This window comes from Bubalus kerabau, chromosome 15 (assembly GCF_029407905.1).
Source record: "Bubalus kerabau isolate K-KA32 ecotype Philippines breed swamp buffalo chromosome 15, PCC_UOA_SB_1v2, whole genome shotgun sequence".
NCBI lineage: Eukaryota > Metazoa > Chordata > Mammalia > Artiodactyla > Bovidae > Bubalus > Bubalus kerabau.
In genome coordinates, this window is record NC_073638.1 from 48,472,946 (window position 1) to 48,616,676 (window position 143,731).

Genomic DNA, 143,731 nt, shown 5'->3' on the forward strand with positions numbered 1-143,731 from the left:
AAATTAATATAATATTCTAGATTAAATATTTAAAAATAATTAATTTAAAGCAAATGAATTAGGGAAATCAACTCTGAAAACAGAAAAGGATAGGGGAAGTCTTTAAGTACATGCTAATTTCTGTCAGTCAAAACAGCAAAATTGTAGCCCTGACAGTTTGACTCCTTTACAAGAAAATATAGGAATAGACTATTCTATTATTTAGTAAATTCTGTGAGTTTTCCATAATACAAAAATCCTGAAGAGACATGTCCAAAGTTTCCCAGAAGTCCTTTCACTCACATATGCCTGACCTCTGATATTAGGGGTGTGAATTAGGATGTTTAAAAGAGTACAAATATAAAGCAATGATAAAGCTAATGGAGATTTCAATTTAATCCATTGAAACACAAAACCTAAAGGTCCAACCAAATGTAGCTTTTTGTTTTTAACATTTAAAACATTTGAAAGATTTCTTTTCCCGGAAGTCAACATGTGGAAATTTTTTTCTAAGTATAGACCAATAGTTAGAGCCTCTTTGTTTGAGGGTTGCAGAAAAGAGTGTATATAAATTGAAAATGTTTAAATTCTATAATTTTTACCCCTATAATCTTTTGTGGGCATATAATTGTGCCCTAACTTCCAGAAAGCTAGGCAAGAGCCAAGACTTTTCCACATGTCTGAAAATATCAGAATGAATTTGTTCACAAGTACTTGAATGGGAATGGGCCGGGTTAAAGGGGTGAGGAATCTTCATTTACCTAGCAGTGATGGGAAAAATACTTTGGAGGATGGAGTAAAGAAAGCTGGACATTTATGAATTTCTTTGTGACAACTAGAAATGCAGAAGTCCTTTCCTTCTAGTTCACCTAAAAATATATTAGTTGGAGTTACAGAGACATAGAGCTGAAAGAATGAGAGATTTTTTTGAACACGTTTTGCCAGTGATGGCAAAGGTGAGAGAAAGGTGACTCTAGACATCAAGTTGTCTGAATCAGGAGAAGGTTCTAAGGAGAGAGATCATGGAAAGTAAATATATATGCTCTTATCCTTACTGAAAGGAAGTAGAAATTGAGGAAGAAGGGAAGATGCTGAAAGTACAGATGGTAGAAAGTAGGGGAACCTCAGGGAACTCTGAAGTTCTGCTGAGCTCAGAAATGCTTGCTGATTTTGCTTTTTTCATTGAATCTTCTAGTAGTAAGAAATAGACCTCTATACCTCAGAACTTTTTTCTTGCCTAAGAAGGTAAGAGGATTTATTATATGGGTGGGAGGAGGGGCAAAGAGAGAAGAAATATTTGAAAAGCTGTAGATAATGAAGAATAAATTTTAGAGAAAGAAGGTATAAATAAAGTATATAGAGAAAACAAAATTATGGATGAATAAAATAGAAGTAATTCTTATGAACACAGTATTCTTAGAGGCTTAGAGAGAGAAAACAAATAATCCGATTCAAGCTGTAATGTCTTTCCACAATTTTATCCCTCCTTTTAAATCATGGAGAAGCCTCTCTGTTCTTTCAGACACTTTCCCAGGTCAGTCCATGAAGAAACAAGTTATATGCCTCTACTAGTCTTTGAACACATTACCTCTCTCAGGGTTATTGAAACCTTGGGGTTATGATTGATTTTTCACTTATTTGTATTTCTTACTACATGGAGAGGTCTCTATGTTTTCACATATGGATTAATGGAGTAAGTATTTCACAGGACCTCTCGATCCATACTTATTCTATTTTTCTATCATTATTTAATTGGCCATAAATTAAATTAAGAAAAAATTGAATGAGTAGATAAGCAAATGAATATTTGTTTTCATACCAGAACGATTTAATCCCAAACAAGCAAACAAAAGAGATGCACATTTAGAACAGGGGCAGAGGTTGTATCCAGGCTGTACTTGGAATTCTTTTGCATATTCTGAAGGCACAGGAGATGATCCATCCACATAGTCTTAAGTCGAATCATAGTGGACAAATCCTTTCCATTTTCTGGAGCCCAGATTCTTCATTTGTGTAATAAGAAAATTGAGGAGGTGGTTTCCAAGAGGCTACCTCGTTGTGATTCTAAAATCTCTACAAGCAAACTTGCTAAGGAAGATGACTTTAATAGCAATTTGTATTGCTGGAATGACTGAGATCTAGAGATGCCCAGAAAGAGGGCTGATGGTCTAAAGTCAGTGCCAGGAAGACCAAGGAGAGGTATGACTATCATCATTCAAGCCTCACCCTGTGGAACCACAACTTCTCATGAGCCAATCTGCTCACAGAAGCAGGGAGGGCAGGAGGCAGGGCTGGGCATAAAAGGAAGAGCTGGGCCAGCTGCTGCTTACACTTGCTTTTGACACAACCGTGTTCACTAGCAACTACACAAACAGACACCATGCTGACTGCTGAGGAGAAGGCTGCCGTCACCGCCTTCTGGGGCAGGGTGCATGTGGATGAAATTAGTGGTGAGGTCCTGGGCAGGTAGGTATCCCACTGACAAGGCAGGTTTAAGGAGAGTGAAATGCACCTGGGCGTGTGAGGACAGAGCCCTCCCTGAGATTCTGAGAGCTGCTGACTTCCTCTGACCTTGTGCTGTTTTCTCCCCCTAGGCTGCTGGTTGTCTACCCCTGGACTCAGAGGTTCTTTGAGTCCTTTGGGGACTTGTCCACTGCTGATGCTATTATGAACAACGCTAAGGTGAAGGCCCATGGCAAGAAGGTGCTGGATTCCTTTAGTAATGGCATGAAGCATCTCGACGACCTCAAGGGCACCTTTGCTGCACTGAGTGAGCTGCACTGTGATAAGCTGCACGTGGATCCTGAGAACTTCAATGTGAGTTTGTGCAATGCTCAGTGTTCTCCTTCTTCTTTTTATGATCAAGCTCATGTTATGGGGAGAAAGCTGAATGGCAGGACATAGTTTAGAATGGAGAAGAGGTATTCTGGTTAGAGTGCTAAGGACTCCTCAGAACCGTTTAGACTCTTTTAAACTCTTTGCTCACAACCAGCATTTCCTCTGACTCATTCTTGTTCTCTGTTGTCTGCAATGTCCTCTTTTTAATTATACTTTATTTTGAGGGTTTAATTTGAAAAAAATATTTATTTTATCAACTTTAAAAATTGTATCTAATATTTTCCCCTTATCTGTTTCTTTCAAGGAATAAAATGTTCTATTGCTTTTTGAAATGATTCAAAATAATAAAAATGATAACAAGTTCTGGATTAAGTTAGAAAGAGAGAAACATTTCTAAATATATATTCAGGAAGATATAGGTAGATTCACATCAATAGTAACAACTTCACTTCAGTCATCTTTGTGCTTATATCCTACGGCCACAGCTTGGTATGAGACTGAAATACCCTGAATCTAACCTTGGACTTTGCTCATAGCTCAGTTGGTAAAGAGTCTGCCTGCAATGCAAGAGATCCCAGTTCTATTCTTGGGTCGGGAAGGACATCTGGAGAAGGGATAGGCACCCACTCCAGTATTATTAGGTTTCCCCTGTGGCTCAGCTGGTAAAGAATCTGCCTGCAATGTGGGAGACCTGGGTTCTATCCCTGGGTTGGGAAGATCCCCTGGAGAAGGGAAAGACTACCCACTCCAGTATTCTGGCCTGGAGAAATCCATGGACTGTATAGTCCATGGGGTTGCAAAGAATCAGACACGACTGAGAGACTCTCACTTCACTCACCTGCACTAACCCTGCCCTTGCTTAATGTCTTTTCCACACAGCTCCTGGGCAACGTGCTAGTGGTTGTGCTGGCTCACCATTTTGGCAAGGAATTCACCCCGGGTCTGCAGGCTACTTTTCAGAAGGTGGTGACTGGTGTGGCCAATGCCCTGGCCCACAGATATCATTAAGCTCCCTTTCCTGCTTTCCAGGAAAGGTTTTTTCATCCTCAGAGCCCAAAAATTGAATATGGAAAAATTATGAAGTGTTTTGAGCATCTGGCCTCTGCCTAATAAAGACATTTGTTTTCATTGCACTGGTGTATGTAAATTATTTCACTGTCTCTTACTCAGATGGGCACATGGGAGGGCAAAACACTGAAGACATAAAGAAATGAAGGGCTAGTCAAGGCACTGAGAAAATATATCAGTATCTTGGACCCCATGACAGCAGTGGTTGTAAATAGCTGATGTTATGGAAAACAGGCTCTGCGCCTTAGCCTTACTCTCCCTTAAAGAATACAAGTTGCAGCTTGATTTTGGAGTTAGATCATTGCTAAGTTTTATTTAAATAAATTATGTTATTTAGCCTTTCTTGTAAATGTCTTCTCTCTCTTTTAATTATCCAGAACATCACTTAGATTCATTAAGTTCTTCTGCCTAATGACACCACTGTTTTAAGATTTTCTTTATGCATTTTACTGTCCCCATTGCTCTTTCTCCCCTGACCTCTTTTTATCCTAGTTTTCTCTACCATCTTAAAAGAACTACAAGAAGGACAGAACCTTCTGTGCTGGATTCTGAAAATGACATATGAATTATGAGTAATCCTTGTTCCTTCTTGCATCCTAATTCTGAATCTCAGTTCAGTTCACTTCAGTCTCTCAGTTGTATACCATTCTTTGCAATCCCATGGACTGCAGCATACCAGACTTCCCTGTCCATCACCAACTCCTGGAGTTGCTTAAGTTCATGTCCATCGAGTTGGTGATACCATTCAACCATTTCATCCTCTGTCGTCCCCTTCTTCTGCCTTCAATCTTTCCCAGCATCAGGGTCTTTTCCCTGAGTCGGTTCTTCACATCAAATGGTCAAAGTATTGAAGTTTCAGCTGCAGCATCGGTCCTTCCAATAAATATTCAGGACTGAAACTTCAGGTTTGACTGGTTTGATATCCTTGCACCCCAAGGAACTCTCAAGAGTCTTCTCCAACATCACAGTTCAATGCCATCAATTCTTTGGTAGTCAGCTTTCTTTATGATCCAACTCTCACATCCATACATGGCTACTGGAAAAACCATAGCTTTGACTAGATGGAACTTTGTTGGCCAAGCAATGTCTCTGCTTTTTAATATGCTGTCTAGGTTTGTTATAGCTTTTCTTCCAAGGAGCAAGCGTCTTTTAATTTCATGGCTGCAGTCACTATGTGCAGTGACTTTGGAGCCCAGGAAAATAAAGTTTGTCACTATTTCCATTGCTTCCCCATCTCTTTGCAATCAAATGATGGGATTGGATGCCATAGTCTTCGTTTTTTGACTGTTGAGTTTTAAGACAGCTTTTCAATTCTCTTCTTTCACTTTCATGAAGAGGCTGTTTAGTTCCTCTTTGGTTTTTGCCATAAGGGAGGTGTCATCTGCATATATGAAGTTATTGATATTTCTCCTGGCAACCTTGATTCCAGCTTGTGCTTCATCCAGCCCTGCATTTCTCATGATGTACTTTGCATAGAAGTTAAATAATTGAGGTGACAATACACAGCTTTGACCTATTCCTTTACCAGTTCTGAATCTAGTTGGGGAGCTGCTGAAAGTAACACATCTAACAAGTGACTGTAAATGAATGTATTCAAGGTTTTTATGAGATCAGATGATGAAGCCCTTGGTATGAAATGGGTGGTAAAGATAAGTAGTATAGACAATTGTCCAAAAGACAAGAAGACAAAAGTCAGAAAAGCAAAGGAGGATAGCATAGGCCAAATCACTGATGAATAATGTGTTTGTGTATTCTGAGAATTTCAGGTAAACAGGAAAGACGAAGCAAAACTGCCTGGGATAGAATAGAATAGATAATATATTTTGGTGTACACTGTGGATGCATTCTTAAAGTTAAAAATTCGCCAACAAGAACATACCATCTAGACATTACTCACAAGATATTTGCACTGCTAATCGACAAGTAAAGTAAGGTGGTTTAACAGTTTAGATATCATTTTGAATCAGAGAGCCAGGACTGAAAAAAAAAAAAAAATTACTACTGTGACCTTGTGAAAAATCAGCTACCCTTGTTAAATTGGTATATAATGTCATCTTTAAACGTTGCAGGGAAATGAAAAAAAAAAGCCTCAACACAACTCCTACTTTGACTTTTAACAAAAGTTAATGTCTGGTGAGAATTCACAAAGAGTAAGTTGACTCATTTAACATCTCTTCCTAAATGCAAGAGATCTCAGGCTGAAATGGCAATATTGAAGAGTAGGGAATTTTGGAGCCTTCTTTTTAATGGATCTTGACAACAAAGCAACCATGCTAGCTGCATCCATGTTTAAAAGAAAGTTGAATTGGTATGTACGTCTGGAATCAACAAGTTAAATAAAAGTCTCTCATTTTTAAGTCAAAGGCTTTAGGGGGTCAAATCAGAGATGAAATTGTACTCTTCATGTAGTGTGTGGACTTCTCATTGCAGTGTCTTGTCTTGGTGAGCACACACTCTTGGGTGCACAGGCTTCAGCAGTAACAGTGTGTGGGCTTCAGTAGTCTGGTGCAGGCTCAGTAGCCACGGAGCTCAGGTTTAGTTGCTTTGCAGCATGTGGAATATTCCCAGACCAGGAATTAAAGCATGTCCCTTCCTTTGGCAGACAAATTGTTATCTACTGTACACCAGGCAAGTCCTAGGTCTCACGTTTTTAAGATTCCACATAGTGTACATCCTGTTTGCAGGGTTCTGTGGTTATGGACTGAGATATGAGGATGAAAGAGGGGGGCATGAAACAGGAAAAGGGAAACCTTGTTCACCATTGTAGGGCACTACCAACATCTGCTGACAAAGGGCCCGTGACATGCTGGGCAGATCTGACTGGGGATGACACCAGGCAACGCTCGATTTAAGGAACCATCTCAGGCCCATCTTGGCGCTACTGCTCTCAGGGGAAAATGTCTTACCTTCTAGGCCTCTGATCAGTACCCAAGAAGTGCTGTCACTCTCCCTGTCACTTTGGCTAAAAGTTGAATGTGTGAACATGCTCCAGAGATATTTTCTGAGTTTCCTACCTACCCATCTACCATCTTCATTTTATTTTATTTATTTAATTTTGGCTGCCCTAGTCCTTCATTGATGCATGTAGGCTTTCTCTAGTAGTGGCAAGGAAGGGCTACTTACCAGTCATGGTGCTTAGGCTTCTTACTGTGATTTCTCTTGCTGTGGACCATGGACTCTAGTGTACATAGACTTCAGCAGCTGTGGTGCTTAGGCTCAGCAGTTGTGGCCCATGGGCTTAATTGCTCAGTGGCATGGAATCTTTCTGGACTTATCAGGGATTAAACCTGTATCCCCTACATTGGCAGGTGCTTTTTTAACCACAGGACCACCAGGGAAGTACCACTATCCTCATTTAAAAGCAAGAATTCTGAATCAGTTAGAGTGATGAACAAAGGAATTGACGAGACTCAACATAAAGACTCTTCTTGTCTGGCTTTTACATCTTTCCACACAGATACTCACATTCAGAAATTAGCATGTACAAGAGCATGTGCATGCATGCACACTCATACACACACCCACAGCTCACAAATTCCACATCCTGTTAGAAAATCCACTTGGTGTTAAACATTTATTTACTGGTTGACCCCTTGCTACCACCTCCCTGGTGTAAGGCAATGTAATCTCCACCTGCATGCTTACTGCAGACTCCTAACTGATCTTTCTACCACTGCTCCTGACAGTGTCTTCCCAATATGGCAGTCAAAGCACACTGGTAGAAATGCAAATTGTGTATGGTAATCTCTTTGTCCAAAGTTCTCTGGTATTTTCCTGTATCACTCATAATAAAGCCAAATTTCATAGAATAACACTTGCTAATATTTATATTGGCACCTACAGACTTCCTCTGTGGCTCAGTGGTAAAGGATGCACATGCAATGTGGAAGTTACCGGAGACTCAGGATTGATCCCTGGGTCGGGAAGATCCCCTGGAGGAAGGCATGGTGACTCATTCCAGTATTCTTGCCTGGAAAACCCTATGGACAGAGGATCCTGGCAGGCTACAGTCCATATGGTCATAGAGTAGGATGAGACTGAAGTGACTTGGCATGCATGCAAGCTTGTTGGCACCTATAAATTTAAAAGGGCTTCTCTGATGGCACTGGTGGTAAAGAACACACCTGCCAATGCAGGAGACATAGGTTTGGTCCCTGGGTTGGGAAGATCCCCTGGAGGAAGGCATGGCTACCTAGTCCAGTATTCTTATCTGGAGAATCTCATGGACAGAGGAGCTGGTGGCTACAGTCCAGGTTGCAAAGAGTCAGACATGACTGAAGCATCTTAGCATGCATGAACACATACATAAACACCCCCCACTACATGCATACAAAAACATCAGTAGAGTAATGCCAAAAGAGGTAATGCCAATCAACGCTACTTAAGTTCAGTTGTCACTCAGTCATGTCCGACTCTTTGCGACCCCATGAATTGCAGCACACCAGGCCTCCCTGTCCATCACCAACTCTTGGAGTTCACTCAAACTCATGTCCATCGAGTCAGTGATGCCATCCAGCCTCATCCTCCCTCTGTCGTCCCCTTCTCCTCCTGCCCCCAATCCCTCCCAGCATCAGGGTCTTTTCCAATGAGCCAACTCTTCACAAGTGGTGGCCAAAATACTGGAGTTTCAGCTTTAGCATCAGTCCTTCCAATGAACACCTAGAAGTGATCTCCTTTAGGATGCACTGGTTGGACTTCCTTGCAGTCCAAGGGACTCTCAAGAGTCTTCTCCAACACCACAGTTCAAAAGCTTCAATTCTTCGGTGCTCAGCTGTCTTCACAGTCCAACTCTCACATCCATACATGACCACTGGAAAAACCATAGCCTTGACAAGATAGACCTTTATTGGCAAAGTAGTCTCTGCTTTATAATATGCTGTCTAGGTTGGTCATAACTTTCCTTCCAAGGAGTAAGCTCAATGCTATTTAGACCTCAGCAAACAGGGCCTTGATGAAATTAGTTAGTTTCAGAATGTAGCCCATTTGCTTGTAGGTTTAGGTTGACTCTTGAAGACTTATTTTGGCCAAAATAAAAGGCACACAAGCCTAAAAATAGAAATCAATATAATTATTTATTAATTTACATTGGGATTTATAACTTGAATTTTCATGTCTTTGTGAGTAATACATGCTTTCCTTATATCAATCAAGTAAAAGTAGAGGAAGCAAACTTACAGGGCAGGTAGCTGGATTCAGTCATGCCAAGAAAGCATCTTAACAGTAAGTTCAGACATGGCTTATTCATCTTCTTCATGTGAAAGATAGATATGGCCTGAACATAAATATTATGTGAGGTTCAACGTCTCTAGATTCCTAGTCAACAGAGCAACCTTCTTTTTCCTAAACTTCCCCTTGTTGTTCAATTCTCTAATGATTAACACACTTTTTACACTTTGGAACATTCCAAAGATTATAGTTAAGAGTTTCTGGCCTGGGAAGCATTCTTTTTCTTTCAGGTGATTTTGTGTCTGTTTTTTTTTTTTTTTTTTTTGTATTTAAATTAGATTTCATAAATTTTTAAACTAAGTTTATTTTTAATTGCAATTAAAATTAGAGTGAAATTTGTTCCTCTGGCTTTCAAGGTCTTGGATGTTATCTAGCCACTGTAGCCTTCATATTTTGACAGTATTCACATATTTATAAACATACACACACACACATATATTTTACACAGCACATATTGACAAGGCATGTTTGAACAGTTAACCATGCAAGACCCCAAGCACAAACCCATAAGCTCTTTCACTTATCTACTTGCATGGAGACTAAGGACAGAGTCTTTGAAAGCAGTAGGAGAAGCACCCTAGCTTTCATTGTCTTTAGCTAGTCCTCTCCTTTGCCACAGCTCTGTGTCCTCCTGAACCCTTATCTAGGTTCACACTTCCTGATCCACTGAGCTATCTCCAGTCCAAGTACGCGGAAGAAGAAAACTACTGGAATGGTCTACCTCTGTTAATTAAAAACACACCAAAATAAAATAAATGCCCCACCCCCTTATGAGCCCCAGAAAGCATGTGAACACTTGGAAGAAATAGGAGATGGAGGAGAAGAATAAGACAGAAGAGAACAAGAAGGAGAAGGGGAGGGTTAGGAGGAGGAAAAAGAAGAAGGAGAAGAATAAAGGAAAGGGAAAGAAAAAAAAAAAACCTAAATGAAACAGGTACAGGAAATAATTGGTGGCACTGAGGCCTGAATGGGCTAGAGGAGAAAGCAGGGCTACAGTAGCTTGTTGGTCTAGGAAACTAAGAAACTTGCCTTTCCCTCAGAGATACCTCAGACTCAGTAAGATAGGGTCTGTGAAAATTTGGTTTCAGAAAGAGTCTTTCTGGGGCTAGAATTAGCAAAGTTTGAAAGGGGGTTGGGCCTTCCCCTGGGGTGCTAGTGGTAAAGAATCCTCCTGCCAATGCAGGAGACTTAAGAGGTATAGGTTTGATCCCTGGGTCAGAAGATCCCCTGGAGGAGGGCATGGCACTCACTCCAGTATTCTTGCTTGGAGAATCCCATGGACAGAGGAGCCTGGCAGGCTACAGTCCATAGGGTCCCACAGAGCTAGACATGACTAAAGTGGCATAGCATGGCACGGCATGGAAAGGGGCTTGGGAGAGGAGCAATTGCTAACCGCCCTCACTAGACCATATAATACAAAGGATCTTCGTTTCTCATAATTTCTCATAGTAGATGATCTTATTAATGGGTAAGATCTAAATATAAGCATCACTGCTTCCATTTAAGCCCTGCTTAGTTACTAAACTTCAAATCTATCCTGTTTCAGATATGTGTAGATTTTTTTTCAAGTGCCAAGCTATGTCTTAGTTCATAGACTACATTAAGTAATAGTATTTAAACTGGACATAAAACCCCTGGAATTTCTCAAAAATTTGATTATAAAAATAAATGAAAGCAACAGGCTTCCCTCATAGCTCAGTTGGTAAAGACTGCCTGCAGTGCAGGAGACCTGGGTTTAATCCCTGGGTTGGGAAGATTCCCTGGAGAAGGGAAAGGCTACCCACTGCAGTATTCTGGCCTGGAGAAATCCATGGATGCAGAGTCCATGGGGATGCAAAGAGTCGGGCACAACTGAGAGACTTTCACTTTCTTTTACTTTTGCCTAAGGTAAAAAAAAAAAAAAAAAAAAAAAAAAATCAATGAAGCCAAGAAAGTAAAGTTATAAAATGGGAAAATGAAAAATTTATGACTTTTCTAAGGTGCCACATTCCAGCTTTAACCTTCAAAGTTCATTATGAAGACAAATGTGCAATGACTGGCTGGTTTTGATTTTCCATTCCCTCTTCCTAGTAAAGATTCCTCTTGCTTAATTAACATTCTCAGGCTATGCCTAAGTCACAGTGGTCCCAGAGCTCCTTCAAACCAACAATGTCTATACTCTCAGCCAACGAAATAAAGAAATCCCTCTAGGAATGGACCCAGCTTGGGTTCAGAGTCACCTTCAATCTTTGTGAGAGCTGATGCAGAGGCCCTGTGTTTACAAAGCAGGATTGTTGCCCGGCTAGTAGTTGTGCCTGTTCTCTAGTTCATTGGAATTATTAATATAGCAAAAGATATTCATTGGCTTCCTGCCTGGCAGCCATTACAATTTCAGCTACTAGTGTACCCAGGGGCTTCTTCCCTGGTAGCTCAAACAGTAAAGAATCCACCTATAATGCAGGAGACCTGGGTTCAGTCCCTGGTTTGGGGAGATCCACTGGAGAAGGAAATGGCAATTCACACCAGTATTCTTGCCTGGAGAATCCCCATGGACAGAGGACCCTGGCAGGCTGCAGTCCATGGGATTGCAAACAGTCGAACAGGACTGAGAGATTAAGCACAGTGGTGTCCAGTTTTTCTAGGCTAATGTAACACTTAATAGGAATTTTAATCTTATCTATTTCTATGATTAAAAAGATAAATTCAGATTATAATGAAAGCAGACTAAATTATAGCCTCTCTAATCAAAAATACTTAGCAGCCTTTTTTATATCTTCAGTGGTTTATAAACTCTGTTCATAATTTTCTAATTTTAAAATTGAAAATAAAAAACCATATTTGTGATGAAGGGTAACTTCGGAAGTACTTTTTTTCTCAGCCAATAGTATGAAAAAATGTAGTGGAATCAAAGATCTGTTTTTATCTCTTAACAATTTATAATTTATATAATTCTCCATGTTAATAGCACCTAAGGATAATACATTATTTGACTTAAAGGAATAGTATCTATGTCATATTTAGCTAGCAAGTTTTAATAAAATATTTTACTTTTCCTTGCTAAAAGAGGCATCTTATATTTCATAGAATCCTGGAGAGTTTACCAAAGTACAAATGCTACAAAATACAAAAGAGGAAAGAACAATCTTTGTCAAATTTAAATTTTGTTTTTAAAGTTTAAAGGTATTATTTAAATACCCTTAGATATAATATTTTTATTTTATCAATTTTAACTTATAGGCAGTTCAGTTCAGTTCAGTAGCTCAGTCATGTCTGACTTTTTGCAATCCCATAACCACAGCACACCAGGCCTCCCTGTCCATAACCAACTTCCAGAGTCCACCCAAACCCATGTCCATTGTGTCTGTGATGCCATCCAACCATCTCTTCCTCTGTCTTGTCCTTCTTCTCCTGCTCTCAATCTTTCCCAGCATGAGGGTCTTTTCAAATGAGTCAGCTCTTCGCATCAGGTGGCCAAAGTATTGGAGTTTCAGCTTTAACATCAGTTCCTCCAATGAACACCCAGGACTGATCTCCTTTGGGATGGACTGGTTGGATCTCCTTGCGGTCCATGGGACTCTCAAGAGTCTTCTCCAACACCACAGTTCAAAAACATCAATTCTTTGGTGCTCAGCTTTCTTTATAGTCCAACTCTCCTATCCATACATGACTACTGGAGAAACCATAGCCTTGACTAGATAGATCTTTTTTGGCAAAATAATGTCTCTGCTTTTGAATATGCTATCTAGGTTGGTCATAACTTTCCTTCCAAGGAGCAAGCGTCTTTTAATTTCATGGCTGCAATCACATCTGCAGTGGTTTTGGAGCCCAGAAAAATAAAGTCAGCCACTGTTTCCACTGTTTCCCCATCTATTTGCCATGAAGTGATGGGACTGGATGCCATGATCTTAGTTTTCTGAATGTTGAGCTTTAAACCAACTTTTTAACTCTCCTCTTTCAGTTTCATCAAGAGGCTCCTTAATTCTTCTTCACTTTCTGCCATAAGAGTGGTGTCATCTGCATATCTGAGGTTATTGATATTTGTTTTAAAAAGTCCTTTTCATTTAAATACCTTTAGATATAATATTTTTATTTTATTAATTTTAACTTATAGGCAATAAATGGATAATCTTAGTTTTTTCTGACCATTTAATCTTTCTGATGTATCATGGATAATCATATCACTTATCTCTCTAAACTTTGGGTTTTTCATCTGGGAAAAAGAGACAATAATCATGATATTTCATAGGTGACATAAGTAAGATATTTCAAAATGGGCAACTAAGATAATAGCTTGAATCAGCAAGCACCTAACTAAAAATGAAACTCTATTCAGGTTATGTGACTTCAGAATCAGAATTCATAAGCCTCTACCAAGCTATAGACATGCTGCCTTTCAAACCCTATAACATTTCTCTAAGCCTGTTCCACAACCTTTAGTAATAAGAAAGCAAGAGATGGATCAGATCCCTGGAAGCAAGCCAGTTCTGTTCCCAAAGGCAGTTTCCAGAGAAGGATACAGAGCCCTGAAGTAGGTATGAGGGAGAAGGAGAGGGACCAGCCTCACATCCTGAATTTAAGAGAAGATAGTGTCCACACTCTGGAAAGAGAATGGGATGTACTCAAACTATCTGCTTCAGGTGGGGTTTCTTTCCCCAACTCTTGGTCTTATAGAATCTGATTCTTATTCTCTGGGCTTTGACAATGTCTGATCCTCATATCCAAGGTCTAAGGAAAGAGTCACTGTCCTCATACTGTGGATCTATAGAAGTTTGCCTTGGAATCCTAGAGCCCTAAGTCTACTAATTAATATATCAAATGTAATTCAAAAGGATACATGCACCGCTATGTTTGAAGTAGCATTATTTACAATAATAGACAAGTAAGCAATCTAAATGTCTATCAAGAGATGAATGGAAAAGAAGATGTGTGTGTTTGTGTGTGTGTGTGTGTGTGTATAATTGTTGTTCTTTACTTACTAAGTTGTGTCTGATTCTTTAGCAACCCTATGGACTATAGCCCGCCAGACTCTCCTGTCCTTGGGATTCCCCAGGCAAGCATGGGTTGTCATTTCCTTCTCCAGGAGCTCTTCCTGACCGAGGGATGAAACTTACATCTCCTGCACTGGTAGGTGGATTCTTTATTACTGAGCTACCAGGAAAGCCCCCCCCGCCCCAAAAGAAGAAACAAATGGCCTTATATACAAAAGAGTAATAGACTTGCAGACAATAACCTTATGGTTAACAAAGGAGAAAGGTGAGCAAGGGATAAATTAGAAGCTTGGGATTAACATAAACATACTACTATATATTAAATAGATGAACTTACTGAATAACATAGGGAACTATAAGCAATATTTTGTAATAGACTACAAGGGAAAATAATCTAAAAAAAAAAAATATATATATATATAAACATTAAGTCCCCTCTGTATGAACGAGTTCAATTTTGAGGGTCCAATCCTAGGTCCAGCAGAGTTAGCCTACGTACTGAACTAACAAGGCTTTCCTGGTGGCTCAAGCTGTAAAGAATCCACATACAATCCAGGAGATGCAGGAGATATGGGTTCAGTCTCTGGGTTAGAAAGATCCCACTCCAGTATTCTTGCCTGGAGAAGTCATGGACAGAGGAACCTAGGAGGTTACAGTCCATAGGGTTGCAAGGAGTTGGGCATGACTGAGCATGCACTCAGTCAACAGACATAATCAGTTAATATAAGCAGACATATAGTACAGTATGTAATGTGTTTACAATACTTTTTACACAAATAACATAAAAAGCGAATACAAAATATAAAGAAAGCATTTTTGATCTTAAAGTATACTATCTTGAAAACTACCGTAGTACAGCACAGCAGCTGGCATACAGGGCTGGCATCGAGTGAGCAGGCAAGAAGAGGTACTGCCTGGAGGAGGGAGAAGAGGTGGGAGATGGTAGGGCTGGAGGATCATCAGCAATAGGAGATGGAGAGCAAGCCACGATTTCACTCACACCTGAAGTTGATGGAACACATGGCCACGTCTTTGAAAGTGTGCAACTTGAAGGTTCATATATAGGGGCTTTCTGTGTAACTGAATCACTTTGCGAAACACCTGAAACTAGCATAACATTGCAAACCAAATATAGAAAAAAAAATACTCTTATTCACACAAGGGCTATTCTTCACAATGTAGACAGACATTTCTTGTCCTTTCATTGGTCTTCTATTTCAGTAATAAAATATCTGCTCTCTTGACCTAGAATTGTGTCATCCTAGGTTTGAGCTATTTCAAATCCTAAAAGATGATGTTGCAACAGTGCTGTACTCAATATGCCAGGAAATGTGGAAAACTCAGCAGTGGCCACAGGACTGGAAAAGGTCAGTTTTCCTTCCAATCCCAAAGAAAGGTAATGCCAAAGAATGTTCAAACTACCGCTCAGTTACACTCTCTCATATGTTAGCAAACCAAAATTCTCCAAGCCAGGCTTCAACAGTGCATGAACTGTGAGCTTCCAGATATTTAAGTTGGATTTAGAAAAGGCAGAGGAACCAGAGATTAAATTGCCAATATCCTCTGGATCATTGAAAAAGCAAGAAAGTTCCAGAAGAGCAGCTATTTTGCTTTATTGACTACACCAAAGCCTTCAACTGTGTGGGTCACAACAAACTGTGGAATATTATTCAAGAGATGGGAATAAAAGGCCACCTGACCTGCCTCCTGAGAAATCTGTATGCAGGTCAAGAAGCAACAGTTAGAACTGGACATGGAACAGCTGACTGGTTCCAAATCAGGAAAGGAGTACATCAAGGCTGTATACTCTCCCTGCTTATTTAACTTATGCAGAGTACATCATGTGAACTGCCAGGCTGGATGAAGCACAAGCTAGAATCAAGGCTGCTGGAAGAAATATCAATAATCTCAGATATGAAGATGACACCACCCTTATGACAGAGAGCAAAGAAGAACTAAAGAGCCTCTTGCTGAAAGTGAAAGAGGAGAGTGAAAAAGTTGGCTTAAAACTCAATATTCAGAAAACTAAGATCATGGCATCTGGTCCCATCATTTCATGGCAAATAGATGGGAAAAAAAATGGAAACAGTGTGAGACTTTGTTTTGTTGGGCTCCAAAATCACTGCCAATGGTGACAGCAGCCATGAAATTAAAAGACCCTTGCTCCTTGGAAGAAAAGCTATGACGAACCTAGACAGCATGTTAAAAAGTAGAGACATTACTTTACTAACAAGGATCCATCTAGTCAAAGCTATGGTTTTTGTAGTAGTCATGTATGGATGTGAGAGTTGGACTATAAAAAAAGCTGAGTATTAAGAATTGATGCTTTGAACTGTGGTGTTGGAGAAGACTCTTGAAAGTCCCTTGGGCTGCAAGGAGATCCAACCGGTCAATCATAAAGAAAATCAGTCCTGAATATTCATTGAAAGGACTGATGCTGAAGCTTAAACTCCAATACTTCGATCGCTTGATGCAAAGAGTCAACTCGTTGGAAAAGACCCTGATGCTGGGAAAGATTGAAGGCAGGAGGAGAAGGGGACAACAGAGGATGAGATGGTTGGATGGCATCACTGATAGGATGGACATGAGTTTGAGTATGCTCCAGGAGTTGGTGATGATCAAGGAAGCCTGGCATCCTGCAGTCCATGGGGTTGCAAAGAGTAGGACATGCCTGAGCAACTTAAGTAACTGAGGTTAGGTAGTCTATCCTAGGGTGTCTTTTTAATTTTTCTTAAGGGAGGGAGAACTTTAGAAATGCTTGTAAAGGTCACAGCCCAAGAAAACTGATCCACTAAAGGCTGATTTTTAATTACACAGTTATGGGCTGCTTCTCCCCCACAACCCATTCCTTACCATCATATCAACAGGACTCCAGTAAAATAACAGTGGGTTGCAGATGAAAATGTTGTAAGGTACAGACTCTATTTGATGATGATGATAAGTTCTTAGGGAAGGCTACAGACAACAGGGACATCAAAATGCAAAACAAAACAAAGACACTAGAGAAATTTGAAGTCTCCATTACTGATGGCTTCAAAAAACATCGAACATACTCCAACATCTAGCCTCTCATATCAATTCATTTATTTCTCATGGTGATCACAAGTCCTAGTATTAAATAATTTCAGATTTCTTAGCTGCCTCACTGGTGTCAATAAGAAGAGAAAATCAAGAAGAAAACTCAGGGCAATATCTCCAGAGTGGACAATTTCTCTTGTTGTCACAGAGCAATGAACAGAGTTCCCTGGAAGCACAGGATGTAAGCTTATTCTGCCTGTTCTCTCTATGAAATAACCTTTGGATATTTTAATTTGGGATTGAGCTCTTAGTTCTATTGTAGATTTCTTGCATTTCAATTCAGCTTCCTGAAGTAACCATAAATGTGTGTGTGTGTTTTTTTTTTTCTCCCTTGGAAAACTAAAATCCAGAGCTTGTCTATAATTCACTCCTCAAGAGAGCTAGAACTGATTTGAGTTTCTTGTCTACGATTGTATTTTTTATCTTGAGCATGTTTTTTTCTTTGTCACCATCTCACCATCTTTAACCAATACTAAAATGGTTTGAATAGAACTCCTTCCTTGTCTGGTGCTTAGCTACACACCATGAGTCATTCTGGGAGAAGGAGAATGGGAGAGATGGATGCCATCGTGGAGGATGACATGGGAAGAGCTGAGAGCGAAAATGGGGAGTGAGTGGAAAATAGTGTTGCGGATGCAGGAGGACATAACAAAGGAAGGGTGTCTCAGGAACCAACACGTTATCATACACTCAATATACATCTTCCTTGCTGACCATCAGCTGTTCTTATTCCATGCCTGAGGGACACAGCCTAACCTTGGCCAGTGACTGAAAGGACAAGCAGGAGCAAGGGGGCAGAAGTTCAGCAGTAAAGAATAAAGGCCACAGCATCCAGCAGCAGCACAGACTTGCTTTTGATGCTTCTGTGATCACCTGTAAGCTCCATGACTTGACATCATGGTGCATTTTACTGTGGAGGAGAAGGCTGCTATCACTGGCCTGTGGGGCAAATGGAATGTGGAAGAGGCTGGAGGCGAGGCTCTGGGCATGTAGAAAGTGGGCTTCATGGGGAAGGATGGTGAATATGAGCCTGGCAAATTTTGAAAAAATTTTCAAGTCACTGATTTTCCATCTGCTATCTCCATCTCATAGGCTACTGGTCTTCTACCCCTGGACCCAGAAATTCTTTGACAGCTTTGGCAACCTGTCCTCTGCCTCTGCCATAATAGGAAACCCCAAGGTCAAGGCCCACGGCAAGAAGGTGCTGACCTCCTTCGGAGAAGCTATGAAGAACTTGGACAACCTCAAAGGTGCCTTTGCTAAGCTGAGTGAGTTACACTGTGACAAGTTGCACGTGGATCCTGAGAACTTCAGGGTGAGTTCAGGAAGTGTTCGTGCATTCCCTGTGGCTTTTTACTTTGCAGTAATAATGGAAGTTGAGTGTTTGATTGGAAAGACTAGCAAAGATCTCAGAAATCATAGATCAAACTAGGTGTTAGGAGGGCAGACTTCCAGCGGGCATACTGAGCCCACCTTGATTCAGGACTAGTGACATAAAGAGCTATGAGCAGCCTTACTGAGCATGCATGCTAAGTCGCTTCAGGTGTCAGATTCTTTGTGACCCCATGGCTGTAACCCACCAGGCTCCTCTATCCGTGGGATTCTCCAGGCAAGAATACAGAAATGTGCTGCCATTTCTTTTTCTAGGGGGTCTTCCCGACCCAGGGATCAAATCTGTATCCCTTACATCTGCACTGGCAGGCAGGTTCTTTACCATTAGTCTCACAGTGAACAGCCTGAAGTTTGCTTAAAAATTTTCAGAAACTTCTGTCAGAACTGGATGTATTTACCCCCCAGAAAATATCAAAGAGTAGCATATTTGTTCAAGGAGAAATAAAATCTGACTTTTGATAGATGAAGTCCAATCTCAAGGAAGGAGAAATATCTTATGTGATTCCTGATGACTGAAGTTAGGAAAATATTTGGGAGAATAATTTTTAGACCGTTCATCCCAAAGAAAAATAGATCAATTCTCTATTAAATTACCCATCAGTATTGTGACTAAGTGGAGGCATATTGCTGCATTGGTTGGAGGCTTTACTAAACTCATTCTAGGAACCCATGAAATCCTTTGAATATAAAAATTAGAAGGAGGGAGAGAGGCAAATAAAAATAGTGAAATAGGAGCAAGGGAAGGGCTGTAGGTAGAAAAATGTTGAATGGAGGGCTCATAGAATTTAAATTAAATTGAAGGACAGGCTTTTTGAGTTTATTGTACAGGTACAACCCATGGAGCAGTTGAAGATGTGGACTTGGGAGTGAGTGTAGGTACTAAGCCATTATTTTCCACAACTCTTTTAGGAAACTTCTACTTGGCATACTTAATTGTCATTCTGTCTCTCACCCAATAGCTCCTGGGCAATGTGATTGTAATTGTTCTGGCTACTCACTCTGGCAGAGAATTCACCCCTGACATGCAGGCTGCCTGGCAGAAGCTGGTGCTGCTTCTGGTGTTGCCACTGCTCTGGCCCACAAATACCGCTCAATCCTCTTTTCAATTCACCATTTTGTGTCCCCAGTGCCTTTCTTCTGCCCTTGGGGCTGGGGTTTGACCTTGAGAGCCCAGCTTCTGTTTAATAAAGTACATTCTATTCAGGGATCAAAAATTAACATTGTATCTTCTTTATCATTTCATCTTGTGCTAAAGGAGAAATGGTTCATTAGCTGAAGGATGGGGAGAGACATAGGAAGAAGTAACAGTCCCTTGAGAAGCATTGGGAAACTCATCAGTGGAAGACAGACATTCTGGTAGGATTTAGGGTTATTGGGAGAAAGTTAAGATGGAGAAAGAAGTTTTCTGTGGTTGGAAATGTTTATCTTAGTGGTTGCGGACTGACTGCCGAAGGGCAGTGTGGCAAAAACTTACTATAGCAGAAACGCAGATGTAGTAGGTGGTGTCTGAGAGAAAACAAGATAGATTTATAGTACATTGCAGAGAGTTTGCGGAAAAAAATAAAAGCTTTGTAGGGATTCATCATCTAGACTTGGGTTACTTTTTCAGTTTGCTCTAATGTACATTTTGAGACAACTAAGTTATCATATATCCTATGAGACTGAATTGGAGATAATAAGATCAGTTGAAGGGTGGCTGAGAATTTTCAAAAAATCTCCACGAACTAACAATAGCTTACCCTTTTCTGAAGGATTCCACTGTCTCCTTACAAAGCCAAGGTTAAGACACTTAAAATCATTCTATATCATATTCTGATTGAATGCAATGTGTACTAAAGTAAAATTAGAGCTAAGGTAGTGCATGAATTCGGACAAACAGGAGGATGACCAAAACTTCATGTAGGAGATAAGATAATAACTAAGTCTCATAGTTCAAAATTAGCCAGCCAGAGCTTGGCAATGTGCATGAAAATGGCTCTCTGGAAGTGGAAGAGAAAGTAAGACATAGGTAGAGGATTAGGAAAGACTAGATAATATAAGGTTTTGAAGATAAAAATATGTTATTACCTTGATAGTAGTAAGAGTAAGCAATAAATATTCTTAGAACTTTAAATGACTCAAGGAGTAGGATTTGGAGGGGCAAATAATCTGCTTAATTCACACAAAATGAATTGAAAATTGCAGACTAGACATGGATGCTAATTGAGGAGAACAGATATAATGGACTCAATCCAAGAAGAGCAGTGTGTTTATTTGTGTCTGACTTTTTGTGACTGTTTGGACTATAGCCTACCAGGCTCTTCTATCCATGGGATTTTCCTGGCAAGAATGCTGGAGCTTGTTGCCATTTCGTCTCCAGGAGATCTTCCTGATCCATTGATGGAACTTGCATCTCCTGCTTGGCAGGTAGATTCTTTACCGCCGACCTCCGGGGAAGCCCTGAAAGATCAAGGAGGTCTGCAAAAAGTGAAGGATGAAGAAGGGGAGAGTGAATAGGACGTATTTTCTGATTGACTGGGGTGGATGAGAAGGAAGGGGGTGGCAGCAGTTGAGAAAGCACAGCCTGACTCGAACAAGAAGAGACCTGCAATGACCTGGGGATGCCATATAAGAGAAGCATTAACTGAATTATTCTTGAGAATGTCACTGCCAGATTGCTTAGGGAATCATGAGCTCCAGGCTTTGAGTCAAACTGTCCTCTTGAGGACTGGCAAATTTAACTCTATGAGGCATTCATTTCATTATTTCCATACATTAACTACAGTCAGTTCAGTTCAGTTCAGTGTCTCAGTTGTGTCTACCTCTTTGCGACCCCATGGACCACAGCATGCCAGGACTCCCTGTTCATTACCAACTCCTGGAGTTTACTCAAACTCATGTGCATTGAGTCGGTGATGCCATCTGACCATCTCATCCTCTGTGGTCCCCTTCTCCTCCTGCCTTCAATCTTTCCCGGCATCCGGGGCTTTTCAAATGAGTCAATATGTCCTGTGAATTACTTTCGAATTTGGCCCTTTGTCTTCACAATGCGGCTAAAAGATCAGTGATTACATTTTTGCAGACTGTCAACACACTGGTCTGTCTGTGCTCCCTTACCTATTTATTTATTTGATGCATTGGATCTTAGTAATGGTTGGGAGATGTTTGTTGCGTCATTTGATCTCAGTAGTTACATCTCTGGGTGGGATCCTTGTTGCCCAACTAGAGATTAAATCCATGTTCCCTGCATTGTAAGGAGAATTTCTATCCACAGGACCACTAAGAAAGTCCCCCATTGCCTCTTAATATGCCCCTAAATAGAGTAAAGAAAGGCTCTCTGTGGCATGAAACCTTCTCATCCAGTCAGTCGATGAATGAGATCAAAGTACTTTTTAAAATCAGCAATCTCTTTTTCATCCTTCTTGCCTCTCAACTATTATTCTTACTCTGAATATCACTTTCACTTTTCACTTTCATGCATTGGAGAAGGAAATGGCAACCCACTCCAGTGTTTTTGCCTGGAGAATCCCAGGGATGGGGGAGCCTGGTGGGCTGCCATCTCTGGGGTTGCACAGAGTTAGACACAACTGATGCAACTTAGCAACAGCAGCAGCAGCAGCAGCTCATTATGTCCAGATATTAATTTCCTTCATGACAAATGATAATAGCTGAAAGTATTTGTTGATGGGGTTACTTATTCATTTTCTCTATCTTCTACCCCAAAATTAGATTCTTTGTCTATCTTAAATCTCCAGTACATACAACAATTATAACACAAAGTCATGCAACAAATAGTTATTGAATGTACATTTAAGGATCCATGGGAATGAAAGTTTGAAAAAACGTTATAATTTTATTTAATGTAAGAAGCATAATGTTTGATCAGCTGTCCCGAGATGGAATGTGTTCCTCAGAGCACAGTCAAGGACACTTGCCTGGCCTTTCCCCTGTGTTGTCATTTGTACTAATGGGGAGCCAGCTCTAAGACCTTAGAACCTGCTGCTTTGGTTTGAATTTGAGCATCCTGCTAGCTCTGCAATTTGAGATGCATCACTTAATACCTTCAGCTCTCATTCACCGATCATGTTTATCTAAGTTTATTTTTTAGAGAATTAAATACATTAATATATCTCACATCTTTAGTTCACTAATTGGAACATAAGCTCTCTTTATCTCTTTCTCTAAAAATAATTGACTGCATCTATAACTTCTATCTTTTAGCAGTAGTATTTATGTTATCTATAAGCTCTATCTATCTACATTATATGTGCATATGTATTCATAAATATATGCAATCTTTTGTCTCCAATAAGAATGCTTTTTTAAAAAATTTAGCTATAAGGATAGTTATCATTATTGAAACTGAGCTTCAATGGAAACTGAAGCTATATGATATTTGATATCATATATCAAATGATAATTTCAAAAATTATCATTATTGAAATTGAGCTTCAGTGGAAATAAAAGATCATTTTGTGAGGAAATGGAAAATTCAAAGCCTGAAATTGAGAAATCAGCAAGACAGGTTTAGAGGAAAGAGAAGTGATGAGTCCAAAAACAGAGAGATGGTAAGGAAACAAGGATAGCTGTGGGAGGTGAAACATTTGGCAGTATTGAGGTTGAAAGGAAAGAAACTCCGGAAGACTGAACTAAGAAAAAGAGGTAATGCAATAGGGACTAAAGACTGCTTTCAGAATGCCAAAGAGGTTTGTTTGGACTTTGTTTCCTTTTAGAAGAAACCTATATAGGGATGAGGAAAGTGTATACTGGAAAGTATACTTGTATGAAAGGAACTGTGCCTTTGTTATTTTTCACTTTTCCTCTCCTGGAGGCAGAAAAAAACATTGCCAAGGAGAAATGTCTATGCAGCATATGCTGGTTCTGTATAAGGAAAGAACTTAGAGTTCACAAATATATTGCTAAGGCTATTTATACATTAGGGCTTCCCTGGTAGCTCAGATGGTAAAAAATCTGCCCTCAATGTGGGAGACCTGGGTTCCATCCCTGGTTTGGGAAGGTCCCCTGAAGGACGGCCTGGCAACCCACTTCAGTATTCTTCCCTGGAGAATCCCCATGGAGGGAGGAGCCTGGCAGACTGCAGTCTATGCGATCAGACATGACTGACTAAGCATACAGCACATTCATACATTGGCTGGGCATTTGTACAGAATTGTTTCTAGACAGGTCATTTCAAGTTTGCATCCTATAAATTCAGAAGTAGGATGAAGTGTCTCTGAAGGAGGAAAACAGCTGGAACACGTGGGCTGGAGTGAATACAATAATAAAGCTATGAGTGTTTATTTTTATGCCCGCAAAATATGAAGTTGCTGGTGCTAAGAATATAGGAGGGAAATCATGGTCAAGTCCTAGTCTAGCAAGGGGAACAAACTAGCTGTGTTTAGAGACAAGGCAAGGCCCCAGGCTTTGCGGGAAGTTGATATCACTCAGTTCAAAATGGGAGCAGAGAGGCCAGCCCAGAACTCTCTGCTCACTGTGCACATCTGTTATCTCTCTCCACCTCCACAGCTCCTGGAAATTGTGCTAGTGATTGTCTGGCAAACCATTTTGATACAGAATTTCCCCCTCAGTTTAGGCTGCCCTGAAGACGACGGTGACTGGACTGGTGAACACCCTGGCCCACAAGTATCACTGAGGGTTCTGCCCAGTAATAGAGCATCACCAAGGAAAAGTTTTATTGTTCTAATAATAATAATAGCAACAATAACAAGAGTAGCAGTAGCAGTAATGCTCTGCTAAGAGTTCTTCTTTGAGTAATTGTCCTCAGGAATGCTTTTCTCATGTGCTTTATGTGGAAACATTAGAAATTCTATGTTGAACTGTATTTGGGGGGGGGGGGTCACCATTCAGTTTTTGCATGAAGTAGAAATTTCTGCAGGAAAATTAAAAACAGAGCACCGAAGGGATGTGGTTGGGACATACACTTGGGAGAAATATATACCCGTGAGTTTTTCCAGTTAAAGATACAGGAGCATTCAGGTGGGAGGGGAAGGGTATCAGGGGACAAGAGCTCCTCAGGACCACACAATTAAGTGGGTCTGAAAAAAGACCTCACTGAAGGCAAAGGTTCTGAGGTAGAGTACCTAAGTGGAGATTCTTTACAGGAAAATTAGCCCAGGTCTGAAGATGGCAATGTCCAGGCAAGTATGTCATTCCATTCTAAGAACATATTTTCTAAAAGCAGCTGGCTTGTCCCAGCCCTTGTGAAGACAGACTCGGGATGGGAGAGGTTGGAGGTCAGAGCAGTGGATCCTCTTTTCAAAGTCAACTCCAAAGAACTGCCCACGGGCTTTACTAAAGAACTGTCTAGTTAAAGTGAAGAGAGCTGCCTGAGAAGGTTAATTTTTTTTTTCAGGACTTTTTTTTTCTTTTAAATATTTATTTGTATTTATTTATTTGGTTTTGCCACGTCTTAGCTGTGGCAGGCAGGATCTTCAATCTTTGCACCATGCAGGATCTTTAAATGTGGTATGTGGGATCTAGTTCCCTGACCAGGGTTGGAACCTGGGGCCCTGCCTTGGTTTTTCAGAATCATAGCCACCAGACCACCAGGGAGGGAATGTTAAATTGATTGTTGCCATGAGGAGACCTAAGTGAGCAGGCTGGCTACAGCATTTCAAGAAGGAGAGACCATTGTAAACTGCTCAGAGAGAGGGACTGTCTAAAAAGTGAGAGAGAAAATCAGGAGTTACAGGTAACTTCCAGAATCATTGCCTGTTTTGCTGAAAGGATGGCAGCTATTCCCCAACATTCAGAGCTACAGAAGCCCCTGAGTCTGGGGTCTTGCAGGGGCACATACTCTGCTGAAGATGGGCATCAGGGCTAGAGATAGAAAGTACCCAGAGCCACCCCTGCAGGCCAGACCCCAGCTGAGTGTGAGTGAGGTTCCTGGCTGTGGTCATAGTTTCCGCTTTTTTGTTTTATTTCTCTGACTTATTTTCTTGAAGCAAATTCTTTTGAGATTAATCCAAATTAATCTCTGTACCAAAGTGCTCACATAAAACAGTGCTCACAGATTATCCACTCTGTGATGGTAAACAAGCTTCCAGAAACAGAAATTTTTAATCACATTTTACATTTAAGTCTTTTCAAGGCTGAATCCATAAAAGTGTCTCACTATATCAAATAGATAGAAAGGATTTATTTTCTAATAGTAGAAATTTTGCTATTAATATAGTACATTGGGTTGAACTCTAAATTTTAGAGTCCCTCTGTAAATACATATGAAAATTATTTTCTTATTATATGTACATATACTTGTAAGAGTGATCTCAGGGAGAAACAAACCAGCTTTCTGGAGGTCACAATGTGGGAAAAACAAATTGTGAAATAAAATGAATCATTCCCTCTTCCACTAGAAATGTGCCTTTGCCAGTCTTATAAATGCTTATTTGGATGCATGAGAACAAAGTACCTTAGATCACAGTGGCAGTGGTGTGTGGAGTACTGTCATTGACGATTGCCGCTGACTGATTAGATATGAAGAAAAGTCACACTCGGCCAGGAATGTGGACCCAGCACATGAGACAACTCAGTTCATCCAGAGCCATTGCCAAGAGGAATTCTTATACTCTCTTTATTAAACATAGAAGCACCTATTCCTTAGCATTCAATAGTGTATTCTCTGATATGAATGCACAGATACATGTCCTGACTGGAGACAGTTTCCATATAACCAGAGTAAAAAAAATTATTAAGACAAGTACACATATTATTGATAGAACTCAGTAACAAAGGGCTGATGTTCAATTCTCTAAATTACTGAGTTCTTACCTATCTTGTTTCTAAATTGATGCTGGATTGGGATCTTTTTTACTTGTTTACAAAAACTATAAAAGTATGAGCCCCATATAAGCTTTAGAAGCATTGGTAACCCAAGAAGAGCTGTGGCTTCTTCTATTAATATACACTGGCTGAACACAGAACAGCGTCTTGTAAACCCCTGACACAATGCTTAACAGAGTTCTAAATGTTGCTCTTCCTAACTCTAGCTATGCTTCATGGTCAGCCTACTGGTCACTTCAGGAAGGCTGGTGGGGACCTTGAGATATGAATTGCACAGTAGAGGGTAGGGGGGACAACAGCAGAGTATCCCTGATAGAGCCAGAAACACTATCAGGGACACAAATGTCCATCTTGCTGACCCACCCTTGCCCAAGTCCCACCCCTGGTGGTGGCCAACTACCTTTGACAAATAGTCTCCTTTTATTGGGGGAAGGAAGGGCCTTGGGACAGGAGATGAGGAATAAAAGGCCACACAGTAAAGAGGCAGCACAGACTTGCTTCTGGCCCATTAGGATCACCAGTAAGCTCCCAGACACCATGGTGCATTTTACTACCGAGGAGAAGGCTGCTGTTGCTAGTCTGTGGGCCAAAGTGAATGTGGAGGTGGTTGGCGGTGAGAGCCTGGCAAGGTAAGCACTGGACACAGGTAGGACAGGGTGTAGAAAGGCTGAAAGTGTTCCATAAAAGAGGGACTGCTTAGGTTTCTTACATACTCTGACTTCTCATCTGTTCTGAGGCTCTGATCATCCCATAGGCTCCTGATCATCTACCCGTGGACCCAGAGGTTCTTTGACAGTTTTGGAAACTTCTACTCTGAGTCTGCAATAATGGGCAACCCCAAGGTCAAGGCCCACGGCAGGAAGGTGCTGAACTCCTTTGGAAATGCCATTAAGCTCATGGATGACCTCAAGGGCATCTTTGCAGATCTAAGTGAGCTGCACTGTGACAAGTTGCACGTGGATCCCGAGAATTTCAGGGTGAGTTCTGGGCATGCCTGTGCTTTGTTCTTTCATCCAGGTTTCTGTGCTGTGGTTATAATGAGAACACTGACTTAAGTCTTATGCTGTAGAGGTATTTTTTGGAGGTAATATTTCAGAGAAAGGCTTGATCTTGATAGGTTGTTCTAGAGGCCAAAGGTAAGACCAAGTAATTACTCTATGACTAGTGGAGGTCACTGATCATCTGATAATTCTGAAAAAATAAAAAATGTTGTGAAGAACACTAACCAAACTTGAGCTATGTGCTTTGGCTTGGAGAATACAAACTAAGCCATGCAGAAGAATATCTTGTCTTTGATAAATGAAATTTTCTATGAAATTGATGAATATATTTCTTTATGATTTTTGAGTTTTGAATGAGGACTAAACAGGGCAAAATAAGGGCAACTTTTCACCATTTGTGCCTCCTCCTCTCATCTCTAGCAATGATGAAATGTTTTTGTATACAAGGTGCTGGATTCTTTGTCAAATGGATGTCCAAACAATCTGAATGTATGTAATATCTGAAGAAACAATATACATATCTAGTCCCCTTTCAGCACTATAATTTTACTTTTAAAATAAAGGAGAGAAGCAATCAATAGCAATGCTCTGAGGTTAGAAATTGACAGAGAAAATGGGAGAAGGATTTAACACAGTGGGAATTCAGACTGGGAGTCACTGAAGCCAATGTCAGGTATATAATGATACACTTTTTTGTGGGAGCATGGCCATAAAAGCTGCTCAACCTCTTATGAAGAAGGAAACAGATGTTGTACCTATTTGCTGGAAGGGCCGCCTGAGACCTTCTATTGATTATGTACTGTCTTCTTTTTATTCCCAGCTCCTAGGAAACATGATATTGATTGTCTTGGCAACACACTTCAGCAAGCAATTTACCCCGCAGATGCAGGCTGCCTGGCAGAAGCTGACAAATGCTGTGGCTAATGCTCTGGCCCACAGGTACCACTAGTTGCCTGGCCAACCATGTTGGTGCCTGTCTGAGGGCCCAGTCTCCCTTCAGTTCCTGTCTTGAAGACAGAGGGAGAGAGCTCTGACTCCAGACATAACTCCATATAATTCAAATGAAATAAGAGTCATGGTCTATATTGAGTGTCCTTGTATTTTTTCTTTGTTTTTATCTTTTATAAGTTGATTCAGCAAAAAAAATAAAGCATTCCTATTGGAACTGGTAATATTGGAGATTGAGAGTTTGGAGAGGTTATAGAAGGAACCCTAATAAAATTCTGAAAGAGTGACTTCAGTGGGTAGTTAATCTTAGGAGGGGAATGTAAACTCCTGAGATGGACAAAGTCTTTAGAAAAAGGAAACAAATGGAGTTACTCTAGAGCGATACAAAATGATTGTTAATAGTGAGTTGTTAGGACACAAAGTAGGGAAACTTTATGGTCTGTTATTTGTATAAATGCAGGATAGAACTCTTTTTTGTCTACCTTAATTTAATATAGAAGTCATTTATTTTATAGTTGTAAGTGCAGTGAAGATGATAATTTTTAGGCACCCAGTCAAGGACTGTGCTTTCAGTTGTTTCCTTGCATCTTCAATGGTACTAATGTATATGACTTGGGAGCTCTGTGGCCTGGAACACATTACTAATTCTATTAAACCTTTGCTAGAGATAAAGGCCATTTATTAGGAAAAAATGATAAATTCACAATTCATCCTGTCAGGTCTAATGGACAGAAGATAAATTGGCCTTTTATAAGCAGTGTGGTAGTATAAAATTAGAAAATTTGCTTGAGAGACCAGAAAAATCAGGAAATAAAGCTATTGTTTCATGCAAAAAGAACCAGTGAAGTTTCTTGAACAGGAGAGTGACATATTGAATAGGATATTATAGGGAAATTGATCCATGTGTGTGTATAGACCTGGCAAGGCAGAATCTACCCTGAATCTGGGCTTAGGAATTGGCTATTATTATAATAAAGCTATAGATAAAGGACTCAACTTGACAGAAGCAAGAGAAATAAGACTAAAAAATCAAATATTGGACCATTGGTGCAATGATGCCTGAAGACTTGAAACACAGTGAAATGAGAGTGGAATAGTCATGGATGACAGCCATGTTCCCTATCTGGTGAATGAGCAAAGGAAATTTCTTGACAGAAGAAGGAAAAAAACCTAGACGTCTCCTGCTTGGAGCTGGTAATGGGCATAGCCACCCTTGTAAAAATCTTTTCAAATTTCTGTACTCAAGCCACTGGCATAAAGTGAAAAGCCAAAGCCTTGGAATTAACAGACAAGGTCAAAGTATTGCTCCATTGCCTTGAAACATTTAGTGAATATTTTTTTAGAATCAATTTCCTTGTTTGTGAAGTGGGATAATTATCTCTATCTCTGCCTCACAAATGATCCCTACCACCCTCACTTCTGAAGTTCCAAGGAGATGTTTGTAAAGTGTGTTGTCTGTCATTTTGCCAAGGTAGTGGTAGTGGTTTATCTGATGTTCTATGATCTAGTTTTCTATGCCCTGTTTCATTGTAGATTCTTGACTTGATTCCATTGTTTCTGAGCTTCATATCTAGCTATCTAACTGCTTAATATCCCATGTTGGATTGCTCAAAGGTGACTCAAATACAGTATGTCCAAAACTGAACTCCTGATCATTTCCTAATTTATTTCTGCTAACTGAGCCTTCTTTTTGTGTTCCCCATCTTAATGACTATGACATCATCAACTGCTGAAGTCTGAAAATAGAGATGGTGTTTCTTCTGTTGGAGTTCTCCAAGCAGGAATACTGGAATGAGTTGCCATTCTCTTCTCCAGATCTTCCTGGCCCAGGGATCGAACCTCTGTCTCTTATATTGTAAGAAGATTCTTTTGTATCTGAGCCACCAGGGAAGCCCCATAACACCTTAATGATTATGACATCATCAGTTGCTCCAGATTGGAAACAGAGATGACAATTATATTTTCCTTCCTACTACAGTATCATTCTATATGTCTCTCATTTATTCTATTCCTATATTCATTTATACACTGAAGGCACAATAATTTTTGAAAAATACAAATCAATCATGTCACTTGAATGTCACATTCCTTGAATTTCTCAATAGTTCTACTTGACTTTCAGGTTAAAGGAAAAAAAATCTGTAACATAGTGTAAAGATCATTCATAGCATCTTCCTATCACAAAACATTTCCCTGTCATCTGAATCACAGTCATACTGTATATCTTTCTATATATAAATAACATAATTTGAATTATTGTCCCTGGTAATTTTTAAACAGCATTATGTTATATAATGAATCTGTATTACAGCATGTGATGCAGATTCTTTTCATTGCTGTAAATATTTCATCATTTCACTGTACCATAATTTAGGAACATTAAAATTGCTACTGAATTGAGATTCTGATGCATATTGATGCTATAAGCATTCCTCTGCATATCTTGCATTCCTCTACATATCTTTGGATGCACACAAACATGCTTTTCAATTGCCAGGTCATAGGTGTTGCACATCCTCTGCTTCCGTAAGTGAAAGCGAAAGTGACTCAGTCGTGTCCGACTCTTTGCGACTCCATGAACTACACAGTCCATGGAATTCCCCAGGCCAGAATACTGGGTAGCCTTTCCCTTCTTCAGGGGATCTTACCAACCCAGGGATTGAACCCAGGTCTCCCACATTGTAGGCAGATTCTTTACCAGTTGAGCCTACATGGAAGCCCAAGAATACTGGAGTGGGTAGCCTATCCCTTCTCCAGAGGGTCTTCCTGACCCAGGAATTGAACTGGGGTCTCCTGCACCGCAGGCGGATTCTTTACCAGCTGAGCTAACAGGGAAGCCCCTCCACTTCAGTAGACACCAACAAATATTTTCAAACATGATTATACTGTTTTACATTATTAGCAAAGTATGAACATTTTTCTTTATATACAGCCTTGCAAAATGTTGGAATTGTCAACCTCTCGTCTTCTGTATATCTTTTCCCTTTTCCTTCCCTTTTGTTACATTATTTTCCCTTCTCCTAGGCCCTTCTTCCATCCATCCTTCCTCCCTTCCTCCCTTTCTTCTTCTTTTCTTCCTTTCTTCCTTCTTTACAGGTATGCTGGTAGGTGAATATTTGTATATCATTGTAGTATTATTTTGAATTGAGAAGAATGAAATTTGACTTGAATCTTCATTCCTGGGTCCATTTTCACTTTTCTCCTGAGGATGCAGATGTGCAGTTTTCTGTACTTGGTGTTTTCCCAGAAATCCTGTCAGACTTTATCAAGCTGAATAAGATGAATCTTGTTTGCAAGTCCTCTGCATTTTCTCTACAATCATATCATAAATATCAGATATTTTTCTTTATTTCTCATTAAATTGTTTCCATTATCATCCATGTTCCATAAACCTAGTTCAGTAGCTGCTAGAAAGACAATATTTATGATTTTTCATTAACTTGATAGAGATTTAGTTCAACTAAGGGATGGGTGAAAATCGAATTTTGTGGCCCAAAGTATTTATACAAGGAGAAAGAAAGAAAGTTAAATCTATGACAAAATATTTATCCATTTCAACCTCTTACAAATATTTCCAGAAACAAAGTGAAGCTCCATACAAAGTCAACTTGATAAAATATTTCCTTTCTCGGTCTTAGTTTTCTTACTTATTAATTCAACTTTTTAAATTCATAGATAAACTGTACTTCATAGGCTTAAACTGTAAGATACATTACACAAGATCAGACTAAAATATTTAAGCATAAATGAGACTGGGAATATATTTGTAGAGGCAATGGATGGATGAAGGAAATGAAGCTAAGAGATATGAAGAGGGAGAGTAGAGTTTCTGAGTCTAGACACACTGGATCAGCCAATCACAGATGAAGGGCACTGAGGAAAAGGAGTGCATCTTACATTCCCCCAAACCAATGAACTTGTGTTATGCCCTGGGCTAGTCTACTCTCAGAGCAGAGAGGGCAGGGGGCTGGGTGGGGCTCACAAGCAAGACCAGGGCCCTTGCTGCTTACACTTGCTTCTGACACAACTCGCAACTGCACAAACACACATCATGGTGCATCTGACTCTTGAGGGGAAGGCTACTTGTCACTGCCCTGCAGAGCAAGATGAGGGTGGCTGAAGTTGGTGTTGAAAACCTAGGCAGGCAGGTATTCAACTTACAAGGCAGGCTGAAGGAGAATGAATGTCAGCTGGGTGTGTGGGGACAGAGCCATTGCCTGAGATTCTGGCAGGCACTGACTCCCTCCTTCCTTATGCTGTTTTCACTGTCTAGGCTGCTGGTTGTCTACCCCTGGACTCAGAGGTTCTTTGAGTCCTTTGGAAACTTGCCTTCTGCTGATGCTATTATGGGCAACGCTAAGGTGAAGGCTCATGACAAGAAGGTGCTAGACTCCTTTGCTGAAGGCCTGAAGCATGTCGACCACCTGAAGGGTATCTTTCCTTTGCTGAGTGAGTTGCACTATAAGAATCTGCATGTCAGTCCTGAGAACATCAGTTTGTCTACAGGACGCTTAATATTCTCTTTTTTTTTTTTTTTTTTTTGTGGTTAAGTTCCTATCATGGGGAGAGAGTTAAGCAGCAGGATACAGTTCAGAATGGAAAAGAGGTATTCTGGTTACATCACTATGGATTCCTCAGGACCATTTAGTTTCCTTTACTTTCTTTGTTCCCAGCCATCATTTTCTCTTACCCAATCTTGTTTTTTTCTGTTTGTTATTTACAGTATCTTCTTTTTATTCAAACATTTTGAGTATTTAAAAACATTTTTATATTTTAAGTCACTTAAAATTTTATCTCATTCTTTCCCCTTACCTCTTCCTTTCAAAGCAAGGAAGACAAAATAATGCATTGCTTCTAGAAATGGTTCAAAAGAACCAAAAATGATAACAGGCTATGGACTAAGGTAGAAAGGCAGAAACATTTCTAAGAACAAGTTCAGGCTGATATGGGTGGGTTCATATCAGTAGTAACATCTACACTTCAGCCATCTTTTTACTTATATTCTAGGGGCACAGCTTGGGATGAGACTGAAATACTCTTTAGTCCAAATTGGGTGCCTCTGCTAACCATATCCTTGTTTTTTTTATCCCTTCCACACAGCTCCTTGGAAAAATACTGGTAATTACACTGGCTCAAAACTTTGGCAAGGAATTCACCCCGGAGTTCCTGGCTGCCATTCAGAAGGTGGTGGCTGGTGTGCCTAATGCCCTCACCTACAAATACCATTGGGATCCTGGCCATTTCTTTAAAAAAAGAGAAAATTTATTTTTAATTGATTGATGATTGGTTTACAATACTGGTTTCATCACTATCATACATTAACAGGAATTAATCATAGGTGTACATATGTCCCCTCCCATTTGAATCTCCCTCCCATCTCCCACCGATTCACACTCCTCTAGGTTATTACAGAGCCCTATTTGAATTCCTTGAGTGGATGAACATTGTGATAGCTTACAGTGAACAGTGTCAGATTTGTGGCCTCCAGAGGAGACGATTTCGATCTGGGGCCAGAGAAGAGGCTTGATCACTCAGAGCTTTTGCATGGCAGAAGTTTTATTACAGTGAAAAAGGGACAGAGAAAGCTTCTGAGATAGACATCAGAAGAGGAACTGGAGAGTGCCCTACTTGCTAGTCTTATCAAGACCTTATATACTTTTTCCTTTGGTTACTAACAATAGAAAGGTCTTATTGAACCCTCTCTCACAACATACATTTTAAGAGAACAGGATTAGTCAGAAGAATCTTAAGAAGGAGAACCAGGTCCTCAAGTAAGATGCATTGTTGTTATATAATCATTAGTACACAGTTAAGGAAAAACATACCTTTGAGCACGATGAATTGTTTTGTTGTTTAATCATTGAAGTGAAGTGAGGTCGCTCAGTCATGTCCGACTCTTTGCGACCCCATGGACTGTAGCTTACAAGGCTCCTCTGTCCATGGAATTTTCCAGGCAAGAGTACTGGAGTAGGTTGCCATTTCCTTCTCCAGGGGATCTTCCCCACCCGGGGATCTAACCTGGGTCTCCCACTTTGCAGGCAGACGCTTTACCATCTGAGCTACCAGGGAAGCCATGGTAGAAGGTCAGCCTTATTCCTTGGACTGAATTTTTCAGCAATTAGATTATATTTTGAGCCAAACAGAAAAGGAATTTCTTAACACTTTGATGAGGTAAAAATAAGGATTGACATGTTTATGAACAGCATTACTATGGCAAGACAGCATAGATAACCCTGTACTGGTCTGCAGGTCCTGAACACTGCACTGTCTGGTTCCCAAATTCCATCTGTAAAAAAGCAGCTTCACTCATTTCTCCAAGCAAATCTTAGGAGCAAACGAGTCCACGTAAGGCTTTTGTCTCTGGTGTAACTAAAGTGGAGGAAAATGGACTATTGAAAGGGATCATCTACTTTTTCAGACAAGACAAATGATGGGAGGTAGGAAAGCTTTATGTTTTAAAACGACTTGAGTCTTGTGGGTTTCTGTTGGCCTCTCATGCTCTTCCAATTTGGAGAGTAAGATCTAATCACTCAAGTTACATAAGAGTTTTGGTAAAGATCAATCAGTCTTTCTCTAAGAGACTTGGCCACTGATACTACATCCACTGCAAAGGAGAATACCTAAACCATGAATGTATCCTGCCCTGGCACCATCATTAAGAATAGGCTTGGAAACAGGACTTGATGCCACTTCCTTCTTTGTCCTTCATCTAGTAAATAGGCCTCTTTGTGTCTGTGTTAGTCACTCAGTCAGTGTCCCATTCTTGGCAACCCCATGGAGTCCCTCTGGTTTCTTCGTCCATGGGATTCTCCAGGCAAGAATACTGGAGTGGGTTGCTATTCCCTCCTCCGGGGGATCTTCCCAACTCAGGCATTGAAGCCAGGTTTCCTGCATTGCTGATAGATTCTTTACTGTCTGAGCCAGCAAGGAAGCCCTTTACCTTTACTTTAACCACCTAGGTTATGCATGGGTTTAAAGAGCTCTGGGCTTAAAGAAAGTTAGTCTTAAAGATTGTTGTCACAGCTCAGAGTTTAAGAAAAAATGTCTTATGTGACTAAGACAAAGCAATGTAGAACAAAACATTTGTCCTTTTCTCCTCCTTGAGAGCTCCAGACCCCTTGAGCACCCTGGATTCCTTATCAGTCTATCTAAGAACTGACTCTCCAATTGGACGACTTGATTTCCCTAGATTCTTCTATTTTTTACAGTTTAATTTTTTAAGTCATTTTTCAGTTGTGATATTGCTTCTGTTGTTTTTTATGTTCCTGTTTTCAGGCCACAAGGCATGTCAGATCTTAGTCCCCTGAACAGAAATAGAACCCTCACCCCCTGCATTACACTAAGCCTTAAACACTAGACTGAGAGGAAGGTCCCAGTATTTCCCCAGATTTTATCTTCTGAACTTTGGGAAATAAAATCCACCCTCAATGGTATGGCTTCTGCCTAATAAAGAAATTTCAGCTCAATTTCCTGATTCAGTTTACTCATTTTTCCCCCCTCTAAGGATATGGGAAAGTCCCTAAGGGTCTATTGATAGGGAGGCTTTGTGTCTAATATGAGAGAACAAGGGGAATGAGAAAAGGAAGGTACCTCACATAGTCAATAATGGATGAAGCTTCTGCCTCAAAGCACAAGAACTATTAAGAAGGTTTAAAATATACACAGGATACTGGCATTGCAGGGAATCATGGAAAACTTCAAACCTAGACAGAAACTTCAGGCTAATTCTGATCCATATCCACTAATTACTCAAGAAATAGTGTGCTCAGAGACATAATGATTGCTCAAGAAACCATTATTAACGTTTCCCTTTTTCATACTTCCCTTGCCAGCACATTGTAGCAACGATGCTACATTAAATCAGATATTCCCAATCTAATGCATAATCTCCCTCTCCCACTTGCCCCAAATAGCCTCCAAAATTAACCCCAACCTCCCATTTCAGGTAAAGCTCAGTGCTCGCATAACACTTGCTTGAATCTTTTGACCCTGGCATCAGTGAAATTTCCAGTATTGCCTAAGGAAATTCTTCCAAACCCTCCCACTCCAAACTTTGCACATTTCTTCCTGTCTAGCATACTTACCCTGTGTGCTATATAAGGGTTTCTGCCTTTTATACTATCCTACATGATTATCATGTCTTATACAGCAAATCCACCATAGACAGTAAGTGTACGTTTATTAAATGAAATAATCAATGAATGAACAATTATTTCTTGTGTCAAAACTCCTGGGAGTAGAGGACAATCTTAAAAATAGGCTATTGTACAGTGTTTCTTTGGTTTAGTGCTACAATATACAATGAGGAAGCACACAGGAAAGTAAATCACTGATTAGATATTTGCTTTCTGATTATAGGTAGTACAATATCTTTAGAAAATTTTTAACTTTTTATTTTATGCTGGCTGCTGCTGCTGCTAAGTCGCTTCAGTCGTGTCCGACTCTGTGCAACCCCATAGATGGCAGCCCACCAGGCTCCCCTTTCCCTGGGATTCTCCAGGCAAGAACACTGGAGTGGGTTGCCATTTCCTTCTCCAATTCATGAAAGTGAAAAGTGAAAGTCAAGTCTCTCAGTCATGTCCGACTCTTAGCCACCCCATGGACTGCAGCCTACCAGACTCCTCAATCCATGAGATTTTCCAGGCAAGAGTACTGGAGTGGGGTACCATTGCCTTCTCCATTCCAATTAAAACTGTTGTGATAGTTTCAAGTGCACAGCAAAGTGACTAAACCATTTATATACATGTTTCCATTCTCCCCCAAACTCCCTCCCATCCAAGCTGGCACATATCATTGATCGACTTCCCTGTGCTATACAGTAAGACCTTGTTAGTTATCCATTTTAAAGATAGCAGTGTGTATATGTCCATCCCAAACTCCCTAACTATCCCTTGTGAAATTAATTTTGTCATATGTAAAGTTGGAAGGACTTCTAGAACCTTCTAACTTGCATAAACTGAAGTGAAGTTGCTCAGTCGTGTCCAACTTTTTGCGACCCCATGGACGGAGTAGCCTGCACCAGGCTACTCCATCCGTGGGATTTTTCAGGCAAGAATACTGGAGTGGGTTGCCATTTGCATGCATTTCTTTAAATCTATATCATGCTCCTGTTGATTAAATTTAGGTTTGACTACCTGAAACAGAACAAGTTGCTTCCCAGGTTATAGACAATGCATTACAGTTCACTTTTTCACAACTATATTTTGAATTATCTGAAGGCAGATGAGCTTTTAAATATTTATTTTTTTCTCATGTCATTATACATAACAGGCACTGAGAATCCTTTACACCCCAACACTATGTTTAAAAATCACAGGGTCACATCACAGAATCAGAAACATTTCAGGAAATTTTTGGGAAGTTTCCTTTCACATTCTTGAGTACAGAAACGTCATCATAAAATTAGACATTAGGAGACAAAGAGATTTTCAAAAGGTTTGAAAGAGCGTAAGGGGAGACTGTGAGTTTCACAATCTCAAATGAGAAAACAAAGTACACTTCTTCCTTCTAAATGTTCATAAAAGTTTTAAAAATATCTGAAGAACTTACTGTATTCTCTTTTGTTCATTCACCTTTGGAACTGCCAATCAGTCTAGGCAAGAAGTTGGGATTGAAAATCCCAATACTGGAGAATTCAAGAGAACATCACTGGGGTGGGACTTGGATGAAGTTCAAACAGTTGCTGTATTGCTGGTGTGGTGTCTGCACGTTGGGAGTGGGGAAGTCAAGGGATGGAAAGAGACTTGGCAGCTTGTTATATGTTTTCATTCCTTATTAAACTGGAGCTTCTGTAAAAGTCTAAGAGTAAAATTAATTCCTTAATATTTGATTTTGTTTGATAATTTACCCAATTGTTACTTCTAGTTCCTCCCTATCATGCTGCTTTCTAGATCATGTTCAGTATGTGTTAATGCAGATGGAGTATGTGTGGAAGAAAGAAAGATGGAAAGAGACCAGAGGCAAGGAGAGAAGAACAGAGGCAGAGAGGGAGACACAGAGAGTCAGAGACAGAGAAAGGGAGGAAAGAAGAGGAGAGGGGAGAAAGGAGAGGAGAGAGAGAGAGAAGTAAGTAATGTTGTGCATTGATTTCCATAATCATTTTAAAATCAGCCAGTTGAATGTCATGGGAATTTAGGATGCTATTCTAGATTTTCTATCTCTTAAGCCTCAGAGAAGTGCCCTGAAAGTTGGCTTTGAGAATTAATGCCTTATGTATTTGTCAAGGGTGACCAGTCTGAAGCCACAGTTCTGCCTTTCCAGACATACAGCTTCAAATTTTACTTGAGAAAGACTGCCCCTTTGTTCTTGAGAAATCAAGACCATAGCCCACTTTTGAGGTAAATAAAAGCTAATTCTGAATGAATTAAAATCTGAGCCCAGTGGGGGAAATATTAATATGGAATTGATAAACAGACACTAACTGGTCTGTAATAATTAGGATATATTTTTTCAAAATTATGGCTATGTTGATTTTACTGTTTTTAGAAAGAAATTTGACCATTTTAAACATGAATTAGACTATAACATTCCTAAACTATTCTGTTTATGACATCTGTTTCTATGAGTTCTGCTCTTCATGAAGCATTTACTTATTTTGTTGTTGTTTTATTTTATTTTAGTTTATTTTTGAAACAGTGCTAAAACTGAGGTAACTAAGATATTGTACATCTGGGGAAGAAGAGTAAATAAAAACTGCTTTATCTTGTAATAAATGCAAATGGAAAATAACCAAAGAAAATAGCTATTTTACCCAGAAAAATATAGATTAGATTGCTGAAATATTCTACTTGGATAATTAAAAATTGAACAGCAGAGCATGTACAAAAGAATTCTAGCTGAATGAAATTTTTGAACCAAATGATGAAACCACACATCTCTGAATGAAATGTCCTGATTCTCCTGAAGAAAGTCAATATTCATCCTCTTAATTATACTCAGAATAGGCCAGGCCTGGTATAGAACATTAGGAATTAGGTCACCTTGCCAGACTGCAATAAAGGAAAAGAAAAAAAAAAGTCTATCTCTCTCTCTGCGGACTTGTGTGAGTTTGTGCATGTGCGTGTATGCTCAACAGGGCTTTAATCAAAGTAGAGCAGACATGCGGTGGATCCCTTCACAGAGTCCAAGAAAGCTCACGATGGTGAAGATGGTAGTGGGCCTAAGAAGCATTCCAGAACTTTTTAGTGGCGACCTGGATTTGCACTTTAGGGTCTGAACATAACCCCATTTATACAACTATTCACTCTTCCTTATTTTTGCCTGAACTTTTGATGTTTGATAACAACTTTCAGACTTGTTCCTGCAGAGTTAGAAGGAAAAACCCATTTCACTCTTTAATCATACCAAGTAGCAAGCGTGAAAGAGAGCAACAACTCTTGCTCTGAGACTTGCATGATGGTGGCTGCAGCAGTAATCAGTACAAAAGAGGGACTCATAGACCATTCATGGCGAAGGAAGATATAAAAAAGAAGACCCAGTAGAAGAATTTGTATATATATGTATACACACACACACACATATGTATACTGGAATATTACATATGACTCAGGTATAAAAAAGAATGAAATTTTGCCAGTTGCAACAACTTGGATGAACCTGAAGGATATTATGCTTGGTGAAATGTCACACAGAGAAAGACAAAATCTTGTATGTTGCAACTTTTACGTGGAACACAAAAAGCACAATAAACAAATTTATATAACAAAGCAGAAACAAACTCACAGGTATAGAGAACAAACTAGTATTTACCCATGGGGAGAGGGGAAGGTCAGGATAGGGGTAGGGGATTCAGAAATACAAACTATTGTGTATTAAGTAGATTAGCAACAAGGATATATTGTACAGAACAGAAAACATAGTCAATAATTTATTGCAACTTTAAATGGTGCATAGTCCTTAAAAACACTGAATCACTATGCTGTGCACCTGAAACTAATATAATATTCTAGATTAAATATTTAAAAATAATTAATTTAAAGCAAATGAATTAGGGAAATCATCTCTGAAAGCAGAAAAGGATAGGGGAAGTCTTTAAGTACATGCAAATTTCTGTCAGTCAAGACAGCAAAATTGTAGCCCTGACAATTTGACTCCTTTACAAGAAAATATAGGAATAGACTATACTATTATTTAGTAAATTCTGTGAGTTTTCCATAACACAAACATCCTGAAGAGGCATGTCCAAAGTTTCCCAGAAGAAGTCCTTTCACTCACATATGCCTGACCTCTGATATCAGGGGTGTGAATTAGGGTGTTTAAAAGAGTACAAATATAAAACAATGACAAAGCTAATGGAGATTTCAATTTAATCCATTGAAACGCAAAACCTAAAGGTCCAACCAAAAGTAGCTTTTTGTTTTTAACATTTAAAACATTTGAAAGATTTCTTTTCCCAGAAGTCAACATATGGAAATTTTTTTCTAAGTATAGACCAATAGTTAGAGCCTCTTTGTTTGAGGGTTGCAGAAAAGAGTGTATATAAATTGAAAATGTTTAAATTCTATATTTTTTACCCCTATAATCTTTTGTGGGCATATAATTGTGCCCTAACTTCCAGAAAGCTAGGCAAGAGCCAAGACTTTTCTACATGTCTGAAAATATCAGAATGAATTTGTTCACAAGTACTTGAATGGGAATGGGCCACGTCAAAGGGGTGAGGAATCTTCATTTACCTAGCAATGATGGAAAAAAAAATATTTTGGAGGATGGAGTAACGAAAGCTGGACATTTATGAATTTCTTTGTAACAACTAGAAATGCAGAAGTCCTTTCCTTCTAGTTCACCTAAAAATATATTAGTTGGAGTTACAGAGACATAGAGCTGAAAGAATGAGAGATTTTTTTGAACATGTTTTGCCAGTGATGGCAAAGGTGAGAGAGAGGTGATTCTAGACATCAAGTTGTCTGAATCAGGAGAAGGTTCTAAAGAGAGAGATCATGGAAAGTAAATATATATGCTCTTATCCTTACTGAAAGGAAGTAGAAATTGAAGAAGAAGGGAAGATGCAGAAAGTACAGATGGTAGAAAGTAGGGGAACCTCAGGGAACTCTGAAGTTCTGCTGAGCTCAGAAATGTTTGCTGATTTTGCTTTTTTCATTGAATCTTCTAGTAGTAAGAAACAGACCTCTATACCTCAGAAGTTTTTTTCTTGCCTAAGAAGGTAAGAGGATTTATTATATGGGTGGGAAGAGGGGCAAAGAGAGAAAAAATATTTGAAAAGCTGTAGATAATGAAGAATAAATTTTAGAGAAAGAAGGTATAAATAAAGTATATAGAGAAAACAGAATTATGGATGAATAAAATAGAAGTAATTCTTATGAACACAGTATTCTTAAAGGCTTAGAGAAAGAAAACAAATAATCCGATTCAAGCTGGAGTGTCTTTCCACAATTTTATCCCTCCTTTTAAATCATGGAGAAGCCTCTCTGTTCTTCCAGACACTTTCCCAGGTCAGTCCATGAAGAAACAAGTTATATGCCTCTACTAGTCTTTGAACACATTACCTCTCTCAGGGTTATTGAAACCTTGGGGTTATGATTGATTTTTCACTTATTTGTATTTCTTACTACATGGAGAGGTCTCTATGTTTTCACATATGGATTAATGGAGTAAGTATTTCACAGGACCTCTCGATCCATACTTATTCTATTTTTCTATCATTATTTAATTGGCCATAAATTAAATTAAGAAAAAATTAAATGAGTAGATAAGCAAATGAATATTTGTTTTCATACCAGAACGATTTAATCCCAAACAAGCAAACAAAAGAGATGCGCATTTAGAACAGGGGCAGAGGTTGTATCCAGGCTGTACTTGTAATTCTTTTGCATATTCTGAAGGCACAGGAGATGATCCATCCACATAGTCGTAAGTCGAATCATAGTGGACAATTCCTTTCCATTTTCTGGAGCCCGGATTCTTCATTTGTGTAATAAGAAAATTGAGGAGGTGGTTTCCAAGAGGTTACCTCATTGTGATTCTAAAATCTCTACAAGCAAACTTGCTAAGGAAGATGACTTTAATAGCAATTTGTATTGCTGGAATGACTGAGATCTAGAGATGCCCAGAAAGAGGGCTGATGGTCTAAAGTCAGTGCCAGGAAGACCAAGGAGAGGTATGACTATCATCGTTCAAGCCTCACCCTGTGGAACCACAACTTGGCATGAGCCAATCTGCTCACAGAAGCAGGGAGGGCAGGAGGCAGGGCTGGGCATAAAAGGAAGAGCTGGGCCAGCTGCTGCTTACACTTGCTTCTGACACAACCGTGTTCACTAGCAACTACACAAACAGACACCATGCTGACTGCTGAGGAGAAGGCTGCCGTCACCGCCTTCTGGGGCAAGGTGCATGTGGATGAAGTTGGTGGTGAGGCCCTGGGCAGGTAGGTATCCCGCTGACAAGGCAGGTTTAAGGAGAGTGAAAGGCACCTGGGCGTGTGAGGACAGAGCCATCCCTGAGATTCTGAAAGCTGCTGACTTCCTCTGACCTTGTGCTGTTTTCTCCCCCTAGGCTGCTGGTTGTCTACCCCTGGACTCAGAGGTTCTTTGAATCCTTTGGGGACTTGTCCACTGCTGATGCTGTTATGAACAACCCTAAGGTGAAGGCCCATGGCAAGAAGGTGCTAGATTCCTTTAGTAACGGCATGAAGCATCTCGACGACCTCAAGGGCACCTTTGCTGCGCTGAGTGAGCTGCACTGTGATAAGCTGCATGTGGATCCTGAGAACTTCAAGGTGAGTTTATGGAATCCTCAGTGTTCTCCTTCTTTTTATGGTCAAGCTCATGTCATGGGGAGAAAGCTGAATGGCAGGACACAGTTTAGAATGGAGAAGAGGTATTCTTGTTAGAATGCTAAGGACTCCTCAGAACCATTTAGACTCTTTTAACCTCTTTGTTCACAACCAGCATTTCCTCTGATTCATTCTTGTTCTCTGTTGTCTGCAATGTCCTCTTTTTAATTATACTTTTTATTTTGAGGGTTTAATTTGAAAAAAATATTTATTTTATCAACTTTAAAAATTGTATCTAATATTTTCCCCTTATCTGTTTCTTTCAAGGAATAAAATGTTCTATTGCTTTTTGAAATGATTCAAAATAATAAAAATGATAACAAGTTCTGGATTAAGTTAGAAAGAGAGAAACATTTCTAAATATATATTCAGGAAGATATAGGTAGATTCACATTAGTAGTAACAACTTCACTTCAGTCATCTTTGTGCTTATATCCTACAGTCACAGCTTGGGATAAGACTGAAATACCCTGAATCTAACCTTGGATTTTCCTCATAGCTCAGTTGGTTAAGCGTCTGCCTGCAATGCAAGAGATCCCAGTTCGATTCCTGGGTCGGGAAGGATGGCTGGAGAAGGGATAGGCACCCACTCCAGTATTCTTGGGTTTCCCTTGTGGCTCAGCTGGTAAAGAATCTGCCTGCAATGTGGGAGACCCGGCCTCTATCCCTGAGTTAGGAAGATCCCCTGGAGAAGGGAAAGGCTACCCACTCCAGTATTCTTGGGTTTCCCTTGTGGCTCAGCTGGTAAAGAATCTGCCTGCAATGTGGGAGACCCGGCCTCTATCCCTGAGTTAGGAAGATCCCCTGGAGAAGGGAAAGGCTACCCACTCCAGTATTCTTGGGTTTCCCTTGTGGCTCAGCTGGTAAAGAATCTGCCTGCAATGTGGGAGACCCAGCCTCTATCCCTGAGTTAGGAAGATCCCCTGGAGAAGGGAAAGGCTACCCACTCCAGTATTCTTGGGTTTCCCTTGTGGCTCAGCTGGTAAAGAATCTGCCTGCAATGTGGGAGACCTGGGTTCTATCCCTGGGTTGGGAAGATCCCCTGGAGAAGGGAAAGGCTACCCACTCCAGTATTCTGGCCTGGAGAAATCCATGGACTGTATAGTCCATGGGGTTGCAAAGAATCAGACACGACTGAGAGACTCTCACTTCACTCACCTGCACTAACCCTGCCCTTGCTTAATGTCTTTTCCACACAGCTCCTGGGCAACGTGCTAGTGGTTGTGCTGGCTCGCCATTTTGGCAAGGAATTCACCCCGGTGCTGCAGGCTGACTTTCAGAAGGTGGTGGCTGGTGTGGCCAATGCCCTGGCCCACAGATATCATTAAGCTCCCTTTCCTGCTTTCCAGGAAAGGTTTTTTCATCCTCAGAGCCCAAAAATTGAATATGGAAAAATTATGAAGTGTTTTGAGCATCTGGCCTCTGCCTAATAAAGACATTTATTTTCATTGCACTGGTGTATTTAAATTATTTCACTGTCTCTTACTCAGATGGGCACATGGGAGGGCAAAGCACCGAAGACAAAGAAATGAAGGGCTAGTCAAGACCTTGAGAAAATACATCAGTATCTTGGACCCCATGACAGCAGTGGTTGTAAATAGCTGATGTTATGGAAAACAGGCTTTGCTCCTTAGCCTTACTCTCCCTTAAAGAATTCAAGTTGCAGCTTGATTTGGGAGTTAGATATTGCTAAGTTTTATTTAAATAAATTATGTTATTTAGCCTTTCTTGTAAATGTCTTCTCTCTCTTTAATTATCCAGAACATCACTTAGATTCATTAAGTTCTTCTGCCTAATGACACCACTGTTTTAAGATTTTCTTTATGCATTTTACTGTCCCCATTGCTCTTTCTCCCCTGGCCTCTTTTTATCCTAGTTTTCTCTACCATCTTAAAAGAACTACAAGAAGGACAGAACCTTCTGTGCTGGATTTGGAAAATTACATATGAATTATGAGTAATCCTTGTTCCTTCTTGCATCCTAATTCTGAATCTCAGTTCGGTTCACTTCAGTCTCTCAGTTGTGTACGATTCTTTGCAATCCCATGGACTGCAGCATACCAGGCTTCCCTGTCCATCACCAACTCCTGGAGCTTGCTTAAATTCATGTCCATCGAGTTGGTGATGCCATTCAACCATTTCATCCTCTGTCGTCCCCTTCTTCTGCCTTCAACCTTTTCCAGCATCAGGGTCTTTTCCAGTGAGTCCGTTCTTCACATCAAGTGGCCAAAGTGTTGAAGTTTCAGCTTCAGCATCGGTCCTTCCAATGAATATTCAGGACTGATATCCTTCAGGTTTGACTGGTTTGATCTCCTTGCACCCCAAGGTACTCTCGAGAGCCTTCTCCAAAATCGCAGTTCAATGGCATCAATTCTTCGCCAGTCAGCTTTCTTTATGATCCAACTCTCACATCCATACATGGCTACTGGAAAAACCATAGCTTTGACTAGATGGATCCTTGTTAGTAAAGTAATGTCTCTACTTTTTAACATGCTGTCTAGGTTCGTCATAGCTTTTCGTCCAAGGAGCAAGCATCTTTTAATTTCATGGCTGCAGTCACCATATGCAGTGATTTTGGAGCCCAGGAAAATAAAGTCTGTCACTATTTCCATTGCTTCCATCTCTTTGCAATCAAGTGATGGGACCAGATGCCATGGTCTTCATTTTTTGACTGTTGAGTTTTAAGACAGCTTTTTAATTCTCTTCTTTCACTTTCACGAAGAGGCTGTTTAGTTCCTCTTTGGTTTCTGCCATAAGGGGTGTCATCTGTATATATGAAGTTATTGATATTTCTCCTGGCAACCTTGGTTCCAGCTTGTGCTTCATCCAGCCCTGCATTTCTCATGATGTACTCTGCATAGAAGTTAAATAATCGAGGTGACAATATGCAGCTTTGACCTATTCCTTTCCCTGTTCTGAATCTAGTTGGGGAGATGTTGAAAGTAACACATCCAACAAGTGACTGTAAATGAATGTATTCAAGGTTTTTATGAGATCAGATGATGAAGCCCTTGGTATGAAATGGGTGGTAAAGATAAGTAGTATTGACAATTGTCCAAAAGACAAGAAGACAAAAGTAAGAAAAGAAAAGGAGGATAGCATAGGCCAAATCACTGATGAATAATGTGTTTGTGTATTCTGAGAATTTCAGGTAAACAGGAAAGACAAATGAAGCAAAACTGCCTGGGATAGAATAGAATAGATACTATATTTTGGTGTACACTGTGGACACATTCTTAAAGTTAAAAATTCACCAACAAGAAGATACCATCTAGACATTACTCACAAGATATTTGCACTGCTAATCAACAAGTAAAGTAAGGAGGTTTAACAGTTTAGAACATGATTTTGAAGTCAGAGAGCCAGGACTAAAAAAAAAAAATACTACTCTGACCTTGTGAAAAATCATCTACCCTTGTCAATTTGGTATATAACGTCATCTTTAAACATTGCAGGGAAATGAAAAAAAAAAGTCTCAACACAATTTCCTACTTTGACTTTTAACAAAAGTTAATGTCAGGTGAGAATTTACAAAGAGTAAGTTGACTTATTTAACATCTCTTCCTAAATGCAAAAGATCTTAGGCTGAAATGGCAATATTGAAGAGTAGGGAATTTTTGAGCCTTCTTTTTAATGGATCTTAACAACAAAGCAACCATGCTAGCTGCATCCATGCTTAAAAGAAAGTTGAATTGGTATGTACGTCTGGAATCAACAAGTTAAATAAAAGTCTCTCATTTTTAAGTCAAAGGTTTTAGGGGGTCAAATCAGAGATGAAATTGTACTCTTCATTGTAGTGTGTGGACTTTTCATTGCAGTGTCTTGTCTTAGTGAGCACACACTCTCGGGTGCACGGGCTTCAGCAGTAACAGTGTGTGGGCTTCAGTAGTCTGGTGCAGGCTCAGTAGCCACGGAGCTCAGGTTTAGTTGCTTTGCAGCATGTAGAATATTCCCAGACCAGGAATTAAAGCATGTCCCTTCCTTTGGCAGACAAATTGTTATCTACTGTACACCAGGCAAGTCCTAGGTCTCACGTTTTTAAGATTCCACATAGTGTACATCCTGTTTGCAGGGTTCTGTGGTTATGGACTGAGATACGAGGATGAAAGAGGGGGGCATGAAACAGGAACAGGGAAACATTGTTCACCATTGTAGGGCACTACCAACATCTGCTGACAAAGGGCCCGTGACATGCTGGGCAGATCTGACTGGGGATGACACCAGGCAACGCTCGATTTAAGGAACCATCTCAGGCCCATCTTGGCGCTACTGCTCTCAGGGGAAAATGTCTTACCTTCTAGGCCTCTGATCAGCACCCAAGAAGTGCTGTCACTGTTCATGTCACTTTGGCTAAAATTTGGATGTGCGAACATGCTCCAGAGATATTTTCTGAGTTTCCTACCTACCCATCCACCATCTTCATTTTATTTTATTTATTTAATTTTGGCTGCCCTAGTCCTTCATTGATGCATGTAGGCTTTCTCTAGTAGCGGCAAGGAAGGGCTACTTACCAGTTGTGGTGCTTAGGCTTCTCACTGTGATTTCTCTTGCTGTGGAGCATGGACTCTAGGGTACATAGACTTCAGCAGCTGCGGTGCTTAGGCTCAGCAGTTGTGGCCCACAGGCTTAATTGCTCAGTGGCATGGAATATTTCTGGACTTATCAGGGATTAAACTTTGGCAGGTGCTTTTTTAACCACAGGACCACCAGGGAAGTACCACTATCCTCATTTCAAAGCAAGAATTCTGAAGCAGTTAGTGTGATGAACAAAGGAATTGACAAAACTCAACATAAAGACTCTCCTTGTCTGGCTTTCACATCCTTCTACACAGATACTCACATTTAGAAATTAGCATGTACAAGAGCATGTGCATGCATGCAAGCTCATAAACACACCAACAGCTCACAAATTCCACATCCTGTTGGAAAATCCTCTTGGTGTTAAACATTTATTCACAGGTTGACCCCTTGCTACCACCTCCCTGGTGTAAGGCAATGTAATCTCCACCTGGATGCTTACTGCAGACTCCTAACTGATCTTTCTACCGCTGCTCCTGACAATGTCTTCCCAATATGGTAGTCAAAGCACACTGGTGGAAATGGAAATTGTGTATGGCAATCTCTTTGTCCAAAGTTCTCTGGTATTTTCCTTCATCACTCATAATAAAGCCAAATTTCATACAATAACAATTGCTAATATTTATATTGGCACCTAGAGACTTCCTCTGTGGCTCAGTGGTAAAGGATCCACCTGCAACGCAGAAGTCACAGGAGACTCAGGATTGATCCCTGGGTTGGGAATATCCCCTGGAGGAAAGCATGGTGACTCATTCCAGTAATCTTGCCTGGAAAACCCTATGTACAGAGAAGCCTGATGGGCTACAGTCCATAGGGTCATAGAGCAGGATGAAACTGAAGTGACTTAGCACGCATGCATGCATGTTGGCACCTATAAATTTAAAAGGGCTTCCCTGATGGCACTGGTGGTAAAGAACACACCTGCCAATACAGGAGACATAGGTTCAGTCCCTGGGTTGGGAAGATCCCCTGGAGGAGGGCATGGCAACACACTCCAGTATTCTTGTCTGGAGAATCTCACGGACAGAGGAGCTGGCAGCTACAGTCCAGGTTGCAAAGAGTCAGACACGACTGAAACAACTTAGCATGTGTGAACACATACATAAGCACCCACCACTACATGCATACAAAAACATCAGTGGAGTAATGCCAAAAGAGGTAATGCCAATCAATGCTATTTTAGTTCAGTTCAGTTCAGTTCAGTCGCTCAGTCGTGTCCGACTCTTTGCGACCCCATGAATCACAGCAACCAGGCCTCCCTGTCCATCACCAACTCCCAGAGTTCACTCAAACTCATGTCCATCGAGTCAATGATGCCATCCAGCCATCTCATCCTCTGCCGTCCCCTTCTTATCCTGCCTCCAATCCCTCCCAGCATCAGGGTCTTTTCCAATGAGCCAACTCTTTGCATGAGGTGGCCAAAGTACTGGAGTTTCAGCTTCAGCATCAGTCCTTCCAATGAACACCCAGGACTGATCTCCTTTAGGATGGACTGGTTGGACCTCCTTGCAGTCCAATGGACTCTCAAGAGTCTTCTCCAACACCACAGTTCAAAAGCATCAATTCTTCGGTGCTCAGCTTTCTTCACAGTCCAACTCTCACATCCATACATGACCACTGGAAAAACCATAGCCTTGACTAGATGGACCTTTGTTGGCAAAGTAATGTCTCTGCTTTTTAATATGCTGTCTAGGTTGGTCATAACTTTCCTTGCAAGGAGTAAGCTCAATGCTATTTAGACCTCAGCAAACAGGGCCTTGATGAAATTAGTTAGTTTCAGAATGTAGCCCATTTGCTTGTAGGTTGAAGTTGACTCTTGAAGACTTATTTTGGTCAAAATAAAAGGCACACAAGCCTAAAAACAGAAATCAAATGTAATTATTTATTAATTTACATTGGGATTTATAACTTGAATTTTCATGGTTTCCTTATATCAATCAAGTAAAAGTAGAGGAAGCAAACTTACAAGGCAGGTAGCTGGATTCAGTCATGCCAAGAAAGCATCTTAGCAGTAAGTTCAGACATGGCTTATTCATCCTCTTCATGGGAAAGATAGATATGGCCTAAACATAAATATTATGTGAGGTTCAACGTCTCTAGATTCTAAGTCAACAGAGCAAACTTTTTTTCCCTAAACTTCCCTTGTTGTTCAATTCTCTAATGATTAACACACTTTTTACACATTGGAACATTCCAAATATTATAGTTAAGAGTTTCTGGCCTGGGAAGCATTCTTTTTCTATTCTTTTTCTTTCAGGTGATTTTGTGTCTGGTTTTTTTTTTGTATTTAAATTAGTTTTCATAAAATTTTAAACTAAGTTTATTTTTAATTGCAATTAAAATAAGAGTGAAATTTGTTCCTCTGGCTTTCAAGGTCTTGCATGTTATCTAGCCACTGTAGCCTTCATATTTTGACAGTACTCACATATTTATAAACATACACATACACACACATATATATATTTTACACAGGACATATTGACCAGGCATTTCTCAACAGTTAACCATGCAAGACCCCCAAGCACAAACACATAATCTCTTTCACTTATCTACTTGCATGGAGACTAAGGACAGAGTCTTTGAAAGCAGTAGGAGAAGCACCCTGGCTTTCATTGTCTTGAGCTAGTCCTCTCCTTTGCCACAGCTCTGTGTACTCCTGAACCCTTATCTAGGTTCACACTTCCTGATCCACTGAGCTATCTTCAGCCCAGGTACGCAGAAGAAGAAAACCACTGGATCTGTCTATCTCTGTTAATTAAAAACACACCAAAATAAAATAAATGCCCCACCCCCTTATGAGCCCCAGAAAGCATGTGAACACATAGAAGAAATAGGAGATGGAGGAGAAGAATAAGACAAAAGAGAAGAAGAAGGAGAAGGGGAGGGTTAGGAGGAGGAAAAAGAAGAAGGAGAAGAATAAAAGAAAGGGAAAGAAAAAAAAAACAAAACTAAATGAAACAGGTACAGGAAATAATTGGTGGCACTGAGACCTGAATGGGCTAGAGGAGAAAGCAGGGCTACAGTAGCTTGTTGGTCTAGGAAACTAAGAAACTTGCCTTTCCCTCAGAGATACCTCAGACTCAGTAAGATAGGGTCTGTGAAAATTTGGTTTCAGAAAGAGTCTTTCTGGGGCTAGAATTAGCAAAGTTTGAAAGGGGGTTGGGCCTTCCCCTGGGGTGCTAGTGGTAAAGAACCCTCCTGCCAATGCAGGAGACTTAAGAGGTATAGGTTTGATCCCTGGGTCAGAAGATCCCCTGGAGGAGGGCATGGCACTCACTCCAGTATTCTTGCTTGGAGAATCCCATGGACAGAGGAGCCTGGCAGGCTACAGTCCATAGGGTCCCACAGAGCTAGACATGACTAAAGTGGCATAGCATGGCACGGCATGGAAAGGGGCTTGGGAGAGGAGCAATTGCTAACCGCCCTCACTAGACCATATAATACAAAGGATCTTCGTTTCTCATAATTTCTCATAGTAGATGATCTTATTAATGGGTAAGATCTAAATATAAGCATCACTGCTTCCATTTAAGCCCTGCTTAGTTACTAAACTTCAAATCTATCCTGTTTCAGATATGTGTAGATTTTTTTTTTCAAATGCCATGCTATGTCTTAGTTCATAGACTACATTAGGTAATAGTATTTAAACTGGACATAAAACCCCTGGAATTTCTCAAAAATTTGATTATAAAAATAAATGAAAGCAACAGGCTTCCCTCATAGCTCAGTTGGTAAAGACTGCCTGCAGTGCAGGAGACCTGGGTTTAATCCCTGGGTTGGGAAGATTCCCTGGAGAAGGGAAAGGCTACCCACTCTGGTATTCTGGCCTGGAGAAATCCATGGATGCAAAGAGTCCATGGGGACGCAAAGAGTAGGACACAACTAAGCGACTTTCACTTTCTTTCACTTTTGCCTAATGTAAAAAAAAAAAAAAAAATCAATGAAGCCAAGAAAGTAAAGTTATAAAATGGGAAAATGAGAAGTTTATGACTTTCCTAAGGTGCCACATTCCAGCTTTAACCTTCAAAGTTCATTATGTAGACAAGTGTGCAATGACTGGCTGGTTTTGATTTTCCATTCCCTCTTCCTAGTAAAGATTCCTCTTGCTTAATTAACATTCTCAGGCTATGCCTAAGTCACAGTGGTCCCAGAGGTCCTTCAAACCATCGATGTCTGTACTCTCAGCCAACAACATAAAGAAATCCCTCAAGGAATGGACCCAGCTGGGGTTCAGAGTCACCTTCAATCTTTGTGAGAGCTGATGCAGAGGCCCTATGTTTACAAAGCAGGATTGTTGCCCGGCTAGTAGTTGTGCCTATTCTCTAGTTCATTGGAATTATTAATATAGCAAAAGATATTCATTGGCTTCCTGCCTATCAGCCATTACAATTTCAGCTACTAGTGTACCCAGGGGCTTCCCTGGTAGCTCAAACAGTAAAAAATCCACCTACAATGCAGGAGACCTGGGTTCAATCCCTGGGTTGGGGAGATCCTCTGGAGAAGGAAATGGCAATCCACACCAGTATTCTTGCCTGGAGAATCCCCATGGACAGAGGACCCTGGTAGGCTGCAGTCCATGGGATTGCAAGCAGTCGAACGGGACTGAGAGACTAAGCACAGTGGTATCCAGTTTTTTCTAGGCTAATGTAACAATAGGAATTTTGATCTTGTCTAGCTTCCCTGGTGGCTCAGAGGTTAAAGCGTCTGCCTCCAATGCGGGGAGACCCGGGTTTGATCCCTGGGTTGGGAAGATCCCCTGGAGAAGGAAATGGCAACCCACTCCAGTATTCTTGCCTGGAGAATCCCATGGACCAAGAAGCCTGGTAGACTACAGTCCACGGGGTCGCAAAGAGTTGGACACGACTGAGCGACTTCACCTTCCACCTATTTCTATGATTAAAAAGATAAATTCAGATTATAATGAGAGCAGGCTAAATTATAGCCTCTCTAATCAAGAATACTAAGCAGCCTTTTTTGTGTCTTCAGTGGTTTTTTTTTTTTTTTTTTTCTTCAGTGGTTTATAAACCCTGTTCATAATTTTCCAATTTTAAAATTGAAAATAAAAAAACACATTTGTGATGAAGAGTAACTTCTGAAATACTTTTTTTCTCAGCTAATAGTATGAAAAAATGTAGTGGAATAAAAGATCTATTTTTATCTCTTAACACTTTATAATGTATATAATTCTCCATGCTAATAGCACCTAAGGATAATACATTATTTGACTTAAAGGATTAGTATATGTCATATTTAGCTAGCAAGGTTTAATAAAATATTTACTTTTCCTTGCTAAAAAGAGGCATCTTATATTTCTTAGAATCCTGAAGAGAGTTTACCAAAGTACAAAAGAGGCAAGAACAATATTTGTCAAATTTTAAAATTTCTTTTAAAAAGTCCTTTTTATTTAAATATCTTTAGATATAATATCAGAGAAGGCAATGTCAATCCACTCCAGTACTCTTGCCTGGAAAATCCCATGCGGAGGAGCCAGGTAGGCTGCAGTCCAGGGGGACCCTAAGAGTCAGACACAACTGAGCGACTTTACTTTCACTTTTCACTTTCATGCATTGGAGAAGGAAATGACAACCCACTCCTGTGTTCTTGCCTGAAGAATCCCAAGGACAGGGAAGCCTGGTGGGCTCTTGTCTGTGGGGTTGCACAGAGTTGGACATGACTGAAGCGACTTAGCAGCAGCAGCAGCAGATATAATATTTTTATTTTATCAATTTTAACTTATAGGCAGGTCAGTTCAGTTCAGTCGCTCAGTCATGTCTGACTCTTTGCGACCCCATGAACCACAGCACGCCAGGCCTCCCTGTCCATCACCAACTCCCAGAGTCCACCCAAACCCATGTCCATTGTGTCAGTGATGCCATCCAACCATCTCATCCTCTGTCGTCCCCTTCTCCTCCTGCCCTCAGTCTTTCCCAGCATCAGGGTCTTTTCAAATGAGTCAGCTCTTTGCATCAGGTGGCCAAAGTATTGGAGTTTCATCTTCAACATCATTCCCTTCAATGAACACCCAGGATTGATCTCCTTTAGGATGGACTGGTTGGATCTCCTTGCAGTCCAAGGGACTCTCAAGAGTCTTCTCCAACACCACAGTTCAAAAGCATCAATTCTTCGGCGCTCAGCTTTCTTTATAGTCCAACTCTTACATCCATACATGACCACTGGAGAAACCATTGCCTTGACTAGACAGACCTTTGTTGGCAAAGTATTGTCTCTGCTTTTTACTATGCTGTCTAGGTTAGTCATAGCTTTCCCCTCAAAGAGCAAGCATCTTTTAATTTCATGGCTGCAATCACCATCCACAGTGATTTTGGAGCCCAGAAAAATAAAGTCAGCCACTGTTTCCCCACCTATTTCCCATGAAGTGATGGGACCAGGTGCCATGATCTTAGTTTTCTGGATGTTGAGCTCTAAGACAACTTTTTCACTCTCCTCTTTCACTTTCATCAAGAGGCTCTTTAGTTCTTCTTCACTTTCTGCCATAAGGGTGGTGCCATCTACATATCTGAGGTTATTGATATTTCATATTAAAAGTCCTTTTTATTTAAATACCTTTAGATATAATATTTTTATTTTATTTATTTTAACTTATAGGCAATAAATGAATAATCTTAGTTTTTTCTGACCATTCAATCTTTCTGATGTATCATGGATAATCATATCACTTATCTCTCTAAATTTTGGGTTTTTCATCTGGGAAAAAGAGACAATAATGATGGTATTTCATAGGAGACATAAGAAAAATATTTCAAAATGGGCAGCTGAGATAATAGCTTGAATCAGCAAGCACCTAAGTAAAAATTAAACTCTATTTAGGCTATGTGACTTCAGAATCAGAATTTATAAGCCTTTACCAAGCTATAGATATGCTGCCTTTCAACCCTATAACCTTTCTTAAAGCCCTTTTCCACAACCTTTAGTAATAAGAAAGCAAGAAATGGATTAGATCCCTGGAGACAAGCCAGTTCTGTTCCCAAAGGCAGTTTCCAGAGAAGGATATAGAGCCCTGAAGTGGGTATGAGGGAGAAGGAGAGGGACCAGCCTCACATCCTGAATTTAAGAGAAGACTGGTGTCCACACTCTGGAAAGAGAATGGGATGTACTCGAACTGTCTGCTTCAGGTGGGGTTTCTTTCCTCAACTCTTGGTCTTATAGAATCTGATTCTTATTCCCTGGGTTTTGACAATGTCTGATCCTCATATCCAAGGTCTAAGGAAAGAATCACTGTCCTTATACTGTGGATCTATAGAAATTTGCCTTGGAATCTTAGAGCCCTAAATCTACTAATTAATATATCAAATGTAATTCAAAAAGTTACATGCACCGCTATGTTTGAGGTAGCATTATTTACAATAATAGACAAGTAATCTAAATGTCTATCAACAGATGAATGGATAAAGAAGATGTGTGTGTGTGTGTCTGTGTGTGTGTGTACTATTGTTGTTCTTTACTCACTAAGTTGTGTCTGATTCTTCAACCCACTCCAGTACTCTGGCCTGGAAAATCCTATGCATGGAGGAGCCTTGTAGGCTATAGTCCATGGGGTCGTAAAGAGTCAGGACATGACTGAGTAACTTCACTACTGCTATGAACTGTGGCCCGCCAGAGTCTCCTGTCCTTGGGATTCCCCAGGCAAGTGTGGGTTGTCATTTCCCTCTCCAGGAGCTTTTCCTGCCTGAGGGATCAAACTTACATCTCCTGCACTGGCAGGTAGATTCTTTACCACGGAGCCACCAGGGAAGCCCCCCAACAAAAGATGATACAAATGAACTTATATACAAAAGAGTAATAGACCTGCAGACAGTAAACTTTTGGTTACCAAAGGGGAAAGGTGAGCAAGGGATAAATTAGAAGCTTGGGATTAACATAAACACACTATGCTATGCTATGCTAAGTCACTTCAGTCGTGTCCGACTCTTCGCGACCCCATGGACTGCAGCTCACCAGGCTCCTCCATCTATGGGATTTTCCAGGCAAGAGTACTGGAGTGGGGTGCCATTGCCTTCTACTATATATTAAATAGATGAACTTACTGCATAGCACAGGGAACTATATGCAATATTTTGTAAGACTACAAGGGAAAATAATCTGAAATATATATATATATATATATATATATATATATATAAACATTAAGTCCCCTCTGTATGAATGAGTTCAATTCTGAGGGTCCAATCCTAGGTCCAACAAAGTTAGCCTAGGTACAAAACTAACAAGGCTTTCCTGGTGGCTCAAGCTGTAAAGAATCCACATGCAATCCAGGAGATGAAAGAGACATGGGTTCAATCCCTGGGTTAGAAAGATCCCCTGGAAAAGGAAATGGCACCCCACTCCAATATTCTTGCCTGGAAAATCTCATGGACAGAGGAACCTGGCAGGTTACAGCCCATAGCGTTGCAAGGAGTTGGGCATGACTGAGCATGTACTCAGTCAATTGACATCATCAGTTAATATAAGAAGACATATAGTACAGTATGTAATGTGTTTACAATATTTTTTACACAAATAACATAAAAAACAAATAAAAAAAATAAAGAAAGCATTTTTGATCTTAAAGCATACTATCTTGAAAACTACCGTAGTACAGCACAGCAGCTGGCATACAGGGCTGGCATCGAGTGAACAGGCAAGAAGAGGTACTGGCTGGAGGAGGGAGAAGAGGTGGGAGATGGTAGAGCTGGAGGATCATCAGCAATAGGAGATGGAGAGCAAGCTGCAATTTCACTCACACGTGAAGCTGATGGAACACATGGCCACATCTTTGAAAGTGTGCAGCTTGAAGGTTCATATATAGGGGCTTACTGTGTAACTGAATCACTTTGCGGAACACCTGAAACTAGCATAACATTGCAAACCAAATATAAAAAAAAAATACTCTTATTCACACAAGGGCTATTCTTCACAATGTAGACAGACATTTCTTGTCCTTTCATTGGTCTTCTATTTCAGTGATAAAATACCTACTCTCTTGACCTAGAATTGTGTCATCCTAGGTTTGAGCTATTTCAAATCCTAAACGATGATGGTGTGACAGTGCTGCACTCAGTATGACAGGAAAGTGGAAAACTCAGCAGTGGCCACAGGACTGGAAAAGGTCAGTTTTCCTTCCAATCCCAAAGAAAGGTAATGCCAAAGAATGTTCAAACTACCGCTCAGTTACACTCTCTCATATGTTAGCAAACCAAAATTCTCCAAGCCAGGCTTCAATAGTGCATGAACTGTGAGCTTCCAGATATTTAAGTTGGATTTAGAAAAGGCAGAGGAACCAGAGATTAAATTGCCAATATCCGCTGGATCATTGAAAAAGCAAGAAAGTTCCAGAAGAGCAGCTATTTTGCTTTATTGACTACACCAAAGCCTTCAACTGTGTGGGTCACAACAAACTGTGGAATATTATTCAAGAGATGGGAATAAAAGGCCACCTGACCTGCCTCCTGAGAAATCTGTATGCAGGTCAAGAAGCAACAGTTAGAACTGGACATGGAACAGCTGACTGGTTCCAAATCAGGAAAGGAGTACATCAAGGCTGTATACTCTCCCTGCTTATTTAACTTATGCAGAGTACATCATGTGAACTGCCAGGCTGGATGAAGCACAAGCTAGAATCAAGGCTGCTGGAAGAAATATCAATAATCTCAGATATGAAGATGACACCACCCTTATGACAGAGAGCAAAGAAGAACTAAAGAGCCTCTTGCTGAAAGTGAAAGAGGAGAGTGAAAAAGTTGGCTTAAAACTCAATATTCAGAAAACTAAGATCATGGCATCTGGTCCCATCATTTCATGGCAAATAGATGGGAAAAAAAATGGAAACAGTGTGAGACTTTGTTTTGTTGGGCTCCAAAATCACTGCCAATGGTGACAGCAGCCATGAAATCAAAAGACCCTTGCTCTTTGGAAGAAAAGCTATGACGAACCTAGACAGCATGTTAAAAAGTAGAGACATTACTTTACTAACAAGGATCCATCTAGTCAAAGCTATGGTTTTTGTAGTAGTCATGTATGGATGTGAGAGTTGGACTATAAAAAAAGCTGAGTATTAAGAATTGATGCTTTGAACTGTGGTGTTGGAGAAGACTCTTGAAAGTCCCTTGGGCTGCAAGGAGATCCAACCGGTCAATCATAAAGAAAATCAGTCCTGAATATTCATTGAAAGGACTGATGCTGAAGCTTAAACTCCAATACTTCGATCGCTTGATGCAAAGAGTCAACTCGTTGGAAAAGACCCTGATGCTGGGAAAGATTGAAGGCAGGAGGAGAAGGGGACAACAGAGGATGAGATGGTTGGATGGCATCACTGATAGGATGGACATGAGTTTGAGTATGCTCCAGGAGTTGGTGATGATCAAGGAAGCCTGGCATCCTGCAGTCCATGGGGTTGCAAAGAGTAGGACATGCCTGAGCAACTTAGGTAACTGAGGTTAGGTAGTCTATCCTAGGGCGTCTTTTTAATTTTTCTTAAGGGAGGGAGAACTTTAGAAATGCTTGTAAAGGTCACAGCCCAGGAAAACTGATCCACTAAAGGCTGATTTTTAATTACACAGTTATGGGCTGCTTCTCCCCCACAACCCATTCCTTACCATCATATCAACAGGACTCCAGTAAAATAACAGTGGGTTGCAGATGAAAATGTTGTAAGGTACAGACTCTATTTGATGATGATGATAAGTTCTTAGGGAAGGCTACAGACAACAGGGACATCAAAATGCAAAACAAAACAAAGACACTAGAGAAATTTGAAGTCTCCATCACTGATGGCTTCAAAAAACATCGAACATACTCCAACACCTAGCCTCTCATATCAATTCATTTATTTCTCATGGTGATCACAAGTCCTAGTATTAAATAATTTCAGACTTCTTAGCTGCCTCACTGGTGTCAATAAGAAGAGAAAATCAAGAAGAAAACTCAGGGCAATATCTCCAGAGTGGACAATTTCTCTTGTTGTCACAGAACAATGAACAGAGTTCCCTGGAAGCACAGGATGTAAGCTTATTCTGCCTGTTCTCTCTATGAAATAACCTTTGGATATTTTAATTTGGGATTGAGCTCTTAGTTCTATTGTAGATTTCTTGCATTTCAATTCAGCTTCCTGAAGTAACCATAAATGTGTGTGTGTGTTTTTTTTTTTCTCCCTTGGAAAACTAAAATCCAGAGCTTGTCTATAATTCACTCCTCAAGAGAGCTAGAACTGATTTGAGTTTCTTGTCTACGATTGTATTTTTTATCTTGAGCATGTTTTTGTCTTTGTCACCATCTCACCATCTTTAACCAATACTAAAATGGTTTGAATAGAACTCCTTCCTTGTCTGGTGCTTAGCTACACTCCATGAGTCATTCTGGGAGAAGGAGAATGGGAGAGATGGATGCCATCGTGGAGGATGACATGGGAAGAGCTGAGAGCGAAAATGGGGAGTGAGTGGAAAATAGTATTGCGGATGCAGGAGGACATAACAAAGGAAGGGTGTCTCAGGAACCAACACGTTATCATACACTCAATATACATCTTCCTTGCTGACCATCAGCTGTTCTTATTCCATGCCTGAGGGACACAGCCTAACCTTGGCCAGTGACTGAACGGACAAGCAGGAGCAAGGGGGCAGAAGTTCAGCAGTAAAGAATAAAGGCCACGGCATCCAGCAGCAGCACAGACTTGCTTTTGATGCTTCTGTGATCACCTGTAAGCTCCACGACTTGACATCATGGTGCATTTTACTGTGGAGGAGAAGGCTGCTATCACTGGCCTGTGGGGCAAATGGAATGTGGAAGAGGCTGGAGGCGAGGCTCTGGGCATGTAGAAAGTGGGCTTCATGGGGAAGGATGGTGAATATGAGCCTGGCAAATTGATTAGCAAATTTTGAAAAAATTTTCAAGTCACTGATTTGCCATCTGCTATCTCCATCTCATAGGCTACTGGTCTTCTACCCCTGGACCCAGAAATTCTTTGACAGTTTTGGCAACCTGTCCTCTGCCTCTGCCATAATAGGAAACCCCAAGGTCAAGTCCCACGGCAAGAAGGTGCTGACCTCCTTCGGAGAAGCTATGAAGAACTTGGACAACCTCAAAGGTGCCTTTGCTAAGCTGAGTGAGTTACACTGTGACAAGTTGCACGTGGATCCTGAGAACTTCAGGGTGAGTTCAGGAAGTGTTCATGCATTCCCTGTGGCTTTTTACTTTGCAGTAATAATGGAAGTTGAGTGTTTGATTGGAAAGACTAGCAAAGATCTCAGAAATCATAGATCAAACTAGGTGTTAGGAGGACAGACTTCCAGCGGGCATACTGAGCCCACCTTGATTCAGGACTAGTGACATAAAGAGCTATGAGCAGCCTTACTGTGCATGCATGCTAAGTCGCTTCAGGTGTCAGATTCTTTGTGACCCCATGGCTGTAACCCACCAGGCTCCTCTGTCCGTGGGATTCTCCAGGCAAGAATACAGAAATGTGCTGCCATTTCTTTTTCTAGGGGGTCTTCCCGACCCAGGGATCAAATCTGTATCCCTCACATCTGCACTGGCAGGCAGGCTCTTTACCATTAGTGTCGCAGTGAACAGCCTGAAGTTTGCTTAAAAATTTTCAGAAACTTCTGTCAGAACTGGATGTATTTACCCCCAGAAAATATCAAAGAGTAGCATATTTGTTCAAGGAGAAATAAAATCTGACTTTTGATAGATGAAGTCCAATCTCAAGGAAGGAGAAATATCTTATGTGATTCCTGATGACTGAAGTTAGGAAAATATTTGAGAGAATAATTTTTAGACCATTCTTCTCAAAGAAAAATAGATCAATTCTCTATTAAACTACCCATCAGTATTGTGACTAAGTGGAGGCATATTGCTTCATTGGTTGGAGGCTTTACTAAACTCATTCTAGGAACCCATGAAATCCTGAAATCCTTTGAATATAAAAATTAGAGGGAGGGAGAGAGGCAAATAAAAATAGTGAAATAGGAGAGAGGCAGGGGCTATAGGTAGAAAAATGTTGAATGGAGGGCTCATAGAATTTAAATTAAATTGAAGGACAAGCTCATCTGAGTTTATTGTATAGATACAACTCATTGAGCAGTTGAAGATGTGGACTTGGGAGTGAATGTAGGTACTAAGCCATTATTTTCTGCAACTCTTTTAGGAAACTTCTACTTGGCATACTTAATTGTCATTCTGTCTCTCACCCAATAGCTCCTGGGCAATGTGATTGTAATTGTTCTGGCTACTCACTCTGGCAGAGAATTCACCCCTGACATGCAGGCTGCCTGGCAGAAGCTGGTGCTGCTTCTGGTGTTGCCACTGCTCTGGCCCACAAATACCACTCAATCCTCTTTTCAATTCACCATTTTGTGTCCCCAGTGCCTTCCTTCTGCCCTTGGGGCTGGGGTTTGACCTTGAGAGCCCAGCTTCTGTTTAATAAAGTACATTCTATTCAGGGATCAAAAATTAACATTGTATCTTCTATCATTTCATCTTGTGTTAAAGGAGAAACAGTTCATTAGCTGAAGGATGGGGAGAGACATAGGAAGAAGTAACAGTCCCTTGAGAAGCATTGGGAAACTCATCAGTGGAAGACAGACATTCTGGTAGGATTTAGGGTTATTGGGAGAAAGTTAAGGTGGAGAAAGGAGTATTCTGTGGTTGAAAATGTTTATTTTAGTGGTTGTGGACTGACTGCCACGGGGCAGTGTGGCAAAAACTTACTGTAGCAGGAAGGCAGATGTAGTAAGTGGTGTCTGAGAGAAAACAAGATAGATTTATAGTGCATGCCAGAGAGTTTGCGGAAAAAAAACAAAAGCTTTGTAGGGATTCATCATCTAGACTCGGGTTACTTTTTCAGTTTGCTCCAACATACATTTTGAGTCAACTAAGTTATCATATATCTTATGAGACTGAATTGGAGATAAGAAGATCAGTTGAAGGGTGGCTGAGAATTTTCAAAAAATCTCCATGAACCAGCAATAGCTTACCCTTTTCTGAAGGATTCCACTGTCTCCTTACAAAGCCAAGGCTAAGACACTTGAAATCATTGTACATCATATTCTGATTGAATGTAATGTGTACTAAAGTAAAATTAGAGCTAGGGTAGTGTATGAATTCAGACAAACAGGGGGATGACCAAGACTTCATGTAGGAGATAAGATAATAACTAAGTCTCATAGTTCAAAATTAGCCAGCCAGAGCTTGGCAATGTGCATGAAAATGGCTCTCTGGAAGTGGAAGAGAAAGTAAGACATAGGTAGAGGATTAGGAAAGACTAGATAATATAAGGTTTTGAAGATAAAAATATGTTATTGATAGTAGTAAGAGTAAGCAATAAATATTCTTAGAACTTTAAATGACTCAAGGAGTAGGATTTGGAGGGGCAAATAATCTGCTTAATTCACACAAAATGAATTGAAAATTGCAGACTAGACATGGATGCTAATTGAGGAGAACAGATATAATGGACTCAATCCAAGAAGAGCAGTGTGTGTGTTTGTGTCTGACTTTTTGTGACTGTTTGGACTACAGCCCACTAGGCTCTTCTATCCATGGGATTTTCCTGGCAAGAATGCTGGAGCTTGTTGCCATTTCCTCTCCAGAAGATCTTCCTGATCCACTGATGGAACTTGCATCTCCTGCTTGGCAGGCAGATTCTTTACCGCTGACCTCCGGGGAAGCCCTGAAAGATCAAGGAGGTCTGCAAAAACTGAAGGATGAAGAAAGGGAGAGTTAATAGGACATATTTTCTGATTGACTGGGGTGGATGAGAAGGAAGGGGGTGGCAGCAGTTGAGAAAACTCACAGCCTGGCTCTATCAAGAAGAGGCCTGCAATGACCTGGGGACATCATATAAGAGAAGCATTAACTGAATTATTCTTGAGAATGTCACTGCCAGATTGCTCAGGGAATCATGAGCTCTAGGCTTTGAGTCAAACTGTCCTCTTGAGGACTGGCAAATTTAACTCTATGAGGCATTCATTTCATTATTTCCATACATTAACTACAGTCAGTTCAGTTCAGTTCAGTGCCTCAGTTGTGTCTGCCTCTTTGCGACCCCATGGACTGCAGCATGCCAGGACTCCCTGTTCATCACCAACTCCTGGAGTTTACTCAAACTCATGTGCATTGAGTCGGTGATGCCATCTGACCATCTCATCCTCTGTGGTCCCCTTCTCCTCCTGCCTTCAATCTTTCCCGGCATCCGGGTCTTTTCAAATGAGTCAATATGTCCTGTGAATTACTTTCGAATTTGGCCTTTTGTCTTCACAATGTGGCTAAAAGACCAGTAATTACATTTTTGCAGACTGTCAACACACTGGTCTGTCTGTGCTCCCTTACCTATTTATTTATTTGAGTGCATTGGATCTTAGTAATGGTTGGGAGATCTTTGTTGCATCATTTGAGCTCAGTAGTTACATCTCTGGGTGGGATCCTTGTTGCCCAACTAGAGATTAAATCCATGTTCCCTGCATTGTAAGGAGAATTTCTATCCACAGGACCACTAAGAAAGTCCCCCATTGCCTCTTAATATGCCCCTAAATAGAGTAAAGAAAGGCTCTCTGTGGCATGAAACCTTCTCATCCAGTCAGTCAACGAATGAGAGCAAAGTACTTTTCTAAATCAGTCGATCTCTTTTTCATCCTTCTTGCCTCTCAACTATTATTCTTACTCTGAATATCACTTTCACTTTTCACTTTCATGCATTGGAGAAGGAAATGGCAACCCACTCCAGTGTTCTCGCCTGGAGAATCCCAAGGACGGGGGAGCCTGGTGGGCTGCCGTCTATGGGGTTGCACGGAGTCAGACACGACTGAAGTGACTTAGCAGCAGCAGCAGCAGGGATGATGATGGTGAAGGAGCAAACAAGATATATTCTTCCTCCCTTAATGATCTAGGTTTAGATCTGGATTTTGCCAGTTCAGGACAATTGAACTGAAAACAAAAACACAATTTACACACACACACACACACACACACATATGCATATATTCAGGTCTAGAGGGCTCAATTTTTTAATAGATGAAAAGGTGTCTAATTATTGTTGATAGACCATAAAAGTCAGCTGAGAAAAATAATGTGATAACACAATTATCTGGGAATATTAATCTAACTAAGAGCCAGAGGGTTTAGAGTTTGTCATTACCAGGTTTAAAATCCTATAATGACTTCTTATTCCCTATCACTGAGGAGAAGTTCTAAGTTATTAATTAGGTTTATGCTTTCTCTACAACGGTATTTTCTGCCATTTTCACTTTTACTATTTACATATCAACCAGCCCAACACTCATATCTCTAGCATAACAGATGTTTGTTTTACTTTCCTTAGAGGTTTGTGCCACTATCTCAACTTTCAGGACCTCTATCTTAATACTCTCAACTGACAGATTCCTTCTTTTCATTCTGGGCTGCCTCAACTATGACCTTCTTAGGGAGACTTTTTCTGATGTGATTGTGTCCCTCTCTCATTATGTCCTGGAGAAGGCACTGGCCACCCACTTCAGTACTCTTGCTTGGAAAATCCCATGGACGGAGGAGCCTGGTAGGCTGCAGTCCATGGGGTCGCTAAGAGTCGGACACAACTAAGTGACTTCAGTTTCACTTTTCACTTTCATGCATTGGAGAAGGAAATGGCAACCCACTCCAGTGTTCTTGCCTGGAGAATCCCAGGGATGGGGGAGCCTGGTGGGCTGCCATCTCTGGGGTTGCACAGAGTTGGACACAACTGATGCAACTTAGCAGCAGCAGTAGCAGCAGCTCATTATGTCCAGATATTAATTTCCTTCATAACAAATGATAATAGTTGAAATTATTTGTTGATGGGTTTACTTATTAATTTTCTGTATCTTCCACCCCCAAATTAGATTCTTTGTCTATCTTAAATCTTCAGTACATAGAACAATTATAACACAAAGTCATGCAACAAATAGTTATTGAATGTACATTTAAGGATCCATGGGAATGAAAGTTTGAAAAAACATTATAATTTTATTTAATGTAAGAAACATAATGTTTGATCAGCTGTCCTGAGATGGAATGTGTTTCTCAGAGTACAATCAAGGACCCTTGCCTGGCCTTTCCCCTGTGTTGTCATTTGTACTAATGGGGAGCCAGCTCTAAGACCTTAGAACCTGCTGCTTTGGTTTGAATTTGAGCATCCTGCTAGCTCTGCAGTTTGAGATGCATCACTTAATACCTTAAGCTCTCATTCACTGATCATGTTTATCTAAGTTTATTTTTTAGAGAATAAAATACATTAATATATCTCATATCTTCAGTTCACTAATTGGAACATAAGCTCTATTAATCTCTTTCTCTAAAAATAATTGACTGCATCTATAACTTCTATCTTTTAGCAGTAGTATTTATGTTATCTATAAGCTCTATCTATCTGCACTATATGTGTATGCTGCTGCTGCTAAGTCACTTCAGTCGTGTCCGACTCTGTGCGACCCCAGAGATGGAAGCCCATCAGGCTCCCCCGTCCCTGGGATTCTCCAGGCAAGAACACTGGAGTGGGTTGCCATTTCCTTCTCCAATGCATGAAAGTGAAAAGTGAAAGTGAAGTCGCTCAGTCGTGTCCAACTCTTAGCGACCCCATGGACTGCAGCCTTCCAGGCTCCTCCATCCATGGGATTTTCCAGGCAAGAGTACTGGAGTGGGGTGCCATTGCCTTCTCCACTATATGTGTATACATATTCATAAATATATGCAATCTTTTGTCTCCAATAATAATGCTTTTTAAAAAAATTTAGCTATAAGGATAGTTATCATTATTGAAACTGAGCTTCAATGGAAACTGAAGCTATATGATATTTGATATCTTATATCAAATGATAATTTCAAAAATTATCATTATTGAAATTGAGCTTCAGTGGAAATAAAAGATCATTTTGTGAGGAAATGGAAAATTCAAAGCCTGAAATTGAGAAATCAGCAAGACATGTTTAGAGGAAACAGAAGAGATGAGTCCAAAAACAGAGGGATGGTAAGGAAACAAGGATAGCTGTGGGAGGTGAAACATTTGGCAGTATTGAGGTTGAAAGGAAATAAACTCCAGAAGACTGAACTAAGTAAGACCAAGAAGTAATGCAATAGGGACTAAAGACTGCTTTCAGAAGGCCAGAGGGGTTTGTTTGGACTTTGTTTCCTTTTAGAAGAAACCTATATAGGGATGAGGAAAGTGTATACTGGAAAGTATACTTGTATGAAAGGAACTGTGCCTTTGTTATTTTTCACTTTTCCTCTCCTGGAGGCAGAAAAAAACATTGCCAAGGAGAAATGTCTATACAGCATATGCTGGTTCTGTATAAGGAAAGAACTTAGAGTTCATAAATATATTACTAAGGCTATTTATACATTAGGGCTTCCCTGGTGGCTCAGATGGTAAAAAATCCACCCTCAATGTGGAAGACCTGGGTTCCATCCCTGGGTTGGGAAGCTCCCCTTGAAGAATGGCCTTGCAACCCACTTCAGTTTTCTTGCCTGGAGAATCCCCATGGAGGGAGGAGCCTGGCAGACTGCAGTCCAAGCAATCAGGCATGACTGACTAAGCATACAGCACATTCATACATTGGCTGAGCATTTGTACAGAATTGTTTCTAGACAGCCATTTCAAGTTTGCATCCTATAAATCCAGAAGTGGGATGAAGTGTCTCTGGGGGAGGAAAACAGCTACAACATGTGGGCTGAAGTGAGTACAATAATAAAGCTACGAGTGTTTATTTTTATGCCTGCAAAAGGTGAAGTTGCTGGTGCTAGGAATATAGGAGGGGAATCATGGTCAAGCCCTAGTCTAGCAAGGGGAACAAACTAGCTGTGCTTAGAGACAAGGCAAGGCCCCAGGCTTTGCGGGAAGTTGATATCACTCAGTTCAAAATGGGAGCAGAGAGGCCAGCCCAGAACTCTCTGCTCACTGTGCACATCTGTTATCTCTCTCCACCTCCACAGCTCCTGGAAATTGTGCTAGTGATTGTCTGGCAAACCATTTTGATACAGAATTAACTCCCCCAGTGCGGGCTGCCTTGAAGACGATAGTGACTGGACTGGTGAACACCCTGGCCCACAAGTATCACTGAGGGTCCTGCCCAGTAATAGAGTGTCACCAAGGAAAAGTTTTATTGTTCTAATAATAATAATAATAATAACAACAACAACAACAACAATAGCAGTAGAGTAATGCTCTGCTAAGAGTTCTTCTCAGAGTATTTGTCCTCAGGTCTGCTTTTCTCATGTGCTTTTACATATTTGGAAACATTAGAAATTCTATGTTGAGCTGTATTTGGGGGTGCGGGTCACCATTCAGATTTTGCATGAAATAGAAATTTCTGCAGGAAAATTAAAAACAGAGCACCTAAGGGATGTGGTTGGGACATACACTTGGGAGAAATATATACTCATGAGTTTTTCCAGTTAAAGATATAGGGGTGTTCAGGTGGGAGGGGAAGGGTATCAGGGGACAAGAGCTCCTCAGGAGCACACAATTAAGTGGGTCTGAAAAAAGACCTCACTGAAGGCAAAGGTTCTGAGGTAGAGTACCTAAGTGGAGATTCTTTACAGGAAAATTAGCCCAGGTCTGAAGATGACAATGTCCAGGCAAGTATGTCATTCCATTCTAAGAACATATTTTCTAAAAGCAGCTGGCTTGTCCCAGCCCTTGTGAAGAGAGACTCGGGATGGGAGAGGTTGGAGATCAGAGCAGGGGATACCGCTTTTCAAAGTCAACTCCAAAGAACTGCCCATGGGCTTTACTAAAGAACTATCTGGTTAAAGTGAAGAGAGCTGCCTGAGAAGGTTATTATTTTTTTTTTTTTCAGGACTTTTTTTTTTCTTTTAAATATTTATTTGTATTTATTTATTTGGTTTTGGCACGTCTTAGCTGTGGCAGGCAGGATCTTCAATCTTTGCACCATGCAGGATCTTTAAGTGTGGTATGTGGGATCTAGTTCCCTGACCTGGGTTGGAACCTGGGGCCCTGCATTGGTTGTTCAGAATCTTAGCCACCAGACCACCAGGGAGGGAATGTTAAATTGATTGTTGCCATGAGGAGACCTAAGTGAGCAGGCTGGCTACAGCATTTCCAGAAGGAGAGACCATTGTAAACTACTCAGAGAGAGGGACTGTCTAAAAAGTGAGAGAGAAAATCAGGAGTTAGAGGTAACTTCCAGAATCATTGCCTGTTTTGCTGAAAGGATGGCAGCTATTCCCCAACATTCAGAGCTGCGGAAGCCCCTGAGTCTGGGGCCTTGCAGGGGCACATACTCTGCTGAAGATGGGAATCAGGGCTAGAGATAGAAAGTACCCAGAGCCAACCCTGCAGGCCAGACCCCAGCTGAGTGTGAGTGAGGTTCCTGGCTGTGGTCATAGTTTCCGCTTTTTTCATTTCTCTGACTTATTTTCTTGAAGCAAATTCTTTTGAGATTAATCCAAATTAATCTCTGTACCAAAGTGCTCACATAAAACAGTGCTCACAGATTATCCACTCTGTCATGATAAACAAGCTTCCAGAAACAGAAATTTTTATCCACATTTTACACTTAAGTCTTTTCAAGGCTGAATCCATAAAAGTGTCTCACTATATCAAATAGACAGAAAGGATTTATTTTCTAATAGTAGAAATTTTGCTATTAATATAATACATTGGGTTGAACTCTAAATTTTAGAGCCCCTCTGTAAATACACATGAAAATTATTTTCTTATTATATATACATATACTTGTAAGAGTGATCTCAGGGAGAAACAAACCAGCTTTCTGGAGGTCAAAATGTGGGAGCAACAAATTCTGAAATAAAATGAATCATTCCCTCTCCCACTAGAAATGTGTCTTTGCCAGTCTTGTAAATGCTTATTTGGATGCATGAGAACACAGTACCTTAGATCACAGGGGCAGTGGTGTGTAGAGTACTGTCATTGACGATTGCCTCTGACTGATTAGATATGAAGAAAAGTCACACTCGGCCAGGAGTGTGGACCCAGCACATGAGACAACTCAGTTCATCCAGAACCATTGCCAAGAGGAATTCATATACTCTCTTCATTAAACATAGAAGCACCTATTCCCCAAAACTCAATAGTGTATTCTCTGATATGAATGCATAGATACATGTCCTGGCCAGAGACACTTTCTATATAATCAGAGTGAAAAAAATTATTCAGACAAGTACACATATTACTGATAGAACTCAGTAACAAAGGGGTGATATTCAATTCTCTAAATTACCGAGTTCTTACCTATCTTGTTTCTAAATTGATGCTGGATTGGGATCATTTTTACCTGTTTATGAGAATTATAAAAGTATGAGCCCATATAAGCTTTAGAAGCATTGGTAACCCAAGAAGAGCCGTGGCTTCATCTATTAATATACCCTGGCTGGACAGCAGAACAGTGTCTTATAAACACCTGACACAGTGCTCAACAGAGTTCTAAATGTTGCTCTTCCTAACTCTAGCTATGCTTCATGGTCAGCCTGCTGGTCACTTCAGGAGGGGTGGTGGGGAGCTTGAGATATGAATTGCACAGTAGAGGGTAGGGGGGACAATAGCAGAGTATCTATGATAGAGCCAGCAACACTATCAGAGACACAAATGTCCATCTTGCTGACCCACCCTTGCCCAAGTCCCACCCCTGGTGGTGGCCCCCTACCTTTGACCATTAGTCTCATTTTACTGGGCGAAGGAAGGACCTTGGGACAGGAGCTGAGGAATAAAAGGCCAAACAGTGAAAAGGCAGCACAGACTTGCTTCTGGCCCATTAGGATCAGATCACCAGTAAGCTCCCAGACACCATGGTGCATTTTACTACTGAAGAGAAGGCTGCTGTTGCTAGTCTCTGGGCCAAAGTGAATGTGGAGGTGGTCGGCGGTGAGAGCCTGGCAAGGTAAGCACTGGACACAGGTAGGAGAGGATGTAGAAAAGCTGAAAGGGTTCCAGAAAAGAGAAACTGGTTAGGTTTCTTACATACTCTGACTTCTCATCTGTTCTTTGTTTATGATCATCCTATAGGCTCCTGATCGTCTACCCATGGACCCAGAGGTTCTTTGACAGTTTTGGTAACTTATACTCTGAGTCTGCGATAATGGGCAACCCCATGGTCAAAGCCCATGGCAGGAAGGTGCTGAACTCCTTTGGAAATGCCATTAAGCACACGAATGACCTCAAGGGAACCTTTGCAGATCTAAGTGAGCTGCACTGTGACAAGTTGCACGTGGATCCGGAGAACTTCAGGGTGAGTTCTGGGCATGCCTGTGCTTTGTTCTTTCATCCAGGTTTCTGTGCTGTGGTGATAATGAGAACACTGACTCAAGTCTTATGCTATAGAAATATATTTTTTGGAGGTAATATTTCAGAGAAAGGCTTGATCTTGATAGGTTTTTCCAGAGGTCAAAGGTAAGACCAAGTAATTATTCTATGGCTAGTAGAAGTCACTGGTCATCTGATAATTCTGAAAACAGAAAACATGTTGTGAAGAAAACTAAACAAACTTGAGCTATATGTTTTGGCCTGGAGAATACAAACTGAGCCATGCAGAAGAATATCTTGCCTTTGATAACTGAAATTTTCTATGAAAATTGATGAATACATTTCTTTATGATTTTTGAGTTTTGAACCAGAACTAAACAGTGCAAAATAAGAGCAACTTTTCACGATTTGTGCCTCCTTCACTCATCTCTAGCAAAGATGAAATGTTTTTGTATACAAGGTGCTGGATTCCTTGTCAAATGGATGTCCAAACAATCTGAATGTATGTAATATCTGAAGATACAATATGCATATGAAGTCCCCTTAATTTTACTTAAAAAAAAAAAGGGAGAGAAGGTACCCATAGCAATGCTCTGGGGTTGGAAGTTGACAGAGAAAATGGGAGAATGATATAACACAGTGGGGGTTCAGACTGGGAGTCACTGAAGCCAATGCCAGATCTATAATGATGCACTTTTGTGGGAACATGGCCATGAAAGTTGCTCAGCCTCTTATGAAGAAGGAAATGGATGTGGCATCTATTTGCTGGAAGGGCAGCCTGAGACCTTCTCTTCATTATGTACTATCTTCTTTTTATTCCCAGCTCCTAGGCAACATGATATTGATTGTCTTGGTAACCCACTTCAGCAAGGAATTTACCCCGCAGATGCAGGCTGCCTGGCAAAAGCTGACAAACGCTGTGGCTAATGCTCTGGTCCACAAGTACCACTAGTTGCCTGGCCAACCATGTTTTTTGCCTATCTGAGGGCCCAGTGTCCCATCAGTTCATCTCCTGAAGACAGAGCGAGAGAGTTCTAATTCCAGACATAACTCCAATATAATACAAATGAAGTAAAAGTCAGGGTCTATAATGAATATCTTTGTATTTTCTCTTTGTTTTTATCTTTTCTAAGTTGATTCAGCCAAAAAAAAAAAAAAAAAAAGGCATTCCTATTGGAACTGGGAATATTGGAGATTGAGAGTTTGGGGAGGTTATAGAAGGAACCCTAATAAGATTCTGTAAAAGTGACTTCAGTGGGTAGTTAATCCTAGGAGGGGGAGTTAAACTCCTGAAACAGAGAAGGTCTTTAGAAAAAGGAAAGAAATGGAGTTACTCCTGAGAGATGCAAAATGATTGTTAATAGTGAGCTGTTAGGACACAAAGTAAGGGACCTGTATAGTCTGTTATTTGTATAAATGCTGGATAGAGCCCTTTCTGGACTATTTTTATTTAATATGAGTCATATTTTTAGTAGCTATAAGTGCAATGGAGATCAGTCCTGGGATTTCTTTGGAAGGAATGATGCTAAAGCTGAAACTCCAGTACTTTGGCCACCTCATGCGAAGAGTTGACTCATTGGAAAAGACTGTGATGCTGAGAGGGATTGGGGGCAAGAGGAGAAGGGGACGACAGAATATGAGGTGGCTGGATGGCATCACTGATTCGATGGATGTGAATCTCACTGAACTCTGGGAGTTGGTGATGGACAGGGAGGCCTGGCGTGCTGCGATTCATGGGGTTGCAAAGAGTCGGACACGACTGAGCGACTGATCTGATCTGATCTGATAAGTGCAATGAAGATGGTATTTTAGACACCCAGTCAAGCACACTGCTCTCAACTTTTTCCTTGCATCTTCAATGGGGCGTGCTTAGTCCCTTCAGTCATGTCTGACTCTTTGCCACCCCATGGACTGTAACCTGCCAGGTTACATAACCTGTCCATGGGATTCTTTGGGCAAAGATACTGAAGGATTTGCCATGCCATGGTACTAATGCTATATTACTTGGGAGGTCTGCGACCTGGAACACATTTTTAATTCTATCAAGCCTTTGGTAGAGATAAAGGCCGTTTATGAGGAAAAATTACAAATTCAAGATCCATCATGTCAGATCCAATTCAAAGAAGATAAATTAATAACAGTGGGGTAGTATAAAATTATAGAGTCTGCTAGAGGGTCCAGATGAGAAGGAAATGGCAACCCACTCTAGTGCTCTTGCCTGGAGAATCCCATGGACAGAGGGGCCTGACAGGCTGCAGTCCATGGGGTTGCAGAGTCAGAAAAACCATAGTTTTGACTAGAGGGACCTTTGTTGGCAAAGTCATGTCTTTGCTTTTTAATATGCTGTCTAGGTTGGTCATAGCTTTTCTTCCAAGGAGTAAGCATCTTTCAATTTCATGGCTGCAGTCACCATCGGCAGTGATTTTGGAGCCCCCCAAAATAAAATCTGTCACTGTTTTTACTGTTTCTCCATCTATTTGCCATGAAGTGATGGGACCAGATTCCATGATCTTGGTTTTCTTAATATTGAGTTTTAAGCCAACTTTTTCACTCTCCTTTTTCACTGTCATCAAGAGGCTCTTTAGTTCCTCTTTGCTTTCTGCCATAAGGGTGGTGCCATCTGCACATCTGAGGTTATTGATATTTCTCCTGGCAATCTCGATTCCAGCTTGTGCTTCATCCAGTCCAGCATTTCTCATGGTGTACTCTGCATAGAAGTTAAATAAGCAGGGTGGCAATATACAGCCTTGACATACTCCTTTTCTTATTTGGAATCAGTCTATTGTTCCATGTCCAGTTCTAACTGTTGCTTCTTGACCTGCATTCAGGTCTCTCAAGAGGCAGGTCAGGTGGTCTGGTATTCTCATCTTCTTAAGAATTACCCAGTTTGTTGTGATCCACAGAGTCAAAGGCTTTGACATAGTCAATAGAACAGACATAGATGCTTTTTTGAACTCTTTGGCTTTTTTGAAGATCCAGCGGATGTTGGCAATTTGATCTCTGGTTCCCCTGCCTTTTCTAAATACAGCTTGAACATCTGGAAGTTCACGGTTCATGTGCTGTCAAAGACTGGCTTGGAGAATTTTGAGCATTACTTTACTAGCGTGTGAGATGAGTGCAATTATGCAGTAGTTTGAGCATTCTTTGGCATTGTCTTTCTTTGGGATTGGAATGAAAACTGACATCTTCCAGTCCTGTGGCCATTGCTGAGTTTTCCAAATTTGCTGGCATATTGAGTGCAGCACTTTCACAGCATCATCTTCCAGGATTTGAAACAGCTCAACTGGAATTCCATCACCTCCACTAGCTTTGTTCATAGTGATGCTTACTAAGGCCCATTTGACTTCACATTCCAGGATGTTTGGCTCTAGGTGAGTGATCACACAATAGTGATTATCTTGTATGTGAAGATCTTTTTTGTATACTTCTTCTGTGTATTCTTGCCACCTCTTCTTAATATCTTCTGCTTCTGTTAGGTTCATACCATTTCTGTCCTTTATCCAGCCCATCTTTGCATGAAACTTTCCCTTGGTATCTCTAATTTTCTTGAAGAGATCTCTAGTCTTTCCCATTCTGTTGTTTTCCTCTATTTCTTTGCATTGATGGCTGAGGAAGGCTTTCTTTTCTCTCCTTGCTATTCTTTGGAACTCTGCATTCAGATGCTTATATCTTTCCTTTTCTCCTTTGCTTTTCACTTCTCTTCTTTCCACAGCTATTTGTAAAGCCTCCTCAGACAGCCATTTTGCTTTTTTGCATTTCTTTTCCATGGGGATGGTCTTGATCCCTGTCTCCTGTACAATATCACCCTGTCTCCATCCATAGTTCATCAGGCACTCTATCAGATCTAGTCCCTTAAATCTATTTCTCACTTCCACTGTATAATCATATGGGATTTAATGTAGGTCATACCTGAATCATCTAGTGATTTCCCTACTTTCTTCAATTTAAGTTTGAATTTGCCAATAAGGAGTTCATGATCTGTGCCACAGTCAACTCCCTGTCTTGTTTTTGCTGACTGTATAGGGCTTTCATGTTTGAGTTCAAAAAATATAATCAATCTGATTTCGATATTGACCATCTGTTAATGTCCATGTGTAGAGTCTTCTCTTGTGTTGTTGGAAGAGGGTGTTTTCTATGACCAGTGCATTCTTGTGGCAGAACTCTATTAGCCTTTGCCCTGCTTCATTCTGTATTCCAAGGCCAAATTTGCCTGTTACTGCAGGTGTTTCTTGACTTCCTACTTTTGCATTCCAGTCCCCTATAATGAAAAGGACATCTTTTTTGGGTGTTAGTTCTAAAAGGTCTTGTAGGTCTTCAGAGAACCATTCAACTTCAGCTTCCTCAGTGTTACTGGTTGGGGCATAGACTTGGATTACTTTGATATTGAATGGTTTGCCTTGGAAACAAACAGAGGTAATTCTGTCATTTTTGAGATTGCATCCAAGTACTGCATTTCGGACTCTTTTGTTGACCATGATGGCTACTCCATTTCTTCTAAGGGATTCTTGCCCACAGTAGTAGATATAATGGTCATCTGAGTTAAATTCACCCATTCCAGTCCATTTTAGTTCGCTGATTCCTAGAATGTTGACGTTCACTCTTGCCATCTCCTATTTGACCACTTCCTATTTGTGCCTGACTCGTGGACCTAACATTCCAGGTTGCCAAGCAATATTGCTCTTTACAGCATCGGACCTTGCTTCTATCACCAGTCACAACCATACTGGGCATTGTTTTTGCTTTGTCTCCATCCTTTCATTCTTTCTGGAGTTATTTCTCCACTGATCTCCAGTAGCATATGGGGCACCTACCGACCTGGGGATTTCCTCTTTCAGTATCCTATCATTTTGCCTTTTCACACTGTTCATAGGGTTCTCAAGGCAAGAATACTGAAGTGGTTTGCCATTCCCTTCTCCAGTGGACCACATTCTGTCAGACCTCTCCACCATGACCCTCCCAGCAAAGTGCAGCCTCTGCTCCTTACTTTGGACGAGGGGTATCTCCTCACGGTTGCCCCTCCTGACCTTGAACGTGGAGTAGCTCCTCTCAGCCATGTTCAGTAAACCTTTAATCCAATTTTCTGTTGATGGGGGGGGGGGGCAATGTTCCCTTCCTGTTATTTGACCTGAGGCCAAACTATGGTGAAGGTTTGGTGACATCCATGAATGGCGACCTCAATGAAGATAATGGCGACCTCCTTCAAAATGTCCCCTGCACACACTACTACACTCAGTGCCCCCAAACCCTGCATCAGGCCACCAATGACCAACACCTCCCCTGGAGACTCCTGGACACTCACTGCGAGTCTGGGGCAGTCTCTTGTGGGGTCACTGCTTCTTTCCACTGGGTCCTGGTGCATTTTTTTTAGTGCCCTCCAAGAGTCTTTCCCCAGTCCTATGTAAGTTCTGGTGGCTCTATGGTGGGGTTAATGTTGACCTCCTCCAAAAGGGCTATGCCATACCCAGGTCTACAGCACCCAGAGCCCCTGCCCTTGTAGCAGTCTGCTGCTGACCAGTACCTCCACAGAGATGCTCAAACACAGTTCTCTCTCAGTCTCTGTGGGGTATCTGGGTCTTGGTGCACACAAGGTATGTTTGAGTCCTCTGAGCATTTCTGGCAGGTATGAGGTTGATTCTAAATGCGATTTCACCCCTCCTACAGTCTTGCTGGGGCTTCTCCTTTGCCCTTGGATGTGGTGTATGTCCTCAAGCAGCCACAGCTCCAGAGCTTCACAGCTGCCACACTTTATCACTAGCAAAGTATAAAATTTTTTGTTTATCTACAGCCTTGCAGTACTTTGAAATTGTCAGTCTCTTCTTTATGTTATTTCCCTTCCCCTTCCCTTTCATTCCATTATTTTCTCTTCTCTTAGACCCTCCTTCCCTTCTTCCATCCTTCCCTCCTCCTCCCTCTCTTCCTTCCTTCCTTCCAGCTACACTGGAAAATATTTGTATATAATTGTAGTATTATTTTGAATTGAGGACAGTGACATGTATTTTTAATCTTCATTCCTGGGTCCAATTCCACCTTTTTTTTTTCCTGAGGACAACGCTATAGAAATTTCTTCACTTTTTGTTTTCCCAGAAACCCTCTCAGACTTTATCAGGCTGAATAAGATAAATCTTGTTTGTAATTCCTCTACATTCTCTCTATAGTCATATCATAGCTATATTTTTCTTTATTTCTCATTTAATTTTTCCCTATAAAATCCATTAAGTCTACTTCAATAGTTGGTAGAAAGACATTATTTCTTCTTTTTCACTTACTTAATGGACATTTATTTCAAATAAAGGATGGAGAAAAATAGAATTTTGTGACCTAAAGTATTTATACAAGAAAGAAAGCAAGTTAAATCTATGACAAAATAGTTATTCATTCCAACCTCTTACAAATATCTCTAGAAACTAAGTATAGCTCCCTCTAGAAACTGCTTGATAAAGTTTTTGCTTTCTATGTCTTACTTTCTGTAAGTAATTCTGTAATTCATAGGTTTAAACTGTAATTCATAGATTTAAACTGTAAGAGACACATTGTACAATATCATACTAAAATATTGACATATAAATAATACTGGGGATAAATTTGTAGAAGCAACTGATGAAGGAAATCAATTTGGGAGATAAGAACAGGGAGAGCAGAGTTTCTGAGTCTAGACACACTGGATCAGCCAATCACAGATGAAGGAAACTGAGGAACAGGACTGCATCTTACTTTCCCCCAAACTAATGAACTTGTGTTATGCCCTGGGCTAATCTGCTTTCAGAAGTAGGGAGGGCAGGAAGCTGGGCAGGGCTTAAAGAAAGAGCAGGTCCCTGATGCTTATACTTGCTTCTGACACAATTTGCAACTATACCAACAGACATTATGGTTAAACTGACTTTTAAGGAGAAGTTTTCTTTCATGTTCTTGTGGAGCAAGATGAGGTTGGATGAAGTTGGTGTTGAAACCCTAGGCAAGCAGGTATTCAGCTTACAAGGTAGGTTTAAGGAGAGTGAATGGCGGCTGGGAGTGTGGGGACAGAGCCATCCCCTGAAATTCTAGGAGGTGGTGACTCCCTCTGACCTTGTGCTATTTTCACCCCTTAGGCTGCTGATTGTCTACCCCTGGACTCAGAATCTCTTTGAGTCCTTTGGGGACTTGTCCTCTGCTGATGCTATTATGTGCAACCCTAAGATGAAGGCACATGGCAAGAAGATGCTAGACTCCTTTGGTGAGGGCATAAAACCTCTCAACGACCTCAAGGGCACCTTTGCTGTGCTGAGTGAGATGCACTGTGATAAGTTGCATGTAGATTCTGAGTACTTCAGGATAAGTTTATGGGACCTTCAATGTTCTTCTATTTTTTGGCCAGACTCTTCTCATGACGAGAGGGACAAATGGCACAACACAGTTTAGAATGGAAAATAGATATTCTGATTACAGTACTAGGGACTGACTCTTCAGGATCATTTAGTTTCTTTTTACCTCTTTGCTCACAGCTATCATTTCCTCTTGTTCATTATTGTTCTCTGCAATGTCTTCTCTTTTTTTAAATTATACTTTTTTTTTGAGTATGCAAAAAAAAAAAACCTTTCCCTATTCACTTTAAAAGTTGCTATCTAATATTTTCCCTTTATCTGTTCCTTTCAAAGGAAAAAAATGCTGTATCACTTCTCAAAATAATCCAAAAGAATAAAAATGATAACAAATTCTGGATTAAGGTAGAAAGACAGTAACATTTTAAAATATAAAGTCAGGCTGATATGGGTGGCTTTACATCAGTAGTAACATCTACACGTCAACCATGTTTGTGCTTATATCCTAGGGGCACAGCTTGGGATGAGACTGAAATACTCTGAATCTAACCTGGATACCTGCACTAACCATGCCCTTGCTTCTCATTTTTTCCACATAGCTCCTGGGCTACCTACTGATAAATGTGCTGGCTTATTACTTTGGCAAGGTATTCATCCTAGAAATTCAGGTTGCCTTTCAGAAAGTGGTGGCTGGTGTGGCAAATGCCTTGGCCCATAGATACCTCTAAGTGCTCCTAACTGATTTCCAGGAAAGGTCCTTTCATCTTCAGAGCCCAAAAACCAAATATGGGAAAATTATGAAGAATATTGAGCATTTGGTCTCTGCCCAATACAAAGATTTATTTTCATTGTGTTGGTGTACTTAAGTTATTTCACTGTCTCTCACTCTGATGGGAACATGGGAGGGCAAAGTATTGAAGACAAAAAGAAATGAAGGGCTACTTGAGACCTTGGGAAAATATATCAGCATCTTTGACGCCATGACAGTAATGGCTGTAAAGAGTTGCTCCTTTAAATTTGTAGAAGCAACTGATGAAGGAAATCAATTTGGGAGATAAGAACAGGGAGAGCAGAGTTTCTGAGTCTAGACACACTGGATCAGCCAATCACAGATGAAGGAACCTGAGGAACAGGACTGCATCTTACTTTCCCCCAAACTAATGAACTTGTGTTATGCCCTGGGCTAATCTGCTTTCAGAAGTAGGGAGGGCAGGAAGCTGGTTTATATGTCAATATTTTAGTATGATATTGTACAATGTGTCTCTTACAGTTTAAATCTATGAATTACAGTTTAAACCTATGAATTACAGGAGCAACTCTACAGACTCTGCTCCTTAGTCTTACTTTCTCTTAAAGAATTCAAGTTGCAGCTTGATTTGAGAGTTAGATCATTGGTATGTTTTATTTAAATCAATTGTTATTTAGCCTTTCTTGTAAATGTCTTCTCTCTCTTTAATTGTCCAGAACTTCACTTAAATCCATTAAGTTCTTCTGCCTAAGGACACCACTGTTCTAAGATTATGCATTTTACTGTCCCGATTGCTCCACCTTTCCTAACCTCTTTTTATCCTGGTTTTCTCTGTCATCTTATACAGATCTACATGAAGGAAAGAAACAAGGGGGAGGTAGCTTTGCTCCCTCTTTGCTTATATTATAATATTGTGATATACATAGGACTGACTAGAAGGCAAAAAGAGACTTTTGTGGCTTAATAGTCACTGCTGTCTTGCAAACCTTAGTGAGTGAAGGTCACTCAGCTGTGTCCCAATCTTTGCGATCCCATGGGCTATACAGTCCATGGAATTCTCCAGGCCAGAATACTGGAGTGGGTAGCCTTTCCCTTCTCCAGGGTATCTTCCTGATGCAGGAATCGAACTGGGGTCTCCTGCATTGCGGGAGGATTCTTTACCAGCTGAGATAACAGGGAAACCCCTCTGCTTCAGTTTCAGTTCAGTTTCAGTTCAGTCTCTCAGTTGAGTCCGACTCTTTGCAGGCCCATGAATCGCAGCACACCAGCCCTCCCTGTCCATCACCAACTCCCGGAGTTCACTCAAACTCACGTCCATTGAGTCGGTGATGCAATCCAGCCATCTCATTCTCTGTCGTCCACTTCTCCTCCTGCCCCCAATCCCTCCCAGCATCAGAGTCTTTTCCAATGAGTCAACTCTTCGCATGAGGTGGCCAAAGTACTGGAGTTTCAGCTTCAGCATCATTCCTTCCACTGAACACCCAGGACTGATCTCCTTTAGAATGGACTGGTTGGATCTCCTTGCAGTCCAAGGGTCTCTGAAGAGTCTTCTCCAACACCACAGTTCAAAAGCATAAATTTCTTGGCACTCAGCTTCCTTCATGGTCCAACTCTCACATCCATACATGACCACTAGAAAAACCATAGCCTTGAGTAGATGGACCTTTGTTGGCAAAGTAATATCTCTGCTTTTCAATATGCTATCTAGGTTGGTCATAACTTTCCTTCCAAGGAATAAGCATCTTTTAATTTCATGGCTGCAGTCACCATCTGCAGTGATTTTGGAGCCCCCAAAAATAAAGTCTGACCCTGTTTCCACTGTTTCCCCATCTATTTCCCATGAAGTGATGGGACCGGATGCCATGATCTTCGTTTTCTGAATGTTGAGCTTTAAGCCAACTTTTTCACTCTCCTCTTTCACTTTCCTCAAGAGGCTTTTTAGTTCCTCTTCACTTTCTTCCATAAGAGTGGTGTCATCTGCATATCTGAGGTTATTGATATTTCTCCTGGCAATCTTGATTCCAGCTTGTGCTTCTTCCAGCCCAGCGTTTCTCATGATGTACTCTACATGTAAGTTAAATAAGCAGGGTGACAATATACAGCCTTGATGTACTCCTTTTCCTGTTTGGAACCAGTCTGTTGTTCCATGTCCAGTTCTAACTGTTGCTTCCTGGCCTGCATATAGGTTTCTCAGGAGGCAGGTCAGATGGTCTGGTATGCCCATCTCTTTCAGAATTTTCCACAGTTTATTGTGATCCACACAGTCAAACGCTTTGGCATAGTGTTAGTATACTGTATTAGTGTTTTCTTTCTGGCTTTCTTCACTCTGTATAATAGGCTCCAGTTTCATCCACCTCATTAGAACTGATTCAAATGTATTCTTTTTAATGGCTAAGTAATACTCCATTGTGTATATGTACCACTCCTTTCTTATCCATTCATCTGCTGATGGACATCTACGTTGCTTCCATGTCCTGGCTATTATAAACAGTGCTGCGATGAACATTGGGGTACACGTGTCTCTTTCATTTCTTGTTTCCTCAGTGTGTATGCCCAGCAGTGGGATTGCTGGGTCATAAGGCAGTTCTATTTCCAGTTTTTAAGAAATCTCCACACTGTTCTCCATAGTGGCTGTACTAGTTTTCATTCCCACCAGCAGTGTAAGAGGGTTCCCTTTTCTCCACACCCTCTCCAGCATTTATTGCTTGTAGACTTTTGGATCACAGCCATTCTGACTGGCGTGAAATGGTACCTCATAGTGGTTTTGATTTGCATTTCTCTGATAATGATGTTGAGCATCTTTTCATGTGTTTGTTAGCCATCTGTATGTCTCCTTTGGAGAAAAGTCTATGTAGTTCTTTGGCCCATTTTTTGATTGGGTCATTTATCTTTCTGGAGTTGCTTGTAAATTTTTGAGATTAGTTCTTTGTCAGTTGCTTCATTTGCTATTATTTTCTCCCATTCTGAAGGCTGTCTTTTCACCTTGTTTATAGTTTCCTTTGTTGTGCAGAAGCATTTAATTTTAATTAGGCCCCATTTGTTTATTTTTCCTTTTATTTCCAATATTCTGGGAGGTGGGTCATAGAGGATCCTGCTGTGATTTATGTCGGAGAGTGTTTTGCCTATGTTCTCCTCTAGGAGTTTTATAGTTTTTGGTCTTATGTTTAGATCTTTAATCCATTTTGAGTTTATTTTTGTGTATGGTATTAGAAAGTGTTCTAGTTTCATTCTTTTACAAGTGGTTGACCAGTTTTCCCAGCACCACTTGTAAAAGAGCTTGTCTTTAATCCATTGTATATTCTTGCCTCCTTTGTCAAAGATAAGGTGTCCATATGTGCGTGGATTTATCTCTGGGCTTTCTATTTTGTTCCATTGATCTATGTTTCTGTCTTTGTGCCAGTACCATAATGTCTTGATGACTGTAGCTTTGTAGTAAAGCCTGAAGTCAGGCAGGTTGATTCCTCCAGTTCCATTCTTCTTTCTCAAGATTGCTTTGGGTATTCGAGGTTTTTTGTATTTACGTACAAATTGTGAAAGTATTTGTTCTAGCTCTGTGAAAAATACCATTGGTAGCTTGATAGGAATCCATTGAATCTATAGACTGCTTTGGGTAGTATACTCATTTTCACTATATTGATTCTTCCAATCCATGAACATGGTATATTTCTCCATCTATTAGTGTCCTCTTTGATTTCTTTCACCAGTGTTTTATAGTTTTCTATATATAAGTCTTTTGTTTCTTTAGGTAGATATATTCCTAAGTATTTTATTCTTTTCATTGCAATGGTGAATGGAATTGTTTCCTTAATTTCTCTATTTTCTCATGATTAATGTATAGGAATGCAAGGGATTTCTGTGTGTTGATTTTATATCCTGAAACTTTACTATATTCATTGATTAGCTCTAGTAATTTTCTGGTGGAGTCTTTAGGGTTTTCTATATCTAGAACCTGTTTGTCATCTGCAAACAGTGAGAGTTTTACTTCTTCTTTTCCAATTTGGATTCCTTTTATTTATTTTTCTGCTCTGATTGCTGTGGCCAAAACTTCCAAAACTATGTTGAATAGTAGTGGTGAAAGTGGGCATCCTTGTCTTATTCCTGACTTTACGGGAAATGCTTTCAATTTTTCACCATTGAGCATAATGTTTGCTGTGGGTTTGTCATATATAGCTTTTATTATGTTGAGGTATGTTCCTTCTATTCCTGCTTTCTGTAGAGTTTTCATCCATTTTCAAGTCCTGTGGCCACAGCTGAGTTTTCCAAATTTGCTGGCATATTGAGTGCAGCACTTTCATAGCATCATCTTTCAGGATTAGAAATAGCTCCACTGGAATTCCATCACCTCCACTAGCTTTGTTCATAGTGATGCTTTCTAAGGCCCACTTTACTTCATATTCCAGGTTGTCTGGCTCTAGGTGAGTGATCACACCATCGTGATTATCTTGGTCATGAAGATCTTTTTTGTACAGTTCTTCTGTGTATTCTGGCCACCTCTTCTTAATATCTTTTGCTTCTGTTAGATCCATACCATTTCTGTCCTTTATCAAGCCCATCTTTGCATGAAATGTTCCCTTGGTATCTCTAATTTTCTTGAAGAGATCTCTAGTCTTTCCCATTCTGTTGTTTTCCTCTATTTCTTTGCATTGGTCGCTGAGGAAGGCTTTCTTATCTCTCCTTGCTATTCTTTGGAACTCTGCATTCAGATGCTTATATCTTTCCTTTTCTCCTTTGCTTTTCGCTTCTCTTCTTTCCACAGCTATTTGTAAGGCCTCCTCAGACAGCCATTTTGCTTTTTGCATTTCTTTTCCATGGGGATGATCCTGATCTCTGTCTCCTGTACAATGTCACGAACCTCCATCCATAGTTCATCAGGCACTCTGTCTATCAGATCTAGTCCCTTAAATCTATTTCTCACTTCCACTGTATAATCATAAGAGATTTGATTTAGGTGATACCTCTGCTTCAGTAGACACCATCAAATATTTTCAAAATCATTTGTACTGTTTTACATTATCACTAGCAAAGTATGAACACTTTTCTTTACAGGTTTGCAAAATTTCAGAATTGTCAAGCTTTCTTGTTCTTTATATTGTTTTCTTTTTCCTTCCCTTTCATTACATTCTTTTCCCTTCTCCTAGGCCCTTTTTCCATCCATCCTTCCTTCCTCCCTTTCTTCTTCTTTTCTTCCATCCTTCCTTCCTTCTTTCCAGGTATGCTAGTGGGTATATATTTGTATATCATTGTAGTAGTATTTGAATTGAGAAGAATGAAATTTGATTTGAATGTTCATTCCTGGGTCCATTTTTACTTTTTCTTGAGGACACAGATTTGGAAATTTCTGCACTTCTTGTTTTCCCAGAAATCCTGTCAGACTTTATCAAGCTGAATAATATAAATCTTGTTTGCAATTCCTCTGCATTTTCTCTACAGTCATATCATAATTATCAGATTTTTTTTTGTTTCTCATTAAATTGTTCCCATTATCATGCATGCTCCATAAACCTAGTTCAGTAGCTGCTAGAAAGACAATATTTATTATTTTTCATTAACTTGATAGAGCTTTATTTCAATGACAGGATGGGTGAAAATCGAATTTTGTGGCCCAAAGTATTTATACAAGGAGAAAGAAAGCAATAAATCTAAGACAAAATATTTATCCATTTCAACCTCTTATAAATATTTCCAGAAACAGAGTGAAGCTCCATATAAAGTCAACTTGATAAAATTTTTGCTTTCTAAGTCTTAGTTTTCATATCTATCAATTTAACTTTTTAAATTCATAGATAAAATTTAATTCATAGGTTTAAACTGTAAGATACATTACACAAGATCCGACTAAAATATTTATGCATAAATGAGACTGGGAATATATTTGTAGAGGCAATGGATGGATGAAGGAAATGAAGCTAAGAGATAAGATCAGGGAGAGTAGAGTTTCTGAGTCTAGACACACTGGATCAGCCAATCACAGATGAAGAGCACTGAACAACAAGAGTGCATCTTACATTCCCCCAAACCAATGAACTTGTATTATGCCCTGGGCTAATCTGCTCTCAGAAGCAGGGAGGGCAGGAGGCTGGGTGGGGCTCACAAGGAAGACCAGGGCCCCTGCTGCTTACACCTGCTTTTGACACAACTTGCAGCTGCACAAACACACATCATGGTGTATCTGACTTTTGAGAAGGAGGCTACTGTCATTGACTTGTGGAGTAAGATGAGGGTGGCTGAAGTTGGTCCGGATACTGTAGGCGGGCAGGTATTCAACTTACAGGGCAGGCTGAAGGAGAGTGAATGTCAGCTGGGTGTGTGGGGACAGAGCCATTGCCTGAGATTCTGGCAGGCACTGACTCCCTCTGACCTTGTGCTGTTTTCACCCCCTAGGCTGCTGGTTGTCTACCCCTCCACTCAGAGGTTCTTTGACTATTTTGGGGACTGTCCTTTGCTGATTTATGGGCAATGTTTTACCTTCTTTGTTTCCAGGCATCGTTTCCTCTTATTCATTCTTGTTTTCCTCTGTTTGTTCTCTGCAGTATCTTCTTCATATTTAAACATTTTGACTGTTTAAGTGTTTGGGTATTAAGACTTTCTTCTTTTATGTCACTTAAAAATTTTGTCTCATGATTTTCCCTTATCTCTTCTTTTCTAAGCAAGGAAGACAAAATGATATATTGCTTCTTGAAACAGTTCAAAAAAATAAAAAAATGATAGCAAGTTTGGAATTAAGACAGAAAAAGAGAAACATCTCTAAGTATAAATTCAGGCTGATATGGGTGGCTTCACATCAGTAGTAACATCTACACTTCAGCCATCTTTCTGCTTATATTCTAGGGGCACAGCTTGAGATGAGACTGAAATACTAAGTTCAAATTGGGTGCCTCTGCTAACATTGTCTTTGTTTTTTATCTCTACCACACAGCTCCTGGGCAATATACTGGTGAGTACACTGGCTTGAAACTTTGGCAAGGAATTCACCCCAGAATTTCAGGCTGCCTGTCAGAATTTGGTGACTGGTGTGGTTAATGCTCTTACCTACAAATACCATTGAGATCCTGTCTTTTTTTTTTTTAACATGAATATTTATTTCTAATTGATTGATGATTGGTTTACAATATTGGTTTGATTACTACCATACATTAATATGAATTAACCATAGGTGTATGTATTTTTCCTCCCAACTGAATCTCTCTCCCACCTCTGGCCCATTCCCACACCTCTAGGTTATTACAGAGTTCCCATTTGAATTCCTTGAGTTGATGACCATTGTGATAGCTTATATTAAATGGTGTCAGATTTTTGGCTTCCAGAGCAGACAGTTTCAATCCACGGCCAGAGACAAAATTTGATCACTCAGAGCTTTTGCGTGGCAGTTTTATTACAGTGAAAAAGGGACAGAGAAAGCTTCTGACACAGACATCAGAAGGGGAACAGGAGAGTGCCCCAATAGCTGGTCTCATCAAGACCTTATATAATTTTTCAATTGGTTACTAACAATGGAAAGGTCTTATCAAAGGCTCTCCCTAAATCCTAAAATAACAGGATTAGTCAGCAGGTTCTTAAGAAGGAGAACCATGTCCTCAAGCAACATCCATTATTTTTATATAATCATTAGTGGACTTTCCTGATGGCTCAGAAGGTAAAGCCTCTGTCTACAATGCAAGAGACCTGGGTTTGATCCCTGGGTTGGGAAGATTCCCTGAAGAAGGAAATGGCAACCCACTCCAGTATTCTTGCCTTGAAAATCCTGTGGATGGAGGAGCTTGGTGCAGGCTACTGTCCATGGTGTTGCAAAGAGTCGGGCATGACTGAGCGACTTCACTTTCACTTTCTTTCATTAGTACAAAGTTTAAAGAAAAACATATTCTTGAGCAAGATGAATTGTTTTGTTGTTTAATCATTTAGTTCAGTTCAGTTCAGTCGCTCAGTCATGTCCGACTCTTTGTGACCCCATGAATCACAGCATGCCAGGCCTCCTTGTCCATCACCATCTACCAGAGTTCACTCAAACTCACGTCCATCGAGTCAGTGATGCCATCCAGCCATCTCATCCTCTGTCATCCCCTTTTCCTCCTGCCCTCAATCCCTCCCAGCATCAGGGTCTTTTCCAACTCTTCACATGAGGTGGCCAAAGTACTGGAGTTTCAGTTTTAGCATCATTCCTTCCAAAGAACACCCAGGGCTGATCTCCTTTAGAATGGACTGGTTGGATCTCCCTGCAGTCCAAGGGACTCGCAAGAGTCTTCTCCAACACCACAGTTCAAAAGCATCAATTCTTCGGTGCTCAGCTTTCTTCACAGTCCAACTCTCACATCCATACATGACCACTGGAAAAACCATAGCCTTGACTGGATGGACCTTTGTAGGCAAAGTAATGTCTCTGCTTTTCAATATGCTATCTAGGTTGGTCATAGTTGTCTTTCCAAGGAGTAAGCATCATTTAATCATTAGCTCTGGGCTTAAAGAAAGTTAATCTTCAGACTGTTGTCAAAACAACTCAAAGTTTAAGAAAAAATTTCTTATATGACTAAGACAATGTAATGTAGAAAAAAATAGTTTGTCCTTTTCTCCTCCTCGAGAGGTCCAGATCCCTTGTGGCCCTGGACTCCTTATCAATCTACCTAAGAGTTGACTCTTTCAACTGGAAGATCCTATTTCCCTGAATTCTTCTATTGTTTAACAATTCAAAAAATTTAAAGTCATTTTTGAGTTACAATATTGTTTCTGTGGATTTTATGTTCTGGTTTTTTAGGCCACAAGGCATGTCAGATCTTAGCTCCCTGAACAGAAATAGAACTCTCACCCCCTGCATTAGACCAAGCCTTAAACATTAGACTGTCATGGAAGTCCCAGTATTTCCCCAGATTTTATCTTCTGAACTTGGCGAAATAATGTCCACCCTCAATGATATGACTTCTTCCTAATAAAGAACTTTCAGCTCAATTTCCTGATTCATTTTACTCATTTTTTTTTTTTTTTCTTTCCACTAAGAATATGGGAAAGTCCCTGAGGGTCTACAGATAGAAAGCCTTTGAGTCTTATACAGAGAGAACAAGCGAAATGAGAAAAGTAAGGGGACCACACAGTCAATAACGGATGACATTCCTATCTCAAAGCATAAGAACTACAAGAAGGTTTAAAATATAGTGAAGATACTAGCATTACAGGGGCTCATGGGAAACTTCAAATTTAGACAGGAACTTCAGGATAACACTCTGATCCATATCCACTAAGTATCAAGAAATAATGTGGTCAGAGACATAATGATTGCTCAAGAAACTGTTATTAATGTTTCCTTTTTTCCTACTTCCCTTGCCTGCATGTTTTAGGCAACAATGCTATGTTAAATAAGGTGTTCCCATTGTTATGTATAATCTCCCTCTTTCACTTGCCCCAAAACACCTCCAAAATTAACCCCAACCTCCCATTTCAGGTAAAGCTTAGTGCTCACATAATACTTGCTTGAATCTTTTGACCTTGGCATCAGTGAAATTTCCAGTATTGCCTAAGGAAATTCTTCCAAACCCTCCCACTCCAAACTTTTCACATTTCTTCCTGTCTAGCATACTTCCTGTCTAGCACACCCTGTGTGCTGTATAAGTGTTTCTGCCTTTTGTACTATCCTACATGATTACCATGTCTTATATAGCAGATCCTCCATAGACAGTAAGTATATGTTTACTAAGTGTAGTAATCAATGAATGAACAATTATTTCTTGTCCCAAAACTCCTGAGAGTAGAAGACAATCTGAAAAATATGTTATTGCATAGTGTTTCTTTGGTGTTAGTGCTACAATATACAATGAGGAAGCACACAGGAAAGTAAATCACTGATTAGATATTTGCTTTCTGATTATAGGCAGTACTTTTAAAAAAACTTTTAACTATTTAATATGGAGTATATCCAATTAAAACAGTTGTGATAGTTTCAAGTGCACAGCAAAGTGACTAAACCATTTATATACATGTTTCCGTTCTTCCTCAAATTCCCTCGCATCCAGGCTGGCACGTATCATTGATTGACTTTCCTGTGCTATTCAGTAAGACCTTGTTGGTTATCCATTTTAAAGATAGCAGTGTGTACTTGTCCATCCCAAACTCCCTAACTAACTATCCCTTGTGAAATTATTTTTGTCATATGTAAAATTGGAAGGACTTCAGGAACCTTCTAACTTGCATGCATTTCTTTAAATCTATATCATGCTCCTGTTGATTAAATTTAGACTTGACTACCTAAAAAAGAACATGTTGCTTCCTTCTATAAAATGTACATTCAGAATAATTTTATCTTACTGCAAGGTTATAGACAGTGCATTAAAATTTACTGTTTCACCACTGTATTTTGAACTGTCTGAAGGCAAATGAGCTTTTAAATATTTATTTGTTTCTTCTCATGTTTTTATACATAGTAGGCAATGAGAATCTTTTACACCCCAACACTATGTTTAATAACCACAGGGTAACATCCCAGAATCAGAGACATCTCAGGAAAATCTTAGCAAGTTTCCTTTCACACTCCTGAGCACAGAAGAGTCATCATAAGAATTAGACATTTTCAAAAGATTTTAAAGAGGGTAAGAGAGACTGTGTGTTTCACAATTTGGAATGAGAAAGCAAAGTATCCTTCTTCCTTCTAAATGTTCATAAAAAAATGAAAGAATATCTGAAGAACTTACTGTACTCTCTTTTGTTCCTTCACCTTTGGAACTGGCCAATGAATCTAGATAAGAAGTTGGGACTGAAAATCCCAATGTTGGAGGATTCAAGAGAACATCATTGGGGCAGGATCTGGATGAAGTTCAAACAGTTGCTGTATTGTTGGTGTTGGTTTCTCTGTTAGGAGTGAGGGAGTCAAAGGATGGAAAGAGACTTGGCAGCTTGTTATATGTTTTCATTCCTTGTTAAAGCGGAACTTTTGTAAAAGTCTAAAAGTAAAATTAATTCCTTAATATTTCATTTTATTTGATAATTTGCCCAATAGTTACTTCTAGTTCCATCCTATCATGTTGCTTCATAGATCATGTTCAGTATGTGTTAATGCAGATGATATATATATAGAAGAAAGAAAGATAGAAAGAGACCAGAGGCAAGGAGAGAAGGACAAAGACAGGGAGGCAGACACAGAGAATCAAATACAGAGAAAGGGGGAGGGGGGAGGGGGAAGGAGAGGAGAGAGAGAGAGAAGTAAGTAATGTTGTGCATTGATTTCCATAATCATTTTAAAATCAGCCAGTTGAATGTCATGGGAATTTAGAATGCTATTCTAGATTTTCCATCTCTTAAGTCTCAGAGCAGTGCTCTGAAAGCTGGCTTTGGGAGTTAATGCCTTATATATTTGTCAAGACTGACCAGTCTGAAGCCACCATTCTGCCTTTCCAGATATACAGCTTCAAATTTGACTTGAGAAAGACTGCCCCTTTGTTACTGATAAATCAATATTATAGCCCACTTTTGAGGTAAATAAAAGCTAATTCTGAATGAATTAAAACCTGAGGCCAGTGGAGGAAATATTAATATGCAATTGATAAACTGAGACATGTTCTGTCCTGTAATAATTAGGATATATTTTATCAAAGTTATTACTATATTGACTTTACTGTTTTTAGAGAAAAAAAAATATGACCTTTTAAAACATGAGTTAAATCGTACCATTTCTAAACTATTCTGTTTATGACCTCTGTTTCTATGAGTTCTGCTCTTCAAGAAGAATTTACTTCATTTCATTTTTTGTTTTATTTTATTCTGCTTTATTTTTGAAACAATGCTAAAACTGAGGTAACTAAGATATTGTACATCTGGGGAAGAAGAGTAAATGATAAGCACTTTATCTTGTAATAAACTTTAATGGAAAATAATCAAATAAATAGCTACTTTACCCAGAAAAATACAGATGGGTTTGGTGAAATATTCTACTTGGATAATTAAAAATTGAACATCAAAGCATGTACAAAAGAATTCTAGTTCAGTGAAATTTTTGAACCAAATGATGAAACCACACATCTCTGGATGAATCTCATGATTCTCTTGAAGAAAGTCAATATTCACCCACTTAATAATACTCAGATTAGGCCCATCCTGGTATAGAACATTAGGAATTAGGTCACCTTGCCAGACTGCAATAAAGGGGAAAAACAAATAAAACAACAAAAAACTGTCTATTTCTCTCTCTGTGGACTTGTATGAGTTTGTGCTTGTGTGTGTGTGTTCAGTGCTCAGTGGGGCTGGAATCAAAGTAGAGCAGACATGCTGTGGATCCCTTTACAGAGTACAAGAAAGCTCATGATGGTGAAGATGGTAGTGGGCCTAAGAAGCATTCCTAAACCTTTTTAGTGGTGATCTGGATTTGCACTTTAGGCTCTGAACATAACCCTATTTATATAACTATTCACGCTTCCTTTTTTTTTTGCCTGAACTTTTGATTGTCTTATAACAACTTGAAGCCTTATCCCTGCAGAGTTATGGTAATAGAAAGAAAAACCTGTTTCACTCTTTAATCATACCAAGTAGACTGAAGCGACTTAGGCAGTAGCAGCAGTAGCAATGGTGAAAGAGATCAACTCTTGCCCTGAAACTTGCATGATGGTGGCTGCAGCAGTCAGGACAAAAGAGGGGCTCATAGACCATTCATGGCAAAGAAAGACAAAAAAGAAGACACAGTAGAATTATTTGTAAATATATATATGTGTGTGTGTGTGTGTGTGTGTATACACACACATATATATATATACTGTACTACTACTCAGGTATAAAAAAGTGAAAGGTTGTTGTTGAATCACGCGAATACACCGGGATTCTTGGCCCCCGGAGGAGAAGAATTCAATCCAGGGCCAGAGACAAGGCTTGATCACTCAGAGCTTTTGTGTAATAAAGTTTTATTAAAGTATAAAGGAGATAGAGAAAGCTTCTGACATAGGCATCAGAAGGGGGCAGAAAGAGTACCCCCCTGCTAGTCTTCAGCTGGATGTTATATAGTCACTAGCAGTCTGTTAATGAAAGAAAGGAATGTCTTAAAATTCAGAATGGCACCAGGCCCCTCGCCCATAAGATGCATTTTGGGATAATCTTGGCACCAAATGGTTTATCCTGGGCCATAAAATGATTAACTTGAATCTTAAAAAAGGGCAGACCACCATAGAAATAGTTTCATTTACATAGATTAGGGGAACAATATCTGAGTATAACATACTGGTTTGTCAAGTAGGTTCTGGGCCAAGAGGCTGAACCGACTTGGAGACAGAGTTTGGGGTAAAGGCATAGTACATTAGCATAGCTTAAGAGAAACATTTCCATAAGAAAAAGGCATTGGTTATCTCTAGGCTCAAGAATAGCTAACTTCAGGCGAAACCAGGTGTCATTATGGCAACACAGTATTTTAAGAGAAACCTCCCTTTAAATTTGTGTAGAGAAGGAAAAAAATATTGCTAGTTTATTTCCTCCTGCCGCTTAAGAGAGATAAAAATGTCTGACACTTGCAGGCTATTTCCTCCATTTGGAGACCCCTGGCCTTCCTGCCTGTTACCCCCTCATTTTCATCGACTCCAGTCCCCAGGTCCTGGTCTACAAAGACTGTGAAAAGTTTGTCCTTTCTTCCTCTTTGAGAATTCCAGACCCCTCTCTCCTTGGGGACCCCTAGATTTCCTATCAACCTGCCTAGGAAATGACTCTCAAAAGAATGAAATTTTGCCAGTTGCAACAACTTGGATGAACCTGTAGGATATTATGCTTGGTGAAATATCAGACAAAGAAAGACAAAATCCTGTTTATTGTGACTTATATGCGGAACATAAAAAGCAAAACAAACAAATTAATATAACAAAGCAGAAATAAAGTCACAGATATAGAGAACAAACTACTGGTTACCCATGGGGAGAGAGGAGAGGGGAGCGTCAGGATAGGGGTAGGGGATTAAAAGATACAAATTACCATGTACAAAATAGATTAACAACAAGGATATATTGTACAGAACAGAAAAGATAGTCAATAATTTATTGTAACTTTAAATGGTGCATAGTCCTTAAAAATACTGAATCACTATGTTGTATGCCTGAAACTAATATAATATTATAGATCAAATATTTAAAAATAATTAATTCAAATCAAATGAATTAGGGAAATCATCTCTGAAAACAGAAAAGGATAGGGGAAGTCTTTAAGTACATGCTAATTTCTATCAGTCAAGACAGCAAAATTGTAGCCCTGACAATTTGGCTCCTTTACAAGAAAATATAGAAATAGACTGTACTATTATTTAGTAAGTTCTGTGAGTTTTCCATAACACAGAGTTCCTGAAAAGATATGTCCAAAGTTTTCCAGAAGAAGTCCTTTAACTCACATATGCCTGACCTCTGATATCAGAGATGTAAAACAGGTCTTTTAAAGAGTACAAATATAAAACAATGATAAAGCTAATGGAGATTTCAGTTTAATCAATTGAAACTCAAAACTCAAGGTCAAATCAAATGTAGATTTTTGTTTTTAACATTTAAAGTATTTGAAAGATTTCTTTTCCCAGAAGTCAACATGTGGAAATTTTTTGCTAGGTATAGATCAATAGTTAGAGCTTCTTTCTTTGAAGGTTGGAGAAAAGAGTGAATATAAATTGAAAATTAAACTCTATATTTTTTCCCCTATAATCTTGTGGGCATATAATCCTACCCTAACTTCCAGAGAGCCAGGTAAGAGCCAACACTTTTCTACATGTCTGAAAATATCAGAATGAATTTGTTCACAAGAACTTGAATAGCAATGGGCCAGATCAAAGGGGTGAGGAATCTTCATTTACCTAGCAATGATGGAAAAAATATTTTGGAGGATGGAATAATTAAAACTGGACATTTATGAATTTCTTTGTAACAACTAGAAATGCAGAAGTCCTTTCCTTCTAGTTCCCCTGAAAATATATTAGTTGGAGTTACAGAGACATAGAGCTGAAAGAATGAGAGATTTTTTAAAAACGTGTTTTGCCGGTGATGGCAAAGGTGAGAGAAAGGTGATTCTAGACATCAAGTTGTATGAATCAGGAGAAGGTTCTAAGGTGAGAGAAGGGAAGTAAATACATATGCTCCTATCCTTACTGAAAGGAAGTGGAAATTCAAGAAGGGAAGATGCAGAAAGTAGAGATGATAGAAAGTAGGGGACACTCAGGGAACTCTGAGATCTAATGCTGAGCTCAGAAATGCTTGCTGCTTTTGCTTTTTCATTGAATCTTCTAGTAGTAAGAAGCAGACCTCTACACTTCAGAAGTTCTTCTTCCCTAAGAAGGTAAGAGGATTTATTACATGGGTTGGAGGAGGTGCAAAGAGAGAAGAAATATTTGAAAAGCTGTAGATAAAGAAGGATACATTTTAGTAAAAGAAGGTATAAACAAAGTATATAGAGAAAACAGAATTAAAGATGAACTGAAATAGAAGAAATTTTTATGCACACAGTACTCTTAGAGGAGTAAAACCAAATAATCTGGTTTTCTTAGGAGAAAACCAAGTAATCTGATTCAAACTGGAATGTCTTTCCACAATTTTATCCCTCCTTTTAAATCACAGAGAAGCTTTTCTGTTCTTGAAGACACTTTCCCAGGTCAGTTTATGAGGAAACAATTTATATGCCTCGATTTAGTCTTTGAACACATTGCCACTCTCAGGGTTATTGAAACTTTGAGGGTTTGATTGACTTTTTACTTCTTTGTATTTCTTACTACATGGAGAGGTCTCTATGTTTTCATCTATGGATTAATGGAGTAGCTATTTCATAGGAATTCTTGATCCATACTTATTCTATTTTTCTATCATTATTTATTTGTTCATAAATTAAATTAAAAAAATTGATTAAGTAGTTAAGCAAATGAATATTTGTTTTCATACCAGAACGATTTAATCCCAAACAAGCAAACAAAAGAGATGCGCATTTAGAACAGGGGCAGAGGTTGTATCCAGGCTGTACTTGTAATTCTTTTGCATATTCTGAAGGCACAGGAGATGATCCATCCACATCGTCTTAAGCTGAATCATAGTAGACAAATCCTTTCCACTTTCTGGAGCCCGAATTCTTCATTTGTATAATAAGAAAATTGAGGAGGTGGTTTCCAAGAGGTTACTTTGTTGTGATTCTAAAATCTCTACAAGCAAACTTGCTAAGGAAGATGATTTTAGTAGCAGTTTGTATTGCTGGAATGATTGAGACCTAGAGATGCCCAGAAAGAGGGCTGAAGGTCTAAAGTCAGTGCCAGGAAGACTAAGGAGAGGTATGACTGTCATCATTCAAGCCTCACCCTGTGGAACCACACCTTGGCCTGAGCCAATCTGCTCACAGGGAGGTCAGGAGGCAGAGAGGTCAGGAGGCAGGGCTAAGCATAAAAGGAAGAGCTGGGCCAGCTGCTGCTTACACTTGCTTCTGACACAACCGTGTTCACTAGCAACTACACAAACAGACACCATGCTGAGCGCTGAGGAGAAGGCTGCCGTCACCTCCCTATTTGCCAAGGTGAAAGTGGATGAAGTTGGTGGTGAGGCCCTGGGCAGGTAGGTATCCCGCTTACAAGGCAGGTTTAAGGAGAGTGAAATGCACCTGGGAGTGTGAGGACAGAGCCGTCCCTGAGATTCTGAAAGCTGCTGACTTCCTCTGACCTTGTGCTGTTTTCTCCCCTTAGGCTGCTGGTTGTCTACCCCTGGACTCAGAGGTTCTTTGACTCCTTTGGGGACTTGTCCTCTGCTGATGCCATTTTGGGAAACCCTAAGGTGAAGGCCCATGGCAAGAAGGTGCTAGACTCCTTCAGTGAGGGCCTGAAGCAACTTGATGACCTCAAGGGTGCCTTTGCTTCGCTGAGTGAGCTGCACTGTGATAAGCTGCACGTGGATCCTGAGAACTTCAGGGTAAGTTTATGGAATCCTCAATATTCTCTTTTTATGTTCAAGCTTGTGTCATGGGAAGAGGGCTGACTGGCAGGACGTAGTTTAGAATGGAGAAGATGTATTCTGGTTAAAGTGCTAAGGACTCCTCAGAACCGTTTAGATTCTTTTAACTTCTTTGCTCACAATAATCATTTCTTCTGATTCATTCTTGTTCTCTGTTGTCTGCAATGTCTTCTCTTTTTAATTATACTCTTTGAGTGTTCAATTTGAAAAAAAGATTTCTTCATCTACTTTAAAAATGATATCTAATATTTTCCCTTTATCTGTTCCTTTCAAGGGATAAAATGTCATATTGCTTTTTGAAGTGATTCAAAATAATAAAAATGATAACAAGTTCTGGATTAAGATAGAAAGAGAGAAACATTTCTAAATATAAATTCAGCCTGCTATGGGTAGCTTCACATCAGCAGTAGCATCTATACTTCAGTCATCTTTGTGCTAATACCCTAGGGGCACAGCTTGGGATGAATCTGAAATACTCTGAATCTAACCTGGGTGCCTGCACTAACCCTGCCCTTGCTTAATGTCTTTTCCACGCAGCTCCTGGGCAACGTGCTGGTGGTTGTGCTGGCTCGCCGCTTCGGCAGTGAATTCTCCCCGGAGCTGCAGGCCAGCTTTCAGAAGGTGGTGACTGGTGTGGCCAATGCCCTGGCCCACAGATATCACTAAGCTCCCCTTCCTGATTTCCAGGAAAGGTCTTTTCATCCTCAGAGCCCAAAAACTGAATATGGAAAAATTATGAAGCATTGTGTGCATCTTGCCTCTGCCTAATAAAGACATTTATTTTCATTGCACTGGTGTATTTAAATTATTTCACTGTCTCTTACTCAGATGGGCACACGGGAGGGCAAAGCACTGAAGACATAAAGAAATGAAGGGCTAAGTTGAGACTTTGAGAAAATATATCAGTATCTTGGACCCCATGACAAGAGTGGTTGTAAACAGCTGATGTTATTAGAAAACCGGCTCTGCTCCTTAGTCTTACTTTGCTTTAAAGAATTCAAGTTGCAGTTTAATTTGTGAATTAGATCATTGCTAAGTTTTATTAAAATAAATTATGTTATTTAGCCTTTTTTGTAAATGCCTTCTCTCTCTTTAATTGTCCAGAACCTCATTTAAATCCATTAGGTTTTTCTGCCTAAGGACACCACTGTTTAAAATTTTCTTTAGGCACTTTACTGTCCCATTGCTCTTTCTCCCCTGACTTCTTTTTATCCTTGTTTTCTCTGCCATCTTATAAAGATCTGCCTGAAGGACCAAACCTTCTGTCCTGGATTCTGGAAATGACATGAATTTTGAGTAATCCTTGTTCCCTCTTGCATCCTAATTCTGAATCTCAGTTCAGTTCAGTTCAGTGACTCAGTTGTGTATGATTCTTTGCGATCCCATGGACTTCAGGGGGAGGTAGTTTTGCTCTCACTTTGCTTGTATTATAATATTGTGATAAATATTGGATTGATGAGAATGTAAAAAGGGACTTTTGTGGCTTGATAGTCACTCCTGTCTTGCAATCCTTTCATGGGATTCCACTAAACAGAATTCCATTCTCCCCAGGATGCTTTAGCATCTACATCACGGAAGCGACTAGAGGTCTGCCGTCTTTATCCAGTCTCTGATGGCTTCTCTGCCTTTGTAGTCATTAGCATAGTGTTACCAGAAGCAACATATGCCAATTTAATCCTCTCCTTCAATAACCGCTTATCCGGATACTTGATTCTGGAAATGGTGTATGAATTTTTAGTAATCCTTGTTTCCTCTTGCATCCTAATTCTGAATCTCTGTTCAGTTCAGTCCAGTGGCTCAGTTGTGTACAATTCTTTGCAACCCCATGGACTGCAGCATGCCAGGCTTCCCTGTCCATCACCAACTCCTGGAGCTTGCTCAAATTCATGTCCATTGAGTTGGTGATGCCATTCAACCATCTCATCCTCTGTCATCCCCTTCTCTTGCCTTCAATCTTTCCCAGCATCAGGGTCTTTTCCAATGAGTCAGTTCTTCACATTACGTGGCCAAAGTATTGAAGCTTCAGCTTCAACATCAGTCCTTCCAATGAATATTCAGGGCTGATATTCTTCAGGTTTGATTGGTTTGATCTCCTTGCAGTCCAAGGGACTCTCAAGAGTCTTCTCCAACATCACAGTTCAAAAGCATCAATTCTTCAGCGGTCACCTTTCTTCATTGTCCAACTCTCACATCCACACATGACTACTGGAAAAACCATAGCCTTGACTAGATGGACATTTGTTGATAAAGTAGTGTCTCTGCTTTTTAATATGCTGTCTAGATTTGTCATAACTTTTCTTCCAAGAAGCAAGCATCTTTGAATTTCATGGCTGCAGTCACCATCTTCAGTGACTTTGGAGCCCCCCAAAATAAAGTCTCTCACTGTTTCCATTGCTTCTCCATATATTTGCCATCAGATGATGGGACCAGATGCCATGGTCTTAGTTTTTTGAATGCTGACTTTTAAGCCAGCTCTTTCACTCTCCTCTTTCACTTTCACCAAGAGGCTCTTTAGCTCCTCTTTGCTTTCTTCCATAAGGGGGGTGACACCTGCATATCTGAGCTTATTGATATTTCTCCCGGCAATCTGGATTCCAGCTTGTGCTTCATCCAGCCCGACATTTTGCATAATGTAGTTGACATAGAAGTTAAATAAGCAGGGTCACAATACACAGCCTTGACTCATTCCTTTCCCTATTCTGAATCTAGCTGGGGAGGTTCTAAAAGTAACACATCTAACAAGTGACTGTAAATGAATATACAAGGCTTTTATGAGATCTGAGGATGAAGCCCTTGGTATGAAATGGTGGCATAGATAAGTAGTATAGACAATTGTCCAGAAGACAAGAAGACAAAAGTCAGAAAAGAAAAGGAGGTCAAGTCACTGATGAATAATGTGTTTGTGCATTCTGAGAATTTCAGGTAAACAGGAAAGATAACTGAAGCAAAACTGCCTGAGATAGAATAAAATAGATTATAAATTTTGGTGAACACAGTGGAGCATATTCTTAAAGTTAAAAATTCACAGACGAGAGGATACAATTCAGCCATTACTCACAAGATGTTTGCACAGCCAATTGACAAGTAAAGTAAGATAGTTTAACAGTTTAGAACATCATTTTGAAATCAGACAGCCAGGATTGAAAAAACATTACTACTTATTAGCTCTGACCTTGTGAAAAATCTGCTGTCAATTTGGTATATAAACATGTCGTCTTTAAGTTTGCAGGAAAATGAAAAAAAAATAAAAGTCTCAACACAATTCCATACTTTGACCTTTAACAAAAGTTAATGTCAGGTGAGAATTTACAAAGAGTAAGTTGACTCATTTAACATCTCTTCCTAAATGCAGAAGATCTCAGGTTGGGGTGGCAATGTTGAAGAGTTGGGAATTTGGGGGCCTTTTTTTTTTTTTTTTAATGGATCTTAACAACAGGCAACCATGCTAGCAGCATCTATGTCCAGAAGAAAGTTGAATTACTATGTATGTCTGGAATCAACAAATTAAAGAAAAGTTTCTTATTTTTAAGACAAATGTTTTAGGGGGTCAAATCAGAGATGAAAATGTGATGGTAGGAAGCAGCTTGAGAACAGTCCAGTTGAAATAACACAGGGCACAACAAAGAGACAAAGATATCAAATAATATAAAAATGTCAATCAGTTGGCTGATGCATAGATCATCAAATGCCCTCATATTTTGCTGTTGCTGAGTATTTTCAAGGACGGCTAACAAGAGCATGGATGCTCATTTATGTTAAGTCTAATGAGATCATACAAATCCTGATGGGAACTTCTCAAACACCCAGATGACCACCCTGCAACATAATTTTTTATTATGCTGTCTAAGAAATGGATAGTCATTTTTCAATATTCATTCATTATAAGAATATTATTTATAGATATCTTATAGAATACATAGTAAGTAAAATAATATGCTGTGCTTAGTCACTCAGTCAGGCCCGAATCTTTGTTCCCATGGACTGTGGCACCTCTGTCCATGGCGATTCTCCGGGCAAGAATACTGGAGTGGGTTGCCATGTCCTTCTGCAGGGGATCTTCCCAACCCAGGAATAGAACCGAGTCTCCTGGATTACAGGTGGATTCTTTACCAGTGGAAGTACCATAAATATATGTAAAAATACATATATGTATGTAAACATACATATGTACAGATATGTAAACATACATAAAGATAGTACATAATAAAGGAGAACATTCAAGAAATGAAAAGTTATAGTCATTCATGTAAACTGTGATTTTAAGACTATTCTAGATTTGTGGCAAATAAGCTGTCTCTGATGCAAATGTATTTACAACCCCTGAACATCTAGTTCTCTAGACTAGGCTTGTAAAGGGTTCTTATCTTTTCAGTCTTTTCAAAACTCTTAAATACTTGACCTGACCTATATTTACTCAATTCGGAACAAATCTGCCTTATGCATTTTATTCATCTTTGAGGCTTCCCTGGTGGCTCAGATGGCAAAGAATCCACCTGCAAAGTGGGAGACCTGGGTTCGATCCCTGGAAAAGACATGGGAAGAGCCCCTGGAGTTGAGCATGGTAATCCAGTACAATATTCTTGCCTGGAGAATCCCCATGGACAGAGAAGCCTGGCGGGCTATAGTCCATGGGGGTCACAAAGAGTTTGACAGGACTGACCTACTAAGCACATTATGCATCTTTGAAGAAAGGGAAAATTTCACAGCCTGCTTCTGCCCCCTGCTGGCATCATGTGAAGAATCATCTCTTTGAGAGAGACACTATCATGAATTTTTCCAGGCAGGTCCAGTGTGGGTGCCATTAAATAATTATGATGAAGTACGAACAAAAATCTGGATTGTCCTGGAATACAGAGTTGTTCTTATTCAGTGTAATTATAAAGACACTGACTTTTAGACTTAACACTCTCCCTCTGTGCCTTTGGCTTTCCAGGTGGCGCAAGTGGTAAAGAATCCTTCTGCCAATGCAGGAGATGCAAGGACCTAGGTTCCATCTCTGGGTTGGGAAGATCCCCTGGGGTAGGAAATGGCAATCCACTTAAATATTCTGGCCTGGAAAATCCCATCGACAGAGGAGCCTGGCAGGCTACAGTCCATGGGGTCGCAAAAAGTCAGATACAACTGAGCCACTAACACTTCTTATGCCTTTAGGTTAAGCAAGGATTGTTGGTCATTACCTATTCAAAGTAATCACATAGGGAATCATTTCCAAAGGACAGAAAAAAAGTACCATAAGTGTCTGAACATATAAGTCAGTTTAAACTGTAGAATATAAGAAAAGACTGCCCTGAAAAAAGGTTTCTGTTTAATCAGTCCCAGATATGCTTCCAAATCAGCATTCCAGACAAAGTGCACAGAGGAAGACTATGATCCTATCGTTACATTGGATGGAAACTCACCTATGCTTGTCCTCTCCAGTTGTTTATTTTATGTCAGACAGTATTCTGGTTGCCCAAAATTCAGAAAGAAGTATTCTGCACCCTGACTTTGTGGTGGAAACATAACACAGCATGATGTTTGGGTAAATAATGGGTCTTTTTTTTCCTTCTTGGTACAGGTGAAGCATCTGACATCTCTGAATACTTTCCCCGTGGAATCTTCATTTATCATTCTCATCAACACTGTACTTTCCTGGCTACCATCCTACAACTCAAACAGAATTAAAAAAAAAAATTCCAACATTTATTACTCTTCTGTTGCTGTAATGTTGATATTCTCTTTGGCAGTACCATTAACATTCATGGCTTCTCTGAAGAAGCTTGAAGGAGAGTATGTTCTTTCAGTGCAGGCCTACATTCACAGAATAGTTGCATCTTTTGGCATCAATCCCAGATCAGATCAGATCTGGTCTGTCGCTCAGTCATGTCCAACTCTTTGCGACCCCATGACTTGCAGCACGCCAGGCCTCCCTGTCCATCACCAACTCCGGGAGTTCACTCAGACTCACGTCCATCGAGTCAGTGATGCCATCCAGCCATCTCATCCTCTGTCGTCCCCTTCTCCTCTTGCCCCCAGTCCCTCCCAGTATCAGAGTCTTTTCCAATGAGTCAACTCTTTGCATGAGGTGGCCAAAGTACTGGAGTTTCAGCTTTAGCATCATTCCTTCCAAAGAAATCCCAGGGCTGATCTCCTTCAGAATGGACTAGTTGGATCTCCTTGCAGTCCAAGGGACCCTCAAGAGTCTTCTCCAACACCACAGTTCAAAAGCATCAATTCTTCGGCACTCAGCCTTCTTCACAGTCCAACTCTCACCTCCATACATGAACACAGGAAAAACCATAGCCGTGACTAGACGAAATTTTGTTGGCAAAGTAATGTCTCTGCTTTTGAATATGCAATCTAGGTTGGTCATAACTTTCCTTCCAAGGAGTAAGCGCCTTTTAATTTCATGGCTGCAGTCACCATCTGTAGTGATTTTGGAGCCCAGAAAAATAAAGTCTGCCACTGTTTCCACTGTTTCCCCATCTATTTCCCATGAAGTGATGGGACTGGATGCCATGATCTTCATTTTCTGAATGTTGAGCTTTAAGCCAACTTTTTCACTCTCCACTTTCACTTTCATCAAGAGGCTTTTTAGTTCCTCTTCACTTTCTGCCATAAGGGTGGTGTCATCTGCATATCTGAGGTTATTGATTTTTCTCCCAGCAATCTTGATTCTGGCTTGTGTTTCTTCCAGCCCAGAATTTCTCATGATGTACTCTGCATAGAAGTTAAATAAACAGGGTGACAATATACAGCCTTGACAAACTCCTTTTCCTATTTGGAACCAGTCTGTTGTCCCATGTCCAGTTCTAACTGTTGCTTCCTGATCTGCATACAACTTTCTCAAGAGGCAGATCAGGTGGTCTGGTATGCCCATCTCTTTCAGAATTTTCCACACTTTATTGTGATCCACAAAGTCAAAGACTTTGGCATAGTCAATAAAGCAGAAATAGATGCTTTTCTGGAACTCTCTTGCTTTTTCCATGACCCAGCGGATGTTGGCAATTTGATCTCTGGTTCCTCTGCCTTTTCTAAAACCAGCTTGAACATCAGGAAGTTCACGGTTCACATATTGCTGAAGCCTGGCTTGGAGACTTTTGAGCATTACTTTACTAGCATGTGCGATGAGTGCAATTGGGCGGTAGTTTCTTTGGCATTGCCTTTCTTTGGGATTGGAATGAAAACTGACCTTTTCCAGTCCTATGGCCACTATTGAGTTTTCCAAATGAGCTGGCATATTGAGTGCAGCACTTTCACAGCATCATCTTTCAGGATTTGGAATAGCTCAACTGGAATTCCATCACTTCCACTAGCTTTGTTCGTAGTGATGCTTTCTAAGGCCCACTTGACTTCACATTCCAGGATGTCTGGCTCTAGGTCAGTGATCACACCATCGTGATTATCTGGGTTGTGAAGTTTTTTTTTGTACAGTTCTTCTGTGTAATCTTGCCATTTCTTCTTAATATCTTCTGCTTCTGTTAGGTCCATACCATTTCTGTCCTTTATCGAGCCCATCTTTGCATGAAATGTTCCCTTGGTATCTCTGATTTTCTTGAAGATATCCCTAGTCTTTCCCATTCTGTTGTTTTCCTCTATTTCTTTGCATTGACCGCTGAAAAAGGCTTTCTTATCTCTTCTTGCTATTCTTTGGAACTCTGCATTCAAATGTTTATATCTTTCCTTTTCTCCTTTGCTTTTCACTTCTCTTCTTTTCACAGCTATTTGTAAGGCCTCCCCAGACAGCCATTTTGCTTTTTTGCATTTCTTTTCCATGGGAATGGTCTTGATCCCTGTGTCCTGTACAATGTCATGAACCTCATTCCATAGCTCATCAGGCACTCTATCTATCAGATCTAGGCCCTTAAATCTATTTCTCACTTCCACTGTATAATCATAAGGGATTTGATTTAGGTCACACCTGAAAGGTCTAGTGGTTTTCCCTACTTTCATCAATTTCAGTCCCAGGGTAGAGCCTATATGTCTGGATCACACTGGGCACAATAGGAATCATACTCAAATTTTGTGTTTTATGAGTAAGATCAACAAGAATTTCTAGGATGGCATCTGTTTTATATATCATATAAATCTTACATATGATGACCCAAGATTTAAAATGTGTGGCCAACAGGGATCAGATATGAGTACCTTAAGATATGAGTGCTTAGGTCTCATGGCAACTATTTGCAAACTTGTCTTGTTCTTAATACCTCTGTAAGGTGCAGCTCTTATTTCATAGATGAAATTCATTAATAAAATATTTGTTTGATAAATGATCACTCTATTCTAAATCTCATTTTATATAGCAGTGAGCAGGAGGAAAACAAAACAAAACAAAACACGCATAACTCCTGGTCTTCTAGAACTTCCAGTAGATCTAAAGGACAATCAGCATATAGCAAATAGTATAAATATCAAGCAGGATATTGCAATGAGAGTGACTTCTTTGAGAAAATAGAACCAATAATGACAGGGTTACAAAAATCACCCTAAAGAAGCAACATTGAACTGAAGCCTGAATGATTAAAGGAGATTTTGCACAAAAAACTGGAATTAAATAATTCTAAACAGATAAAAGATCAAGGTCAAAGATACTGAGACAGGAATACTCTTAATTTGCTTTGAGGAAGAGAAAGATGCCTAGAGATTAGGGAGTGAAGCCAACAATGGTCCTTGATGTAGAAGTAGATGTGGATAGGCCAGGTCATGTAAAGTTTTCTGATCATGATACCATGATAAATAACTTGCATTTTATTTTAAGAGCATAAAAATCCACCAGAATATTTTTTTTAAACAAAGGCTTATGCTATCTAGTAGAGTTTTGTAGAAAAGCAGTCTGGCTCCTTTGCTTTTTTAGAGACAAGTGCAAAAACAATTAAGCTGGCTAGCAAATTATTACAATAACCACGGAAATTGTTATGAACCAAGATACTGGGAATATACAGGTCTACTGCTGAAAAGTGAGCAGGTTCAGGGTATGTTTTAGGGTAGAAATGATAGAAACTGATAAAGGATTTGATGGAGAGGGGAAGAATAGCAAGAATGGTTCTAGAATTTTTGTAAACAATTGTGTGGTTGGTGGAGTCATTTTGTGATATTCGGAGGAAATAAGGAGATAATTATTTAGGGGGAAGATGAAGTACTTAATTGCCATAATTATAATTTTTAGATTAAATACCGAAGTGGAGATATCAAGGAGACAATTATATCCATGAGTTTAAAATCACAGAAGGGGTGAAAACTTAGCCTTGTAAATTTCAGGCTACTATAGTGAGTAAAAACTGACACTCTTTTCACTTTCAGGAAACTTACAGTTTACTGTGTAACAGAAACCTTAGTGAAATAAGTCATCTAATGTATATCAAAATATAAATTGAATGAGTTACATAAAGATGAATGTATGTTATAAAAATAATAGGTACTTGGAGAAAATCTGTCCAAGTTAAGGGGCTTCCTGAAAAGTGATGTTTCAGATGAAGAGGAAAAATGCAAGACTGTTTGAAAAAGAGAATAAAGAGGTTGGGGAGAAGATGGAGAATCACATCTTGGCAGAGAGAACATCAAGAGAAAAATCTTGTGAAAAAAAAGCAGTGGTGGTTTTGAAAAATAAATGTGTTCAAAGAAAGTCCAGGCACTCAATGAAGAAAATGTACTAAAAATAGTGAACTATCTAATATTGAGAGGGGCTTGCTTGTGCTTATGCCTAGTTGCTCAGTCTTGTACAACTCTTTACGATCTTTTGGACTGTAGCCCACCAGGCTCCTACATCCATGGGATTTTTCAGGCAAGAATACTGGAGTGGGTTGCCATTTCCTTCTCCAGTGGATCTTCCTAATCCAGGGACTGAACCCACATCTCCTGTATTTCCTGAACTGCAGGTGGATTCTTTACCCATTGAGCTGTGGGGGAAGCTCAGAACAAGAAATAAAAATGGATAGGCTCCTAAAAGAAGCTGCCTGATGAGATTGGTATGATAAAGATGAAGGATAGGCTATAAATGGAAGCCAGAATCCGAAGCTACTTTAACATGTTGGAATAATCAACGTGTTTCATAATCAAATATGAAAGTCAATATAAAGTTTTAAGCACCTGCCTAAATGATACGAGCCATTAAATCTTTGTAATGACTTCCAGGGCCAGAATTCAAGTCAGGATAATAATGTGAAAAACAAGCCAATCAATTCTGCTGCAAAGAGGCCTTTAGATTTAGTTTTTCAACATTGGCTTTCTGATCTTTGGAACAGCAGTTTCTAAGGAAGAGAAAATAATTGCTCATCCTTTCAATAGTGCCTATTAAATGATTACTTAGCCAACTAATGACATGAATGAATAGTGGGTGGAGAACTCTGGGTTAATGTCAGAGGCAAAGTGTCTTCAACCTGAGTCTCCAAGTCACAGGAGCACACATGGGTTGAACATCCCAGAGGGTAAGAACTCCCATGGGAAATCACTTGCCACAGGTTTCATGCATAAATATTCCTCTTGGCTTATCACTAAGGATGTAAAACTAATTTCTGGCTATGTCATTTAGAGTGGGAGAAAATAGAAGCATTTCCACTCAGTAATATTTGGAGGAAAATATGCTTGGAAATAACACAAATGGAAAAATATGGGTGCAGAGTGACTACTTTATAGTACTCTTCATTCTAAATGCTTTATGAGTTGGAAGGAGAAAACTAAGAATTCTTTCGAGAATCTTCTCTCTCAATTTTATAGGTATACCATCTCACCAGCATCCCTGGGAAAATGTCCCAGAAAACATATCCTTCTGAAAATTAGTTTCCTGCTCCAGTCTGTTCATCGTTACAGGTGTCTTCTAAGGTCCGCCAGTGGATGAATAACGACACTTAAGTGACGTCAGGAGAGCACCATTCTCTTCCAGCCGACAGATAAATATGCCTCTAAAGGACAGAGTTGCTTGACCACATTATGTAAAGTTAGTTAACTTTTAGCATAATTTTTTTTACTTAGAAATTCTACCTCATCTGAAATTGGAGCATTCTCTTTGAAAAATACTTTCTTGCTGCGTCGAAAAATTATCTCAGATCCAGAATGATAGCTTTAGTAAGCCCCAGCACTAATTCCTCCTCTTTCCTTCTCACTGGATTTTCTGGTCTGGAGCAGCAATATCCCTGGATCTCTGTTCCCTTCTCCACCATTTATGCTGTTGTTCTTTTGGGTAACTGCCTGGTGCTGTATGTAATCTGGACTGAACCTAGCCTGCATCAACCCATGTTCTACTTCCTGGCCATGCTGGCTATCGCTGATTTGTGCATGGGACTGTCCACAGTGAACACAGTGCTAGGGATCCTGTTGGGGTTGATTCAAGAGATCAGCCTGGATTCCTGCATTACCCAGGCCTATTTCATCCATGGTCTGTCCTTAATGGAATCCTCTGTTCTCCTAACTATGGCCTTTGACCGGTACATTGCAATTTGCAATCCACTGCGTTATTCCTCTATCCTGACTAATTCCAGAATTATCAAAATCGGATTCACCATTTTAGGTAGGAGTTTCTTCTTTATTACACCCCCTATTATCTGTTTGAAGTACTTCCACTACTGCCGTCCCCACATCCTCTCTCACTCATTCTGCCTGCACCAAGACCTTATCCGCCTAGCCTGCTCAGACATTCGATTCAATAGCTACTATGCCCTGATGCTGGTTATTTGCACACTATTGTTGGATGCTGTACTTATCCTCTTCTCCTATGTCCTGATTCTTAAGTCAGTTCTGGCAATTGCCTCTCGGGAGGAACGGCATAAGTCATTTCAGACGTGCATCTCCCACGTTTGTGCTGTCCTCGTGTTCTACATTCCTATCATTAGCCTTACAATGGTGCACCGATTTGGCAAGCATCTCTCCCCAGTGGTCCATGTCCTTATGGGCAACATCTACATCCTTTTTCCACCTCTGATGAACCCTATCATCTACAGTGTCAAGATCCAGCAGATTCGTAGCAGAATGCTCAAACTCTTTTCTCTAAAAATATGTTGAGATATTACAGTGTTCAAAATAGCAACAATAAGAATAAACAAGCAAATATCAGTACAAAAATACACTTTGTTGGAATTAAGACTTTAGCCCTGAACCCATGATCCTTGATTTTAAAACACACTTTAAATGTAGATAATCACCTCAAACAAGTTCCAGCCTAGCCTATGTCTTGGAAGTCAGCTGTTTTTAGGGATGGAGGTAGGAAATTCTATCTGAAGCATTCCATGGATTTCTTCTAAATTTGTGTAAACAAGACAGACATAGGTAATGCCATAATTGTGACCATATTAAAAAATGTATAAACCTATTCAACATGCCCAGAATGGCTTTTTGAGCACTTTTTTGCATGGAAACAAAGTCAGATTCAAATACTTGGTCTTTAAGTTTCAAAAGTGGGTAACTTGAAGCATTTTCAATTATCTGAGATTTAGTTACTTAATCTTTAAAATGGGGAAAATACCCAACTGACAGAAATTTTGTAAAGATTGTCTGGACCAGAATTGTCCACTAGTATTTTTCATAGTGAATAGAGGGGGAGGAGATGGAAGCAGTGACAGATTTTCTCTTCTTGGGCTCTAAAATTACTGCAGATGGTGATAGCAGCCATGAAATTAGAAGACAGTTGCTTCTTGGCAGGAAAGCTAAAACAAAATGTAGACAGTGTGTTAAAAAGCAAGGACATCACTTTGCCAACAAAGGTCTGCATAGTCAAGGCTATGGTCTTTCTGGTAGCCATGTATGGCTGTGAGAGCTGGACCATAAAGAAGGCAGAGTACCAAAGAATTGATGCTTTCAAGCTGTGGTGCTGGAGAAGACTCTTGAGAGACCCTTGGAATGCAAGGGGATTAAACCAGTCATCCTGAAAGGAAATCAACTCTGAATACTCTTTGGAAGGACTGATGCTGAAGCTGAAGTTCCAATAATTTGACCACCTGCTTTGAACTGTTGACTCATTGGAAAAGACCCTGATGCTGGGAAAGATTGAAGGCAGGAGGAGAAGAGGGCAACAGAAGATGAAATGGTTGGATAACATCACCGATGCAATGGACATAAATGTGGGCCAAATCTGGGAGATAGTGAAGGACAGGGAAGTCTGCAATGCTACAGTTTATGGGGCAGTGAAGAGTCAGACATGACTTAACTGAACAGCAACAATAATTTTTCTAAAATGATAAAGATGTTCTCTAAAATAGAGTAATAAATACAAATGTAGACTGCTAGCTGCATATGGCTACTAAACACTTGAAATGTAGGTAGTACAACTGGGCAACTACATTTTCAACTCTGTTTTATTGTGTTTAATGTGCTTAATCACTTAGTTGCGTCTGATTGTTCAACCCTTAGGACTGTAGCCCACCAGGCTCCTCAGTCCATGGAATTCTCCAGGCAAGAATACTGGAATGGGTTGCTAGTCTTTCCTCCAGGAGATCTTCTTGACCCAGGGACTGAACCCATGTTTCTTGTGTCTCATGGATTGCAGGTGGCTCTTTACCTGCTGAGCCATTGAAAAGCTCCATTTTATTGTGTTTTATATATATTTAAATGTTAAAAGGCAATTACATTGGACAATGCAGTGGCTACTGCATTAAACAGTGTAGATCTAGAATGTAAAGAGGGCATACAACAAAATATGACTTTGGATTTAACTTGTACCATATCTAATTTAAATTGTTATATATATATATTTTATTATTTTATTTTTTAACTTTACAATATTGTATTGGTTTTGCCATATATCAACATGAATCCACCACGGGTATACACGTGTTCCCCATCCTGAACCCTCCTCCCTTCTCCCTCCCTGTACCATCCCTCTGGGTCGTCCCAGTGCACCAGCCCCAAGTATCCAGTATCGTGCATCGAACCTGGACTGGTGACTCGTTTCATATATGATACTATACATGTTTCAATGCCATTCTCCCAAATCATCCCACCCTCTCCCTCTCCCACAGAGTCCAAAAGACTGTTCTATACATCAGTGTCTCTTTTGCTGTCTCATATACAGGGTTATTGTTACCATCTTTCTAAATTCCAAACATATATGTGTTAGTATACTGTATTGGTGTTTTTCTTTCTGGCTCGCTTGTTATTTTTATATGGAGACTTACTTGTTACATTTTATATGCAGACTTCACTGCCTTTGTGCTAGAAGCTGATTTTGCTTTGAATCTTTAAATCTAAAGAGGTGAATGTGAAACTGTCTGTTTACCACTGATTCTGAGTTCAAATGTAAATTAACACAGGTTCCCTTCTAAATAATTTAGTTATGTTTTCAAAAGAAGGAACACAAGAATCACTTAGATATCTGTGCAGAGACAAAGAGGACAATTAGTTCAATAATTCTATAATCTATTAGGAGGGATCAGAGCTATTATTCCATAGAATCTAGAAACCTAGCTTCCAAGGACTAAAAAAACCTGTTATCTATGAATTCAGCAGTCCCTCCCTGGGGCTGTTGTCAGTCTGGTGGCCTGAAGAGCCAATGAGAAACAATGACCTTTTAGGAGTTGACATGACTTTATTATAAAGCCTAAAAGATATAATCCAGCTTGGGTAAGGAATACTTCTAAAGCAGTGAGTTAAAAAAAAAATAGGTTCTCTCCTTTTTTCCTTTTGTTATCCATGTCATTGCACTGCTCCCTAAAGTGAAATCATAACAAATCATGAGAAAGCTAAAAGAGCTGGGGTGTGGTGACAGAAGTAGGGTGCAGGAAATTAGAAAGTCTCAGCTCAGCTGGTATTCATTTAGCTCTCATATCAAAAAGTTAAGGTCCAGAATGGGAGAGATCAGTGATTCTTACAAGTGACAGACATGGTCATGGATTCGAAATGTGATTTTAGTAAAAAATAATCTGCTATAATAAATCCATAATCAGATACTCACTGTACACTATACCTCCTAATTTTCCTAAAATGATCTTATTGTTAAATATACAAAGGATTTTCTACAGGAGGCTATATTTCTGTTCCCTGGGATCTTTGTGACCATTACTTGAAAAAGGAAAAAATCTGATAGAGTAATAAATAGAGACTTCCAGAGGAGGAAAATGAAAATGCATCATTTTCTAGAATGTTTCTGATTAAAACTTTAAAAATAATACCAACTCAGCCAAGAGCTCTTTTACAGTGGGAATTTATATCTTAAAACTTTTCTACCAAAAGTGTGGTTTATAGTCCTGTAGCCTCGGCACCATCTGGGAGCTCGTAAGAAATGTGGAATCTTGGGCTCTAGTCTTTCTACTGAATCAGAATCTCTATGAGTGCTTGCTTTTGTCTATTAAAATATGGCTTTATTTGATGAGTTTGGATATATATCAGACACCAATGACCACAGTCAAGGTAATAGACATGTCTGTCACCTCCAAAAGTTTCTTTGTATCTTTTGTGTGCTTTTTTGTTCATTTTGTTATAAGAACACAATATGAGATTTACCTTCTTAGGCATAAAACAGCATGTTGTAAAACTGCAAACATTAAATATGTGCAGTTTTTGTATAGCAATTATACCTCAATAAAACTGAAAAAATTGATTTATTTAAATTTTAGCTATGTCTCAACTTTCTCCAGAATCCTATAATGACTTTATTAATTTCTTTGGGAAATGTCCTCTGGTTCTTCTGGTATGCTGTCTTCCTCTTTGCAGTGGGTCAATAAACCTCATTATATCAGATTACAGTATGTTTCTTGTGTTTTTTACATCTTCATATGTCATATCAATTCATGTTTTGTTCAATCTTTAAGTTTTATTTCTACCAAATAACATACCAATTATTCCCCATGCTGTATGAACACACTACTATAAATTTGAAAAACTATTAATCAAATATATTTTATATGTGCATTACTTAATAAATGCATTTTTCTTTAGCTGTGATCTTCATTCTCCACCTATTAGCATGTCAGTCTATCTTATCTTTCTACTGAAAAACAGCCACCAATGTATTTCATTACATTTTTCTCCCCTGATAACTTTCCCTCATTCAAATCTGAGTACTCAAGGAAAGACAAGTGAAGTGAAACTCACTCAGTCGTGTCTGACTCCTTGTGACCCCATGGACTATATAGTCCATGGAAATCGCCAGGCTAGAATACTGGAGTGGGTAGCTGTTCCCTTTCCAGGGGACCTTCCCAGCCCAGGGATCGAACCCAGTTCTGCATTGCAGGCAGATTCTTTACCAGCTGAGCCACCAAGGAAGCCCTCATATTGCTTATAAGTGAGCAGTTAAGGAGGATCAAAGGCTCAGACTCTCCTCTAGCAGCTTCCTTTGCTTAAGCAAAAGAGAAAAAAGGGAAAGGAACACTTTCATACAGAGGTGGATGTCACCAGAGTGAACCTCACCATTTTGGATGTGAGGCCACTTGGAAATACAAGCAAGTCCAAGTGTCTCAGAGCCCTGCGTTGCTTGGGACAGGACACAGTTAGTTAACATCTAGGAGCAGTGCCAGGAAAATCTGCGTTCAAGGAAAGAGAAATAGTGAATAATTTATGTTTGACAATAAATTATCCATACAGACATCTGCTTATTATTATGTAACTGTTTACAAACAAGGATATAGATCAATATTCATTGATTTAGGGATTCTTAAATCCCTAAATGATTTCTTAATTGAAATCTATGATTTCTTCTGTGAAAAAAGAAGATGCTAAATAAGACATGTAGTATCTCCCAACTGGGATAACATGCTTAGATAAAGTTCTCATGTCTCTAAGCACAGACAAAGGGGTAAAATGTCTCCATCCTGATCATATTGGACATCATCGGAAGGAGGAAAAACAGATGACTAACATTTGCTTTTTGATTTGTTATAATGAACATGCATCAGTCTTTTAATTAAACAAAATCTAACAAAACATACTAAATTAAAAAAAGACAAAATAAAGGGTTGAAATTTGTTCCTTTTAATATAGGCAGTTGCACTGGCCCCTGTGCTAGTTTGTCTATGTAAAGCCTAAATTTTACGATATATTTGAAAAAGCACAAACCTCCTTAAGCCTTACAGATAGTCCTTGTATATTTTCCCTCAGAACAAGTTACCTAATAACCTTAAGTTCCTTATAGTAGCAAATCTAAGAGATACTACATTAGTGATTCTTCCCAGATAAAGATCCTCAGGAAAGTGATTTACAAAGAACAAGTGGACAGAATAGCTGCTGTCAGTAAACGTATTCTTCAATGTGTCAGAACAAATTACTTTGAGAAAAGTTCAAGACTTCTGAATTACTGCTCCCAATCACTGAGAAATGATACATCCTACTAATGAAAAGGAAATAGTTATGCTTTTTTGTCTAAATCAGACTCTCAGCAACATTGTCTTAAGAATGAAAAGAAGGAAGGTATCCAGTTATGTCCAAATTAGCTGTCCCAAGTAAGGACTCTTCAATTTCACTTTTCACTTTCATGCATTGGAGAAGGAAATGGCAACCCACTCCAGTGTTCTTGCCTGGAGAATCCCAGGGATGGGGGAGCCTGGTGGGCTGCCATCTATGGGGTTGCACAGAGTCGGACACGACTGAAGCAACTTAACAGCAGCAGCAAGTAAGGACTATCTGGGGTTCCTTTCTAACCATTTCCTTTTTAGGTTCTTCGAATTAAGTAACTTGTTGAATAGTCATGTAGTTAGAATATGACTTCACCAGTACTTGAATACAATTCTACGTGGCCCTAGAACTACACTGTTTCTATTAACCACATGCTGTCTGTGTGCACATGTTCAGGCCCAGTCAGATTATGCCATCAGTAATATTACAAAGTAATACCCTGATCCCCAGACCTACAAATTAATTACTGCAGGTTATAAGACTACAGTTAAAGCAGATCATGGATGTCCCCAAAGATCACCAGGGCAGTTAGAAGAAAGATAGGAAAATTTGTTTTCCTTCCTTCCCATCTTCATTTCTGTGTTTCCTTCAATCACATTCCTCTTCTCTCCCCCATCTCTAATGTCCTGATGAAGCCCAACTCTAAGCCCCCACCCTATAACTATACTTCACTCATATACAGAGCTCTGGCATAGATATGTGCCAGACACACTTCAAAATTAACCTTTACTCTCACTCTCTGAAATATAAAAATCTCTGAAATATAAAAATATAAATATAAAAATTTAAAAGAAATTTCATGCAGTTCATTTTGGCTATATGTTAAATGGTTGAATAATTGGTTTATGTAATTAAAAAGTAGATCCATAGGCATAAGAATCTCAATTTTATTCCAGCATTTTTAAAGAATCACATATCAGTTAAGAAAAGGCCTAATGGGATGACTATTGAGTATTTTATATTCTAAATTGTAACTCAAGAAACAGGGGTCTGAACATTCTAATCAGTCAGTCACAAAGTTGCTCAGTCATGTCCGACTCTTTGTGACCCCATGGATTGTAGCTGGCTAGGCTCCTCTGTCCATGGCATTCTCCAGGCAAGAATACTGGAGTGGGTAGCCATTCCCTTCTCCAAGGGATCTTCCCAACCCAAGGATTGAACCGAGGTCTCCCACATTGCAGGCGGATTCTTTACCATCTGAACCACCAGGGAAGTCCAATAGTTTAAATTGGAACATTCCAATAGTATAAAGCAATAGGTCAGGATATGCAACACTTAATAAACAATAAACATAGTAAAGTATACTGTTCAATGATTAATATACTGAACTGCAGTAGAATCAAGGAGTGAAGAGGCATCTGTTTCTAAAGCTCACATGCCTTCTCGGAAAATAAGAAATTTAACTAACTTTGATTTGAGAATAGGGACTAGGGAAGAATGTAATCCACTTATTTTATACATGTGTCTATAACTGTACTTGCAGCTATAGGTTTAATGTGTATACACACACAAACTCACACACATACTGTATCTCCCAGCCTGCCTTTTGACTCAGCATCTTCCTTGTTTCTATCCACCCTCCTTTGGAACTAAAGAAAATTTTGGTCAACAAATAACATCCTTCTCTTTTTCTGAAGGACTGTGGACTCTCGCTTTATAATGTGAAATCATTGTGGTTTGCTGCTGTGGTGATATTTAGAAATACAAAATATATAGTCTAATTTTCAATCAGTGATAGAAGTGAGGTAGAATATATTTTTTTTCCTTTACCAAATGCTAGGTAAGTCCATCTAAGAAGCCAACTCAGTCTGGCATTGTACATAGTTTGAGTTTTCAGTGTGCATCCTACAATTTTAAGAAATGTATTGAAGGATCAGGATCACTCTGATTCACTTGTGTATCCTCAATGCCTGGCATAGGGCTTAGCATCAAGCTGGTGGTTCATTAATGTTGAAGAGGGCATATACCTTGAAACCTATTTTGTCATACTCTAGTTCCTTTCCTTTTCCATAAGCTATATACTTCAATTTAACATCTGTCTATTTTACTTAGGGACATGATCAGTGAACATTTTGATAACATGTTTTTGTAACTAGTTTTATTTTGATAGATTGTGTTAGATGGTGGTTTAGTTCAAAGCTTTCAAATTCACTTTGGCTGATTTTAAATCCAGTGGGACCTAGAACAAGAGTCTAAAAGCTCTGGAAATTTTTTTTCCCCATCTTATAGGGATAAAAACAGTAGCCATGTTATGGATTATCATAAAGGTATTTTCAACAGGTTAAGGTGAAAACTTAATAGGTTAATATATGTAAAGTATTATGACACATATTACACTTTTACTAAATATTAACTGCTATCTTTTTCAAGATACAAAATTCAACTAGTCCAGGGAGGGAATCAAGAGTGCAATTTTAGGCTAGTTAATCTATCTTGCTGTCCTTTCATAATAACAGATCAGAAAAGAAATCTGATCAGACATCACAGGGACTAAGGTGGTGCACCTGAACCTGAGCTCAGCCCTGTGGTCTTTCCCTGAAGGTCCTGGGTCTGGAATAAGCAGTCACAGGTGGCTCCTTCCTCTTACAATTACACCAGTCCTCAGGATATGTGGTATGTCCTGATTGGAATCCCAGGACTAGAAGATGTGCACACCTGGATCTCCATCCCCATCTGTTTTATGTACATTGTTGCTATTGTAGGTAACCTCTTCTTGATCTTCCTAATTGTGACCGAGCAGCATCTCCATGAGCCCATGTATCTCTTCCTTTCCATGTTGGCTTTAGCAGATGTCCTGCTCGCCACATCCACAGCCCCCAAGATGCTGGCCATCTTCTGGTTCCACTCCACGAATATATCCTTTGGTAGCTGTGTATCCCAGATGTTCTTCATACATTTCATCTTTGTGGCAGAATCTGCTATTCTCCTGACCATGGCGTTTGACTGCTATGTGGCCATCTGTTATCCACTGAGATACACTGTGATCTTAACCTCCTCAGCCATTGGGAAGATTGGCATAGCAGCTGTGGTCAGGAGCTTTATTGTATGTTTTCCATTCATCTTTCTGGTATGTAGACTTATATACTGTGGGAGAAACATCATTCCCCATTCCTACTGTGAGCACATGGGCATTGCCAGATTGGCTTGTGACAATATCAATATCAACGTCATTTATGGCTTGACTGTGGCCCTGCTGTCTACAGGACTGGATATAATGCTCATCATTATGTCCTACACAATTATCCTTTGCACAGTGTTTCAGATACCTTCCTGGACTGTGAGATTTAAGGCCCTTAGCACATGTGGTTCCCACATCTGTGTCATACTTATGTTCTATGCTCCAGCATTCTTTTCATTTTTTGCCCATCGCTTTGGGGGTAAAACCATTCCTCATAACATCCATATCTTAGTAGCAAACCTCTATGTGGTGGTGCCCCCAGTGCTCAACCCCATTATCTATGGGGTAAAGACCAAACAGATTCAGGACCAAGTGATTTCATTTTTCTCCCCCATCAGCATATGTTGTTAAAAAAAAAAAAAAGGCTAAATATTGGGTATTTCTGAATAAAACACTCACTGCCTAAAAGTCTGTTTCAGTGAGGTATGGCAATAAACGAAATTCACAAAAACATTAAAACACACCAAAAACTTTTAGGATCTGCCCCAAAATGCCAATGCCAGTGCATTTTTCCTAAAGTTCTTAAAGAGTTTAGAGATGAATATTTTAAATTAATGTCATTTTCCATTCTCCTAGCTAAACATTCTATTATCATGTCTTTTAACTTATTCTTAAGGACACATAAAGATAACAGTGAACAAGAGAAATATATTTTAGGGCTCAACCCAGACGGGCTTTTCCTGTATAGATCAGGGGAGTAGGAGTGGTGAGAGGCTGTACATTTTTTATAAACATTCTGCTGAAATTCTGATAAAATAAATTCAGCTGAAATACAAAACATTCCTGCTGAAGTCAGCAAAATACTTGGATGAGTAGCATGAAGCCACCATATTATAGTTATTTTTGTCTGTACCTATTTCTTAAGCTAAAACATGAGTTCTGAAATCAGATATTTTCTAATTCACTAATCTCCTATAAAGTCTATTATAAAAAATAGGTACATGGTATATTTTGAGTCAATTTTTCTACATAATGGAGATTTTAGGCCCAAATCTCAATAAAGATTTCATGGAGGGACTAGAAGATTGGAAAGGTTTATACCCAGGACAAAAAATAAACAAACAAAGGTAATTAACGATCAAAATATTTACCCAGAATCTTGTATAAAAAGGCTTTAAACACACCAAATGTAATTATGTATAAATTGTGTCTGAGTGAGTGAGTGAATGAAATCGCTCAGTTGTGTCTGACTTTTTGCTACCCTGTGGACTGTAGCCTACCAGGCTTCTCCGTCCATGGGATTTTCCAGGCAAGAATACTGGAGTGGGTTACCATTTCCTTCTCCAGGGGATCTTCCCAACCCAGGGATCGAACCCAGGTCTCCCACATTGGAGGCAGATGCTTGTGTCTAGATTTCACCTAATTCCTTCTTTTTTATTAAACATTTTTATAGTCTCTGCTTTTTCAAAACCTAATATCCTGTCATGAGAATGTGAAATTTGACATTACTTGGGGCTTACCTTGTGGCTCAGACAGTAAAGAATCTGCCTGCAATGCAGGAGACCTGGGTTCCTTCCCTGGATAGGGAAGATCTCATGGAGAAGGGAATGGCTACTCACTCCAGTATTCTTGCCTGGAGAAGCCCATGGACAAAGGAACCTTGTAGGCTACAGTCCATGGGGTCAAAAAGAGTCAGAGATGACTAACCAACTAACACTTTCACACTTTTTTCAATTTTACACTTAAATAAATAAATAAAAGCTTTGAGGCATTCTTTTGAATATTTGCAAAATTTCCAGTTGTTTTCCTCTCTTTCTGTAATGCACCTATGTATAGTAGTCAACATAAGAAATGAAAGGATGTTTCCTTGACCTTTGAAGTCCTGAATTATGATTTGACATATATTATATTTGCTTTAATTTCAGCAAGGGAGTATATTTTAGGGATGATATTTTGGTATCTTTCTTATTGTTTTGATAATTAAATAAATACATCATATAAGGGATTTAGCATTTAATTTTTAATTTGGAGCATAATAATAACTGTTATGAATATAGACACTAAAAACCCAATTCACCAAACTGAATCTAGCCCTACTGCCAATAATCTATAGAAAAATGACTTCACAGAAAATGACATTAAATAAAATCTTGACAAGATTTGCAACAAAGACACTTCTGGTTCAGTGGAAAGCTCTTCAAGGAATGAAGGGCAGGAAGAGAATAAACAGATTCCAGCATGGTGACAAAATATTTGTTTAAGTGGTGTAAATCTTAAAACACAAGGTTTCTTACTTGATTACAGCAGTGGAGAAATAAGAAAATGCCAATTTCAAATCTAGAATGTATGAAATATGATAAGAATTAAGAAAAAAACACTTCAATCAACATTTCAATGTTAAAGAAACTTTCAGCTTGAGGATTTGGGTGTTGTAGATGCTAGAAAAGAATTAGGATATTGTTGTCTGTGCTTCTCTTCTAAATTCATCTCTGAACTGTTGTCTTGGAATTTTTGAAGGGGCCTGTGCTCATTGTAGATTGTTCATTATTAGGTTAATAATTCTCTTTGAAATGATCTATAAATTCAATGTAATGTAAGCCCAATTAAATACATATTGAAATACATATTTGATGTTTCTGAGAATAGTCATGCTTGGCCAATTGCTCCTGGAAGAGTCCTGACTCATCTTGCCTCCCCTGCCAATCAATTAAGCACATATAAGGAGAGGTAGCAACTATACCCACGGAGAATGCAATAGGAGCCCACTCCAGTACTCCTGCCTGGAAAAATCCCATGGACGGAGGAGCCTCATGGGCTGCAGTCCATGGGGTCGCACAGAGTCAGGCACGTCTGAAGTGACTTAGCAGCAGCAGCAGCAACTATATCCACAGCCCAGTGGGAAGGAAACAGCAGGAGAGGGATGCATGGATTGATGTGCCTGCTCTCAGTTCCACCTGATATGTGGGAGTAGCTGTAGTTAAGCCCAATGTTGTGCTGGTTCTGGTTTGTACCAGTTTGAGGAAGCTGGTTACAAACATATCACATATCGGCTCTGCATTCAGGGGTACCATGTTGTTTGCTTGAATTTGCTCGGCATGGGAGTATTCAAAGAAGTTGGCAATGGGTACAGGTCAAGGCATTTTTATTCAGAGAACTGATTGATAAACATTTACCATCACTCGCGAGGTTATACTTTATAAAAACTTCTAGCTCAATAGGAGAGAAAGACTTCATTCTCACTCACCACACCCATCCTTGAGCCAATCCTGAAATCTATCTTTGACCCCTATCTTAATATACAAGGCTCTGTTACAAATGAGTAGAATTTTAGTGTGCATAAACTTGTTCCTAGATAAAGAACCCTGGTCCTGAGCCCTAGTACCATCATCACACTCAGCTTGTGATATCCTGATGGCTTTGGTGATATTCTCAATTTGGATCCCAGATTTCAACAAGAGACACTGATCCTCCTGCAAAATACAGAGAAGTGCTCCCCATTGTCCATGGATAGCAGGTGGAGAAAGAGTGAACTGGTAAATTAAAAAAAAGACATTGGAAAATATTAAGAACTGGAAGAAACTGTCCCTCGTTTCTAATATATTAAATTGTTTTTATTTCATGTGTTGAATATTTGAAAAGTGAAAGTGTTAGTCACTCAGTTGTGTCTAACTCTTTGCAACCCCATGGACTGTCCATGGAATTCTCCAGGCAAGAATATTGGGGTGGGTAACTGTTCGCTTCTCTAGGGGATCTTCTTGACCCAGGTATCAAACCCAGGTCTCCTGCATTGCAGGCAGATTCTTTATCATCTGAATCATTTACTATGTTCCAAATAATCCAAATATAATAGTAAAGAGCATATATTATGTTGTATTATTATTATTATAGTGTTTATATCACAATGTTGGATCTCAGATAACTTAAGTGACTTTCCCAAGGCCATAAGTCTATTAAAAGAACTATGAATTATCTTAATTATTTTCTTGCATTAATTTTGCTACTAATTCAATCTTGCTCAAACTGCAGAAACCTAACAGATCCTTCAGTCATCAATTTCCATGTGAAGCTATCATCTCTATGCTTATTACCATTGCCTTTCACCACTCTAAATAATCCTGCTTGATATTTCTATTAATGCACAGATTTCTATTAAACAAAGAAGTGTTTAGCTTGTAGTTCATGTAGGACCACTCTTCCACACATCTAGTCAGATTTATCTTCCATATACTGTGGTTTGCATATGCTCTTGTTTTAGAAATAAGCTTTCCATCTCTTTTGTAAGAAAATACCCTCAGTAAGACTGTCAGGGGCTCAGGATTTGATGTATAATAAGTAACAACTTATTTTCCATTGCAGATAGTGATTTCTTGCATGCTGATTCTTCATACAGTACTGGGTATTGCTTCTGGGGCAGGACGGTGGAGGGCTCTGAACACCTGTGTGTCAGGCACCTCAGCTGTGCTTGTGTACTATGTGCCCATTATTCTTTCCCTGATACATCACTTTGGGCACCATTTACCTCTATTCCTCCAGACCGTCATGGCCAGGTCCACCTTTTCTTCCCACCTGTGGCCAACCGTATTCAGGAGCATTGTTTGACACTGTCTAAAAAGAGGGGTGTGGTATCTCAGAGGATACTCTGAAAACACAAGAACTTGGATCAGAGCTATTGCCTGGATATTAGACTTTCAAATGGGAAAATTATATAGTTTATGATTTCTTGTGAGTGAACTTTAAACTTTAGTAGATGAAGAGAAATAGCTCAACTCCTTCCTCCTGATAATAGAGAAAACCATTACTCTGAAGTATACTTACAGAAAGAAGTATGGGACCAGGGTATGTCTTTTTTTTTTTCCTGTGAGGACATCATTTTAATGTTGAATCCTTGAATATTTTATTCATTTGTTTTTCTCCCTGGAAATAGGTAGATAAGTACTAGGAATTTTGTTTGTTTGTTTCCTGGTACATGTAATTTAGTTACATGTTTTGTGAGTGAAAAGAATCAAGACACAAGAGTATGAATTGTATTATTTCATTTATATAAAGCTTTAGAATAAGTATAACTAACTTAATGTAAAGAAAATCAGAACAGTGGTTACTTCTGATGGATGTAGAGGTGAGAAAATGACTGGGGAAACATGATGAAATCTCTGGGAAGATATACATGTTCTATGTTATGTTTATATAAGTTACATGCATGTACCCATTTGTCAAAATGGTATAGCTAAACTAAGCCTTGTGCACTTTAGTGCATGTCAAAATTACCTGCAAACGTCTAGTCAATAATGATAAAAAGATAATAACAATAATAATTGGGTTGCACAGTGGGTGAAATTATGGAAAAGTATGAGAATGGTATATTGTTAATATAACAATGAAAACTTGTTGAAGCTGGTTGATGGGTAGATGAAAGTTCATTATAATAGTCTGTTTACTCTCTATGTTTGCAATTTTTATATTATTTTAAAATATACTAATGGAGGATTCCTATCAAGATGGTGGAGTGGGAGAAAACAAAGTTCACCTCTCTGCCACAAAGAAATCAAAAATATATCTACATGTGGAGCAATTCTTGCTGAAAATTAACTGCAGACTGGTAGAAAGACTCTTGTAGCTACTGAGGCTTTAAGAAAAATTGCATGGAAGCATGGAAGTGGGTAATAAGAGAGGACACATGAGATCAAGTCAGGACCTGTGCCACTGTAAGGGACATGGAGGGGGATTAAATGGGTGGAAGCCCTCCCAGGGGAGTGAGTGGTTTGAGTCATATATTGGGCACTGCCAACTGCAGCCCTGAAGTCTGACACCAGGAGAAAGACAAGTCCCTTTGGCTGGCTGGAGGGCTGGTGGGACTAACAGGATGGCTGTGGGAAGCCTGGACTCTGCTCTTGAGGAGCAAGTGCACACATGCTTGCTTACTCCTGAAGCATGGCAGAGAGAGTGGATTTGTTCACCTGAATTATGTAGTAGCAGGGTGTGTGTCCTCAGCCACCTCTGACTCTTCGCCACCCAATGGGCTGCAGGCCGCCAGGCTCCCCAGTCCATGGAGTTTTCCAGGCCAGAATACTGGAGTGGGTTGCCATTTCCTTCTCCAGTTTAGTAGTAGACTGGCTCCTTATCAACAGGAAGGTACATAGAGAAGAAACAAGCTGATGCAGTCCCCTCAGGCAGGGCCTGTATGACTCAGATTTTATATTTTTCCCTCTAGATGATTTTGACTTTCCACAAACTACAGTGAGTACCCACATATGTCATTCAGTCTTCAATGATAACCAGTCAGTGAAGAGGGGTTACTGTCTTATAACAAAGTGAAGTGAAGTCGCTGAGTCGTGTCTGACTCTTTGCGACCCCATGGACTGTAGCCTACAATGCTCCTCCGTCCATGGGTTTATCCAGGCAAGAGTACTGGAGTGGGTTGCCATTTCCTTCTCCAGAGGATCTTCCCAACCCAGGGATCGAACCTGGGTCTCCCACATTGTAGGCAGATGCTTTACCATCTGAGCTACCAGGGAAGTCTTTATAACAAAAGTTAAGTGTAAAAGGTGACATGTGGCATCATTTATATATGTATATTTTCTGCTTTTGTATACTTTACTCAATGTATTTTTTCCCCATTTTTCAAATATCTGTCTTTAAAAGTACTAAATTCAGTGAAATCATAAAAATGGAATAGGATATTTTTAATAGCTTAGTCCTTAAAATTTCAACGTAGTTGAAACGACATTCCACAGTACTAAATACTGGTAATCCCCATGATAATCCCATAAATTAGATACTATTATTAATCTCATTATACAAATTAAGAATCTAAGAGAATTTATGTAAATTTTTCAAAGCCACACAATGAAAAATTGTTCTTGCCAAAACCAAGTCTGCAATTTTGTGTTAAACAGTTGAATCAGACTTAAGTCCAAAATCTAGTTTTTTCACTATTAATATCTATGGAATGTTGCTAGTGACTTGACCTGTTTGAATTTAGTTTTTTTCATTTATAAACAGAATATAAAACAGTTTAGCTTTGATGGCTTAAAGATTAAATGATTCATATAAAGCAGTAAGCATAGTTTCTGGTAGAATTTGCTCAAAAAGTACTTAAAATTTATTGTAGTCATTACTTTCCCACCAAATCTGATAAAAGTCTGTGAATCACACAGCCAAAATTCACAATGCCTATATATTCTGATTTTTAGGTTCAGTAATATCACAATGCTGCTGCTGCTGCTGCTAAGTTGCTTTGGTCGTGTCCGACTCTGTGCGACCCCATAGACGGCAGCCCACCAGGCTCCCCCATCCCTGGGATTTGCCAGGCAAGAACACTGGACTGGGTTGCCATTTCCTTCTAGAAGTCATAAATTTGAAAAAAGCTCCATACAGTATACTATACTATGTGATTTACATAGATTAATTTAATCTATAGAAAAAAATATGAAGCCACTGCTAGTTTTTCTTACATGGTGCAGCTACAAAAATGGAAACATAGACAGCAAATATCATCCCTCATACCACAGAAATAGTGAGTGGCAGAATCCAGATTAAAAACTAGGCAACTCAAAAACACATTCTTTAACCAATCATATAATGAGGAATATCATAAAATAATTAAATATCATTAAATTCAAGTCCAATTTAAATCATGAAATATGGAGAATATCAGGAAATTATATAGACCATTTTCTCCTTTGATATTCACAAGAACACCATTTATTGACCTCTGTTTCCTCTAATTATGGTCATGTAATGATCCGAAACTTGGCCACCTCATGTGAAGAGTTGACTCATTGGAAAAGACTCTGATGCTGGGAGGGATTGGGGGCAAGAGGAGAAGGGGACGACAGAGGATGAGATGGCTGGATGGCATCACTGACTCGATGGACGTGAGTCTCAGTGAACTCTGGGAGTTGGTGATGGACAGGGAGGCCTGGCGTGCTGTGATTCATGGGGTCGCAAAGAGTCTGACATGACTGAGCGACTGATCTGATCTGAATAATCATATCTAAATGATTCTTTAAGAGGATCATTATAAAATGAGCCTCTGCTTAACACCAGTTTATCTGACCAAAAAATAAGTCTAATTGCTTTTACTCTGCTGAAGACCAAGACTGCTAGATTGATTATGTTTCATAATGAATGCATATCTGTACTTTTGGTAAACAAATTAGAATTTATGATCCTTTAAAAAATATCCGGTAGCCTAATCACTCCGTAACCACCCCCAAAATCTAGATAGGTATAGACCTAGGCATGAAGATATTTGAAAATATTACAGTAAAGTTGGAAATAACTTTTTTTTAAATCCATCTTGGAGTTAAATGACATGTCCAGGAACAGTTTATCATAGTATGAACTAAAATTTAAATATAAAATTTTGGCCCTATGAACCTGGACTGAGAACATCTCAGCTGGAGAAATTGTTATATGAGTTGGCATAATTAAGGTGTTAAATAAATTATCTCAAGTAGATAGGATTGCTAACATGTTTGCATAGTTTGAGGCTGAAAAGGATCCAGGATAGAACTGTAGGGAGTATAAAATGGATGAGGGCAGAATAAGTGAAGGAGATGAAGAGGCATCAAGTACCAGATACAAAGTGAAAAAGCATAAGGACATAAATTACAGCACAGGAAATATCATTAATATTTTATAAAACCTTTGGTGTATAATCTATAAGAATATCAACATGTCTACATTTAAGTGGACTTGAGGTTAATTTGCAGATGAGAACATCAGAAAGAAAGTCAACCTACTGAAAGAAAACTTGTATATATAATTTTTTTTGTTTTTAGCCTGTGAGAGAAAAGAGGGGGAGCGAGAAGGTATCTTATCTGCAAGTTATAGAAATGATTTCAGGGAATATTACATGTGAATTCACCCAAGAGGAATTAATTGAAATCTGTTGGGTCCCTTGTGGTTACTCTAGTGGCTAATAAATCCCTGATTCCAAGTTCCCAACTCTGCTTTCTCCAAACTTTTATTAGGGGGTATTAAAATTGGTGGCTAGCAATTTTCCTCCCCAATTTGAACCAATAAATTTATGCTGTACCCAAGAATAACTCAGACTTTGCTCAGAGTTTTGTTGGGCAATGAGCACACAAACATCATCTCAGGCAGAAATGGAGAAGAAGAGTGTCTGTATCCAGAGTGAAAATAAAATGTGAAGAAATATTCCAGAGTTTTTCACATGTTACATATGGCCCCAGCACCAAATGGATTAGAACGCATGACACTGACTTTGTGCTGATGGAGAGGGGACGGATATAAGAGGCACTGCAGAACAGAACATGAGGGCATGAGACTGCAATCTCGGGTGGAAGAAAGAGTTGAGCAATGAGAAATCGTGGGTGAAGAACAAACAGTACTTTTCAGGTATCAGGCAAGAGCAGCAACGGCTTCCAATAGCTATTGACAAGTAAGTCCTCCTATTCCTAAGTTAACTTTCATAATATTCCATTACCAGCTTTTTCACAATAATCACTCCATCCCATCAGTCCTGCACTCACTTATGTACACCCGCCTGTCATCCCACTGTCTATACTATCATGTGATGCTCACATGACAGTTTTTTACCTTTTAAAAAGTCAGATACTATGTTTATACTTAAGGGAGCCCTATTCTCATTTTGATCATTTCTGAAGAAAAACTTTACCCTTATTCGAAAGGAGTCAGCCATCTATTGGGTGGAGAGTCATTGAACTAAGCATTGGGGATGCTGCTGCTGCTGCTAAGTCACCTCAGTCGTGTCCGACTCTGTGTGATCCCATAGACGGCAGCCACCAGGCTCCCCCATCCCTGGGATTCTCCAGGCAAGAACACTGGAGTGGGTTGCCATTTCCTTCTCCAATGCATGAAAGTGAAAAGTGAAAGTGAAGTCACTCAGTCGTGTCTGACTCTTAGCGACCCCATGGACTTCAACCTACCAGGCTCCTCCATCCATAGGATTTTCCAGGCAAAGTACTGGAGTGGGGTGCCATTGCCTTCTCTGAAGCATTGGGGATAAAACTTGCCAAAATCAAAGTAGTTAATTCATTAAGTCTATTCCAGCTATTTGTCAGCAAATACACGGTTTCCGCCATAAAATGGCCCAACTGACTTCATTCTTTCACTTGATGTTTAGCAATATAAATCACAGCTGTCCTAGCATTTACTGGTATGTTTATTGACGTTAAGCATATGGTTAGATGATACCTTATGAGCTTGCTGACATAAAGTAACTAGCTTTACATTTGACTCTCTTTAAAAATCCTATTCCTTCACCCTTTATTTTCTAATTAATATACTTCGCTTGAACTAAAAAAAATGACTCCTCTTCCAAGTTATCCATACTGCATTAAGAGTTAATGAACCTAAAGTGGACAAATCTCATGCTTATGGGAGCTCTGACCAGTGTAAACCCAAGACAATAGCCTCAATTTGGCTATGTTACACATTTACTCATTTTCTCATATGTTGTAGTCAAGAATGAGCCCTCCTGTCCCAATCATTTCTGCTGCTGATTTTCTTGAGTCCCAGAGATCCCTTCTTCTGCATTAATATGTATTACAGAACTTCAACTATTTTGAGCACACAACTAATTTTAATGATTTCAGCTGAAGAAATATAAGCAAAATATAACACAGCTTTATGAGAAATGTAGAAAGTAGCAAAGAACTTTGATCAGGATTGCCACAAATATGTGAATCTGAATGGTCTTTTCTAACTCTTTACATTCTTTTGAAAAAATCATCCAGTCTTATACAGAAGAGATAATATGAATAACTAAGTACATTATGCTTATTGATGTCAACTGTTTTTATCTCTATTTTTCTTTCATAAGGGGCCATTTAAAATAAAATACTAATCAGACTCTGAGAATCTGTTCATGCAAACTGTTCCTGACTTAAAGACAATTGAGAATAATAGAGTGATTGAGCAGTAGCTAGAAAATACAGTATGGAGGGACTCATCAAACTGATTAAAATGCAATCTACAAACAAAATAAACAAGTCTATTATTTTTTCTTTGTCCACAGGTCTGGAAAGAAAAAAACAAGTCAGCAATTTATTCCATTACCCATGTGATTTGGTTGGTGCTCCTGAGGTTGGCTGGCCATGAACGTTAATGTCTTATTGTGGTATAGTGTTTGTGGATGGACTTCCTAAACAGTGATGTGGCTTGTGAATCTGTATTTTCCCTTCAGTTATGTGAAGGAGATGGATGATATGATCTCAGAGTTCAGCTAAAATCAGAAAATCTGAAGACTTAGCATAAAAACAGATGGTACAATAGCACGGACTAATTTGTTTGCATCTGGAAATGCAAAGACACTATGTCCATTTCCAACATCACAGTCTTCATGCCTTCTGTGTTCACGCTAATAGGGATCCCAGGCCTGGAGTCTGTGCAGTGCTGGATTGGGATTCCATTCTGTGCCATGTATCTCACTGCTGTAATTGGAAATGCCTTACTTCTGATCATCATCAAATCAGAGCCCAGCCTCCATGAACCCATGTACATTTTCCTGGGCATGCTAGGAGTCACAGATATTGCTCTCAGCACCAGCATTGTGCCCAAAATGCTTGGAATCTTCTGGTTTCATATACCAGAGATATATTTTGACTCTTGCCTGCTTCAAATGTGGCTCATTCACACATTTGAAGGCTTTGAGTCAGGCTTCCTGCTGGCCATGGCCCTGGACCGCTATGTGGCCATCTGTTATCCACTGAGACATGCTTCCATCTTCACCCCCCAGCTAGTCACCCAAATAGCAGCTATGGTAACACTCAGGGCTACCATTTTTGTGACCCCTATCCTAGTACTGATAAAATGCCGGTTGCACTTTTATCATACAAAAGTTATCTCCCACTGCTACTGTGAGCATATGGCCATTGTGAAATTGGCTGCAGAAGATGTCCGGGTCAACAAAATCTATGGTTTGCTTGTGGCTTTCACTGCTGCAGGGTTTGACCTCATATGCATCACATTGTCCTATGTACAGATATTTATCACAGTTTTTTGTTTGCCCCAGAAGGAGGCTAGGTTGAAAGCATTCAATACTTGCATCGCTCACATCTGTGTCTTCCTCCAGTTCTACCTCCTTGCCTTCTTCTCTTTCTTTGCACATAGGTTTGGTTCTCACATCCCCCTTTACATCCACATCCTCTTTTCTAGCATTTACGTGCTGATCCCTCCATTTCTCAATCCACTTGTCTATGGTGCAAAAACCAAGCAGATTCGCATTCATGTGGTAAAAATGTTCTCTTCTTAAAATTCACCATGATTTATAGTTTTGTTGTTTCCTCTTTGTACCATCAGTTCAGTTCAGTCACTCAGTCGTGTCCGACTCTTTGTGACTCCATGAATTGCAACACGCCAGGCCTCACTGTCCATCACCAACTCCCGGAGTTCACTCAGACTCACGTCCATCGAGTCAGTGATGCCATCCAGCCATCTCATCCTCTGTCTTCCCCTTCTCCTCCTGCCCCCAATCCCTCCCAGCATCAGGGTCTTTTCCAATGAGTCAACTCTTTGCATGAGGTGGACAAAGTATTGGAGTTTCAGCCTCAGCATCAGTCCATCCAATGAACACCCAGGACTGATCTCCTTTAGGATGGACTGGTTGGATCTCCTTGCAGTCCAAGGGAGTCTTGAGAGTCTTCTCCAACACCACAGTTCAAAAGCACCAATTCTTCAGCACTCAGCTTTTTTCACAGTCCAACTCTGACATCCATACATGACTACTGGAAAAACCTTAGCCTTGCCTAGACAGACCTTTGTTTGCAAAGTAATGTCTCTGCTTTTTAATGTGCTATCTAGGTTGGTCATAACTTTCCTTCCAAGGAGTAAGCGTCTTTTAATTTCATGGCTACAATCACCATCTGCAGTGATTTGGGAGCCCCCCAAAATAAAGTCTGACACTGTTTCCACTGTTTCCCCATCTGTGTTACTTCAAACAAAAATAAAGCAAAAACATGTAATTTGAGATGCTTAAGTTTTCTCAAAAGTTGTCTTATGAAATCTGCCAGGGTGACAGCTAGTTCTCACATCCTCATAGCCCATGAAAACTATCAATGAATAGGATTATGGATCCTATCAGGGTAGTAAGAATGAGAAGTGTAGAAAGTGCAAAATAATGAACAATATTTCACTTCCTTTTCTTTTTTTTTTCCTTTTAGACTCTGGATGAGGTTCCTCCTCTAAGAAGTCTTCTCCAGATAATTCAAAAATTATGCATTTCTCACAGAATTTAAATACACCCTAGTATTAGTGTTCTGTAGTGTCTAGGTACTCAGTGAAAACAAGTTGTCTACTGTTGTTTCTTGAAGATGTTGGTCATAAAAAATCAGAGAAAGTGTATCATAACATGTTCTTTACCAAAAACAAAATAAAAACAAATTTTATGGATATGATGAGATGATGATGTTTAAAATTTCAATGAATTTTCAGAGTTACTCAGGAGTGACGAAAAACATGAAAACTCAGGGGTTCTATTTTATATAGCAATCATTTTTCTGAGCCCTCTAAGGTTATCTTTTAATTCACTGGATTATCCAACACCTACCATATGATAAGTATTATGCTAAAGAAGAGTGGCATAATGGTAAATTTACACTGTGCTTCAGTTTCATGAATTTGTAATTGGTATTAATATTTTTATGGGTTTTGTTACTCAGGACTCCACAAGAGACAAAATTTCTAGTAGGCCCTGGGTATTTTCTAGTAGGATTGACTTCAGATAGAGGAAGAGATCTGATGATGGTGATTTTTCATCTTTCAGTGGCAAGAATTGACTCTTCCGTCACTTGGTGGAGGCTTTCAGGTAAGGTCGCAAAATACATTGACCCTTCTGGCTATTTGCAGTTCCTCAGCTAAATGTTCAGTTTGGGAATAAAAATATTTGGCATGTCTCCTCCCTCTTCTTCTTGGTAGAGAACTGTCCATAGGCTTCAGATCTTTTGTGTTGACCCTCTTGACATGGTATATACTCCAAGTAGGAAAGTTGTCCTGACATTCATATCCTCCTGGTTTGATGGGAAAATCAGCCTCATTTGGGATTTAGTGAGCAGGTCCATTTTGCTTTCATACTAAGCTATATCCTTACACTTAAACAGTATAAAGATACAGATGAAAAACAAATGCAGTCTTGCTAATTGTGACAACATGGCTGGACCCAGAGAATATTATGCTAGATGAAATACAGTAAGAGAGAAAGATATCTGCTGTATAATTTCATTCATATGTGGAATCAAAAAAGCATCAGAAATGTACAAACCAAACAAAACAATAACAGACTCACTCATAGATACAGAGAATAAACTGGTGGTTGCCAGAGGAGATGGATTAGGGGGCTGGATGAAATAGATAAAGGGAATTATGAAATAGAAACATCCAGTTATAAATGAATAAAGTCATGGGATGTAATATAAGGTGTAAGGAATATAATCAGTAGCACTTTAATCATTTTATATGGGGACAGATGATTACTAGATTTATCATGGAGGTCATTTCACAATGCATTTAAATATCAAATCACTAAATTGTACACCATAGTGTTATATGTGAGTTATACGTCAATAAAAATTCAGATAACATTTGGTCTTCCATCTCCATTTCTATGTATAATTTCTAAAATTGCCCAAAGACTATATTAGAATTCTCCAAAAAACAAAATATGAGGAGACATCAGGAAGGCACTAATTCTACACTCTCTTGTATATGAAATAAACACTAATATCAGCCTTAAAATTTCCATCCTATCATAGTAAAGAACCATAATACAACTGTTCCAGAACAGTTTTTATGTCAGAGTAAGTGAAATCATTTGACTTTTGATGCTTGATATTTTATGGTTTCAAATTTGCTGTGTTCAGCCAAAATCGGAGGCGAACAACTATCATTCATCTGCATACAGAAACATTATAATCAAACAATTTCTCACAATAAGAGCCTAGATGGACTTTGACAAGACTATTTGAGATGAACTCAGCCAGTCCATCTTGACTCCATTAACTCTGAAAACTTAAGTAAGTCATAAAACTATGATCTTCTGTGGAATCATTCCTGAGATAGTGTCTCCTGAAGTGTTAGAGGGTAATGTACAATAATGTTTAAGTCAGGGCTTGCATTGTTCTTAAACAGTTGCTGTTAACTTTTACTTTATCTTCTGATAGTATTAGAATTCCTGGATTATTTTAGGGCCTTTACCTGTAGGAGGAGGAAACTTTTAAGGAAAGACTTGACAGACTGATTTGTTAACATTAACATGACCATTTACTGCACACACACATCCTCTGCATGCCTCCTTTCTCACTGATGCACTGTACTTCCCACTGCTATTTTTCCTACCTTCACATTATTTTTGGTATGCTAATCATTTTCTATTAAAGTCAGATTCCCATATAACATTTGTCATTTATTAATTGCTTTGTCTATTTGTTCAACCCCTGAGACCAACTGCTTTTTCAATGCATATCCCTATACAGTGCTGCGGTAAGAGGGAAAACCACAAAGATTCAGATCACTTACTTTCACATAAAAACAAATTTAATACTTAGAAAGGCCTCATGTGTAAATGTTTACACCTCTAACCCACTTTTGTACAAATACTAAGGACAAAGGGACATATTTCCACCAAAATAAGTAATGAGAAGCAAAATCTTATTTTAAAATATTTGAGTAAAAATTAAAATTTTAAATTCTTGTTAAAGTGGCAAAAGCCTTTGAATGTAGTTATTTCTAAGGGCAACTCTGTTACTTTGGAGGGTGGTTGACACTCTGATACACATTGTTTTTTTCCTGTTCCCTGATATCAATCAGCTGACCTGAATCACCGTGGGCCCAGCTGGGAAAAGATGCACACAACCAGCTCTCCTAATGCAGGGTGAGCTAGCCTGACATGTAAATGTCCTCAATGCTACACTATTTCAAGGACGGATTATGGATAAGATGGGGTCAGAGCGTTTGTCAATGGAAACAGAACAGGACTATGAAACAGGGCCAGACCCAATTACACAGAACAAAACCAATGTGACTTCAAGAAAAATCACACTGGCCCCCAGGTAAACACAAATAATACAGTTTTGTGAGACTTTTCTTTATATGAAATAGAGAACGGGAGGTTTTCCCCTTTATCTTCTAGCTACTAAATCTTAAAATCCTTTATCTGAGGCACACTCTTTTGTGCCTTAACTCAACTAAATAAATACCTGCCATGAACAATAGATCCCAATGGGAAGTTACTATAGATATTGCAAATGATATTAAAATCCTTGAAAATGTATATCAACATTTCATGATAATTCTGAACATAACTGAGGCAATTGGATGAGGGCTGGTTTGGATAGAGGAACGACTCGTTTCAACAAATTTACATGGAAGATTCTCAGAAAATAACAGATGATTGAGGGTTCTGAGGTGAAATTTCCCAAGTCATCCCTTTTCATGGGCCCAAAACTTAAAAATGAGTTCTTCTCAGATTGGAATTAAATTACAGAAATATTCCTTTTTTCTCGGTCAGCAGGTCTATACTGAGTAGTCTGTATATCTCAAGATGTTTTTATGTTCCTATATTGGTTTATTATTTTTATAAATAAATACCATTGACTTGTTTTGTCCTCTCTTGGGGCACTGTCTTCTTTTAGAAATTTTTAAAAGGGGGATCATTTTGGTTCCCAGTTCCAAAGTGAAAGCAAAGTTTAAGAATTTCTTTTTAGAGACACAAACACTGATAATGAATCTTGTATATTGTGAACCATAAGATGCTTTTCTTTTTTTCACCCTTTTCACAGGTGAACCTAAGAACTCACCAGGAATTTGAGAAAACGAATTGTCCAGGTACACCATGTACTATGAAATATTCATCTTTACTAGCTGAAGTAGCAAAAAGTTTCCGACTCTATTACTTCTATGGGTATTACCACAGATGATAATTGGTAAGTCTTTGGGCTTGAAACTCTGCACTGAGTGCTGGGAAATGGAGAACACAAACACCATGTGATCCAATAAAATGCCAAGATGATTTTAAAATATCTGTAGAATCTTACAGTTCAGTTGAGTGTTCAAACACTAGGAAGACTGAGTCCCCTGATTTCCAGAAGGTTTCTAAATCAGTTAATGACATAATGGGTGTTACATTTTAATGAGGTTGACAACTGGGAGGACCTCTAGAGAATATTCTGGGCAGATAAATGGATGAAAAGCTTATTTGTTAACAGGTTAGCAAATAATACCCATTTAGGCCAGGAAAGATTCACGGGGAATGAGGCCCTTGAAGTCATTCATACGACATGCTCATCAGATATCTAAAGTTATGCAAAGGAGAGGATGAACTTCTACGGATTAACATCTGGCATTTAGTGAAAGAAAAATACATTCTCCTATATATTTTAAAAATTATTAACATGAACTAAGTCATTGATTCCTTATAATCACATTAGAATGTATTTCAATCTGTGAGCATTGTTTTAGCAACAAAAAAAATGGAGACAATTTGAAGTTAAGTTCTATAACTGGCTGTAGATTGTGCAAAGTAAGTAGTGGCATCCAGGATTTAAACTCTCTTGAATAATTTCAGATCCCTTTCAATAAATCATCATGATCCATGGTTGATGGTATTTTTTGGAAGATAGATTCTGGATTTTTATGAAAAATTAAGGAGACATTTTGGTACTCAATGTAAAGACAGCCTATGTGATATTTGGAGTTCTTGCCACGTGGCAAGCTATCTCAGAAAACAGAGTTCTCTATCAGTGGAGGACTTGAGCTCAATAAGGGAATGTCAGAGAATTCATAGAGGGAGAATATTTGTGAGGTGTTTGTAGTTTGGATTTGCTGCTGCTGCTAAGTCGCTTCAGTTGTGTCCGACTCTGTGCTACCCCATAGACGGCAGCCCACCAGGCTCCCCCGTCCCTGGGATTCTCCAGGCAAGAACACTGGAGTGGGTTGCCGTTTCCTTCTCCAATGCATGGAAGTGAAAAGTGAAAGTGAAGTCGCTCAGTCGTGTCCAACTCTTAGCGACCCGAGGACTGCAGCCCACCAGGCTCCTCTGTCCATGGGACTCTCCAGGCAACAATACTGGACTGAATTGCCATTTCCTTCTCCAGGGGATCTTCCTGAACCAGGGATCGAACCCAGGTCTCCCACATTGTAGGCAGACTCTTTAAAGACTGAGCTACAAGGGAAGTATAACCCTAATCTAAAGTATGTTCAGCTAAAATAAATGAATTTCTTCTTCTCTTGAATTCGTCACTTTTTGACAGGAATTAGAAGATGACACACCATGCTGCTCCTGCTGCTAAGTACCTTATCACTTCTTAAATCTACTAATCAAGTCATTATGCTTATATTTCATATCCAGTGGCTCAGTCTGAATGCCCTCTGTACTAACACTCATCGGGATTCCTGGCCTGGAGTCAGTGGACTGTTAGGTCGGGATTCATTCTGTGTTATGTACCTTGTGGCTGTGATTGGGAATTTCCTAATTACAATGATAATCAAATATAAAAACAGACATTAGCCATGTTGGGAGCCACAGGCATGCACTTAGCACTTGTATTCTCCCCAGTGTTAGGCATCATCTGGTTTCAGTTGACAGAAATTTCTTTTGAAGCCTGTCTTTTACAAATGTGGCTTCTTCATTCATTCCAGGGAACCAAATCAGGTGTCTTACTGGTGATGGCCCTATATCACTATGTGGCCATCTGTAACTCCTTGAGACATGCCAGTGTCTTCTCCTAACAATCCTTGACTCACATTAGAGTTGGGGTGACACTCAGGGCTACTATTCTTATACCACCATGCACAGAGCTTATCAAATATTGACAAATTCTACTGAACAGCAGTCATCTCCCATGCTTATTGTGAGCACATGGCCATTGTGAAGCTGGTTACAGAAGATGTAAGGATCAAGAAGATACATGGTCTATTTGTTGCCTTCTGTGTCTTAGGATTTGACATAATATTTATGTTGTTTTTTACTCAAATCTTTATCACTATCTTTCAATTTTTCCTGAAGTAGGCAAGATTCAAAGCCTTTAATATATTCATTACCCGCATTTGTGTCTTCCTACAGCTCTATCTCCTTGCCTTTTCTTTCTTCACACACAGGTTTGGTTTTTACATACTGCCATATGTTCATATCCTTTTATCTAAGCTTTACCTGTAGTTCCACCTTTTATCAACCCAATCGTCTATGGAGTGAAGAACAAACAAATCTGTAACCATGTATTAACAATATTTGTATACCCCAAATATCTTGGTCACAGTGGATCTTTCTAAAGAGAATTTAGGTTAGTTCTAAGTAGAAATTTCCATATGATAAAAATAGATATTGTACAAACTTCTATGTTCAAAAAAATACTTTAAATTTCAGATGGTCATATTGAAGGGGAAATTTTCAAATCTTAAAATACTGAAAACATTAGCTTACTACTCTTAGAAGAAGTAAAATTCATTTAGGTTCATATTTTAAATGGTTGCCATTATTCTTCTGATTTTAGACTGGGCTTCTCTTGTGACTCAGCTGGTAAAGAATCTGCTGCCAATGCAGGAGACCTGGATTCAGTCCCTGGGTTGGTAAGATTCCCTGGAGAAGGGAAAGGCTACCCGCTCCAGTACTCTGTCCTGGAGAATTCCATGGACTATATAGTCCATGGGGTCTCAAAGAGTCGGACACGACTGAGTGACTTACACTTTCGCTTGGGGCTTCCCTCCTAACTCAGTTGGTGAAGAAATTGCCTGCAATGCAGGAGACCCTAGTTAGATTCCTGGGTCAGGAAGATCCGCTGGAGAAGGGATAGGTTCAGTTCAGTTCAGTCACTCAGTCATGTCTGACTCTTTGCTACCCCATGAATTGCAGCACGCCAGGCCTCCCTGTCCATCACCAACTCCCAGAGTTCACTCAAACTCATGTCCATCGAGTTGGTGATGCCATCCAGCCATCTCATCCTCTGTCTTCCCCTTCTCCTCCTGCCCCCAATCCCTCCCAGCATCAGAGTCTTTTAGAATGAGTCAACACTTGGCATGAGGTGGCCAAAGTATTGGAGTTTCAGCTTTAGCATCAGTCCTTCCAATGAACACCCAGGACTGATCTTTAGAAAGGACTGATTGGATCTCCTTGCAGTCCAAGGGACTCTCAAGAGTCTTCTCCAACACCACAGTTCAAAAGCATCAATTCTTCAGCGCTCAGCTTTCTTTATAGTCCAACTCTCACATCCATACATGACTACTGGAAAAACCATAGCCTTGACTAGACGAACCTTTGTTGGCAAAGTAATGTCTCTGCTTTTTAATGTGCTTTCTAGGTTGGTCATAACTTTCCTTCCAAGGAGTAAGCATTTTTTAATTTCATGGCTGCAATCATCATCTGCAGTGATTTTGGAGCCCCTCCCCCAAATAAAGTCTGACACTGTTTCCACTGTTTCCCCATCTATTTCCCATGAAGTGATGGGACCAGATGCCATGATCTTCATTTTCTGAATGTTGAGCTTTAAGCCAACTTTTTCACTCTCCTCTTTCACTTTCATCAACAGGCTTTTTAGTTCCTCTTCACTGTTTACCATAAGGGTAGTGTCATTTGCATATCTGAGGTTATTGATATATCTCCCAGGAATCTTTGTTCCAGCTTGTGCTTCTTCCAGCCCAGCGTTTCTCACAATGTACTCTTCATATAAGTTAAATAAGCAAGGTTGTCGGCTTACAGCCTGAGATATTCCTTTCCTGATTTGGAACCAGTCTGTTGTTCCATGTCCAGTTCTAACTGTTGCTTCCTGATCTGCATATAGGTTTCTCAAGAGGCAGGTCAGGTGGTCTGGTATTCCCATCTCTTTAAGAATCTTCCACAGTTTATTGTGGTCCACACAGTCAAAGGCTTTGGCATAGTCAGTAAAGCAGAAATAGATGTATTTCTGGAACTCTCTTGCTTTCTTGATGATCTAGCAGATGTTGGCAATTTGATCTCTGGGTCCTCTGCCTTTTCTAAAACCAGCTTGAACATCTAGAAGTTCATGGTTCACGTATTGCTGAAGCCTGGCTTGGAGAACTTTGAGCATTGTTTTACTAGCGTGTGAGATGAGTGCAATTGTGTGGTAGTTTGACCATTCTTTGGCATTGCCTTTCTTTGGGGTTACCCACTCCAGTGTTCTTGGGCTTCCATTATGGGTCAGCTGGTAAAGAATCCGCCTGCAATGTGGGAGACCTGGGTTTGATCCCTGGGTTGGTAAGATCCCCTGGGGGAGGGAAATGCTACCCACTCTAGTATTCTAGCTTAGAGAATTCCATCCAACACCACCAAGAGACTTTAACTTCCACTTTAAAACATAGAGCATTCTCTCTAACAACACTTAAACCTGCATAGATAAGGAATGACAAAAAACAGCAGTTGATTCAAGATAAATTCTGAAGACCATGCCACACTTTAATATTGGGTGGGCCAAAAGAATCATTTAGTTTTTTCATCAGATTGTATGAAAAAATCCAAATGAACTTTTTAGCCAACCCAATATTTCAACATGTTAACCCAACACATAACTGTAATTCTGGCCATGTTTCATTTTCTAATATCTACTTGTAAATCTATATTTAAAAAAATTTTAATCACATCTATTTATAGATATGTCTCTTTATAGATGTCTGCTTTTTATAAAATACTGATACACATAAAAATAATATAAAATCAATAATACCAATATCAGCAACATAAAAACTGTAAAATATTAAATAGAGTCTGTAAACATTGAATATTTTGGATAAGAAAGATAGCAAAAAATTGATTAAAATTAATTAGGTCTATTCACAATTGTTGCTGTTGTTCAGTCGCTCAGTCATGTCTAACTCTTTGTGACCCCATGGACTGCAGCAGGCCAGACTTCCCTGTCCATCAGCAATTCCTGGAGTTTGCTCAAACTCATGTCCATCAAGTTAGTGATCCCATCAAAACATCTGATCCTCTGTCATCCCTTTCTCCTCTTGTCTTCAGTCTTTACCAGCAAAAGGCTCTTTTCTAAGGAGTCAGTTCTTCACATCAGAGGGACAAAGTATTGGAGGTTCAGTTTCTGCATCAGTTCTTCCAATGAATATTCAGGATTGATTTCTTCTAAAATTGACTGGTGTGATCTCCTTGCAGTCCAAGGGACTCTCAAGAGTCTTCTCCAACACCACAGTTCAAAAGCATCAATTCTTCAGTGCTTAGTGTTCTTTATGATCCAACTCTCACATCGATACATGACAAATGAAAAACCATAGCTTTGACTATATGGATCTTTGCACAGTCATGTTTCTGCTTTTTAATACATCGTGTAGTTTGTCATAGCTTTTCCTCCAAAGAGCAAGTATTTTTTAATTTCACATCTGCAGTCACCATCAGCAGTGGTTTTGGAGTCCAAGAAAATAAAATATAAAACTGTTTCCAATGTTTCCCCATCTATTTGCCATGAAATGATGGGACCAGGTGCCATGATCTTCATTTTTTGAATGTTGAGTTTTAAGCCAATATTTTCACTCTCCTTTTTCACTTTCATCAAGAGGCTCTTTAGTTCCTCTTTGCTTTCTGCCATAAAGGTGGTGTCATCTGCATATCTGAGATTATTGATATTTCTCCAGGCAATCTTAATTCTGGCTTGCACTTCATCCAGCCTGGCATTTCACATGATGTACTCTGCATATAAGTTAAATAAGCAGGGTGACACCATACAGCCTTGATGTATTCCTTTCCCTATTGGAACCAGTCCATTGTTCCATGTCTGATCCTAATAGTTGCTTCTTGACCTGCATACAGATTTCTCAGAAGGCAGGTCAGGTGGTCTGGTATTCCTGTATCCTCAAGAATTTTGTACCGTTTGTTGTGATCCACACAGTCAATGGCTTTAACATTGTCAATGAAGCAAAAGTAGGTGTTTTTCTGGAATTTTCTTGCTTTTTCTATGATCCAGTGGATATTGGCAAGTTGATCTCTGGTTCCTCTGCCTTTTCTAAATCCAGCTTGAACATCCGGAAATTCTTGGTTCATGTTCTATTGAAGCCTAGCTTACAGAACTTTGAGAATTGCTTTGCTAGTGTGTGAAATGAGTGCAATTGTGTTTGAACATTCTTTGGCTTTTTCTTTCTTTGGGATTGGAATGAAAACTGATCTTTTCCAGTCCCATGGTCACTGCTGAGTTTTCAAAATTTGCTGGCATATTGAGTGCAGCACTTTAACTGCATCATCTTTTAAGATTTGAATCCCAGCTCAACTGGGATTCCACCACCTCAACTAGCTTTGTTTGTAGTGATCCTTTCTAAGGCCTACTTGACTTCACACTCTAGGATATCTGACTCTAGGTGAGTCATGGTTTTCTGGGTCATTATCTCATTTATATAGTTCTTCTGTGTATTCCTGCCACCTCTTCTTAATATCTTCTTCTTCTGTTAGGTCCGTATCATTTCTGTCCTTTATTGTGCCCATCTTTGCATGGAATGTTTGCTGGGTATCTCTAATTTTCTTGAAGAGATTTCTAGTCTTTCCCATTCTATTGTTTTCCTCTATTTCTTTGCATTGATCACTTAAGAAGGCTTTCTTATCTCTCTTTGGTATTGTTTGGAACTCTGAATTCAGATAGCTTTATCTTTCCTTTTCTCCTTTGCCTTTGGCTTCTCTTCTTTTCTCAGCTGTTAGTAAGTCCTCCTCGGAGAGCCATTTGCCTTGCAGTTCTTTTTCTTGGAGATGGTTTTGATCACTGCCTCCCATACAATGTTATGAACCTCCGTCTATAGTTCTTCAGGCACTCTGTCTATGAGATCTAATTTCTTGAATTGCTTCCTCACTTCCACTCTATAATCATAAGGAATTCTATTTCGGTCATACCTGAATGGCCTACTGTTTTTTCCCTACTTTCTTCAATTTAAGTCTGAATTTTACAATTAGGAGTTCATGATCTGAGCTGCATTGAGCTCCCAGTCTTGTTTTGCTAACTGTATAGATTAAGAACAAAAACAGCATTCATAGTTAATTAGAACACACCCTTCCAGAGGAATATATTTTAATACTCTTACCCAGTTTGAGTTTTACCTATATTTGAATGTTTACTATATAACTGAAAATATCAACAAATACATTCCACTGCGTTTAAAAATCAACTACTGCAAGTGTCTATAGGAAAGTAACTGTGTCTAATTTACACTTGTATTAATGATATATGGGCTTCCCTGGTGGCTTAGCTGGTGAAGAATCTGTCTGCAATGCAGGAGACCAAGATTCCATCCCTGGGTTGGAAAGATCTGCTCAAGAATGGAATTGCTCACTCTAGTATGGAGTGAGTATGAAATTCTCTTGCCTGGAGAATTTCATGGACAGAGGAGATTAACAGGTTGTAGTCCATGGGGTCACAAAGAGTTGGAAATGACTGAGTGACTAACACTGATAATACATACGATAATTCCTGAGACTTTCTAGAACTTCAGTAAAAATGGTATTGTATAATGACAAATTTAAATATTTCTCTGGTGTTTATCAATGGTATTCAAGAGCAACTAACCTGGGGGCTTTAAAGCAACATGTAGCACCATCTTACAGAGAATCAGTGTACTAGAGAGTTTATTCCAATATTATTAGTGTAAACAATGATGGTTGGCTTCCCTGGTGGCTAAAGAATCCACCTGCCAATGCAAGAGACTTAGAGCTGAGGTTTCAGTCCTTGGATAGGGAAGATTCCTTGAAGAAGGGCATGACAACCTGCTCCAGTATTCTTGCCTGAAGAATCCCATGGACAGAGAAGTCCTGTGGGCTACAGTCCATGGGGTTGCAAAGAGTCAGACAAGACTGAAACAATTTAGCATGGTACAACATGGCAGACAATGATGGTGCTTGAATGAATCAGGATATCATCTTAAAATAAAGTATGGCCTTCAGTCACAGCTGTCATGTGATAAACTGACTTCTACAACAAAGACCAGATTTTTTTAATTTAATTTATTTTAATTGGAGGCTAATTACTTTACAATATTGTAGTGGTTTTTGCCTTCAGATGTTTTATTCAGTCTCTGCTATTCCTCTACCCACACAACTTCATATTCTCAGAATTTTGTCCCTGTAGAGATCTGGTTTAAATTTTCTTCAATCAACCTTTAAGACTGAGGACTAAGAGTTTTTAAGAAAAACCTAGTACACAGGGAGAGATATCTGGTCTCCAATTTTAGACTGATGTTTAATTCTCAAAAGAAATAATCCAAAAAAAAGTCCACTTTAATAAAAAGAAGAGAGCATATTATTAAATATGTGTAGGTAGAATAAAATTTGGAATGACTTCTTATTAATTAACACGTAAATGGAAATGAACCTTAATGTATTTGGGTTTAATAAAATTTTTTAACATGAACTATATGAAGCAAGACATGAAAATATACCACGTAAGAAGGAATAAAAAATGTATTAATGGATAATCAGACATACATAACAGATACATGACTAAATAAATAGCAAAAATTGACTATATGTTTTCTACTGTATTGTCATAGGATTTAAGATTTAAGAACACACATAAGCTGAAAGTGAAGACATAGAGGAAGAAATTTCATGCCAATGGTAAACAAAAGGAGGCAAGAGTGGGCATTATTTTATTAGTCAAAACAGGCTTTTAATTAAAACTATCACTGAGAATTCCCTGGTAGTACAATTGTTAGGACTCTGCACTTTCACTACCATGGACCTGGGTTTGATTCTGGTAGGGGAATGAAGATTCTGAAAACCTTGCAAGAAGACCAAAAAAAAAAAAAAAAAGTCACAAAAAGCAAGTTAGTTAGGTTTGTTGCTCAGTTGTGTCTGAGTCTTTGAAACCCTTCAGGTTCCTCTGTCCATGGGAATTCTCCAGGCAAGAATACTGGAGTGGGTTGCAATTCCCTTCTCCAGGGGCTCTTCCCAATCCAAGGATTGAATCTGGGCCTCCTGCATTGCAGGCAGATCTTTACCACCTGAGCCACCATGGAAGCAAAACATCACATAATATTAGAAGAGTGAATTCATCTTGAGAATGTGTTGGGGGCCGGCGTGAGGCACTCCGCCCATGGCAAAGGTCATGAGGAAGGAGGCTTGACATACGCAAAGGCGGGATCGAGCCTCAGGAGTCCCCCTGGAAATCCTCGAGCATCTACCCCCATAACCAGAGCCTGCCTACTTTACTACTTTGTGCTCTCACCTACACCTCTGACTTTACGGGGGGCTGTCCCCCACCACCTCTTTCGGAGAAGGAGTTAACCTAGAGCTCCAGTTGATAAAAACCCCTGGGCGTGACAAGAGTGTTTTAACCTACAAACTCCTCTGAAGGTTCTCTAGCCTGCCTGACAGGTTTGTCTGGCCACATGTGATTGCTCACAGCCTCCCAACCGTGAGAGGCACGAGATGCTTTAAACCTTCTAAAAACAGGTTCTTTAGAAAAGTTAGAAAATTATTAGTATAAGTATAATGGGCTGATTAGAAATTGTATTGGTAAAGGGTTTTTTCATTTGTTGAGCCAATGTTTACTGCTAAGTCTCCACATCCCCTGCCCTTACACACATTAATGAATATATAAAAGAAATAAGTATTAACCTTTGATATAAATCACGTTAGACCTTAGGCTAAGTAAATTCTTTCCTTAACTAAAACCCAATACACCCTCACCCTATAGGAATGTAACTTTATTTGGATGGCGTCTGTTTTAAGAATAATCACCCCTGGAGAAATAAGTGTCCTGGTTGACTGACCGCTGTCACAAGGAGAGGGTCGTAAATTGTCAGCAGGCCCCCTGGCCAGAAGATGATGTAACACCCCTAAGACCTCTGTATACATTTGTATGAAGCACCTGACTTTGATAAAAGTCAGGACTGCTGACCCCGCGTGACTTTTGCATAACATCTCAGTGTATAAAAGTAGACCATGGAAAATAAAGAATTGGGATCAGTTCCTCGAAAGACTGGTCTCCCCATGTCTCTCTCTCTCTCACTCTGGTTGAGTCTCCATCTGGAGCGCGGAACCCACCATGCTTACTAATTATGCCTGGGCTTCTAAGATCCGACCGGGGAGGCCTCAGTGTCTCCTCTCCTTCGGGAGAACGGAAGGACGCCTGCGGCCTACGTAAGTGGTGCAAGCTTCTTGTCTTGAAGTTTTATTGGTCCCCCGCGTAAACCAAGCTACTCAGCCTCTTTTCTCCACTGAATTTTCCTACTGAGCTATCCTTATTCCATTACTCTTTATATCCTTAATTAGCATTTAATTAAGCAGTTGTTCCCTGACCCTCGCCTAGCCGTCTCTCCTTCGAATACCCTGGATCAGCTGGGGCTGGTCCCCGGCAAGAATGCATTACATGTACTAGACAACCCAAATATATGAAGCAAACTAAAGGGAGACATAGACAGCAGTACAAATATAGTAGGAGACTTTGATACCCCATTTTAAGTAGTGGATGGGACTTGCAATTCATATCAGAATTTGCCTCATTGAAAGGAAATGTCACAGAATACTTACTTAAGTAGAATCCATTGGGGTAGAACATGTTTATACTTAAATAGACTTTTAGACTTATTTGCACATGAGGGCAACAGAAATGGAACTCAGCCTAAAAAAAATGCTGTACTTAGCCTATGGAAAAAAGGAAAAGGAAGAATAAGGAGGTATAAGCAAGTTTTAGTAAAGACTTCAGGGATATTACATGTAGATAACCCAAGAGGGTATAATTAAAAACTCCTGAACCTCTTGTAGTTTAGCTAGTGGCTAATAAGTCCCTTATTTCATGTTCATAACTCCTTCTCCACAAATCCATTCAGTTCAGTCACTCAGTCATGTCCGACTCTTTGCGACCCATGAATTGCAGCATGCCAGGCCTCCCTGTCCATCACCAACTCCCGGAGTTCACTCAAACTCATGTCCATCGAGTCGGTGATGCCATCCAACCATCTCATCCTCTGTCTTCCCCTTCTCCTCCTGCCCCCAATCCCTCCCAGCCTCAGGGTCTTTTCCAATGAGTCAACTCTTGGCATGAGGTGGCCAAAGTACTGGAGTTTCAGCTTTAGTATCAGTCTTTCCACTGAACACCCAGGACTGATCTCCTTTAGAATGGACTGATCAGATATCCTTGCAGTCCAAGGGACTCTCAAGAGTCTTCTCCAACACCACAGTTCAAAACCATCAGTTCTTCGGGGCTTAGCTTTTTTCACAGTCCAACTCTCACATCCATACATGACCACAGGAAAAACCAGAGCCTTGACTAGACGGACCTTTGTTGGCAAAGTAATGTCTCTGCTTTTTAATATGCTATCTAGGTTGGTCCTAACTTTCCTTCCAAGGAGTAAGCGCCTTTTAATTTCATGGCTGCAATCACCTGCAGTGATTTTGGAGCCCCAAAAAATAAAGTCTGACACTGTTTCCACTGTTTCCCCATCTATTTGCCATGAAATGATGGGGCCAGATGCCATGATCTTCGTTTTCTGAATGTTGAACTGTAAGCCAACTTTTTCACTCTCCTCTTTCACTTTCATCAAGAGGCTCTTTAGTTCCTCTTCACTTTCTGCCATAAGGGTGGTATCATCTGCATATC

General features: G+C 39.7%; 8 protein-coding genes, 1 long non-coding RNA gene and 5 pseudogenes across 9 annotated transcripts; all 14 read left to right on the forward strand.

Annotated features, from left to right (window-relative positions):
• Positions 1 to 2,313: 2,313 nt before the first annotated feature.
• On the forward strand, positions 2,314 to 3,929 carry LOC129629069 (hemoglobin subunit beta-like). Its single transcript, XM_055548855.1, has 3 exons — positions 2,314 to 2,445; positions 2,574 to 2,796; positions 3,697 to 3,929. The coding sequence occupies exons 1-3, from the start codon at positions 2,360 to 2,362 to the stop codon at positions 3,823 to 3,825; spliced, it is 438 nt and encodes a 145-aa protein (XP_055404830.1). The 5' UTR covers positions 2,314 to 2,359; the 3' UTR covers positions 3,826 to 3,929.
• Positions 3,930 to 17,964: 14,035 nt separating this feature from the next.
• On the forward strand, positions 17,965 to 21,044 carry LOC129627780 (hemoglobin subunit epsilon-1-like; annotated as a pseudogene).
• Positions 21,045 to 26,864: 5,820 nt separating this feature from the next.
• On the forward strand, positions 26,865 to 28,280 carry LOC129629070 (hemoglobin subunit epsilon-4-like). The gene is made up of 3 exons (XM_055548856.1): positions 26,865 to 26,959; positions 27,085 to 27,307; positions 28,152 to 28,280. The coding sequence occupies exons 1-3, from the start codon at positions 26,868 to 26,870 to the stop codon at positions 28,278 to 28,280; spliced, it is 444 nt and encodes a 147-aa protein (XP_055404831.1). The 5' UTR covers positions 26,865 to 26,867.
• A 4,050-nt stretch (positions 28,281 to 32,330) lies between these two features.
• Positions 32,331 to 33,806, forward strand: LOC129627781 (hemoglobin subunit beta-like; annotated as a pseudogene).
• Positions 33,807 to 42,573: 8,767 nt separating this feature from the next.
• LOC129629071 (hemoglobin subunit beta) lies at positions 42,574 to 44,494 on the forward strand. The gene is made up of 3 exons (XM_055548858.1): positions 42,574 to 42,659; positions 42,788 to 43,010; positions 44,267 to 44,494. Exons 1-3 carry the CDS (start codon positions 42,574 to 42,576, stop codon positions 44,393 to 44,395), a joined length of 438 nt encoding a protein of 145 aa, XP_055404833.1. The 3' UTR covers positions 44,396 to 44,494.
• A 14,864-nt stretch (positions 44,495 to 59,358) lies between these two features.
• Positions 59,359 to 66,702, forward strand: LOC129627783 (hemoglobin subunit epsilon-1-like; annotated as a pseudogene).
• A 2,704-nt stretch (positions 66,703 to 69,406) lies between these two features.
• LOC129629072 (hemoglobin subunit epsilon-4) lies at positions 69,407 to 70,815 on the forward strand. The gene is made up of 3 exons (XM_055548859.1): positions 69,407 to 69,501; positions 69,627 to 69,849; positions 70,687 to 70,815. Exons 1-3 carry the CDS (start codon positions 69,410 to 69,412, stop codon positions 70,813 to 70,815), a joined length of 444 nt encoding a protein of 147 aa, XP_055404834.1. The 5' UTR covers positions 69,407 to 69,409.
• Positions 70,816 to 76,727: 5,912 nt separating this feature from the next.
• Positions 76,728 to 84,951, forward strand: LOC129629073 (hemoglobin subunit beta-like; annotated as a pseudogene).
• A 9,305-nt stretch (positions 84,952 to 94,256) lies between these two features.
• LOC129629074 (hemoglobin fetal subunit beta) lies at positions 94,257 to 95,586 on the forward strand. The gene is made up of 3 exons (XM_055548860.1): positions 94,257 to 94,414; positions 94,543 to 94,765; positions 95,345 to 95,586. Exons 1-3 carry the CDS (start codon positions 94,329 to 94,331, stop codon positions 95,471 to 95,473), a joined length of 438 nt encoding a protein of 145 aa, XP_055404835.1. The 5' UTR covers positions 94,257 to 94,328; the 3' UTR covers positions 95,474 to 95,586.
• Positions 95,587 to 105,829: 10,243 nt separating this feature from the next.
• Positions 105,830 to 106,783, forward strand: LOC129628857 (olfactory receptor 51V1). The gene has a single exon (XM_055548422.1). The coding sequence runs from the start codon at positions 105,839 to 105,841 to the stop codon at positions 106,781 to 106,783; it is 945 nt and encodes a 314-aa protein (XP_055404397.1). The 5' UTR covers positions 105,830 to 105,838.
• Positions 106,784 to 114,674: 7,891 nt separating this feature from the next.
• On the forward strand, positions 114,675 to 115,631 carry LOC129628316 (olfactory receptor 52Z1P-like). Its single transcript, XM_055547739.1, has one exon. It carries the CDS (start codon positions 114,711 to 114,713, stop codon positions 115,629 to 115,631), a length of 921 nt encoding a protein of 306 aa, XP_055403714.1. The 5' UTR covers positions 114,675 to 114,710.
• Positions 115,632 to 124,502: 8,871 nt separating this feature from the next.
• Positions 124,503 to 128,521, forward strand: LOC129628188 (uncharacterized). Its single transcript, XR_008702738.1, has 3 exons — positions 124,503 to 124,626; positions 126,226 to 126,293; positions 128,369 to 128,521. It is a non-coding gene; the product is annotated as an uncharacterized LOC129628188 (long non-coding RNA).
• LOC129628187 (olfactory receptor 52A1-like) lies at positions 126,523 to 127,461 on the forward strand. The gene has a single exon (XM_055547618.1). The coding sequence runs from the start codon at positions 126,523 to 126,525 to the stop codon at positions 127,459 to 127,461; it is 939 nt and encodes a 312-aa protein (XP_055403593.1).
• Positions 128,522 to 132,450: 3,929 nt separating the features above from the next.
• LOC129627784 (olfactory receptor 52A5-like) lies at positions 132,451 to 134,628 on the forward strand (annotated as a pseudogene).
• The last annotated feature ends 9,103 nt before the right edge of the window (positions 134,629 to 143,731 follow it).

Bases quoted from the DNA above. Each gene is read 5' to 3' on its own strand.
- LOC129628316 (XM_055547739.1), top strand. From the start codon at position 114,711: ATGTGGTATGTCCTGATTGGAATCCCAGGACTAGAAGATGTGCACACC.
- LOC129629069 (XM_055548855.1), top strand. From the start codon at position 2,360: ATGCTGACTGCTGAGGAGAAGGCTGCCGTCACCGCCTTCTGGGGCAGG. The intron at 2,446-2,573 runs GTAGGTATCCCA...TTCTCCCCCTAG, and splicing joins AGTGGTGAGGTCCTGGGCAG to GCTGCTGGTTGTCTACCCCT. The intron at 2,797-3,696 runs GTGAGTTTGTGC...TTTTCCACACAG, and splicing joins TGGATCCTGAGAACTTCAAT to CTCCTGGGCAACGTGCTAGT.
- LOC129629070 (XM_055548856.1), top strand. From the start codon at position 26,868: ATGGTGCATTTTACTACCGAGGAGAAGGCTGCTGTTGCTAGTCTGTGG. The intron at 26,960-27,084 runs GTAAGCACTGGA...ATCATCCCATAG, and splicing joins GGCGGTGAGAGCCTGGCAAG to GCTCCTGATCATCTACCCGT. The intron at 27,308-28,151 runs GTGAGTTCTGGG...TTTTATTCCCAG, and splicing joins TGGATCCCGAGAATTTCAGG to CTCCTAGGAAACATGATATT.
- LOC129629071 (XM_055548858.1), top strand. From the start codon at position 42,574: ATGCTGACTGCTGAGGAGAAGGCTGCCGTCACCGCCTTCTGGGGCAAG. The intron at 42,660-42,787 runs GTAGGTATCCCG...TTCTCCCCCTAG, and splicing joins GGTGGTGAGGCCCTGGGCAG to GCTGCTGGTTGTCTACCCCT. The intron at 43,011-44,266 runs GTGAGTTTATGG...TTTTCCACACAG, and splicing joins TGGATCCTGAGAACTTCAAG to CTCCTGGGCAACGTGCTAGT.
- LOC129629072 (XM_055548859.1), top strand. From the start codon at position 69,410: ATGGTGCATTTTACTACTGAAGAGAAGGCTGCTGTTGCTAGTCTCTGG. The intron at 69,502-69,626 runs GTAAGCACTGGA...ATCATCCTATAG, and splicing joins GGCGGTGAGAGCCTGGCAAG to GCTCCTGATCGTCTACCCAT. The intron at 69,850-70,686 runs GTGAGTTCTGGG...TTTTATTCCCAG, and splicing joins TGGATCCGGAGAACTTCAGG to CTCCTAGGCAACATGATATT.
- LOC129628187 (XM_055547618.1), top strand. From the start codon at position 126,523: ATGTCCATTTCCAACATCACAGTCTTCATGCCTTCTGTGTTCACGCTA.
- LOC129628857 (XM_055548422.1), top strand. From the start codon at position 105,839: ATGATAGCTTTAGTAAGCCCCAGCACTAATTCCTCCTCTTTCCTTCTC.
- LOC129629074 (XM_055548860.1), top strand. From the start codon at position 94,329: ATGCTGAGCGCTGAGGAGAAGGCTGCCGTCACCTCCCTATTTGCCAAG. The intron at 94,415-94,542 runs GTAGGTATCCCG...TTCTCCCCTTAG, and splicing joins GGTGGTGAGGCCCTGGGCAG to GCTGCTGGTTGTCTACCCCT. The intron at 94,766-95,344 runs GTAAGTTTATGG...TTTTCCACGCAG, and splicing joins TGGATCCTGAGAACTTCAGG to CTCCTGGGCAACGTGCTGGT.